This window comes from Rhyacophila brunnea, unplaced genomic scaffold (assembly GCF_057557595.1).
Source record: "Rhyacophila brunnea isolate RB1 unplaced genomic scaffold, BYU_Rbru_1.0 scaffold_11, whole genome shotgun sequence".
Lineage (NCBI taxonomy): Eukaryota > Metazoa > Arthropoda > Insecta > Trichoptera > Rhyacophilidae > Rhyacophila > Rhyacophila brunnea.
Genome location: NW_028232763.1, coordinates 448,457 through 592,635, shown reverse-complemented (window position 1 = coordinate 592,635; position 144,179 = coordinate 448,457). Strand labels below are relative to the sequence as shown.

General features: G+C 35.0%; 4 protein-coding genes across 5 annotated transcripts; 2 read left to right on the top strand and 2 right to left on the bottom strand.

The window, feature by feature from the left end:
• Positions 1-62,642: 62,642 nt before the first annotated feature.
• On the bottom strand, positions 62,643-70,218 carry LOC147078262 (histone H2A-like). Its single transcript, XM_085957860.1, has 4 exons — positions 70,118-70,218; positions 69,570-69,777; positions 66,678-67,006; positions 62,643-64,303 (listed from the first exon to the last, which is right to left on the bottom strand). Exons 1-3 carry the CDS (start codon positions 70,137-70,139, stop codon positions 66,832-66,834), a joined length of 405 nt encoding a protein of 134 aa, XP_085813986.1. The 5' UTR covers positions 70,140-70,218; the 3' UTR covers positions 62,643-64,303; positions 66,678-66,831.
• Positions 70,219-70,933: 715 nt separating this feature from the next.
• Positions 70,934-84,258, top strand: LOC147078261 (cilia- and flagella-associated protein 44-like). Its single transcript, XM_085960450.1, has 10 exons — positions 70,934-71,007; positions 74,136-74,388; positions 74,790-74,952; positions 75,061-75,215; positions 77,678-77,841; positions 79,428-79,558; positions 80,310-80,447; positions 81,625-81,801; positions 83,547-83,810; positions 84,106-84,258. The coding sequence occupies exons 2-10, from the start codon at positions 74,153-74,155 to the stop codon at positions 84,256-84,258; spliced, it is 1,581 nt and encodes a 526-aa protein (XP_085816576.1). The 5' UTR covers positions 70,934-71,007; positions 74,136-74,152.
• Positions 84,259-88,013: 3,755 nt separating this feature from the next.
• On the top strand, positions 88,014-120,475 carry LOC147078260 (cilia- and flagella-associated protein 44-like). The gene is made up of 27 exons (XM_085960514.1): positions 88,014-88,175; positions 89,308-89,453; positions 90,162-90,283; positions 91,632-91,827; positions 92,629-92,892; positions 93,642-93,738; positions 96,485-96,657; positions 97,172-97,381; positions 97,987-98,097; positions 98,932-99,112; positions 99,504-99,701; positions 102,141-102,341; positions 108,001-108,106; positions 108,182-108,281; positions 109,004-109,226; positions 110,317-110,512; positions 110,872-111,049; positions 111,971-112,109; positions 113,511-113,728; positions 114,497-114,752; positions 116,060-116,164; positions 116,790-116,897; positions 116,980-117,098; positions 117,567-117,689; positions 118,146-118,272; positions 118,667-118,910; positions 119,436-120,475. The coding sequence occupies exons 1-27, from the start codon at positions 88,152-88,154 to the stop codon at positions 119,780-119,782; spliced, it is 4,512 nt and encodes a 1,503-aa protein (XP_085816640.1). The 5' UTR covers positions 88,014-88,151; the 3' UTR covers positions 119,783-120,475.
• A 162-nt stretch (positions 120,476-120,637) lies between these two features.
• On the bottom strand, positions 120,638-143,860 carry Amnionless (amnion associated transmembrane protein). Of its 2 annotated transcripts, none has more exons than XM_085960516.1 (8): positions 143,665-143,860; positions 140,040-140,431; positions 132,575-132,770; positions 129,615-129,870; positions 124,029-124,268; positions 122,433-122,619; positions 121,537-121,663; positions 120,638-121,440 (listed from the first exon to the last, which is right to left on the bottom strand). In XM_085960516.1, the coding sequence occupies exons 2-8, from the start codon at positions 140,429-140,431 to the stop codon at positions 121,330-121,332; spliced, it is 1,509 nt and encodes a 502-aa protein (XP_085816642.1). In that variant the 5' UTR covers positions 143,665-143,860; the 3' UTR covers positions 120,638-121,329. The 2 variants fall into 2 exon arrangements, with proteins under 2 accessions (XP_085816642.1, XP_085816641.1); XM_085960515.1 differs by having other exon boundaries at positions 120,639-121,440; positions 143,598-143,860.
• Positions 143,861-144,179: the final 319 nt, after the last annotated feature.

Below are 144,179 nucleotides of genomic sequence, written 5' to 3'. Positions count from 1 at the left end.
GCCACCTCGGTGACCTGGAGCTCCTGCTAGGAAGCCGCGATATATTTCAGTATTTGGAAAAAACAACATAAAAACGTGATCACTGGACGATACCTGATTCAAATCAGTCAAAATCTCGAGGTCGAATTTTCAGGATCACAATATTTTATCCGATATGATCTCTCTCATTAAATTGTTTTTGTTGACTGTAGCTATAATAAATTTGAAATTATTTAATTTTTATTTTAATTATAAGCAAGTAAATGAAATGTTCTATTATTTTTTAATAAAAATGTACCTATAACAATAATTTATGGTAAATAAAGTACTGTTGGTCACTAAAGACTAAAAATTTTGGGGAGGGGAGCCTTGGATTTTTTTTCTGATTTCGGGGGCCGTGGTATGGAAAAGTTTGAGAAGCACAGCACTACAACATTACTCACTCGTATATTAATATATTGTAGTCCTGATACTTCATGATATTTCATGGAAGTATTGGTACCACACTTTGTTTCCTCCAGACAATTTACACTAACGCGGCTAAAGAAGTTTTATTTCAAAAACACATATCTTTTCACCTGCTGTTGAAAACAATGTATGTATTGTTAACTGGTTGCTAATGTTGCGTTGTATTCACAATTATTCACCATTTAATAGGTCTTGCCGTCTATTGATCGCGGTCAACATGATCCTTGTTTAGCACCTTACCTATCCACCATAATGGTAAATCAATACACAGCTCGTTCATAAGCAAGGTAGGATTGAAATGCAATGCGATAAACAAGACTGTGATCAGGGGATCTGAACCGTATTATTATTATTAATTATTTTTATAATACGAGTAGGTGTAAATAGCAAAGAAAATACGGTTACATGTAAAAAAAAATCGACTATGTCCGATCCTAGTAGAATCATATGGGCCTCCACAGAGTGGGGGTTTGTATTGACAGATTTTGTTTTTACGAGAAATGGATGTCAGCCACTTCCTCAACCTATTAGGTCCATACTCTGACTCAAAGACAAATTGAAAAACAATATGTGTACTTATCAGATCCAGGATTCGAACCTGGGACCCACGACGCAATATGCCAACGTTTAAGCCGCGCGGCCATAGTGGGTGTGTAAATTTACGTAAAACATTTCACCGTGATACGGTTCGCCGTGGGCTTTCTTATCGGAAAGAGATGACCGTGTACTATACGGTCTCCAATTTTATTAAATTCTATTTGAACAATAATTCAATTTGCATAGCTGAATTTGGCAAAATTCATGGATTCAAAAATGAAAACGTAACCTAACTTAACCTAACAAATAATCCAGTATATCGGCTATTTTCAAAATTTGTTTGCTACTGGCTTCTTGTATAGTGTAAACCGACAAGAACCGTGTTTTATTTAGACGTGGATTGTATCTCAGTACTATACGAATCAAAGAGGTTGGACGGTCTTTAATATACGGCCATAATATATTTCCGATACTTCATTTCACGGCGAAGTGTGATACGGCGAACTGGATACGTACAATTTTCCGGACACGAGATGTCAATCATGACATCCAATACAAAATAGAAACGTAACGTAACATGAAAAGGTAGGTACACATTGTTGTGCATGACGTAGAAAGGCATGAAAATAATGAGAGAAACAAAAGATAACTATGGATATTGGCAGCCTCAATCAGTTTCCTTCATTCAACTCAGTCTTCCGTTCCATTCTTCAGTCGATTACTTCCAGTGCTCATGTTTTTCTGTAAACCCACCAAAATCGTAGTGGTCTCGCACATCAGAACTCGCCGCATGCATCTTATAACGAATTCGTCGATGTGACGTCATCGTAAACCAAGAAACTAACGTTATCAAATGGAGCTTCGCAGATTGGCCGATGCAACTGCGACTCTGCGACCCTGCGACATGCGTCGAGTTGCATTGGCCAAAGCCTGCATGTCGATGTCCGGCCATATCGACTCCGCGCATGCGCACAGATGCACAATCGGCCATTTCTCTCCAGATTGTCGCCGCGTTTGGCAGAGCTAGAGCTAGCAGCGCTAGGCAGATGTGCGAGGTTATGATCATGCAACATTCGCCGGCAGTCTCGGAAGTTTTGATTTATGGCCGTCAGGCACACAAGACGAGTTGTAATGTGCGAGCCGCCGTAGTCTTCCCTACTACTAACTGCACTCAACATGTAGTAGTTACCTACTGAACTATTGCTTTAATTCAACGAATTGGGGAACTTCATTCATACCTTGATTTAAAACACAATAATTACGAGATAAAAAGAACTTTTTATATACAACGTTTTTAAATTTTCTGTTGAATCATATAAACTTGACTTGACTAGCTTAAACGATCAAAAAAATTTGTACTTGATAGAAATACTGAATAATGAAATGTCATTTCATATTGATTTCCATAGTAACGCACGTATATACTATTTAATAGTTTAGTTGCTAGGACCCCCTGGCAATCAATAATGGTATCGAAATAACTTTTCATACAAAGCAAAATTAACTAAAAATGAATTCAATTCTACTTAAAGATGGCTAAAAGTATTAAAAAATGCATTGGCATCGTGTTCTGATATATTCTAAAAGTTTCAAATGTCTAGCTAGTCGGGAAGTTAGTTAAAAATCAATTGCAAGATTTGTACCGGACAAACAACTACCGGACAAATAAGAATACGACCTAAGAAAAACGTTGTAAAAATCAATTCGATTATCATTTCGTGTAAAAACACTATTTGATTTCGCGTAATTAAATAGGACGCGTGTCGCCTGATTTGCAAAGCACATTGGTGCGAATCCAGTGAATACAGGTTCAAGTTACGTCGGACGTTGTATTTAAAAAAAAAAAAAAAATTCTAATCAGTTTAATAAGTCTAAGGCGTAAAACCCACTTAACGCAGCAATTCGGGCTCTCGCGCAAAATTTCACAAGTGGCGCGTAAATCGTCGAAAATACAACGTAATCAAATACGCCAGCGCACACTGGATTTGACAACGCATTGTGTCCGCCTGCCCCATGAGTCATCGTTTTTGGCTTCTCGGCGATACGAATTAACGAAAATACAACGTAGTCCATTCATTGAACACGGCAAGCAAAATCACGCTCCTCAAAGCGTCGTCGATAAGACGGGCGAGAAGCCATTATTTAAGAACAGTGAACTCTTTGTTTAGTTATTGCGTGTCCGATATTAATTACAAGCCCCGAGAAATTTAATAATATTTTTATTGCTTTGTTATGAGAGACGCCGATAATAATAATTATGTTGTGCTCCTTGAGCCCCATATTACATAGGTGAAGGGTAATGCTCGGGTGGGAGGGGACTACTCAGTAGTGAGCGCACCGAACGCTTTTTTTGTGGGCTTTATGCCTAAGGTGTTTTCAAATAAAATTACGTATGTAGGTAGTAGGTACTCTTGACTACTAGTATAATATTTCATTATGCAGACGCAAAAATATACATACTTCTCATCAGGCCTGCAATGACACCTATTTTGTTCAATAAAAAATTAGTTTATCCCTTAAAAACTGTGTCGTATAAATTTGACAACCCCAAAAAGATAAGAGATAATACCTACACAGGGTGGCTTTAAAGTATTGTACATACATGTGAGCATACGCAAAGAGTTATGCGATTTGTTATCTGGCTCCCGCCATATAACATGGCCGTTGCTGTGTTTCCCGTTACCTTTAGTTGTTTTATTGACCCTAAAGGTCAAGCTAAGCCTACTTTTAATTAAAGCGGTAGAATAATTAACTATTCAAATCAAGGCGCTTCTGGCGTTACTTCATTTGTTATTGTAATTATGTACACAATTATTATTCCACGAGGCTTGCACCTGCAGAAATGCACCCAGCCGAGTATGCAACTTTACAAGGTTTGTATTAACAACCTCAAGTATCTTAATCACCAAATACCACGAGGCTTATTCGTCATTGATAGCGCTACAGCTCAAATCACCAGCTCAGTCCTCCACTGCTGGCTTCAGTCAACCACCAGCAGCATCTCCGTAGCGTCTCTTCCCATATTGTATCCCCAGCGAAGTATCGTGCTTCACGTATTTTCTCTTCTAGACACCCATCAAGAAACATCTTTGGAATACGCGAGTTGCTTATCTTCTGCAAATTTATTATACTGCTCATCTCAGTCAAACCATTGCATAATATGACGTATGAAGAATCCCGATTTATTGTATAGATTATGACTCTCGACGACCAAGAAGTAAAGAGTGGCGAAGGATGACTTTTGGAAAGAGGTAGGCTGTGGAGATCTGAGAAAAATAGCACACTAAGACTTATCAGTTATACTTATGGGAAATAAGAAGATAATACGATATTACTACTAATAACTGCATACAATATTATGATTTCATGAAAATGCAATGCTTAGATCTAGGATACGCATACGCATCGGACAATTCGTTCCGTTTATATTAATATCCAGTTAGTATCTTTAGAAACACGTATGTTCATTAGTTCACACTTGACTGCTCGGTTGGATGTAATAATAAATAATAATAAATTAAATAACAAAAAGTATTAAGCATAAAAAAGGCAAAGCATAACAGAATCCCTGCATAAAAGAAGGGATTCTATTAGCTCTTGATTTAAAGTAAAAACAGTTTAATTAAAGGTACCTAGATACGAAACCTACCAACACCAAGTACCTACACTCCAAAACCTCGAAACTTTCGACGAGTTTGTATATCTGGGATCGACCATCAGTGGAAAGGGCGGATGCGAAGCGGAAATAAGAAGGCACACACAGATTGCAAAAAATGCGATGACACGCCTTACCACTATATGGAAGGATCGGGGAATTTCGATTGCCACAAAAATAATGCTTGTGCAAACATTAGTGTTCTCGATATTTATATACGGAGTCGAGTCGTGGACCCTGAAGGCAAGAGAATGGAAGGCAATTGATGCCTTTGAGATGTGGTGTTGGCGCCGAATGCTTCGCATTTCTTGGACGGAGCACAAGACGAACCAGTCAATCATCCAGAGACTGAAGATAAAGGAACGGCTCTCGACAAAATATGTCTGAGAAGAATTCTGCAGTTTTTTGGACATATTGTCAGGCGCGGACCGGACAACCTGGAGAGACTGGTAGTTTTGGGTAGCCTCCAGGGAAGGCTAAGCAGAGGAAGAGCGTCTGCGCGATGGAGCGACCAAGTGAAAGAGCTGACTGGGAGGTACCATCCAGTCTGCCCTGAGAGAAGCGGAAGATCGAGAAGGATTGAAAGTCTTGATCGCTCAAAGGATGGCGAAATTTAAATGTGGTCACGATCCTCAGCCATGAGTGCACGACCAAGAAGAAGATACAAAAAGTAAACAAAACAAGAAAATACACCCTCTATATATTTTTTGATTTTTGATATCGATTTCTTTTCAATTAACTTATAGGTATTTAGGTAGGTATATACGAATGCATCTATAACTATTAAGCAATTGGCAGCGATAATAACAATTAAAAATTGTTTGAATTCATTCATATATTTGGAAAATTTAAATTAGATTGTTCATTTTTATTGTATTGAGCCTCTACGTCACTAAATGCGTTACTGAAGCTATGCAAGATTCATAACGGAATAAACAGGCAAATTAAAAAATATATATTGTGCTTGGTTATCATGTAAATTTAGTCAAAAGGCAAATACCCATTTATGATTTAAAGATTGATAGATACCTAGTACCCCAATTTTATTTTGAGTTTATATTAAAATATTTACAAGATAAAAAGAACTTTTTATATGCGTTTTTGAATTTTCCGTTGAATTATTATGCTCAATATGCTCAAACTTGTACATGATATGAAGTAAATTAAAAACAAACAAATATATAATACTGAAATGTCATTTTAACGCACGTATATATTAATAATTTAGTTGCTAGGACCACCCCCTTAGCAACCAATAATAGTCTTTTACTTTTTACGGATTTTCTGAAATAACTCTCTATACAAAACAGAATTAACTGAAAATGAATTCAATTCTGCAAAGATGGCTAAAAGTATTAAAAGAATGCATTGGCATCGTGTTCTGATATATTCTAAAAGTTTCAAATGTCTAGCTAGTCGGGAAGTTAGTTAAAAATCGATTGCAAGATTTGCACTGGACAAACAACCACCGGACAAACAAGAATACGAGCTAATAAAAATGTTGCAATTACTAATTTTGCTCCATGATTAATACTTTAATATGACGAGATTAATTTTAAAATTCTGATCCAAAGCAATGTATTTTTAAAATATTCAATGCCGTATCAGTGCCGTGGGCGGAATTTACTAGCGATGATTCATTTAACTAAGTACATTAATAGCATTATAACGTCGATATGTTTCGCCGGTCCGTTAGCTCAATAGGTTAGAGCACCAAACTTGTTTTACAAATCTTGGGGGTTGGAGGTTCAAATCCTTCACGGGCCAGAATTTTAATATATTTTTTTATTCAATTATTAAATCTAAACAAGCCATAAAATTGTTGGTATTGAATAAAATCATGATTTATCTACTATTTTGAGTTATGACGGAAAAATTTAATAAATTGTCATTGCAATGATTTTTTTTTATAACGACTTCGTAATAGTTACAATTTTTAACAAGTAAAAGTTTCAAAAATAGCGTACCTACATAAGTACATAATATAACATAATGAGATGTTAAATCTATATTTCTATACTTACTTGCCTTTTGGTCAGCGTTTTGACTACTTTTACATGATACCTAAGTACAAAATAATGTTTTCTTCTTATCGTGTCATCAGGGGAAGCATCTGCTACCCGAAACCGTTCGGTGGCGCTGTACTCGTACCAAACGGGGCGTTGTCCCCTTATTACATATTTTTAATATCTGTATGTAAGCTTCTTCCCGTTATAACCAGATGGTTAGAGCGGAACCTTTTTTGAGTTGCTCTGCTCCAGCTCCGCTCCAGGATCTGCTCCGCTCCGGGTAAAAAGTTTTAATATGTATTACATATATATAGTATAAATGTTAAAAAAATAAAATAATAGTTAGTTTCAAAAAAATCGTCATTTTCATTATTAATTCTATTAAACAACATTGCCGAGGGAAAATTGTCTCTCATTATTTGTATCTTCTGTCAAAAATATGAGGTTACTTTTTATTACTCGGCAGTATTGCCGTATTTCAAATAATTCCAGTATTGCAAACTATCAGATATACTATTTTCATTAGATTTTAGGACGAAAATTAAATAATTAAAAAAAACATCCGTAGCAGCGGAGCAATACAAATTTTCGGTACTCCGGCTCCGCTCCTGCTCCGGATAAAACCCCATTGCTCCACTGCGCCGTACTCCTTCCCCGAGCTCCGCTCCAACGCTAAAAACTACTTCATCAATAGTGATGAAATTTACACAGTTTATAGATTACATTTTTGCTACCAATTTACTCTCTCAAAAGGTTCCAAAATTACAATATAAAATTAAATAACACAAGATAATTTGTTGTTTTTATTTAATAAAACGCAGTTTTTTGTAGTACTTATTCCACTTTTAATCAATAGATTAGGACCGGTTTCGTCCGCCTCAAAGTTCGTTCAAAATGTCCCTCTGAGGCGGACGAAACCGGTCCTAATCTATTGATTAAAAGTGGAATTGCGTTTTATTAAATAAAAACAACAATACAATGCAGTTCCACCATGAATTGACAGTTAACAAAATAAAAGAAAAAAAACAATATAATTTATCAGGAATATGTCATTGTGAAGTGGTCAGATTCAACGGTGGAGTAGTGGGGTAAGGTAGGGGGTATCAAACCGTTGTCTATATAGGTGGGTAACTTTAATTACATTCAAATTAAATCAGTCTTCTTCTTCATTGTATCTATCTTGTCCATAGGTGTTTTTCGCATGCGATGTCTAGTTTATTTGTTACTTTTTATAGCTGGAAAATCATGATTTTGAAAGAAATGCCAAAACACTAAAAATGTAATAATGTCTTAAATAAAGATGAAACCGTTCTTGGATTACATCATTAACTGTGAAATAAATACTAAATAATTACAAGATAAAAAGAACTTTTTATATACAACGTTTTTAAATTTTCTGTTGAATTATTATGCTCAAACTTGTACTTGATATGAAGTAAATAAAAAACAAACAATCAAATATAGAATACTGAAATGTCATTTTGATTTCCATAGTAACGCACGTATATATTAATAATTTAGTTGCAACCAATAATAACGTTTTACTTTTTACGGATTTCTTCCGAAATAACTTTTTATACAAAACAGAATTAACTGAAAATGAATTCAATTCTGCTTAAAGATCGCTAAAAGTATTAAAAGAATGCATTGGCATTGTTCTGATATATTCTAAAAGTTTCAAATGTTTAACTAGTCGGGAAGTTAGTTAAAAATCGATTGCAAGATTTGTACTGGACAAACAACCACCGCACAAACAAGAATGCGAGCTAATAAAAACGTTGTAAAATAAAAAATACCTAGGTAACATCATATTAATCTGTATTTTTTTTTTAATTATGATACATATGTGTTAAATATAACTTAAACAATATGAACGCAAAACAACTATATCATCGTCATATTATAATAATCGTATGGTAGGTGCGTTGTTATGTTCTCTCAATTCTTTTCTGTGGTATGGAAGTATGGACGCTAAACCAAGAGATATCACGGAGACTTGTAGCTTTCGAGATTTGGCTGTATAGACGCATCCTCAAAATTCCTTGGACTGACCGGGTGACAAATGTTGAAGTTCTCAATCGAATGGGGAAGGATCGAGAAGTTCTACGTAGTATCAAAATCAGGAAACTACAGTACCTCGGCCACATTATGAGAGGACACAAATACAGCATTCCGACCTTGTCATTCAAGGAAAGATCAGTGGTTAGCGTAGCAGAGGACGGTGCCGCTTTTCGTGGCTTAAGAACCTCCGTGACTGGTACGAGTGCAGCTCCACTGAACTGTTCCGGGTAGCAGACGACAAACCTAAGATTTGATGGTGCCCGACCTCCGCTAGGCGATGGCACCAGTGACTTCCCGTGGAGGTAGGCAGATTGAGCGTCGCTTGGGGGCGGCAGTTACTCGAAGGGCGGCAAATCGAGGAGAATCATTTGGTATATAATTATAGAAATAGCTAAGTAAACAGAGTACCTTCTTAATAACGAAGATAACCTTTCCTTTTAAAAAATCAGCTCATTGGTTGGAAACAAAATGTATTAATTAACATAAAAGGTTTAACAGGACTGTATTTTTTTCGTCGGGTTCGCGATGTCTAGTTTACTTCCGTTGCCCTTCGATGTCCTTGGTGACCAGAAACGACACGAGCACCGATGATAAAAAATATTGTACAAAAATAGGGCGGCATTTGACGTCACTGGATGGCACAATAAGAAGAAGATATAATATGAAGATTGGTCAATTACTATGTGGTTGAAATACATTCAATAAATATTTAACCAAACTTCAAGAGTAAACTATTTTAATATTTGTTCAGACATACTGAATTTATTAAAATCGGCCGTAGGTATAAATAAATACAACGAAAACAGCCATAAACACTTTTTTTTTTTAATTTTCGCGCTTTTCGGAGAATTGAAATGTAGAACGGTCGTAACGCCACATCCGGAGGATTTTAATCGAATCCCGCTTTGAAGTTTGTTTCCCGCGCAGCCAGGCGACCATTTGCATATTTATATGTCACAAATCTATTAGGCAATTAGCTTTGGATGTCGGGCTGCCCTTTCCTCGGGCGGACTTCACGTAATTCTCCACAATCTGGACACGCCAGACGTATATTCGAGAACAAAAGATTAATTTGTATTGTAGATTAACCAGCATGTCTTTCAAGTTTTTGAAGCATTTTCAGAATGAAACCTTTCAACAAGAAGTCCTTTAAAGAACACTAAATATGAAAAAATGAACATACTCGTCAACTGAGGTAGGGACCTGAAATTCGGACACAATGTAGTTGTAGACATTAACTTCTTGACTAACCAAAAATTCTGTTTTATAAATGTTGTAGATTAACATTTTTGGAAAAAGTAAATAATTAACAATTAATCTTTATTTTGTGGTTTGATTCGTAGTGATTTTTCTACGCACCAACATGATGTCTTAGTGGGCAGTGAGGTCCCATGGTCGTAGACATGTCATGAGTTGCATAGGGGCATCATGACGTTATAAAGGTGACGAATGAAGGATCGAGTATAAAATCATAAATTTTGAGAACAGTGGCAGTTTTCTACGAAGCAGACGATGCCATCGCTTCATTAGAAGTATAAAATCTTAGTTTAAAAATAATAAAAAATCCTGACAACATAACTATTTTTGATCTCAAGGGAGCCTCTAAACCTGTCGGCCCCACAGACCATCAGTCGGCCAAATAAGTGAGATAAACGCACATCACAAATTTTGCTTTAATAGTATAAAAAGTCGCCTGCTGCGCTATTTTCCTAAATTAATGTTATTATTTAAAAGTATCTAATTGTACGATACAATTTTTAATTGTGTATCAATGCTCGACAACCCCATAATTCAATTGAATGTATTAAAATGCATAAAAAGACACTAAATATACTTATCTTTCTTCTTCCATGTCCGCCCCTTATGGACGCATATGGACACGCCTCCAAGAATCCTTGTCACTCGCCAGTCTTCTTGCTTCGTTCCAGGTCAAACAAGCATCCTTCAGCTCCACAGTATACACTCTATAGATAGTATTTAGCAGCCTTCCAGGACGCCGGAATCCGGTCGGCTTGAAGAACAGGCAAGCCGGGTTGAGGTTCTCTCCTCGCATCCGCAGCACGTGGCCGAGCCAGGTCCAACGTCGCCTCTTCACTCTCAGCGTAATGAGAGGCTGCTTGGTGCCAACCACACACCCAGTATCCATATACACATTCATTTTACCGCGTACACCATTTGGAAAATGCTACTGTATAGTTTCACACTGCCTTTATCCATAGCGATAGATCCATAGCGCCAAAGATCATAGCCTGGGGGCCCGCTTCAGGATGTGGGGGCCCTGACCTCCATATACTTAAAACCACCACTATTTGAGGGTAGGTACCCAAAAAAATAAAAAATAGAAAACCTAAGTAGATATTTCATGAATTATGTGTAACAAACAATAAAAGGAAACGGTATTCTTTGTCTAGGGACATCACTGCTAGTAGGAACGTGTCCGCTTGTGAAATCGTGGGTCATGGATTTGAATCCCGTGTCTGGAAAATTTACATGTTGTTTTATAATCAAAATTTATATCATTGTAGTACCTCCCATACACTGAGTATCCTATATGCTTCTTTACCCTACAGTTATATGTCATTACACATTAAGTATTGATAATAAAAAAACTAATAAAAAATATACACCACCGGTATTAAAATGAGTTTTCTTCATGTTCGATTAAGTGCGGCGGAAGAAACGAGGAGGAGACAAGAACGTTTGAAGAAGTCGCTTCGTCGAGGTGAATCAGATCGGACGATAAGCATGCACGATGGCACTCCCATTGTCTATAAAACATGAAATATTTTCAATAAAACCTCCCTCCTTCGGGCGCTTAAGCCTTAAAAAATGTAATTCTTCCGTAAATTGTGATAGACCGGCCGTTAAGTTTAATTTCTGCAAATAAACCTGCCACAGAAAATAAGAAACAATTTTAATGTAAAACAAAATGGTGGTCGGTGATTTCTTCGTAAATATTTACTTATTTAACACTTAGTTAATTTTAATTATTATTTGGTTAATTTTAAATATCTTACTCGAAATGAATCTGGCAAATTATTCATGAGTTGTTATATTCTGTACTTTCATTATAATAGGTAGAATAACAATGACATATTTTATTTGACTATTTAAAAATATTTCCTCTCCGTATTTTCCTTTTCTTCTGATATTTAACGTATTAAGACAATGTTTTTATGACGTGTAAAGCCAATTTATAAAGTTTCTAATGTTTCACAAAGCGCACAGAGTACCTACACACAAATTCCACAGATAAAACTAGTGGGGTTGCTGCCAAAAGTGGCTAAGTCGATAGATTAGGTATTTAGAGTTAACACCGGATTATGTGTCTGTATATAAATATGTAGGTCAGAAAAAAAAATTCAAGGCCATCCGATACGTCATAGAACATACACATAAAGCAGAAAGAAATTAGCATTATGCCTGATTTTATGGGTCTAGGACGATTTGGCACCGCGAACTGGCCTCCGCCGATTGGCCTCCGGTAATTGGCCGCCGGTACAATCGGACGCTGGCCCAATTGGACGCCGACCCAATTCGACACCGACCCAATTGGCCTCCGGGAGGATTGGACGCCGCACAGTTGAATTAAATGCGCAAAGGAATAGACGTACGTTACGATTTGTTGGAGTAAGTAAGCAAGTCAGTTTAATATGCTTCTATCTTCTCAGTAGTTGTACCTTATACGTTTCGCACTTGGCACATTTTTAATATAGATTGAGAATAATTATTATGCCTTATGATGTTTATTAAAAGAAAATAAGTCTTCCCTCGCTAAAACTTAAAGATGTGCATAATCAATTAATTTGTTGTCTATACACGGGTACTTATTTATATTTACAACAAATATTAAAAATAATGTTAGATGTTAGAATGAAAACTACATTATATTTCAGCGTTTTATCGACGTAATATTATAATAAAGCTTAAACATGTATATTATTATGCATTTATGCGTATTTTAAGATAGTATGAAATTAAAAACAAAATATTAAGTAAGTTATCTGCTAAGTATAAATGTTTCAGTAGTTTGACACCCTTCATTCTACGAAATGCATCGTAAGATTTTGATCGCAGATTACCTTCCAATGGACGACAGAGAATATTATTAGTCGTGGTTTCATTTCGAGTGAGTAGAGTAATAAAAGGCAACAAATTCACAGTCGATCGAGATCTCATCGGATGTATTTATTAAATTTCAAAGATTTTTACATTAAACTGAGCCTTAATAAAATTACATAATGGATCTTCTAGAAATAGGTGTAGTTAAACTAAACTTTTCCTAACATCCAAACAACAAAATGCCGTGGTTTACACTGAAAATATTATACATCTTCATTTTTTTATCACCATACGGGCAGATATTACAACGAGCATAGTTTGATGAAAATCCTCTAAAAACAGTTCAGGTAGTTCGGCGAACAGAACTTTGACTATCGGGAGATGTGTATTAATTGGTATTTTATCGAACTTTTCATCTCTCTATATAGTATTAGTCAGGGCTTTTTTTCCATTTAACGCGGTGGAACGGCGTTCCGGCATCTTTTTTCACGGTTTTATTTCAAAATCAATTAAACGAAAAAATATTTGCGCTTAAGTAATTACAATAATAATTCGCTAAAATGATAAAATAAGGTACAGGTGGAAGCCATTTTGAATGTTGGCGTGTTAGTGTTAGTGAAGTAACCGTATAGTTTAAATAGCAAACCTGCGTATGTAACTAGCTTCATACGTATGTCTTTGCGTATTATGATTTTGACAGTTTTACGTTTATCGCATGGCGGCATCTGCGTATATTGTTATTTACGTTTGTTTAGTCAGTTTGTGTTACGATTACGTGTTGTGCAACTATTTTATATATTATTTAGTGCAACCCCAAGTTTAAATATGAAAAAAATTTCCTGTTACTTCTCAACCACCGGCAGCGGCGCCGATTCCGCAAATAAAAAGCTCAAAACAGTAACAAAAACGATGACAGAAGATATGGAAATAGGAGGATATATTCTCGAAAAGACATATTCTGAAAAACTCTTGCGTTTGGTATATGCTCTGAATTCTATTCCCATTTCTTCAAGTGAATGTGAACGGGGGTTTTCGCAAATGAATCTTATTATTACCCCAGCAAGAGCTTCGTTAAACACTAAAACAGTTTCGGCACTCTTGTTCATCAAACTCGTGGGACCACCCTTGACACTTTTCGATCCTTCAAAATATGTTGATAGGTGGTTACTGACATTCGGCCTTAGACTCTAACACTAAGAAAAGGAATCGAGATGATGTATCAGACGATAATTGGAAAAAACTTTGGAAATCACTCTAAACTTTTATTCAAGTTCATAAATAAATACATTATATATGTATTTACAATTATATTTTAAATTTAGTCTTATTTAGTCTTATTTGTACAATATATTTCAAATATAATGTATGTATTTTATTGTTTCTGTAGCTTTGTTTTGACTAAAATAAAAAATTATCGTAAAAATCAACCTTTTTTTGTTCGCTTCGTGGCATAGCTCCTTTAAATTTCATTTAAGTGACATTTGAATATAATTTTATTTAGTAAAAAGCTTGACATGAAGTGAGTTCCGGCACCTTTTTTTAAAAAAAAAAAAAGCCCTGGTATTAGTCACCCAACTGTATCCATTATATATAATAATACTAAGGTACCTTAGGTAATAAATAGTACCATAGGTTGAAGTCAAAAGTAAATAACATTTACTACTAGACGTCAAATAAGTGTACCTCTTTACTGTTTCATATATTTTATTTCATATGTTCATGCGCCGTTTTTATAAATAAATAAGTAAATTCTAATGGATTTAAGTTTTGTACTATTCCATTTGAGTCGTTTTTTGCGACCCGGGTTTCGCCTTTCAGCATCTCCAGGCACTATGTACACTCATCAAAAGGCAAATACACACTGACAACGACAGCACAATCAACTCTGACTTATATAACAAATGAATACAATAAAGTAGGCAAAAACCCTATCACCCACCTATTAAGTCAATACAAAATATATAACAAACAAATTATGAATAGTTGAAATGTTTGCAAAAACCCCCTACCTTTATCAATAATTATACACGCGATAAGCATATATAAATCGTCGAAATCCATTAATAGATCATTAGTAATTATAAACAATAAAAATGCTACACTCAAGAGGTGTAAAATCCAGAGGGTTAGAGCGGACCCTTTTTTGAGTTGCTCCGCTCCGGGACCTAATATTTACTCCAGCTCCGCTCCGGGTAAAAATATGTAATCGGTATTACATGTATACAAATGTTGAAATTAAAAAAAAATGTTTTAAAATAAGTTTTATTATTTGTCATTTTCATTATTATTAAAATATTAACAAAATTTCTGACAGCAAATCTTCCATTATCTGCCTTTTTTGTCAAAAAAAGTGAGGTTATTTATCATTCGGTAAGGTTGCCGTATTTCAAATAATTCCAGTGTTGCAAAACGTCAAATATAATATTTTTCATTTGATTTAATGACGAAAATTTAATAATAATACAAAAAAAACATCCGGAGCAGTGGAGCACTACAAATTTTCGGTGCTCCGGCTCTGCTCCTGCTCCGGGTAAAACCCCATTGCTCCACTGCTCCGTGCTTCTGCTGCGAGCTCCGCTCCAACGCTCTGGTAAAATCGTCCATTCTGGGAACATTGGTAACGTATTGGTAATTAATGGAGTTAACTTCTTTTCTTTTCTTTCGACCATGTCCAATCCTAATTGGACCATATGGACCTCCACAGAGTGGAGGTTTGTATTAACAGATTTTGTTTTTACGAGAAATGGATGTCAGCGACTTTCTCAACCTATTAGGTCCATAATCTGACTCATAGACAAATTGAAAAACAATATGTGTACTTGCCAGACCCAGGATTCGAGCCTGGGACCCACGACGCAATAGGCCAACGCTTAAGCCGCGCGGCCATCGTGGGTGCCATGGAGTTAACTAATGACATATATCTATGATATCAGTCCAATTCCATCAAGTACCTTTGGTCGATAGCATTAATATTATAAATATTATGTAAATATTGATAAAGCACGTCATCTTGATTTTCTAATGCATATTTTTTTTATTTCTGAGGTGTTATAATATGTTCAATAAAGAATGCAATTATCTTAAATATTGTGAATAAAAAGATAGTTTAATTTTAAAATATTTTTTTTTAAATATATTTCTGTACTTACCTCCTTAATCGTACAAGGTGGTTGGATGGGTTAGTTGCATTGATGTGGGGCTAATTAGGTGCCTCCATTTATATCTTTAATTTTCTTTATGGCCAGGATTAAATATTTTGTGTAGTGTTCTTGTGTTGTTCTATTGCTTAGTGCTTCGTGAGGCTTTTGGAGGTCAATTTCGTGATTATGTTGTCTACATCGAGTCCTGAGAGTCCATCGCTCTAGTATAGGGCAGTCGTTGATGACATGCCACACAGTTTGAGATGTGTTGCCGTCACATGGACAACAGTCGTCATCCCTCAATTTAAATCTTTTTAGATAAGCTCGCACCGCTCCGTGGCCTGTTAGTATCTGTGTGAGTTCGTGTGATATTTTTAAGTTCCTGGCAAGAGTGATGGCATAATCTTTAACACTTCACTGCAGAAGCCTTTCCATAAATACACATTCAGGGGTTGATTGAAACAAATTTTCCAGCGAGATAGTCGTCGAGCAGTTGTTTTCAGGCGCAGTGTGGGCGAAAGGGCGAGCCCGTTGATCGCTTTTTAAATGCCGGACGGCTGACCGCGGCGCCACCCGCCCGATACGGCCCTGCTTTTACACTTTCAACCCACCCCCTGCCCCCATCACATCGCACCTTTTAACCTAATCCGTGATATGTTAAAAGGATTACACAGATACACTTTTCAAGGGGGGTTGAATAAAGAACTGAGATTTTAATTACGGATATTTCTTAAGGCCCACCCACATTGAGGTGCATGTCGCGGACTATCACGTGAACTCACGGCCATAAAAATGTATATGGTTTCGTCATTTTGCAGAATATTTTGAACGTGCACCATCTCGTAAATTCACTGAATAATGACACTGATGAAAAGTGCCTACTATAATGTATTAGTAATTTGAATTTTTATTAATTATTCATGCTAATTTCAATTAATTTTAACAGTTTCTTCGTGTGCGCACGTTAAAATACATGCGGCATGACATTCATAGATAATAGAATACAACCTGCAGACCATAGATAATAGACAACATTCTCATAGAAAATACATAGTGCCAACTGCTAAAAACAAAAAAGAACTTCAGTTTGACAGTTTGATGTGACAGACAAAAAGTGTTGGCATGTGGAATATTATAAAAACGTTCAATTGTCGTTCATTGAATCATGCAGGTGTCGATGCAGTGCAGTTTAACGTGAAGTGCCCTCATTGTTGATTTAATGATTACGGCAGATTTTGCCAACTGACAATGTTCGTTTGAAGGTTCAAAATGTGCTACGGAATGGGAGCATCAGTCTGATAACATTTTAAACACCAAGAACAGCGACATTACTTTTATACTTTTTTATTATTTTATACGTAACGGCAGCCCGTGAAAGTAGGCGGCATGCACCTCAATGTGGGTTGCGCTTTAAGCGCATATATCTGACTTCGAATCAAGTACTTACATAAAACTACTTTAAATATTACCACAAGGGCTTTAAAGCCCTCATAAATTAATTATGTAATCACCTAAAATATAATCTTTAACTTTCAAATAAATATGTAGCAAAGTTTAATTAGTGTAATAAATTCAACAGGATTTGGTATTTTTCACTGCGAGGTGAACACATTATTAGATGCAAAAAGCATACAGAGATACTTTCAAATTTAACTTAATTATAACTTTACGATACTCAAAACGTTATACTATAGTAGTTTTAGAGTAATAATTTATAATGCACAAACGATTTAGCAGTTGCGAAGGGTGGAGGTAGGCTGTTAAGATTCACCATAAATAGTGCATTGTCAGTCATACGTATTTGTTTTCACTGAAATAAGACTACATATTATAGACGGTGTTGGTTAGTTTTTAAAATTCAATTAAACCCTGCGAAAACCAAGCCATAATAGATAATAGTCAAAAAATACTCGTCTATCTATAAAATATCTAAAATTATACAATTAAATCATACATAACTTTGGATATTTTATAGATAGAATAATGTTTTTTTATCTATTATAGTTTGGTTAGGCAGGGCTTAATGAATTTAAAAAAATGAATCAACAACATATTATTGTGTAATATATATTTCTAATTCAACGAAAACAAATAAGTATGAATGAAAAAGTTTGCATAACTTTGTCGGATCGCCCAAAATATACCAAAACCATTATGGTGTGGTTTAGGCAGGGTGTAATTGATTTTTAAAAACCCAACACCATCAGTAAACAATTGTAGTCTTAGTTCAATAAAAACAAATAGGTACCGTGTGACTAACAAAGTTTAATGTGCACTATTTATGTCTGATCTTAAGGGCCCGCTGAAGAGCCCGCCGTTCAAATATAATTTAGTATAAAAAGGACCTCGGCGTCGTAACTACGTCAATTTAAATCGATCTTTTCGCAAAAATCACTAATCATCGGAGATTTTATTTCAAGAAATATTATTATTATTACTGATAATTTCTGCCGCGCGGAGAATTATTATTATTTTATGAACACCTGCGACATGAAGCCGATCAGAAAACAGGGCTGTCAAAATAATATTAAGCATTCATATTTTTTAAATGTTAATTTCATCATGGTTTTTAATCAAACCTGTGCAAGTACGTACTGATAACTTGGGTGGATTTTGTAGCAAACATACTATTGATATATATACGGGTATATTATTATTATAACCCAATTCAAATTGAACATAGGTTGATACTCAAATACTATTATAGTATGTTTATGATTTCGAGAAAATAATACGATGGTATAATTAATCCATATCAATTATTTGAAAACATTACATTCGCACTTTGCACAAAATTACAAACACATTCGAAGTTTGCCGCACACGTACAGACCACGTGATATTTGTTTACGCAAAATCGTCGCTTTTCAAAATGGCGAATTTGATTACCAGATTTTACTGCGATGAATCAGTATGTTCCTTTTTGTCTTTTTTTATTCGTAGGTTTGTTTACTATGTACACCGAGAAATTTCCATTTATAAACTCGGAAACGATTTTTACAGAAGAGTTTTGGAATATAATGCAACCAAAACTGGAAAAAATTCTATCATGGGTGTTGACTTCCTGAATTAGCTAACCCCAGGTCCATGCCACTACGTGAACCACAGTGGATATTAAGCCATTTCCACACTGGCAACAAGTTGCTGGCAACCTCATTAAATTTTACGATACTTACCATAATTGCTTAAGAAATTTTACAATAATTATCGTAAAATCTAACGAGGTTGCCAGCAAATTAACTTGTTGCCAGTGTGGACCCGGCATTAGATGCACAAAACTTAAATAATATATATTATAAATAAAAATTTAAAATTATAAATATATATTATGATTTATGTCTTCGACAGCCCTGATGAAATAAATGTGAAATATGAGTCGGATCAGTCACAGAGCAAATTTATTAACACAAACAACTTTGACACGACCTTTTTATATTAACTAGTAGACCAGATATTATGGACCAAATGTTAAAAAATCATATTTTCAATTCTCAAGGCCATTTCTGTAGAACGTCCTCTTAACAGCCTACCTCTACCTTTCGCCACTGGTAGATATACTATATTGATAAAACATACAACAAATATGTGTTAAAGTATTCCCAATGTGGTCACGCCGTACCGCAGTGGCGGTATTTCGTACTACACTGAAATGTAAATTGGACATCGCGGGAAATACGTACATTGTTTTATTGTGTGCAATTTATTTTAAAAATACCATTTAATCGACAATAAAGTGGTGCGTATTAGTGTCAACCGGAACATGGCTGGAAAATTGCACTGCCGTGACGCTGTGTTGTACCTACACTGCACAATGTCCATATTACATAATATAACTGATATACCTGATATACAAGGGGAATTCATAATATTGGTCTAGGACGATTCGGCGCCGGGACAAATGGGCGCCATGCAATCGAATGAAATTCGAAAATAAATAGACGTTCGTGAATTATAGGTACTTTTAAAATATACATTTAATATTAATAATTGTATTTAAATTATTATATTACTTTAATTAACTGTTTCTTTGGTTCAACGAATAATTCACAAAACTTAAGAATGTACCAATCTAATTATTGAACATACATAATTCTGAAAACACTCATGAGAACATAATATAGCCAATAGAAAAATTCATTTTTGAAAAAGTACGACAAGTAACTCAATTTGGAGAGCGCTTATGAGCAGGATAAGGACAATAGTTAAAATTTGTCATGGCAAAATTGAGCATGGCAGTCGTAGCATAGGGGTAATTAATAGGGCGCGATACCCAAGAGACACAGGTTGGATTCCTGCCGGGTGTCTTACTTTTTTCAAAAAAGATTTTTTGAATTGGCTATATTTTCTTATGAGTGTTGGTTGGGCTTTTAAGCGGACTGTAATTATTTTTAAGGAAAGATGAGGAGGTCGGATCTAGAGGTGGGGGCGATGGAACAGAATGCCAGACACTGACCTTTGTAATGATGTTTGATGGCTCCGTGGTCTGGTTTCAACTGTCACTCGGGCGGTATCGTTGTTTTGGGTCACCCGGTTCGTACACTCACGCACTTTGTGACACAGTTTATGGATGATATGTGACGGTGTATGAATGATGATGATAGAATATGAATGAGTCTGTATCTATTGAGTCAATTAGTTAAGCGACGGAAAGTTATTAGAAGCCCGCTCGCGTCCGCTAATGCGATGCAACTCCATGTTCTTTGTAACACCGTCTCTCATGACCCGTTTGGTTATTGCAAAATAACCAAAAAATGATTTGTTGACAATTGCCTTATTTGTCCTAAATTATTAATAATTGTCAAGTTTATATGATTCAACAGAAAATTTAAAAACGTGGTATATAAAAAGTTCTTTTTATCTTGTAATTTATTTCGACTTTATGTGAAAAGACTTTTTCATCTGTGTCAGTAATAAAAACCAAACGGAGAATAATTCGAATGGATGTTAATGCAGCGCTTCGTCTCTCAGAAACAATGCTGCAACCACGTATATCAAATTTGCTTCCAAAGAAGCAGCAGCAGAATATGTGGCACTAACCAAAAGTTGTATTTTGAAGACAAATAAAATTCTATCTATAATGGTTATTTTTTCTGGCGAAATATTTATCCTATGTTCACCGGGTTAATATTATATGGTACCTACAAGAGTACACCATGTTGATTTTCAAAGAAGATCCCATACAAACTGTATTAATGGTACGTTTTATACTAAAATATACTTAACACAATCAATATAATGAATTGCTGTGTGTATATTATTTTGTTTGGTGGGCACACTCTCAATTTTTAAATGCATTTGACAATTCAAAAGCAAAATACATAAAACTATTGCTCCGAGCCCGTGGCTCCGTGGTGTGAGTGAGTGCGCCAATTGCGAGATTAGAGGCTTTGCCGGCAAACAAATGATAGGCCTGCGCTTGCAGGGTTGTTGCCGGCCGGGTACATTTGCATAAATACCTCCTTCGGCGCAGCACGGCCGCCGCAGCGAAAGGGTCAAGCATAAATGTATCGAAGATTCCAACCGGACATTGAATCTAACCTTTTTATATAATATTCTGTTGACTGCCCCCTTGACGTATACTGCCATCTATTTTTTAAATTTAGTAATTTTATATTCAGAATCAATATTGCTCACAATACGAAATCAGTACAATGGTTTCAAAAAATTGAAGTAGCATAACTGTAACATTATATACAAAAGTACATGTTAGGCATAATATTAAAAGTTCATAAAAGAAGCCGAGTATATTGTACACGACGTATTGTTCGGTCACCGGATAACCACTGAATAAACACTGTCATTCAGTGCAACCCAAAACCGCGCTAGAGTCTGCGCACACATCTATTATAATTATAATGCATACAATATAAGTTTGAAAATATTCATGAGAAAGTATAGCCAATAGAAAAAATCTTTTTCGAAAAAAGTAAGACACCTGGCAGGATCGAACCTACGTCTCTTGGGTTTCACGCCCTGTGCATTACCACTATGCTACGACTGACATCCTGAATTGCGACAAATTTTAACTATTGGCCTTTTAATACTCACTGAAGCGCTTCCCAAATTGTGTTTTCAAAATTATGTATGTTATAAATTTCATTTTTGGTCCTGCATAAAAACCCTGAAGCAAATGTAGTTATTATGTTTTTGGTTGTTTGTCTTGCTTCACAAATATTTGTTTAAAATTCAACTCAACTTTGAGTCTTCTTTAAACATAGATTTTATTTTGTCTGTCTACATAATAGTATTATAGAGTACATGTTATAATATAGTATGTAAACTTAACACTGTGTTCTCTTACTTCTTGGCAGCGCTGTGAAAGCCCCATGTTTCCATCATTTTTGTCTGTTTTGGAGACATTCAAAAACCCGAAATATATACGTCTGAAGTAATCTCGGCTATAAAATATTTCGCTCAAAGAAGATGTTGGCTAGGAAGGTCCGGAAGCGAGCAGTGGAGGGCTTTTTTTATGTAAACTTCATCCCTCGCTAAATTGAATTTATTGCGCCGACTCTGCACTAAGTAAAATAAATTCTCACAGGCCGCTAGAAAAGCGCATGCAAACTAAACTTTAAATATATTATTATAAAATGAATCGAAAGAAATGATTTTTTTTTTTTTTCGGAAGAATTAAAACTTTTTTTGCCACGGTAGCGTGAAATCGCCTTAATGAAATGAATGTGAATATTATTATTGTTTATTTATTTAATAAAACAAAACATTGTGGACATAACAAATCAAAATTCAGGACGTTCACAGCATGATATTTACGTTATAATAAATATTACTCTCACAAGAGAGAAGAATAATCATAATAATGAAACATAAACAATTTTATACAATAAAATAAAGTTTCAAAAACAAAATGCCAAGTACATCATTGAAAATGTATATGAGTAGGGAGAGCATTTACTAATCTTGCACCCCTCGCTAATAGTGCCTAATAGGCTTGACTCGAGGAAATAGTTCTAACCTGGCTGCAACCATATAGGTAATTGACAGGCGTATATAAATTTAAATTCTATAGGACGCCAGGATCAGAAACCATCCCTCGTGATAGCAATTATCAGGGTATTTTGATAATATGCGAAGAGGTTTTAGATTTCAAGGTAAACAAATCTGGAAATAATAAAAAACACTATCATTGGTTGCTAAGGGGAACCTAGCAAATAAATTCTTATAGATATTATATTATAGAAGCGCGTTGCTATGGAAATCAATGTCAAAATGACATTGCATTGCAAATTGAGTAGTAAGCATTTACCTGGTAAAATTTTATTTGACAACCAAAATAGCTATCGACTAATTAAACAAACTGAAGTTTAATATAATTTATATTATCATTTTGTATAACAGCTATGAACATAATATTGTAGGCATTATGGGTGTCAATAAGGTTAATCGCGAAATGATGTTTGGTCGATCGCCAAAAATATTTTATTTATTTTTTCATAATTTTGAAGTATAATGGGATTTTATTTATTATACATATTTGTTATTATCTCATCTAATTAATAAACTTTAATAAAATTGTAAAACTGCTCAAAAATTTTAGACACCTTACAATGTAGGATAAGTAATTCAAGCTATGTAGCATCCGGAAACTCAAAATAAAATTAATGTACCTATTCAAAATAAAATAGCTACAGCTGTTATGTAAATAAAAGAAATTCTATGTACAATTTTTTTTTTTTAATTTTCTTAGTAAGATTCGATTTTGGTTTAAAAATATAATTATATATTATACTTATATATTGTATTACATTATATATGTCCTTAATTTTAGAAAAATTAGACCGCGGAGGATTTTTCTTCTCCAAAGTAGAGCGTATGTGAAAATTAGTTGAACGACGTCTTAATTTTAAATAACACAAATGTACATTTCCATAATTTTCCTATAAATCTTAATAAATTGATTGTGCCATATTATATCGAAGGATGGCGACCAAATAACTTCCTATATTTGTCCAGTTGTACCATATCACCATCGCCTTGGACATTGAGTCACATATGAGTAGTTGCGCAACCAAGAGAGTGTTCTTTTGCCAATGCCTTTGCTGCCCTTTACCTTTCCCTGCGTTATTGGCTGAACTAAATCACACTTCGTAAAATATGGCGAAGCATGTACCCTTTCTGTGCTTAAAATAATAAATTGTATCCTAGGTTTTTACCTTTACTTTTGATATTCTTATTAGCTCAGGAAGTATCCAGTATCCACGTAACAGAAACCTCCAGAATAATCACCAAGATACTTTATTTATTTGCTTAAATATGTGTTAATCATGGTGTTGTGGATGAGGAAGTCGAGATTTGGTGGTTGCTCCGATCGATGGAGGAGCGAGTTTTATTTGCAGCGTAAACAGTCGGTACAAGAGTATGTTACAGTAGTTATGTTACAATACTTATGATACAATTCCGAGGTCCGAGTCTCGGTAGAATGAGATGTTGTGCGGAGCGAGCGGAGACTGAAATACTTACAGACCGGGAACTTATATTCGAGTGACATCTCCAATGAATTATTATCCGCTATTTACTGATGTACTCAATCAAAATAATATATTGAAAAGAAAATATAGAAAATAATTATTATAATTGAGTCAGCTACTCTATATGGAGTTTACGTCATTGGATATGGCTGACTATGTGTAAAAATGAATATTGCGGAAATTATAATTGCAGTAAGCTATTTACTGAGTTTGTCATAATTGGACACTACGGGAAATGGATATTAAGGAATTTATAATGGCAGTCAGTTATTTAATATCACCGATCAATATGCTGACATGGATTGAGTTGTTTATCCCCATAAATACTTATGTTATCTTAATGATTTAAAAATAATTTATTAAATCAGTCCCAAAGAAATGTATATCAAAAAAGGTAGTTTTCATTTTAAAGCGAAGGCTTTCATAAATAGATTTGATATATTATATTACATTCAATTGATAGAATTATTAAGGAATAATATTGTTCATTCTACTGGTCTACTCCGTATTTATTATAAAGAATCACGTATACAGCCGTGTTAATCTTCGTCACTTAAAAATGCAAACATTTTCGAAGAAATCTGCTTATACGCCAGAGAAATTCCGTTCTGGAAACTTGCTAGTCCTTTGATCCCCAAAATCTGCGGCGGGGACATAAGGAGGACAAGAAAGGGACACATAAACTAGAGAGAGAGACAAGAAGAGGGATAGAGATTAGCAGGGATAAAGGAAACCTTTTTCGACTTAATAAAAAGTAATATTTCTCGCAATAATTAAGACCAAAGAACCTACCTAAGCCATATAAAGGCTTAAATGCAATTTACATAATAATATCATGGAGAGAGTCGTCCAATTAATAAGTTAGTGAAAATGAAAAAAAACTGACCCTAACGCAATACAGAAACAAAGACTCTTCAACAAAAATGATGCATTGAAAATGACTTAATGCATTGAAAATGACTTAATTTGGTAATTAATTATTTTTCAAATTTCTCTATTTTAACGGTACTTTGGCAACGAAAAAAGGATATCTTTGGGAAACTTTTGATTAACCGGCGTATTAGCTAATAAAAAAATAATATATGCAAATTAAACTGAATATTATTTTATTACAACGTTTTTTACAACGTTTTTCTTAGCTCGTATTCTTATTTGTCCGGTGGTTCTTTGTCCGGTACAAATCTTGCAATAGATTTTTAACTAACTTCCCGACTAGCTAGACATTTGAAACTTTTAGAATATATCAGAACACGATGCCAATGCATTATTTTACTACTTTTAGCCATCTTTAAGTATAATTGAATTCATTTTCAGTTAATTTTGTTTTGTATAAAAATTTGTTTCGGAAGAAATCCGTAATCCAATCCACTATTATTGGTTGCTAAGTGGGTGGTCCTAGCAACTAAATTATTAATATATACTAGCGTTGCTATGGAAATCAAAATGACATTTCAAAGCGATATTTAAGTAGAATTGAATTCATTTTCTGTTAATTCTGTTTTGTATGAAAAGTTATTTCGACACCATAATTGGTTGCTAGGGGTCTGGGATCCTAGCAACCAAATTATTAATATATACGTGCGTTACTATGGAAATCAATATAATATATTGTCAAAATGACATTTCAGTATTATTTCTATCAGCTAGTCGAGTCAAGTTTATATTATTCAACAGACAATTTAAAAACGTTGTACTTATATAAAAAGTTATTTTTATCTTGTAATTGTTTATATTTAGATTATTCAATAAAATGATTTCCATCACGTACGCTCAGTATAATATATTATTTATTTAGAATCAATTGACTAAACTATAATTATTTATTTATTCTCAATAGTGAATGATACATTTTAGGATAAGTGATTCACATTATTTCCTGGCGAAATTGTCCGAAGATTAAAGCTGTGATGTATTTATCGTCATCCCCAAATAAGTGGAATAGTTTGAGGTATCTACCCTGCATAAGTAAAAGCTGATAACGCTTGCTGGCTTTTTCTTCGGCAGTACATTCAATAACAACGGAGTTTGCATTAGAGAATGGTGTGTTTTATTGTTCTTAATATTTGATTACAGGTTACAGCGTATACAATAATATCATCATCAGCCTGAGTCTATAAACTGTTGGATGAAGGCCTCTTCAAGCTGCTTCTACTTCTCTCGGTCCTGTGCGTTGCGTTGCTACGTACTTTTTTTAAAGCGCGCAGGCAAAGTAGCTGAAATACAGCCAATGCAGGAATTTATATATATAAGTATAAATATTATTAATGGCTAAACAATTCTACTCATTTTTTTATGTCGAAGTTGTCAAAGGGTGATTATAAAATTGTCTTATGGGCTAGAAATTGCTATCTCGTAGTCAACCCTGCTTGTATTTTTTTAAGTCAACCCGATAATAGTTACAGGAGCTTTAGGATTATATGGAATTAGATCCTAAGAGAATGATACTTTCTGGCTACTAGTATCTAGTATATTTTGATTCCCGAATAAAATACTCAAGTACTTACTATGCAGTAGAGTATCCTCTACGTAACTGTGCAATTGTACACAGTGACAAGATTTGTGTGTAAAACGGACTGCGTATTAGTGTATTAGTAAATGCCAGGCGCCTGATTGGTTGATCTCATCAAATAATTCAAAAAAATCTATTCCAAATTGCAAGGTTACGAGAAGGGTAGTATACTGAAACGTAAAATGTTCAACAAATAAAATATATTCTTCCATTATCGCTGAATAATATGGGAAATAAATTTAAAAGTTCAAAAACTAAGATTAACACAGCGCGGTATGGAGAGACGCATGTTGGGCATAACGCACAGGTACCATCTTTTTGATTTTTTTTAGTAAAAGATCAAAAAAATGATATAATACAATACAATACGTTAAAATCTTGAAGTAAAATTGGTCACGTCACGTGTCTCGAAGAACAAATCATCACGCCATAATACATTGGTAAACAAATTTTTAATAACATAAAGACTGACCAAGAGCCCACTGGATCTATGAGATAATCAGGTTTATCGGAAATATATGGCAAAGATAAACTGAGGATAGGCCTTCATACAACAGTGACTCTAGGGTGGCTGAGATAATGATAATGAAGAATGTATATTATATTGTTTTTCGTACATGAACTTCGTGTAACCCAAAGACTCAGAGTTTCGTCAGTTGTTTTATGCAAAAGCTTAAGTGTTGAAATCCGCATTAATATTTTGGGATAACTCCTTTAAGAGTCAATGAAAAAGCTATCTTGTCATTTTACAGCATTTTTATTTTTCCAATGTAGCCTATATTCTTTTATTGCGGTCCGACCACGAAATATACACCTGATAGTTTTCAATATACTTTGTAGAAAAAAAAGAAAATTGTTTCCCTCCTTTTACGGTCTACCTCGTGAATACATTATTTTTAATATTTCTATCAGTTGTTTCCATCTATTATAACGAAGTAAGTACCCACTTTCTTTTATTATTGTAATGTATGTGTTACATGATACGTATACCTACCAAAGTATTCAAATATTTTCCCTCGAAAAAAATCGTCCCTTAAACAGGAATACCGTAAATATATACAAGATGTAATAAAAAACGCGTTGAATTAAATGCTTTTTAATAAAGGTAAATATATCTTTCATACATTTTAATTGATGGAAGCTTTGTGAATCGGTTTTTACGACCCGGATTTACGTAAAGTAATATAATATATATATGTAAATCGGCTGTGAAAAGGCTCAAGAACGGAAAGGCACCGGGGGGAGACGGGATTCATCCTGAATTCCTCAAGTACAGCTTGAGCGCAATCCTGCACCCTATGTTTCATCTGATGACAAAGGTGTGGGAAGAAGAGCGCTGCCCAAGGGACTGGGTGAACGGTGAAATCATCACACTTCTTAAAAAAGGTGACCCTCTAAGCTGCGACAATTACCGAGGCATTACGCTACTCAGTGTTCCGGGAAAGATTTTGGCAAACATCATTTTGATGAGAATAAGGGACCCAATAATGCACGTCCTCAGGAAAAACCAAGCCGGGTTTCTACCTGGTCGAGCGTGTGCAGACCAAATCCACAACCTTCGATGTCTTCTCCAGCAGAGCCATGAGTTGAACAGTCCGATGGCCTGCTGTTTTGTGGATTATGAGAAGGCTTTCGACAGTCCGCACCGCCCCTTCCTCTGGATGATACTGGGAGCATACGGGATCCCTCCCAAGATCATTGCCATAATCAAAAGCCTGCACGAGAATAGCGAATGCTGTGTCAGAATTGGAGACACTGTCACGGAATGGTTCGGGGTCACGACCGGAGTCAGACAGGGTTGTGTCCTTGCACCGTTTCTCTTTATCATTCTCTTTGACTTCATACTACGGAAGTCAATACCACCCGACCGAGGCATACCTGTCACCCCCACGGTGAAGCTATGCGACCTGGAATACGCCGATGATGCTGTCCTATTCGACAACTCAATCGAGGGCATTCAAGAGACAATCGACAGGTTGCATAACAACTCCTCTCGCGTTGGTTTGAAAATCAACGCGAAGAAAACCAACGTCTTGTGCAATAGCACCTATCCTGATCCAGATTTCCCTCTGATTAGCGATGGACAGAGCATCGAGAGCGTCGACAGCTTCAAGTACATGGGGGTACACATCACGGGAGATGGCATTTTGCAGAAAGAGCTCGCTATCCGAATGGGAATGGCTGGAGCAACATTCAACTCGATGCGAAATGTCTGGGACTCGCGATTGTACTCGGTCAAAACCAAATGCCGCCTATTCGACGCTTGCATTCTGACGGTGCTGCTTTACGGTAGCGAATCATGGCACCTAACGAAGGCTCAGAGCAACCGTATACTGAGCTTCGAAAACAGATGTTTGCGACGAATACTGGGTGTGCGGTGGTATGACTTTAGGAGCAACGAGGAGATAAGAGAACGTACCAAGCAGCCTCTCATCACGCTGAAAGTGAAGAGGCGACGTTGGACCTGGCTCGGCCACGTGCTGCGGATGCCAGAAGAGAACTTTAACCTGGCTTGCCTGTTCTTCAAGCCGACCGGATTCCGGCGTCCTGGAAGGCCGCTAAATACAATCTACAGAGTGTATACGGCGGAGCTACGGGATGCTGGTTTGACCTGGAACGAAGCAAGAAGACTGGCGAGCGACAGGGATTCTTGGAGGCGCCGCGTGGTGTCCATATGCTCCAGTTAAGGGGCGGATATGGGCAAAGAAGAAGAAGAAGAAGAAGAAGAAGAAGAAGAAGAAGAAGAAGATGTATACAACAGCTGGCAAGTATTAAAGGAATATAATTAAATATATCGGTATCAACTAAAGTACCCAGCTGTATTCATAAAGTATTCATTGGTTGATATACATTTATCTTACTTTATAAAAACAATAATAATTATTACATTCTTCAATATTTTTTTTTAGAATTATTAATAACCATGTCCTTGCTTTTTCGTACAAGGTGGTTGTTAGTAATTGACGCTTTAATAAACTTTTTGACATAATATAATTATATTTAATCGGGGTTCTCGACCTAGAAAAAGTAATACAAAAACATTTGTCAATATTAAATTCTAATTTATTCTTTATTGACCAAATTTCAAGTGAACAGAGATTTCGCTGTAATATGCAACAGTCCAACTCATTGAAAATTGGTGCATATAATTTCAAATCAACTGCAAAAAGTAAAAATTCTACTTTATGAGGAACATAATTGGTCCAAGATTTTGATCCTTGGGGAATACCTGAAAGAGTTTAAAAGACTTCAGATGAACACCCAGCGTACTCGACATATTGACAACGATGCAAAAGATAAGATTTGAAAAATTTACACAATTAATAGATCCGCCTATTGCACTCAGTTTAGTTTAAAGAATATCATGAGCAACTCGATCGAAAGCCTTTGACATATCCGTATAGATTGCATCAACTTGACAATGATTGTCTAGTGAACGTTGACAGTCGCCGTAGCAAAGTTAAATACAGTTAGGGATTCCAATCCCGGGATCCCGAACTATTTTCGATACCTATGAATCCCGGGGTTAGTAAACATAATCCTGAAACTTTCGGGATTGATTTTTTTATCAATTTTTATGGAAAATAAAATAAAAACGAAAATTTTTAGAAAAAATACTTTAAATAACATACTCGTATCTACATTATAAATAAACTGAGGTTGAATGAAATTTGATTTATTACCCATGTGTTAAATATGTGACAAATCCCGGGATCGTCAAAGTGTAATCCCGAAATCCCGGGATCAAAAATTTGGCTCGGGATTGGATTCCCTAAATACAGTGAACTCCGCTGCATGTTTTGGAGAGATATTGTACGATTCCGAACACGCTAAGTAATTCTAGTTGTATAGCTGATAATAATGAGTAGATAGTTAAACGATCTATCCACAACTGTAGACGTTTTAGTCGTTAGACTGAACATTGATTCCAAGTAACTTTCCACATGAAAAGCCGCACATATCAAGCGGCAGGCGCACACAGCGAAGCGCGACACTCCGAAATGGATTAAAGCGGGAGGAGTCTGCCAGCGGATTATTAAATAAAATAGTTTTTATAGTTAAAGTTTTCGGCTTTATCGCGGAGAGCCACTTCGCGTGGAATTCATTGCGGGCAAGTATCCTCCGCCGTCGCCACCCCCGCACCGCCCCTCTGGGCCTGGCTATGATCCCGATTCTGATACTACACATAACATTAAAACAAGAAACTTTGATTCACGCGTGGTATTACACATAAAAATTACTTGTCTAGGCAAATTAGTTCTTGCTCTAAATCTGAGCTTTAAGGGCCCACATGCGCCACGTACGTCAAAATGGAGTTTTATGGTATTTTCAAAGCATTAGCCTGAATATTCCTTAAACGTTGTAGATAATCTATTTATATAATTTTTAAGCCTTGTTATGCTTTATATTTATTTTGAACATTTGATGACTGCATAAAGTATTTTTATTACATAAAATAGTATTCTTTTAAACCTCTCGATATAATGTTTTAGAATATAGTCATATTTCAGTACATCCATGTGCAGTGGTGTTAAGATTTTTTAGATGTTTTATTAATTTTTAAACGCATTTATAAAACCATTAGTAAAATTTATGTTGACATTATTATAGTGAAATATTTACGATAAAAAATTATATTTATAATCTCTGTGATCCCAAATTTGAGAAGAATTAGGCATTTTATTATTCAAAAAATAAGCACGATTAACACATTTGAAGATAATTCTAAAGTAATTCTAAAATAATTCTTTGACCATTCAAATGTCATAAAACATCCTACGAATATTGATTGTTTTATAATAATTATTGACCTAAGAATAAGATACGAGTAGTATTTTGTTTGAAATACGCCATTTCTATTGGCATTTCCCAGTGGTTTAGCTGCAACATACGGCTGTAGCCATAAATTGACAAACGATAAATGAAGTAGGGAGTAAGATCATGTTAACGCGCGTGTTTGAACATGTACCTAACCGAAAAAAACGATTTTTTTTTTCGAAATTTTCAAATTCAATTCAAATTTTATTTATTTTTAGATATACTGAACATTACAAATTATTAATTTAATACCTTCACAACATGACATTTATTATAAACAAAGAAATATTATTAAAACAGTATTAGTATATAAAAAAAGAAATAGATCAGTATTAAGTTATTAAATAGTAGAAAAGTATAAATACAAAAAAAATATATAAATTAGATAGGTACTTACAAGGAAGTACACCGAATGAGCTGAGCAGACTCTATTTTAAAAATTTATAAAACGACGTCCATCTATAATAGTAATCATCCTCACGTAGGTGGAATATATCAACATTCGAAGCGATTTGGTTGAACAGTGTTATTGCTCTCCCAATTTGCATCACCAATGGCAGGTTAGTTCTGCTCCTTGGAAGAACAAACAACTGGTGTTCCCAATTTCTAATATAGTTATCAGGGACACAAAAGTCAATACTAGCAATAATGGCATAGTTCTCATTTACACCACGTATAATTCGAAAAAAATACGTGGCCAAATATTGATATCTTCTAGCATTTAAACTACAGTATGGAAGCATACCTAAGAGAAAACCAGTTTGATAAAGCCACGGATAGTATCCAAATAACCTCAAATAAACAAAGTGGAATTAGTAGTGTAGGTATATTGTGTTTTATTTTAATTAATACAATGCATTTCCACTAAGCACAGTCATACACTGAAAATCGTCTCCCCTGGGATTTAGTCATAAATCATAACTGGGTGCAACATGCAACTTTCTTCGGTGCGCATAGGCGAGGCCATGCCGAGACAGTGACGTCATACGGAGAGCTAAAATGAATAACAAAGTGTGACCTTTTGGGATTATACACCACCTGTTTTTTTTTCAAAATAAAATGTTGCAATCGTGTGGTGTGCTGCGGTACATTTAGTTACATGTGTTTTGTAAATGCCAACAAAATCACAACGATAAATAATTCGACGTGGTACGGATGAGACGAGTTTATATTATATGATATCCGGCTAAAATTGACAGTTAACCCCACACAGGAGAAATCTATTTTTTACAACGTTTTTATTAGGTCGTATTTGTCCGGTGGTTGTTTATCCAGTAGAAATCTTGCAATCGATTTTTAACTATCTTCCCGACTAGCTGGACATTTAAAACTTTTAGAATGTATCAGAACACGATGCCAATGCATTCTTTTAATACTTTTAGCCATCTTTAAGTAGAATTGAATTCATTTTCAGTTAATTCTGTTTTGTATGAAAAGTTATTTCGGAAGAAATCCGTAATCCAATCCACTATTATTGATTGCTAGGGGAGGGGTCTGGGGTCCTAGCAACTAAATTATTAATATATATACGTGCGTTACTATGGAAATCAATATGAAATGTCAAAATGACATTTCAGTATTATTTCTATCAAAAACAATTTTTTTGATCGTTTAAGCTAGTCAAGTCAACTTTATATGATTCAACCAATGACATTAATATGGAAGAAGCATCTGGAAATACAAATGACACTCACTTTTTTGTCGGGTCTGCCGAATGGCATAATCTGTTCTAACGCCATTACAATAAATGTGATATTGCTATAAATTCCCGATGCTTTTTGTCGGTCTGCCGAATGGTTCGGTTCGAACGGGTTCGCTCAAATTAACATTGACACTAGAAACACTATTTTAACGCCATTACTATATAGGTGATATTGCTATAAATTCCCGATGCGTGATATCGCATAATGGAAATTACGTGACGTCAACCTATACATGTGCGAACGTCACCATGCGCGAATTTACTTGCCAGCTACTGTACTGAGTGCGTTGTCCATTAATAATGTGATTGGATTCAACAGAAAATTTAAAAACGTTGTATTTAAAAAGTTCTTTTTATCTTGTAATAATTATTTAATTGAAGACAAAGCCACATTTTGTTACATAAACTTTTTAGTTTAATGTTCACTTAACATTATATAGTAAAATATATTTAATAAAACTTTAATGCAAATAATACAATATTTGGCAATCTATATTTTACAACGATCGAATCGAATTTTATTATTTTTCATTCATCCACATTCAATAAATTAACTTTGGCTGATAAAATATGTTTTTTTTTAAAACCTTGTGATTTCCATCGCCGATTTGTCAGCGATTGGTTTTGATTGATTTCAAGGTGAACCTGTAAAATCACGTCCGATTATAAAACCCACCATTATATTATTTTTACGTATTACTAAATACTATTATTCTTTCTGCCTATAACTCTTTCAATTACAGAATTATGTTAGGTACAGTATAAATTCGAGCCCCTAAACTGCTCGCAGCGTACTTTAGTAATAGCGTCAGAAAGAAAATACTCCCTCGTGAGTGATTATATAAACACGTATGGGCATTTCATAATTTCCTCCGAGAAAACGCTGTTTTAAAGTCAAGGCCCATTATTTAAAATCTTTTCCACATAACAACCTACCTTTTTTAGTATTGTACAATAAAATTAATATATTTTATGTAAAAATATAGCAGTAATGACAATATTTAAATATTTTTTAAAGTAAACAATATATCTTCATAATTATCATTGCAATGTTTTGTGGCAGTTTTTTTATAGTTCTCTGGTTATGCGTAGACTCTTAATTTTAAATTTCAATTTATTTATTTTCAACATATTGTGAAAATTATAAATTATAAGTTTAAGACGTTCACAACATGACATTTAGAAACAAAGAAATATAAAACAGTATTACAAAAAAAAGAGATAGATCAGTATAGAGATAGATAGAATGTTATTAAACAGTACATACAAAAAATATAAATTAGATAGGTACAAGGAAGTATACCAGATGAGTAAAGCAGACTCTATTTTAAGAATATATAAAACAACGTCCACCTATACTCATCCTCACGTAGGTGGAATATATCCACACCCGAAACAATTTCGTTGAACATAGTTATCGCCCTGTTGTGTACACTAATAATGCATCACACCTATCAAATTTACAATACCATTCGATTATTGCATCATACAAACTTTAAGCTTTTAATATAAACATTTATGTACCTATTTGACTGTGTCAACTTAAGAAATGTTCAAAAGGTCTCACAACATTCAGTTCACCATCTAAAAACAGTAAATTAATGAGATAACGTTTTAAACCAATGCACACCTGCAGTAATAAATAAGATGATATATGTATTTGTTATACAAGTAGCATTTTAAAGTCAAAGTAAGACAATCTCTTATCTATATTAATTTGACATGTGCATCATCCGCACCCTCTTTTAAACTTTGACCTCAACCATAGTAATATTTTAACTATGTTGATTTAAACACGTGCATCATTATTATATTGCTTCTACCCTTTTGTAAACATTGAAATGAGCCAGAAAATGCACTTAACTGGTAATTATCAATATTTTTTACGAGCTTATGTTTAATACTCACACTAGGGGTAAAGCAATCTGTTATCTACATTGATTGCACAAGTGTGCATCTTTTTGGGTTAGATATCCAGATTTTACACCCTCTTTAACCTTTTGACCCGAGCTAGAAAACTCGTTAACCATTATCAGTGTTATGTATTGTTGATGTAAGTAGATGTCATAATGAACACCTGCAGATGCAAAGTGGAGATTGTTCAAGTCAAAAAACCCGTTAAAGTGAATCGTATATAACCTCAGGAAATCTCATCCCTGTTTGTTTTTTGTTTCCATCCATTGTACAGTACGTAACCTCTGTCTGTCAAACACTTTGTACTAAAATTATTACTGAAATAAATAGTAATGTTTTACTTTACGTAAAACCCTATTATTTCCCCGTGTTCACAATCAATTATAAACGTCCACCGCTCAAGCATCCTAGAAGGTAAATCTCATGACAAATTACCTTCAAGACGTACAGTCTATAAATGTTCAAGAAAACTGTGAAGAATTACATCAAGGAGTTTCACAGAGTGTCCCGATTCTGGTAAGAACTTAAGGAAGGTTAATACCATCAAAGCATATAGGTTACCTGCCAGCCAGATCACCTGCTTCCTCAAGGTACTCATCACTAGGACATAACGGCCCTCCCAATTGGCATTACCAGTGGCAGGTTGGTTCTGCACCTTGGGAGAATAAACAACTGATATTCTCTATTTCTAAGATAGTTATCAGGGACACACAGGTCAACACTGCCCAGAATGGCAGAGTTCTCATTTATACCTCGTATAAGTCGAAAAAAATACGTAGCTAAATAAAGATTTATTCTAAATTGCAGACTTAAACTTAGCTTAACCAGCAGTTAGAACGCTAGTGGTCGCCGAAGCGCGGGGGAGTCACTTGACCAAGGGAAAATCGAGAGCTCAAGCTCCTTACCGATAGACGATAACCTGTTTCCATTTAAGAAATAAATGTTTAGAGATGAAAACCTTCCGGCGTATCTATTTTATACACAAGACTGCTTTCAGCCACTGCAGCTATCTAGAGTAGGTTTGTATCAAAGTATTAGCACTTATTGTAACAATTCCAATAAGTTAGCCGTCTAAACAGTCAAAATTATCTATCTCGCTCTAAAATTTACCACAGCCGAAAGAGGTGCTGTTAAAACATAGCACTTATTGTAACAATTACAACTAACTTATTGTAATTTTTACAATAAGTGGTATTATTCCGATACAAACCTACCCTAGATAGCTGCCATAGTGGCCGAAAGCAGTCTTGTGTATTTATAGAATAGTATGGTATGGTTCCAAGAAGTTAGGTAAAATGTACCGACGGTTGGTTATCGCCTGACTAAGTTTTAATATACTGTTGAGAGGGTAAAACTCTCTCCCAATAAGAAACATCTGGATTTATCTCATTTATTTTAGTGAACAAAGACAATGCTTACCTGATGAATGAGGAAAATCGAATTTTCATCGAAAATTTGTATTACAAATTGTTAACCTGTTGTTAAACTGTCATTTATGTTGCAAGTTGTATTAATAAGCTCTCTGGAAAATCCCTTGCCACGGACGTGCAAGAAATATTATGTTTCGTATGAATTTTCAAATATAAGTAAAAACGGTAAATTTTCTCATTCGCACATGCTATTTAGCTGCATAGGTATATGCCGTAGCTGGCCGTAGTAGCTGTACGCGGGTTTGTACTATACGATACACGGTTCTAAATACGAAACAACGGGATGTTTTCTTCTTCATTCATCATTTTTATTTAAATGTGGAACATATTATTATAGACGTTATTATTTCAAAATAGTATAAAAATTCTCACCATTCCAGCATTTCTAAAGTATGTCTAATACACACTGCCATTGTAAAAGGTATTTAGAAAGGTATTCTAAGACACTAGAAACAAATTGGCCTGAAAAAAAATTGAGGCTTTTTAGACATTCATAGACCGTGTCCCAACTACACTAGAATAAATATAATTACTATCAATTTCTTATGCACGTCCAAGTCAGAGGATCGATCACCCTCCTCTTGAGGGGGATCAGCACAACACTCGCCGGTGTCCATCTGACACCACCGCAGAGATCCGAGGGCGTTCCTTACAGGAAGACTGTAAGCGACATTGTGTACAAGACCGCATTTGCGGCATGGCAAGCGAGGTGGACCGCCTCCCCCAAGGGGCGGCACACTTACCGTTTTTTTCCAGACGTATTCTGCAGGCACCAAACTAGAAGACTCCAACCTTCGCACTGGATTAGCCAGTTCCTCACCGGCCATAGCAAATTCGCCGCCAGACTCCACGAGTTTGGCTTGGTAGTAGATGGGCCTGGTTGCACCTGCGGGCATGACCACCAAGATGTTGAACACATCCTCTGGGATTGCCCGCAACGACCGGAGCTGTTTGCCAGGGTCTGTCCTCATACGGACCCAATTGGACATGGAGATCTAATAACAACCGAGGCCAACTTTGCGGCATTCGAGAAATTTGCAGCATCGTATGGAGAGCGGGATAGTCCCGACTTCTCTGTAGACTCATCCATTTCAATTCGTGACACTCAGTATGTACACAGGGCGCTTAACGTCAGCGGACAGCAGAGCCAGTCCAAAAAAAAATCTTTCTTAACTTTCTTCTTTAAGCACTATGGTGCATGGTTGCAGCATCAGTCTCATGCGGTTCCGTCTCGGGACGGAATGAGCTCTTAAAATCACTTCTTTCAGACACGTTTAAAGCGCCATGGAAAGCGGCTGTGCATATATGACGGGTTGTGGTGGGAACTTTAACGTAGTCACTGCAACATCACAGTTTAAATATTATTTCTTATATAAATTTAATATTCACTTGCATGACAGTAGGGTATGACGCAGTAATCGTAGCAATATCATATTATTGTCAGGAAATAGTTGTCACTAGAGATGATTTCAATCCATACAAGCACATTTTCATCCACTTTGTGGATGGCCGAAAATTCATCAGGAAACGCATACAGGACCCATGTCTCAACTACATGCTAAATGTTTCCAATTCCACCCCACTCAGACAAATGATAAGGATTTCTTTAGTATAATACTTTTATATTCAATCGGAAAGTTTTACTGCAAGTTTTTCAACATCTTTCGATTTACTGATTGTTTAGCTCCTATTATTACAGTGGGCAAATGCGGCTCCCAATATCTCTCTTGATAAAAATATAGATATTTTATTTCCTCATTATACTTGTATTTTCGCGAGTTTTCCTTTCGAAACGTGACTATAGTTTGGCTCTTTATATTATATGAAAATCCAGAATGTGGCTCTCGTTGACCTCATTTATGCCCATCTCTGTATTATAAGGTAAATTTTTCGAAATCTATAATGTTTGAGGCTTTCACGGTTATTTTTTTTTATCGTAGTAGATTTTTGGGTTGATAATGGCCTCTGCAACGAGCCCGAAACGTCGAGTAAAGAAGGAAAAAGGACACACGGTGGAAACCCAAAAATCTACTTTTCGAAATCTTTTTTGTATATTAATTACTAACATAATAGCCAAATAATATTCTTTGTATAAAATAGTACCAAAATTTAGCTTGTTTTCAAATTGAGCTGTGTATGGCAATTGGTAGAATTTTGTTGTGGCGGTCTGCTAAAATTTGTATCACGTAGTTTTGCATGCGACCGGCGGGAGGACGTGCCCGCCTAATCTGACATTTATTAAATTATTATTCTCCGAAGGATGTCGCCCGAACGACGCCATTTTGCCAACACTTATTCCATTTTACATTATTATCTTTCATGAAAAGTTATTGAATAAAACAGTTAAATTAATTCACGTAATACAGCTCGCCCGATACACACATTGGTAACTTTAACAATAAAACAAATAGACTAACTTTTAATAATATTTTATGTGGTTATAACTTCACATTATTATAAGTACCCCGTTTACACGTGCATGGATTTACTGTTGACAGTAAGAAAATGTACGGGTAAACACCAGTGACGTCCCTAGACAAAATGCCACCCCTAGGCAGCGCCAGAATGCCGCCCCATTTTTTTATACACTATTTTCCATCATCCTTTCATTACTAATATATTTAAGAAATGTGTTTTGTGAAATGTGACAAAATATATACTACTAAATCTATTTTCAAATATTAATTCTAATATATTTAAAAACCTGGCAACTTTCAAAACTCGCGAGTGACCGGCCAAAAATATTTTGATAAATTTTAAATTAGGCAAGTAGGTATGTATCTACCTATAGGTAATTCAAAAATCTACAATTGTCATTGCTGATCACCAAGGACGTGACCTCCAATGACAACGGAAGTAAACTAGACATCGCGAACCCGACAAAAAAAATACAGTCCTGTTAAACCTTGTGTGTTAATTAATACATTTTGTTTGCAACCAGTGAGCTGATTTTTTAATGGACAGTTATTTCCGTTATTACTAAGACTACCGTTATTTAGGTAGCTATTCTATATATACCTAATGATTCTCCTCGATTTGCCGCCCTTCGAGTAACTGCCGCCCCCAAGCGATGCTCAATCTGCCTACCCCCATGGGACGTCACTGGTAAACACGTATTATTCTGCAGTTTCCAAGATTGCATGCATGAATGTAGGATTTGTTCGATCTGTGCCTGCGCAGTAGAACGATAGTGGCGAACCTGCTGGCAAAAAAACAAACTACGAACGAATTTTCAGGTTGAACGATTTTCACTACCTGTCAAATAGTATGAAATAATATCATAAAATTACAACATCGCATCTCGCTCAATCTTAAAGAATGCGATTAGAGAGACAGTCAGCACTTTTACGTGTAAACAGTTTTTATCACGATAGTTTAAAATACGCACTGTTGCTGCCAGTAAATCCATGCACGTGTACAGGCGCTATTATATTATAATTTAACATAATTGTTTGCACTACAAGCCTTGATGGGGTTTGACCTCTTCTGAAACTTTCTCTATCTCCAGTACCGCCGCTTTCGATTTTCTTTGCCAAAGCCTCGTTAAATCTCTCGTGTCGCAGAACAACCAAATCAGTTTTGACTAGGATTGCAATACTGAATGTAAATGTCGGTACCGGTTTTTAGGTATTTCTTATTGAATACCAGTATTTTTTAAACATAAAAAAACAGAAGTAGGTGCTTATCAATAAAAATATAGCTATTAAAATCTTTTAAAAATATTATTTTATGGCAAAAACCTACATACCTATATTTATTATGTTGACATTTAAAAATATGTATTGATCATAATTGTAGAACTAGTGATTTTATACAAATAATTTGAATATATTGATAATTTTAACAAGAGCCCTCAAAAGTTCATCAAGTGCAAATAAGTCCGGCTGCAGTAAAAGCTTCGTAAATTCAACGCTTGTACAGTCATCAATAATTATAGAATAATTGAACATTTTTGTCACGGATGTTTTCTATTTCGAAAAAATATTATGATAATTCATCGCGACAATTACTTATTATTATTTTTTCACCTCTGTTGGATTCACTCAATATATTTGCATTTTAGCAGTACATAACTTATAATTAATTCATTTTCAAAAACGTAAACGAGTGTGCTTTCTTAATACCGAAAATTCCGGTATTTAGGATTTTTAAAACCGGTATTTCGGTATTGATAAGTACTGGAATACTGGTTTTGAAACCTTGATGGTAACTCATCCATAAATCTATACATGTAACCAATACAGATCAGTCTCTGCATTTTCTATATCATGTGTCTCCATCCTCTATAAAGTGTATACAACTCCTCATTTTCCAAAGGATATTTTCTTTAACAGCCCTAAAGATTATTCCCAGGAATATTTATAAAAATGTCCATCTTTCTCATTACGTCGTCAACTTAAAATGATCAGCAAATTTACGTCAAACCGAAAAACCAGGGACTTAGAAGAGTGGAAGAAGCTAGGGGAAGCCTTCATTCAGCAGTGGATCGACTCACTGATGACAATAATTAAATTATGACATATTGTTTTCTTGTACCTACTATAATTACAGCATAGATACATAAAATTAATGAGTATGTATACTATTGTATTCATTACTGGATCCATATTCTTCTTCATAGGAATAATTTATAGTCCAAGAAGTACGGGTATCTAGCAAAGCTCGGTTAATCTTTTTTGCATTTCTCAATGGAAGTTTCACTGCAAAAATAGAACATAAATATTTTTGACGTTTCTAAAATTATCCATTAATCAAGTGTTGCAAGTAGAGAAAATGCAAGGTTTTTATTTCTATCTCACTTTTGTGCAGCGTGTTCCTGTTCCTCGCAGGATAGCCAACTTGATAATACTAGATATAGATATAAAAATAAAAATGGCCAACTTTGTAAAATATTGTACGTAGAAAACTTACCTATACTGCGAACGTAAGACCGCTACCTGAAAGGAAAACTTTGCAGGCGATAGATTTAAAACTAATTATACTAATATCTTTTTGATTGAAAAACTCTATAGAACATTTTGATTAAAGTCGTCATACTTTGTAGATAAATGAATTGTGTAAATAAATATATAGGTTGTCTTACAAATATATTATAAAAGAAAAAGAAAAGTAAAAAGCATTTTACGCGTAAACTTAGTTTGTGACTATAGCAAGCAAAATGTTTCTATATCCTCTTCTTCCTCTGAGAGTGCCGTTTTCTAATGAATGTAAGCGATCAAAATATCTCTGTATTCTGTGACGTTAAAAAAACTATTTCTTATTCAATGGGTAAAAAGCAATTGTAGCATTATTTAGTGAACATAAATAATTCGAAGCACCTAAGAAAATAAAACAATATTGGTGCCGGGTGGAACTCGAACCCGCATCCATCGAATTTTGATCAATGTATTTAACAAATTTAGTCAGTGACATCCCGTGGGGGTAGCTCTATTAAGCCCCGCTATGGCAGCAAATTCAATAAAGAATGAATCGCTGAATATTTCTTTATATATATTAATATATATATTAATAATATATTGTGGTTAATGTTAATCATTATGTTATCAAATGTTTGATAATATTTTCAAATCAATCATCAAAACCTTGATGATGATAATTAGATATATCCACTTTCCATTTAGAGATACTAATATTTTAATGACTAGAGTACTTATAACGTAATGGATAGAACGCAAGAATGAACCTGACGTTGTCAAACGAACCAAAACCCATTGCCTTGGATGATGGATGGATGATGAAGCACTCACAAGCGCCTCACATTTAAATGACCAGAGTGCAGGAGGACCACGACTTTGTGGATTGACGGCCGACATAAATATTTCCGAACACTGGGAGAAATCAACTGGAGAAGGGAAATGGAGTAGTCTGCGTATGGAAGTTAAAATTGACCCTGAGATGCAGCCTGCAGAAGAAATCATTTTTTTTATTTATTTTATCACCGCCACAATAATATTGGCATATTATGCCGCATTTTAATCTATTGTTTTTTACCATATCCGATTCAAATAAGATCATATGGGGTGACCCATACATCCTTCTTCCAATGAAAATAACTTGTTTGTTAAAGAAGCTTTCGATCTGAAACCTTTACCAAAAGATTCCTCTTCATCTAGTTTCATACCAAAATTGAAAAAACACGTGGGTGCCATCGATTTGCTTTTCGAAATAATTTAATTTTGAAAATTTCATTTTAGTATTTTTAAAAAAGAACTTATAAAAAAACACACACAAAAGCGCGCTTCTGGCAAATGTATGAATCCAGCAGATACAGGTTCAAGTCCCGTCGGGTGTCGTATTTTTTCTACAAAACGATTTTTTCTAGTGTGTATATGTACGAGCTGTTTTCAAATTATGTATATTCAGTATGTAGAGTGTTACATTCTGAAATCTTGGTTTTATTCGTTGGACAAAACGATATAGTTCATTAAAATTATTAGCAAGTCTAAAGTACGTTATAAAAATTAAATAATGGGGTAATCCATGACGTCGGTTAGTAATTAAGGAATTGATTGATATATACCCTAATTTAATATACTAAAACCTAAAGCCAACCTTATAACGCAATTCGATAAGCATTTCATGTAACAACTACTAGTTAAAATCGTCGTAATGATCTAAGACGCCCGTTGTTTAATTGGTAAAACATACTGGCGCGAATCCAGCGGATACAGGTTCATGTCCCGTTGGGTGTCGTATCTTTTATACAGTACGATTTTTTCTAGTGTGTATGCACGAGATGTTTTCAAATTATGTATATTCAGTATGTAGAGTGTTACATTTTGAAATCTTGTGTTTTATTCGTTGAATAAAAAGAAATAATTTATTAAAATGATATATAGGTACCATAGAGCAAAGTTGTTATAAATTATAAATACATAATATATATAACAATTAAATAATTGTCATCCTTGTTAAGATATAAAATCTTATTTGTGTTTTATTATTAGTGGAGAGATATTTTTCTTCCGCTGCGAGTCCCGAGTTTGCTTGTTCTTCTCAGTTCGCAACTCGCAATAACTCACTCGAGAAACATTTTAATTTTCAGACAAACTCTGCTCGCTTATTTCCTTGCTCTTTCTATATTTAGAGAATTTAAAATATGGCTATTATGTTAAATTATGACATAATAAATGGCTACGTCGTTTGACGTTGTGTTCTGATTTAAATACTATATGCAAAACTAGGGTTAGTAAATATACTTTCGCAAAAAAGAAACGTGGTTCTTCTAATGACCGGGACAAAATGACAACTTTAAAACAACCAATTGATACTCAAATGGGTGAAACCAAAAAGTAATTATGACAATATTAAGAATGTAAAGGGGCCCGTAAACGAGCCACTTTTTACGGCAATTGTGTCGCCGTTAATAGTTCCCCAAAACACGACAATAATAGTCTACGTTGCCAAAACTTTACATCTATTGCCTTTGTTTCTGGCAGCATGGTTGGTCGATATATCGAATATCGAACTCAATCGAAAATACGGCAATAACTGCTAGATACATCTATTTCATTCTCGCTCTGCTGCATATGTGCGTCTCTGTTTTTGATCTCACCCCTAGCAACAATAAAAACATTAGTGATTTGACAATACATTGTTATACTTTTTCGCCGTGTCGTTATTAATAGTATTATGGTGTTATTAGTAATCGTCAATTCACACTACGTACAATGAATAAATGGACAAACGACAGGGTATTGGAGCTTATTAATGAGGTTTATTTACGTCTGGAGCTATGGAACATCGAATTCAAACTATGTAATGATCCTAATATGAAAATTCCAACTACAAAGCTGCATAAATGTCAAATTTTGACATTCTTTTAAAGTTTTTAAATAAATAATTATCAATAACTAATTCTTGGTTTATATTACTTATTGTTTCACATTTGTTTAAAAGTAGGACCCGATCCAAATCCTTTTTCATTTTGGATTAAATTGTTTATGTGATTATTTATATGGTGCAGAAATTTCATAGCCGGCCGTTGTTGTCACGTGTACGCACAAAATACATCAGCTTCACTTGCCCGACACTGATGACGGGTCATACATTGCCCAGCAAGTAGCAATAGTTGCACGATTTTTTTGCCCATTTTATCGGCAATCTGCAATTTTTGATGCTCGTTTACGGGCCCCTTTAGAAAATTAATAAAATATTCTATTTACTAATAATTACAAATGGTGTAAGTTTTGAATTAACTTCTAAATAATTAAAAACCATCACGTCGGTAATCAGTTTTTATACAATATCCATTTTTTTACACACAGATTTATCTTGGTATGGACTTACCTAGTGACCGGTGATATGAGACTTTTCTTTTCACGAGGGTTAAATTTAATTATACATTAAAAATGAATATTATATTTTTCCCACATAATACACACAGACCAATTATTTTACGTAAACAATAAACTCTTATTTACTCTTCAACATTTATACCTACCTTAGTACGGATATAACAAAAAAACCTTAGTATGGATCGCAAAAATCATTACCTACTATATTTTAGAAACTGATTTAGATTCGCGGAATTTGTTATATTTTACTTCAAAGATGTCATTACCATACATTGATCATGCATTAAAAATGTATAAACATTGTAATACTTACACAGTTATATTACATTTATTGTATTTAAATTCCGAGTTACCACGAAACTTTGACTGGTCCTAGTGGCGTCTTATCATATCATTAATATCATTATAAAATATTGTATAATCTCAAAAAGTGTTTTGTCAGAACAAGAGGCTTGGAGATATATCATCCAATTTCAGTCCAGCAGTTAAAAACTTTCTCGCCAAACAAACTTTTCGCCAGTCAAATCCTTGCTTCTTTGACTAAGTTTTATTTAATGACAGCTTCGGATAATAAGCTTCAAAACTCTGAACAGTAATGAGTACAAAAAAATATACATTCACAAAACACTACGACGACTTAATATTCTAGAAAAAAAAATAGTGTCTATGTCGTCAAAGTAAAATGCAATATCATATAATATTTTTATTTGTATAATTCTGCGACTGATAACTCGAAATCTATCGATGAGGAGGCGAGCGACATTACAAATTATAAGTATAAGACGTTCACAACATGACATGAAACATTATTATAAAGAAGGGAAAAAAGTAATAAAAGCGATAAAAATGGAAACATAGAGAACATAATAATATAAACATACACAAGCAGTGAAAATACAATCATACATATATAGATGTTCAAAGAAGTATATACACCAAGTTTGTTAAGGAAATCCTATTTTAAGAATTTATAAAATAGCGTCCAACTAAACTTAACTCACGCAAATGGAATATATCAGATACAAATATTCATAGAAAAAAAATACCACACTGACATACAATAATTATTGTAATAGATTGACAGAGCCTTCTTTTTCTTATCGTGCCATAGCGTAGCCCTCTGCTACGCTTACCGATGTTCTTTCCTTGGATGACATGCTGAGGAATGATGTACGTTTGTTCTCTCATAATGTAGCCGAAGTACTTTATATTTTCCAGTTTTAATACTACACAGAACTTCTGGGTCTTTTACCATTCGATTGAGAACGTCAACATTTGTGACCAAGTCAGTCTAAGGAATTTTGAGAATGGGTCTATAGGTATAGTCGTATCTCGAAAGTCTCAACTCATTTTAGCGTCCATCCATACCACATATTATAAAAGAATTGAGAGAACATAACAACGAACCACAGTCTCAGACCCACGGTTAAGATCTCGATTGCTAAAGAGATATTTCATTTTGAGAAAGGCATTCCTTGCGATCTAAATTCTAGTTTTTATTTCCTGGAACTGGTCATATATCTCTCATTGATCCATGTTCCTAAACATTTAAATATATAATATATAGAGCCTGGTACGACTATTGATTACCTTCATTATTTAAGCATTCACAACAACATATGGTTGAGCCAAATTGTGGTCGCTTTCATCCTTAGTTCCCTCTACTCAAATCCCCTTATTTAGTGTTGTCACAAGACCATACTATTAGCAATTACTGGCCAAAGAAGCATTTTATTGCAAACAACACTCAGTTACTACCAGATAGCCGACGGGTCTAGAGCTCTATCTGATATGATAGGAGCGACGCCGCGTCAATTATACAGTGACCCAGATAGGCCTCATCTGTTCGACCTTCGTGGCACTAAATCTGATACGGTTAAGTGAACGTCGCGTCTTCATCATTCATACGACACATGATCATTATTCATATCTCATACGTCATCCATCAAGTACCTGATATTCGTGTGTACATCATCACCCCCCCCCCCCCCTATATCCGGAATCCACCATCCAGCATCACCTTCAAAAATTACAGTCCAATTGTTAATAGCGCCACCAGCATATTATTAATATTTTTTCTATAACAAACTGGCATCCCTAACAATGTATCACTCTATTTTAGTGTCGCGCTCCCTTTTGAAGCCATCGCAAGATCAAAGGTGGAACCTTTGTGTGCCTCTGCCGCGCTGCAAGTACCTCTCACCCCTATATTCGGTAGTTGAAGAGGTCACCTCCGCCTCCAGTGGTACGCTTACCAACATCTTCAGCTAAATATAACCCGCTAAACAGAAAATCCAAAATCTATTATGCATGCATTTACGAGTAGGTATTTATATTTTACCCATGGACGTACATCCTTTAATGTTTAGGCAATGCTCATACCTACATAGTGGTATATTTCCGAATCGAAATCATTCTACAATGGCACCATAGGCATTTGTAGGTGTATTTAGGGATTGCAATACCGAACGAAAATACCAATACCGGTATTTCGGTATTTCCTATTGAATACCGGTATTAATACTGGTATTCATGAAATATATTTAAAAAAAAAACATAGAAGTAACTATGTACCAATAAATTTAGATATATAAATATTAATAATTCATAGAAAAAATATTTAAATACGTACGTACATATTATAATATATAAACCTAGGTAAAGTTAAGATATGGTAGAGATGTTGATTTTTACAAATATTTAGTAGTTGAATGATTGGCACTTTCTTCTTCGAATGACCTTTCAATAAATTTATATTATGTGATAATCTTAGATAGCCCCACTGATAATTCCACCTAATCTTTAATTAGTTTATTGTAATTTTACACTAACACGTCTACTGACAACGGAAGTAAGCAACAAATTTTGTTTCCACTTTAAATACCGGATATACCGGTATTGTCTGATTTTGAAAACCGGTATTCCGGTATTGAAAAATACTGAGATACCGGTTTTGAAATACCGGTATTGCAATCCCTAGGTGCATTGGCATTGTTTGCTATATTTTTTATTTCAATACTAGCTGCTACAACTGCATTACCGTTTTTACCATTTACATGGTAGAATGGTATAAGATTCTTCTGGCAGTGCAGGCGACTCATTTACGTGTTGGTTTCATTACTTTTAAATGACACTAACAAAGTGATTTCGTTGTGGCCGCAATGCTAGATGAATATAGCCTTCCTCTATCACTGTAGAATGATTTATCCATACAATATACATAAATAGTTATGTACGCCGTACGGTATTGACTAGGTTAAACGTGGCATGTTAAACAAAACTGTAATGTTAGACGTTCATGACTATATTATAGGGTCCATTTGAAGGTCAAGCCTCAAAGATTTGGATGGAAAACATTTGCTGCGTTTACTTGCATTTAAGTAGGTATGTAGCATAGAAATACGTCGCATTTCGTCGCTTAACTTAACCCTTAAATGCATGGTGGCAACCCTTTAACGTAGGTACATTGCTTTTCAAATCAATCACATTTAATGTGTAATATTATTACAATTTAACAATGGCACTTGTGAATAAAAAAGTATAACCATTTTATCAGCACACTTTCTTCACTGCAGAGAACTACAACTTTAAAATACAATTTCATTCACACAAACATACAAAGAATAACACAGTTTGTTGCTAAAAGGCAACACCAGGCAAGAAACTCCGTATCGGCAGTAGTGCATTTTCGCCGAGCTGTTACGGGCTAAGATTACTTTGATTGTGACCAAGAGACGGACGGTGCAAGAACAAGAAGACAATAAATACCTAATATATTTACTAGTCGTGCCGTTACATGATTATTGGTAACAACAATCCAAAAAATGTATTAATAAGTGAAATGTTGATACAGAATGATAAAGGAGAAAAACTATAAATACTTTTAAAGACAGCGAGATTGTCCCTTTCCAAAAAAAGCATTTTTTCAACTCCGAATTCCGTTAAGAATAAATTATTCTTGCTCGAAAATCTCTATTATTCCTACTTTGAATAGACTTCGAAAACGATATTGTCTATTGTTGATCTGACAATCACGGTCGAAGATGAGAAAACATTTTAAATATTTATTTCTTTGAAAACATTTTTAACTTCAAATAAAATAACTGTGATCTCTACAATCTACATACATAATATTATTATAATTTTAAACTGAAAAAATACAATAAAAAAGGCTTGAACGTTAAAAGTTTCCAAAAACAGCTGATAAAAAAACAAATCATCATCATCAGCCAGAGTCGATCCACTGCTGGATGAAGGTATCCCCTAGTTCCCTCCACTCTTCTCGACCCCTAGATTTTTGCTGTCACTTACATACACCGAACTATATAAGTGCGTCAGTCCAGCGGTGTTAAGGCGTCCCTGCGGTCGTTTAGTTCCCCTTGGGTATGACGGTCCAGTGGCTGTTCACTCCCCGAGTGACTTGTCCAGCAAATTCCCATGTAATCTGCTTAGTGACTTCCATTACATCGCGTACTCTTTTCTGCCTCCTTATTTACCAGTTTCTTTTGTGGTCATTCCCTCAACAAGTACATTTCCATGCGACGTTGCGGTAGTTGTGATATTTAGATTTCTCTTACATTAACGGCTCGCGTTTCACATGCACAGGTGAGCACTGGTAGCACATATTGGTCAAACATTTTACGCTTAGGACACAATGGGAGGTCACTTTTTGAGATACTATTGAGGACACGTTTGGTTCTGCGAGCAATTCGTGGGTCGGGATGTGAAGTCAGGTAAGTCACAAATTGTCATTTTGAGATATAGCAAAAACAAAGTTCAAAAAATTCCCCACATTCCCCTAATTATAGTTATTTTTTTTATGGATAACAAATCAAAGTACATGTAATTGGCTTTCAATTATATGTCCTAGAAGTATTCTAACTATTTTGTTTCATTAAAACTTAATTGATTTAAAAAAAAAAGGAATTGACTTAACTGAAATTGCACAAAAAATGGTTGACTTACCTTACTACGCACAAAGTAATATTGTTATTTTTTCATGTTAATCCGACTAATGTTAGCAATAAAACACACATTTTGTACATAAATCTTATTGGTTTATTGAACAAAATATTATATAAATTTAAAAGTAGCATTTTTATAACTTTTTTTTACTTTAATGTTATTTAAGTAGTGAAAAGGCACACAAACTATAATATTATAAAGGTTCATCGTTATCATTAAACTTCAGTATGGATTTCTTCAATAGTATCAGGTTAAATATGACTGACTATCAGCTCAGATGTCTCAAGTGACTCATAAAATTCTCTATAACACGGTGAAATGTATGGAAGTAAGTCTATCAAATCTTTCGTCTTGTCTCGTCTTATATATGAAATTTGTTAAAATGCAGTTGTCTCGTCGAGAGTTCTTTTAAATTTCACTATTCCCGGTTCGTGTTTATTGAATTGAAGCCACTTAACATCTCTCCAAACAAACTTATTCCCATCTGTGTCTATTTTTCTGAGTGGCAATGGTTCTTTTAATAGATCCGAGTTGTTAAAATAATCTGCACGAGTAATTTCAGTGACTTTAAAAGGATTTTTCTTTGCAACCTCACACATTGATTTAACCCAATCATGAGGATGTTCGATCGTTCCACTAAATGTCTTTTTTTCTTCTCAATTATGCGATGGTCACTATCGCACTCCATATGTGTGTGGCCAGGGACTAAAAAGTGTGATCAATTTTGTTTAAAGTCTCAGAATCTTTTACTGCTATCATGCGCATAACAGCTACGTGGCTATTTTTGTTTTGACCCACACATCTATCAGAATACATGATCACAGGCTTAATATTATCATGTATCCCCTTGGTTAAGTATTTAAACAGGCATGAAGCGATATCGTTAGATTCTCTATTAGCAAGAGTCTCATGGCATACATAGCAATATCCCTGGTTATTATCACAATCATGCACTGTCAAATGTCGTTTGTAAAAGGCCAGGGAACTTTGCTGCATGTCAAATATTACAATTTGGCAAGAGGAATCTTGCAAGTACTCTTTATCACAACTTTTAGCTGAATATGCAAAGTCAGCTGTCATGATGCTCTTTAAATTCCTCACGATTTTTATTTCTTCCTTCATCGTTGGTGGAATTCTTAATTAAGTTAAGTTTATCGCATTTTCGGCAAGTATCTTTATTTGGCCGTTTGAATGTTAAGTTCAAGCCATGGAATATTTCTGCGTATAAACGAATATTGATGGGATTAGAGCTAATACTCTTCAAATATTGAGAATACATCACAGTTATTGTCAAATGTGGCGGTAAGTATTTTCTGACAGTCCCTTCTAGATGATGGAATTGAGAGTACATGTGTCTTTGCTATTTGCCTATATCTTCGCTATCTTTGTTTTTAGAGATATTTTTCCTCTTGCATCTTCTTGAATAAGTATACCGGAAGTAGTCGCACGTTTTTTTCTCAAAACATATTCAAAAAAAATGTGACGTTCACGTAATGTTTTTAGTGTACAACCTTTACAAATTGGTTTCCGTAACAGTTCAACAGTCAAGTAATATTGAACTGTTACTTGGCGAAAATGTTGTTTTCCTGTTCGCTTTGTCTGATACGACTTAATATTTTCGTATTCATAACTTCCATTATAGGTACTTGTTGTGTAACTTTTGCCAGTATTTTGTGCAACATTTTTATCATTTCTGAAGGCTTTGTATCATCCCTTAAGTTACATTTTTGGTGATTATTACTTCTCAATCGAGAACGAGGGTAACAGGTTAAAACATCGTTGTGATGTGTAATCGTGGAAGCACTATTTGAGCATGAAGGGCATGGTTCTTCAATGTCGGTAAATTAGACTGTAATAATTCTTGAATATTAAAATCAGGATCTTTTAAGCTATCAATGAATCGTCAACATACAAGTTATTGGAGTATGTGGTTGAACCTAGAAGCAAGATTATTTGTTTGGATATTGTGTACGTGTTTTTAGATTTAAATAAATCAAATTCGATAAATTTGGTATATTTTGTATTATTTACAAATAATATACATACTTATTTATATAAGTCATAATTTATTATAATATGACTATTTTACTTAGGTTCCGTTGTTATTTTTTTTTTCAAAATTTCTCAAAATATCTTTAAAAATACGTTAGATTTACCAAAATCAACACTGAGAAGGTATGACGTTTGAAGGTAAGCCAACTATGAGTAGTAAGGAAGTCACACAAAATGTTGACTTATCTGACTACTCATGTGACTTAACTGTGTACACACCCCGTAAAATAAAAAATATGTTTTGACTGAAACTGCATCTCGCAAATGGTGAGACGTACGGCTTACCTGACTACACACAACGAAAGATTTTTTTTTTTTTAGTATAGTGGCATTCATATCTCATTTTTGCTGTTTTGTGACTTACCTGACTACACATCCCGACCCACGAATTTTGTCATCAAAATTGTACATTAATTCAATATTATTGATAGGTAGGTACTAGCTATGTACTGTTACGTTTGTTGGGACGAGGCCCAATGGTCAATAACTTGTCACGGGTAATGATATTTATGCTGGCCTTTCACCAGTAAGCACCGGGTTCGAATCCCGGTGAGTCATAATGTATTTATGTGATTACCTCAAAACCTTGGTGATTGTGATGAAATGATTATTTCACTCCAATACTGATAACACTACTGTTTCACTACACTACTGTCATTGGGCCTCATGGCCTGATGTAGTCTTTAAAAAAGAGGGAAAAGAAAAGAATAAAATGCCTTAGTAAATTTGATTTTTTTAAATTTATATTTACATAATAATATAGTGAAATTTACAAATTATAAACTCAGTGGCGGGTTTAGGGACGTGAAAACCCGGCGTTCGATTTTAAACCCCCCCCACGATAAAAAAAATCTTAAATTCTAACAATTATTTTTATATTTATATGAAATTTGATCTTGTTAAAGTATTTTTCGTAAATCTATCCACCTATTTTACTTTATTACAAATAAAAAAATATATATATATATATATACCTAAACAAACATTGGTAGGTATATTATGATTTTTTTTAAATTTATTTGGTAAATAACATTCTTAAATAATGAACCTTAAAAATAAATTTGAGGTGTGGTTAGGTTGGAGCAGTTATTTTATCATGCTTTTAACAATATTTCACATGCAATTTGTGATATATTTTTTTAAGATTTTGATATAATTTTAGGCAATAATTTCATGATTTGTTTTGACACTGTTTCAAGGCCCCCTTTTTAAATCCGCTGACGAATCGATTGCGACATCTGCGACGATGAAAATCGCCGCTGTAGAAACTCGTGACTAAAATGACAAAACAAAGAAATATGTAACCATATACTTTAATAATATACGAAAAACAGAGTAATTAGAAGTGTAAACAGTAACATAAAAAAATTACACCGAATGGGCTTAAGGCTCAATTTTAAGAATGTATTCAGTGATATTCCGTGGGGGTAGGCAGATTGAGTGTCGCTTGGGGGCGGCAGTTACTCGAAGGGCGGCAAATCGCGGAGAATCATTTGGTATATATATATAAAGAGCTACGTAAACTTAGTAATAGCGACAATATCTTTCCTTTAAAAAAATCAGCTCATTGGTTGGTATCAAAATGTACAAAGTGCTAAATGGTACAAATGTGTCTAAAATATCAACCAACTAGGACCTCAGACCCTAGCGACTTGAGAATGTCTCTAACTTACATTATATTTTATTCGCTTTTTGTATCTAAATTTAATTGTGTAAGTTTTGGGGGTATATATTTTGTTAGTAATGTATCCATCCTTACAACACATTTTTAGATATTGGAGGCATGAAAAAATGATTAAAAATACTGTATAAAAATGGGGCGGCTTTTGGTGCTACCTAGGGGCGGCATTTTGTCTCGAGACGTCACTGTGTGTATTATTTAAACATTGAATTAAAAAATATTACGCTGGGCAAGTACCTCTGATCAACTATCGTAGGCAAATAATTCTGATATGCGAAGCAGGCAAGGGAATATGCTCCTGAAAGTTATGCAGGGTCTTTAATTGCAAATGTGAAGGGGAATTTCAATAGAGTAGGAAATGAATAGGCAGACCGCCGTCAAATCAATTCCGACCATAAATACATCTCAAGGATTCGCAAAGCCACAAAAGATCCAATCAATCAATCTGTAATATAATCTTATTATATGCTCACATGAATAGACGTAGCAAACTCAGCAGGATTATCTACGCGTCACCGACCTAAAATATGACAAATGGAATGAAAGAGCACTAAATATGTACTACGCCATGTTAGTCAAAATGGAGATTTTATGGTATTTTCAGACCATAAGCCTGGATATTCCTTAAACGTTGTAGATAATCTATTTATATAATTTTGAATCCTTTATATTTATTTTAAATATTTGATGACTGCATAAAGTATTTTTATTACATAAAATAGTATCCTTTTAAACCTCTCGATCTAATGTTTTATAATATAGTCATAATTCAGTAAGTGCATCCATGTGCGGTGGTGGTGTTAAGTTAATTTTTAAACGCATTTAAGGGCGGACGTGCTCAGCGTGGGTCAAAATGGAGCTTTTATTCTATTTTCAAAGCATTATCCTGGACATTCTTTAAACGTTATAGATAATCTATTTATATAATTTTGAAGCCTTATTATTTTTTATATTTATTTTAAACATTTGATGACTGCATAAAGTATTTTTATTACATAAAATAGTATTCTTTTAAACCTCTCGCTCTAATGTTTTAGAATATAATCATATTTCAGTACATAAATGTGCAGTGGTGTTAAGATTTTTTAGATGTTTTATTAATTTTTAAACGCATTTTTAAAACCATCAGTATAATTTATGTCGACATTGTTATAGTGAAATATTTACGATAAAAAATTATATTGATAATCTCTGTGATCCAAAATTTGACAAGAATTAGGCATTTTATTATTCAAAATATGGGCACGATTACCACATTTGAAGATAATTCTAAAGATATTGAGTATAAACTATATCTCTGACCATTCAAATGTGATAAAACATCCTACGAATAATGATTGTTTTACAATAATTATTGACCTAAGGATAAGGTAGTATTTTTTTTGAAATACGCCATTTCTATTGGTATTTTCCAGTAGTTAAGCTACAACATACGGCCGTAGCAATAAATTGACAAACAATAACTGAAGTAGGGAGTAAGATCATGTTCACGCACGTGTTTGAACATGTACCGAACCTGGAAAAATCGTTTTTTTGGCGAAATGGCGTATTTCAAAAAAATACTACACTATAACGACTACACTATAACAACAATAAGTCACTAATGTTTAAATAATTTTTATGATGTTTTTATGTAGCGTGTATTATAATAGTCAAATAAAATTTGTCTTACAATAGATTTACTAGTTTTATTTCAGTGGCACGCTGAGTGTCCAGTACTTTGAATTACCTGTTTTGTGGCATGCCAATGCATTTGGGTTGCCGTCCACTGAATATCTTATAAACCTACATATTGAACATGAACATATTCTGATACGAACTACTACTAAAGATTTGGGAAAGTAATGTTTTTCAGTGCAAAAAAAAATATTATTTACAAAATATGCTGTCAACAATAGTATTATTATATTTAACATACATAATTTTGAAAACACTTCTGAGAAAATATATTATAAACTTTTTGAAAAAAGTAAGACACCCAGCAGGAATCGAATCTCTCAGATTTCACGCCCATGCGCATAGACCACTATGCTATAGGCGCCATACTTAATAATTGCGACAAATTTTAACTGCTCTCTGAAGCGCTTTCCAAATAGAGTTACTATTGGCGATCGGCTTTTGTATTTTAAATCAAAGTATGTATTACTTAAATTAAATAAGATTTTTTATTGTAACTTACTTGAACTTGCTAATAATTTTTTTTTGAACTATTTTTTTTATTCAACAAATAATTCACAAGATTTAAGAATGTAATATTCTAATTATTTAACATTCATAATTTTGAAAACACTTCTGAGAAAATATAATATTATAACCAATAGAAAAAAGGGGGGCTGACAGGGCGCTAGTCTGGGGGATCGACCAGATAAATGAAATAAACGCACTTCACAAATTTGCTCTAATCGTAAAAAATCGCCTGCAGCGCTAATTTCCTTCAGGTGTTTCAGGATTCAGGGTTTTGGTTAATGTTTTTTGATACACTGAATACCCTTAATTTTACTTCGAACACCATTTGGAAAACGCCACCATAGACCGTCACATTGCCTTTAAGGCGGTACTTCAGTGAAACGGCAAATAATTTTCAACTATATGTGCGACGAAATTTTGGACTCGCTGGCAATCGGAGAGCGAACGTCGAGCGGTGAACACGTCAATTTGTTTCGTGATGGCGACGGGGATATTAATTCTTAAATCGTGTAAAGATGACTAAAAAACATTACCCATTTACTTGAAAAAGAAAACATGTCAATGAATATATTATTATTGTTACAAATAGAACAATAAATATAATATTAAATGGACGCATGTTGGATTTATATGACAAATTATATTTCGTTCGGCACGCGTCATTTGCACAATCCGCGCATCGCCTAGCCACGATCTTTTTAGACCATACCTCAACTGAGGTATAGCCTTAACCTTAGTGATGGGTAGGGAAGCCGCCAAAGATCCTTGACTCGAGGCCCGCTATAGGATGTTGGGGCTACTTATTTGTTTATTTGGCTGTTTATTTGTTTGTTTGTTTGTTTTTTTATGCGCTTCGTGGCATAGGAAACGTTGCTTTAAATGATATTTGAATATAATTTTCTTTAGTAGGTAAGAAGTTTGGCAAGAAGCATTGATATACTCCTAGATGAGGAGTTCCCATACAAGTGTCATTTTAAAAATGTACCACAAAAGAAAAAATAAGATATTACGAACATCGTCTTATAATATTTCCTTGTAGGTATAATGCGTTAAGACCGTTAACATGGATTCCCGAATTTCACCCGTATTGCCCTGGCTGTAAAACTAAATTTGCGTTCTTGGAATAGTGACCCTAAGGGTCTGCAACCCAAAGCTTGCAAGCTACCAAAAATTCATGTCTGAGTGGACAGAGCAAGTCGTCATGCGCTGACTATTAGTTAGAGTAAGATGCAAGCTAGATCGGGCGTACTCATAATTATTGCCAGGTCGTTTTCGAGACAAATCGAAGAGCTTTTATCGAGTTAAGTCCGCTGATATTAAAACAGTAAGTTTTAACACTGGCCGAGTCGCTGAAAATCGGGCGTCATTTTAAGAAGCATATGATTCATCCAGTAGTATATCAATGGCAAGAAGTGAGTTCCGGCACCTTTGTTTTTATATAAAAAAAAGCCCTGGGTAAAATTATTATAAGAGAAATGCATAATAAATAGGTAATATACTAATCATAATATGGGAGTAGTACAATGAAAATAAGACTCATTGTAGGTACGCGAACAAAAAAGTTTGAATAACGCTGATATCATGTACGATTTTGATAATAAGTACCTCTCTAAGCAATTTAACAGTGGAAGTGGTAAAAATAAATAAATATATTGCATCTTGGCGAGTTTTTCAGCCCCCGGCGAGGTCTCTCAAAATGATATTTCAAACAATACTTTATATTTCTTATCAGCGATCGTTTTGCCAACGCAACGGCACCCGGGGGAGTCACCAGCGCGACCTCCGCTTCCTCCGCTAAATTATATTATAAAAAGGACACTCGTGTATTTTTGCCAAAAGATCATAATCTTGTAGGTACGTCAAATACTTCAAAATTGTACCCAACACTTTTTTACGCTTTGTTTTGTGCACATTTTAGTGGAACGCAACATCGATTTTTCTTTTTTGTTTGGTTTGTACTAATACATCGTCGACGTTTGCAGTGACAAGTTACAGACGCAATCCCAGCGCTCGAAATGGAAAATTTTACGAACCGGAGCGCTCGACAAATTTTCTGAAGATATTTACATATACATTATGAAATCGTATGTGTATTTTATAAAAATAAATGTGTCAGATTTATTATTCTATGGCCTATCTAGCTCAGACGGTCAAAATATTTTTTCCACGAGACGGAGCGATAATTTTACAAATTTCACGAGCCGGAACGGCGTTCCGTTCCATTTCGTGCCCTGCGCAAACCATAATAATACATAAGATGGTGCTGTACGACATCAAAATACTATTTCTCAATCATCCCAAACTATTTACCTACTCGACCCATCTTAAGCAGTGACGTCCCGTCAGGGTAGGCAGAGTGTTACTCGAAGGGCGGCAAATTGAGGAGAATCATTTGGTATGTATATAGAAATAGCTACTTACCTAAACTTAGTAAAAACGAAAATATATTTCCATTAAAAAATTCAGCTCACTGGTTGGAAACAAAATGTATTAATTATTGACATAAAAGGTTTAACAGGACTGTAATTTTTTGTCGAGTTCACGATGTCTAGTTTACTTCCGTTGCCCTTCGACGTCCATGGTGACAAGAAACGACACCGTGCACGGATACAAAATACTGTATAAAAAAATAGGGCGACATTTTGGCGCTGGCCAGGGACGGCATTTTATCTAGGGACGTCACTGATCTTATTAAGTGAACTCGTTTCACAACGGCCCCACAAGGGAAGGGCTGATAGGGCTCTAGCTTAAAGGCCCGGGGTTAGGGGGCAAATCGTGGCGGGTCAGCCAGCTAAAATGAACAAAATTCAAATATTATTTGGGTTTTGTGATTTATATAATTACTTATACCAATAGACATCACATGCCTATTAAAAATATTATTTTTTTTGGTTTAAATCGGCATGCATCAAAAAACGTTTAGCCAATCAAGTTGATGTTAGTGAACAAAATGAAACTTGCAATAATTAATCCATACATACCATCTTCAAAATGCTTACCCTAATTGTGAAATCGCTTTTCGAATTTGTCTTACTATCCAGTTACTGAGACTTCAATGAAATTTTAGCATATTAAAAACTATAAAAAAATCTGGTTTATCGGCCGAATAAGAAAACTATAAAAAATGCATGTCACGAAGATGCGTACAGGAATGCGCACCAAACTTAAAATGGCGGCGATCTGCGCGAGCTGTCAGTGTACGACTCCATTAGACATGATGACAAATATTCAATTGTTTCAAATTCTCCAGCAATATCCCCTCAATCTGAACGAGTAAATAAAAAATGTCAAAAAAATGTTTATAAAATATTATATTTTTTTAATAAATGATAAAAACATAATGGATATGGCTTTTTTTCATAATTTTTCAGTGTTATACATGTTTTCCAGGAAAGTTAGATCCAGAGCATGGACCAATGGGTTGTTGGACAAATTGCTAAAAACTAATCCAAGAAACCAGCAAGAAGATTTCATTTATAATACTAAACGAGAAAAAAAGATCTTATTTTCTCTCATTAGTTTTTGTCGATGGTTTCATACAAATAATGAAACTCCTTAACTTAGAAATAAGCACATATTCTTCTTCTTCTTCGGCCATATCCGCCCCTTAGTTGGAGCATATGGACAGCACGCGGCACCTCCAAAAATCTCAGTCTCTCGCCAGTCTTCAAACTTTCATACCTCGCGTGCGCGCTGTGCTTCGACCATTATCCTCGTTATCTCATTCTGAAATAAAATAATATACATCATTATTTGTGAAAAACTCATAAATACTCTCATAATGACTATCATTCAATTCTATTTATTGCTTGCTTCCATCATTTCATTGTTTGTGACAAATTCACATTTTCTAACATTTTTTTTTTGCAATAATAATTGTAATTTTATCTTTGACTTAAAAAAAATATAATTTTCTTCTTAATGTTTTCAGATACATATTATTTACTAATTAATACAGTTGAAATTGTAGATTATCAAAAAAATGTATCAAATTGCAAGCTTCGTATTTTTCCGCTAGGTGCCTCTGCTGGTATAAACATCCCCATGAAATATGCCTGATGTTAGGTTTAAAGAAAGTTTTAAAGATTTGGATTTAAAAAATTAATTCATACCTCCCGTTCAACTACTATCCTCGTTATCTCCTTCTGAAATGAAATAATATACAATGTGAACAATTCATACCTTTGAATGCCAACATAGTGTACTCTCATAATGACTATCATGCAATTATATATATTGCTCGATTCTATTATTTCATAACTCAATAGTAACGATTTAAAATCCAAAGCAAACATGAGAATTTTGAAAACACCCTTTTATGAAATATGCCTGAAGTCATCTTTAAAGAAAATTTGAAAGGATTTATAGATTTAAATTTTGAAAAACTTTAATACCTCCCGCGAGTACTGCTCTTCCAAAATTTTCTTTTTCATCTCCATCTGAAACGAAATAATATGTCATAATTCTGACCATTATTAATTGTAAACAATTCATACCTTTAACTGCCAACGTACTCTCATAATGACTTTCATTCAATTATACTTATTGCTCGATTCTATTAATTCATTACTCAATTTAAAATCCAAAGCAAACAAGAGGATTTTGAAGACACCCCTTTTATGAAACATGCCTGAAGTGTTTAAAGAAAGTTTGAAAGGATTTCTAGATATAAATTTGATTGGTTGAGTAAACCTATATAAATTGATACGGATTGAAATTTTAATAAGTTTCGTTACCTTTAGCGCATGCTGTTCGTCCATATGCTGCAGTACCCGTGCATGCTGGGCTCTGATGCACTCCTCTCCGACGGTCGAAACGTCCACCTGAAACAATAACATTTCTAATTATATTTTGTGCATTCAACTGCCTGTCATACTCGCTTACATTAATTATTTCACTGCTCAATAAAAACTGTCTAAAATTAAAAGTGAGAACTCAAATAAATATATAAATGGATCATACCATCAAATCGTCTTCCCGCCTTGTCTGGGGGTTCAAATTCAAATGTTAAGTCAGTGGTCTCCAAACTTTATGTTACTACGTCTCCCTTTTAAAAAAATCTAATCTAGCCGCCTCCCCTCTCCTTATTTCATTAAATAATACAGACACCTTTTTAAATAGTCAACAATGTACCTACTTACGAATACAAAAATGAAAAGAAAAAAACAAGGTTTTACTACTTATATTAGGTACATTATTTTTTGACGAATGTGCTTGTTTATTAGCACAATTAATTTCAATAGTAGTCAATCCAAATTCACCTTCGTTCATTGACAATAATGGATTCTATCATGGACCCCACATCCTGAAGCGGACCCCCGGGTCAGGATTATTCAACCACATATTTAAAATAATTAATTCCTAATAATAAGTTCCTAAACAAATTTGCCTCAAATTTCAACATTATGATTAATTTGACCCTTTTATTTCATTTTTTTTACGAGATTTGCCATTACGCTTCACAATAGTATAGAAGTGAGGGATTATAAAAATAGTCTCCATATTTGCAGAAAGGTTTGCAAACAACCTTTTATAGGACTGTTTTTTGTGTAGCTTATAACTAGCGACCGTTTTATAAACTTTGCATTTGCAAACTGCAAACCTGTGGCTACATTAACTGAGTTAAACTTTTCGCGCCTCCCTTTGTAACACTCCGCGCCTCTCAGTTTGGAAATCGCTGTTATTAATTATTTATTAAATAATTAACGTCACCTTTTTTTAGAAATGGGGATTTTTTTTTTTTTTGCTTCTCACGTATTATTTTAGCGTTGTCTTTCTTCTATTGGCAACTTTTTTTCCGATTTCTCAAAATTATAGTATTTTGGGCGTACTATACCTGTTTTGTATTATCGTACATAGTACGCAGACGAAAATTATAGTACAAATACTATAATTATAGTACGGTTGGCAGCACTGATGAGCCCGCGAAGCTGTATTGCCATATTATGGAAATGTTTACTGGGTATACTTTATCATTTTGTGCATTAAGAAGTATAAAATACATATGATATTATAACAAATAAATTATTTACAGTTCATAATTATTAAATTTATATGGTACCGTTTGCACATTTTTACACCTATTCACAATTTCAAAATAATTAGCGTGGAATAAAAATTTAAAAGTTGGTAACATTAGTCTCGGCATGACGCGTATTACGTCAGCGACGTGACGTCACTATTCGACGGACTATTTAGGTTTATGCATGCAAATTTGCAGTAAATAGCTTGAATGCAGTTATATGCATACGCCAGTTAGCAATTATCTCTATAAATAACGCTACAACCGAAACATTGAGCTATCTATGAGCGTATCAGTAATGAATTTGCTTCATGCAAAGCGCGAAAAGTAAAATTTTAGCATGAACAAATACTAATTCTATATTATATTTAATTGAAATGATACAAATGAATAAAAAAATAATTATAATCATGAATCACTTTTTGATAAGTTTTTAATAAAAACCACTGGCTGTACCAGGCATGGCGATCTTGACTGTGTTGTGTCTGAGGGCCGTAGCAAAGTCCTTTGATTAAATGTTATATTCAGGAATTATGTTTTTAGTGTTTTGCGGGGGCGCAAAATCTACCTTTGCCTGGACGCCAAAAGACCACACTACGGCCCTGATGTTATACCAGTATTTAGGAAATAAAACAGCACAACAAAATATTGCTTATTTATTTTTATTTGAGACATTAAAACAGTTTGGACAGAGGTAGTGTTGAAAATTGGCACAAAAAAATAATATTATATTACATTCATTTACTTAATTATTTCAATGGATGGAAAAGGGAATTAACAGGTATAAATTGAATAAATGTGGTTGTTATTGAATTGAGAAAATTATATCATTATAATATTTGAATATTAATTCACTAAGGTTTAATTTAAAGAGACTTATTTAACAATAGTCCATAATATTACTGTTTGAATCATAAATGTAAAATTCCTATCATTAAATTACTCAGATACATAAAATGACATATTGAGGCACTGCTTGAATGTACATATTGAAATTGGTCATATATTTTATTATACTGTCCCTTAGATTACATTTCAGATTGGGCAGTCATTTTTCTAAAATAAACATACATATTATTATATGAAGCGCTTAGTTTCAAATCCCCCTAAAACGGTTTTTGAAAAGATATGTATTTAGATGGATATTTTGTTAGACTGCGGCAAGTATAACGTGAAGTGTGGCCGTTTCGAGAACTACAATCCTCCCTATCCCTTTCCTCTTCGTTTCCCTCGCCATGCAATAATTTGACGTTCGTTACTTGTGCGTGCTGGAAGTTCGTGTAATTGTGTTTAAATGTGTTAGTAATGCAAAAAATGTTGAAAATTGGTAGCAGGAGGATTATAAGGCGTGTACTGCGAAGAAGAAAAAATAAAAAATGACCTCATTGTGACTATAAATAAGCTTGATGATAGAGTCGCTGCAATGACAGCTAGATATTGTTTGATATTCAGTTTTACCATATAACTAAAATTATCCAGACAGATTGGAAAAATTCTGTCGTCTGGTATTATTTTTCATTGTAGGTAGGTAGCACATTCTGAACCGCAGTAGGGAAAAAAATCTCCTAATACTTACAATCCTTTCATAATATATCGCAGCAACACAACGGCCCATGACACTTCAAGTCATAATTTTCGCACTTTACCTCTATGATGGCCAAAGATTGAACTTTAAAAAACGCCAAATACAGTCAATACATATGATCAAAAATAGGGTAAATTTCAAAACCAGCTAAAATAGTTGGGTGTGCTTTTCAAATACCCCTAAAATGGAGTGAATGAGTTAATAATATCAGTTTTTCTCATTTTTCTCAGAACTACCGAAAATTGTTTTAGGTGCTTTTGAAACTAGGTGCTTCATATCAAAGTAACAAATAACTTTTAGGCTTCAAAAATAAAATATAATACATTAACGTATCAACTATAACGATAACATTGAGGTGGAAAATTTACTGGACAAACCAAACCTCTATTAAACACGTACACATTTAAAATCATGATTTAACCGAACACTGACTTAAAAACTAATGTCTTGTCTAATATGGCTAATACTATTGTTCTTTTGGGCTAAATTATGGAGCAACAATTTTAATTTTAAAACCAATTTTGTACTATTCCAGTGTAGACTATGCTATGTGTTCTACGGAATGTTAAACAGTTTTGGCTGTAGTGAAATTTAATGCCATTAATACTATAGGGTTACCGAAAACTAATCAGGATACGTACCGGTCAGGAACCCATTAATAAAAAGATATCGTACATAAGCTGACATGGCATGAAGATGAAATGGCCATTGCAAAATAGCAGGCGCTTAAGGCGATGTCTTTACCTACCAGAGGCACCTAGCAGAAAAATACAAAGCTTGCAATTTGAGATATTTTTTTGATAATTTACAATTTCAACTGTGAATTAGTCAAAAAATCTCTTAGGTGATGCTTAGAAAACTTAATAAACCAAATTTTAATAATAAATATCTCCATAAAATATATGTAATAAGGTGGAGTCCGATCCAACAAATTCACATTTTATTACATTTTTTACAATTATTGTAAGTTTATCTTCGACTTAAAATAAAAAAATATTTTTCTTTTTAATGTTTTCAGATAAGTACATATTTATTAATTAATACAGTTGAAATTGTAAATTATCAAAAAAATGTCTCAAATTGCAAGCTTCGTATTTTTCCGCCAGGTGCCTCTGGTAGGTAAAGACATCACCTTAAAAAATCGTGTAACATTAAAATTAATTATTACAAAAAGGCACATGTTACAGATCATTCAAATATTAATTTTAGTATCTATAAGACTACCGAGGCCGATACAAAATTTACTCTAATTAACCGTAATTATTTTTTCTTATTATTAAAACCACTATCACCTATATAAGTTTGTGCACACCACTGTTGGCGGTAAATACATAATATTGTGTTATTGTAACTTAAATTATCGTTTATATTTCATCGATATTTAAACAGAAAATGGTAAATCCAAAGAGCTCCGACAAAAACTAGATGGAATCTTATAAACTTACATTTTTGCAGCTCTAGATGGCTTTTCGATACAACGTTGTTTGTTAAAAAGTCAGCCATTCGCTCTTGTAAAAAAGTTGGGATGCGCTTAGTATGAAAGTCAAAATTCACACAATCCATATTTATCAAAACACAAATGTCACTTTTGTCTAAGTGGCCAACATCGGATTATGCCGAATGTCTGTGTGCCACTTTAATGCCTTCATATTACTCTATATCGTCGGTAATTTTCTACAAACACGTATCTCAAAAAACAACTTTTCAGGAGAGGCAAATAACAACTTTATTCTCTCAGTTTTTAATTTAGAAATAAATTTTCTTCTATGAAATATCCATTTCGTATAGTTACACACATTTTCATCAAAAAAATGTTATGTTTCTTCAATTTATCGCACTATATTTTCGGCAGATCAGTCATATAGTCGAAGATACGAGAATGTGTTGCAACTTTATTGTGAATATTACTGCAGTAAACACATATCTTGACTTACGAGAAAGAGCTTCAGTATAATCATCTGTCGGAGTTCAGTATTTTGTATACTTACAAACACGTAACTCAAGATACGAGTTTATATTTGTAAAAGTCTTTTATTATGATTCGAGTTTTATGTAATTGCTTAAATCTATTATGTTATACAGTATGTTTTGAGATACGTGTTAGTGGAATGTGCGTATTCAAATTCTGAATTCATTACATCAAACAACTCAAAACTGACAAAAATTGAGATACATACGTGTTTGTAGAAAATTAACAACGATATGTACTTTGAATTCTTTAAGCAAGGCTGGCTTCCAGCCACCTCTAAATTTTTCAAACTACATGTGACCGTAACATGGCGTGCGAAGAACAATCAAATTACATTGACTGACAAGACTAAAAAATAGCACAATGACATGTTCTACATTTATTGGGTTATTGTTAATGGCAAACTATTTCATAGCGTTTTTGTATAGCAACCATTTATTTATTTAACCCGAGCGCCAGTGGCGAAGGGTGGAGGTAGTCTGTTAAGATCCGCCATAAATAGTCCAGAATAAACTTTGTCAGTCATACTCTAATCATATATTTGTTGTCTATTATAGTTTGGTTTAGGCAGGGCTTAATGAATTTAAAAAAATTACCAACAATATGTGTAATATATATTCTTAATCCAACGAAAATAAATAAGTATGAATGAAAAAGTGTGCACAATATTTGTCATATCGCCCAAAATAGACCAAAACTATTATGGTTTGGTTTAGGCAGGGTTTAATTTATTTTTAAAAACTAACCAACACCATCTGTAAATTGTAGACTTAGTTCAATGAAAACAAATATGTATGACTGACAAAGTTTAGTGTGCACTATTTATGGCGGTTAAGATCCGCCTACCTCCACCCTTCACCACTGCTGAGCGCAGAACACAAACACCATGACTGATCTCACATGATGTGACTGATGCAGTGGAACAACCGCTCACTTTCGCCTCCCGAGGCATTCAGACCGCTGCCCATTTTTCGATTGCCAACTCACGCGTTTGATACAACATTCATGTAGACAAGCTAATTATAAACCGATGGTTCTGGTTGATGGCGTGGTCGGTAGGAGGTGAACTGCGGCGTTTTATCTGCTCGCTTAGAATGGCCCTTAATTCAGTTTTTGGTGTTTCCGTTTTCTATCAGACCTATAATATACCTATGATAATTTTTAAAGAAAGCTATTATATTAAATCTATACTTTGAGATTTTCTTCATTATGCTTCAAAACTTATATATGGTTAATAATAAAAGGAAATGTATAATTATATAGAGTATCGTCCCCCAACAATGAAATGATCTTCTACAATAGTTTAATATTCCTGGGATTGTGTCTTCGCAGTAACATTTTTTGTGTTGGTCTTCTTCGGGAGCAGCACCATGTTAATATTCGGCAAGACACCTCCCTCCGCAATAGTGACCCCCGTCAGGAGTTTGTTCAGCTCTTCATCATTCCGTACGGCCAACTGGACGTGCCGAGGCCCAATCCTGAAATGACATTTAACAAAATTATAATTAAATTAATAAACCTCGACGAGGAGAGCCCTACCTCGAGGGCGTCTGAAAATGCAGGGGGATTCGTAGTTCTGCAGATTGCCGCTAAATGTCTGCAGCCATGATATAATGGTAAGGCTGTAGACGTGGATCTACATACTTTATTTCAGGAAATACGTTACATGACAATATAATTGCCAACAAAAACACAACATCAGCAACGAAGGGCGGAGGTGAGCTGTTAAGATCCGACATAAATAGTGCACACTAAACTTTGTCAGTCAAAGATATTTTTATGGATAGAATATTTTTATCGATTATGGTTTGGTTAGGCAGGGCTTAATGAATTTTAAAAAACTGGCCGGCATTACTTGCAAATTGTATTTTTAGTTCAATGAAAATAAATAAGTACATATAACTGACAAAGTATGGTGTACTATTTATTACATGTACATTATCCTAAGTAAGAAATTGTCATAATCGACAGATTATGAAACATAATACAGTACACTCTCAGTAATCCGCCGCTCGATTATCCGACAACTACTATAATCCGCCGTTATTTTTACTAGTTGAAAGCACAAAATCAAGCTCTATAATTTGCCGATATTCGATTGTAAATTCAGTAGACCACCATGTACTGTCCGACAAGAAGATCTAGGCGATAACCGGAAGTCGCTAGTGCGGTTAAAAGTAGGAGGAGCTTGTTAGTTCACAGTTTTAACACGTGGACAACTCGTCGCTAACCGGAAGGCGCTATAATCGAAATGCGGTTAATAATGGGAGGAGCTTGTTAGTTCACAGTTTTAACACGTAGCCAAGAATAACTTGTTGGACAGTAGACAGGTTTATTTTGGAAACTTCTCTGTAAAACGTACATTCATCGCGAAGAAAGTAATGTACCAGGGAGGAGAGTGCCCAAGGACCGCATCACAATTATGCTGTGCTCCAATGCAACCGGGACATACAAAATTAAGCTTTTGGTCATAGGGAAAGCCAGGAATCCTAAGCCATTCAAGAATATCTGCCTCACTGAACAACTAGTTGTGTCAAGTGATTTACTGTTTTATATGTAGTTAATAAACTTAGTTTATAAATATGTATAACTTAGTAAATACTTGATTTTGATTATAAACAAAACCGTAATTTGCTCGTACAAATTTCTCAAAAAAACTATTTTTACGAAATACTTACCTGTTTTAATTTTTACCATATTTTGTATGTATGCACTATAATCCGCCGCTTTCACTAATTGGACAATTGTCTGGTTTTTGGGGTGGTGATTACTGAGAGAGTACTGTATATTACATTAGTGAAGGACCTCATTAGATATGCCATACGAGACCTTGCAGACCATGGGATAATCAAAATACCATGCATAGAGAAGTAGAAAGTCCCACTTTTAATAATCATTCATTTCTATTATATTGTTGGACTAAAGAGTAAGCCGATGATGCTATCCTATTCGACCACTCAATCGATTGCATCCAAAATACAATCTAGAGACTGTATAACAATTCCTTTAGCATTGGTTTGAAAATCAACGTAAAAAAACTGACATTTTATGCAATTTACACCTGTCCTGATCCAGATTTCCCAGATTAGTGACAGGTAAAACATCAAGAGTATCAACACATCACGGGAGATGACATTTTGCAAAGAGACTTCACTATTTGAATGAGATCAGCTGGAATTACATTCAACTCGATGCAGAATGTTTGGGACTCGGTTAAATGCTGTCTATTCGACGCTTGCATTCTGACAGTGCTGCTTTACGGTGGCGAGGTCACATTAAGGCAACCATATACTGAGCTTCAAGAACAGATATTGGCAGCAGATAGTGGGTGTGCAATGGTATAACTTTAAGAGTAAAGAGGAGATAACAGAACAGTCAATACGGTGCAACGTTGAATCTGGCACAATCGCATGATTCGGATGCCTAGAGAGAATTTCAACCTGGCTCGCCTGTTCTTCAAGCCAACTAAATACCATCCACACAGTGTAGACGGCTGAGCGATAGAGATTCTTAGCGGCGCTACGGTGGTGGCAGATATAATAGTCAAAGAGTTAACATCAGTATCCTTCTGTGTTAAAAACCACCGCCATATCAGCCTGATTTGGGTCTTGTCTGTTTCCAGAAAACGTCTCTATAGCCCTCTGCCCGTCGCTTTAACTTCTGGGCATTGTGTCGATTTCTACACAGTACAACCATGGCAGTCAGGTCTCCCAACCCTCATTTTGCTTTGTGATCTATTACAGAGAAACCTGTTTGGCAGTTGCGAGTCTTCTATCATTGAAACATGGCCTGCCTGACAGTTTCCCCACTTTCAATTGAGACAATGGAATGCATTTAGTTTGTGTTAAATATGTCTACAACTGTAGATTGAAATAGTAATTAGCATTCATAAATGTGGAATAATGAGGAAAAGGAGGAACGGTCAGAGATGGCACCCGACGAACGGAGGAGTTGTGGAGGACATAACTTGCACTAGTAGTGGGTAGGCTAAAAAAAACTAAACATTTAATAATATCAATTTATACAAGGCTGTTGAATTACCTAGACTTTTTGTTGTCTCTGGCAGCGTTCCCTGCCAACTCCAGGACCTCTGCGACCAAGTACTCCAGAACAGCACCGAGATAAACCGGCGCTCCTGCACCGACCCTCTCGGCATAGTTGCCCTTGCGCAAAAGGCGGTGAATCCGCCCCACCGGGAACTGCAGCCCGGCTCGGGAGCTCCTCGACTTCGTCTTCGATTTTGACTTGCCTGCACGTATTATCGTTTATATTATAATATTAATTTTATATGGCTTCATTTCCCACTAATATTAACGATAGTATGAATGGTCATAGATTATGTAAGTGCCAATTCCATCGGGAGTATTGATCTTAATAAAATGTTAAAAATGTGTCGCGAAACACTGATAAGTCGAAATGTATCATTGTGACCAAATTTTACCCACTTTTAGTAATGGAGGTTATGTCAGGCGAAACATACTTTGTGACATTACGATTGTATTTTATATTTGTATATATCGCAATTTCGCATAGTGAATACGGCATGATATGAAAAACATTCGACAAATTAATTACAGTACGATGTTTACCTGATTTGCCTCGTCCGTCCATTTAAATGCTTTACGTATCGAAAAGATAAACAAAAATCAGCGAAGTGCCAGAACCAGTCTGCGATTTTGCCGCCTTCTGCGAACTTTTAATATTACCAGTGTAAAAAATTCTCTATGGATATAAAACCATAAATAAAATATACATCACAATAATTTATTAATTGTATTTCAGTCATCTGGTTAATTACACATTGATAACCCCTTAGAAAATTATTTCGTGATTATCCGTATATCAAAATATTCATAAAAAATACGTTTACCTACAAAAGGAGTTTTATTTTGTTTGTGGCTTATTCAGTGCTGTCAACCGTACTATAATAATTATAGTATCTGTACTATAATTTTGGTCCGCGTACTATGTACGATAACAGGTATAGTACGCCCAAAATATTATAATTTTGAATATCGGAAAAATATGTAAAAAGTACTAAAATTTTGATATTTTCGTTCGATAAATTGGTGCAAAGTACTATAATTTCGCAATATAAGAAGATTAATTGAAGAACATGGAAAAAAATTGCTCTAAAAACGTAAAAAAATCCCTTGCTTTGGTTTAAAATATAATTTCTTGAATTCTTCGGTAAGCATTTTTGGTGCGAAGAGGTAGGTACCTAGGTACCTAAATAAAAAGGGGTCTCAGAGTTTTTCAAATTCTCTGTTATTTTTTTTCTGAGACAAAAAACCTATACATTTTCAACAGATCGTCACCCTAGAACAATAAGGTATCATCTGGCATTTTGGTCAATTTTGACTTTTTGGTACCAAAATTCTTATAATAATTTTCTCTTTAAAACTGTGTTACAAGATTTTTAAAAATCTTTATGGTTTATGATATAGCAGGGCATTTAAGTTCTATATCAGATGCACTGGTAATTTGTTTTGGAACAATATGGTTCGATTTAAAATTTGAAAACAACTATGGACCATTTGCTATAAAAAAAATAATTTTGGAGCAATATGGTTTCATTTCCGTTCAGCTGTCAAACTAGTACGTTTCTCTCAAATATTCGCGCTAGGTTTTTCAACAATTTAATAAAAATAACATAAAGATGAGCAATAATTTAAGTGAAAGGGGTATTGTGGACATTTAAGAGGATGATAATACTACGAATATACCTCACCAACCTACAATACCGTTGCTTTAAATACAAGGTAAGTTTGAGGTTATGTATTATTTTTGTTATTCATGTATTGCAATTAATTATTCTATTTTGTTTCAAATTTAATATAAGTAATTCTATTATCTATTTGTTTTATTTTCAGCAACAATCTCAATTTATTGGATAATATAAACGATCTTCAAGTTATAGGTACTGTCTGATGATATTACAATTGATGAGGATTTTGGGTACTTATGTTTCTTTTCAAATGAGTACTTACTTAATTTATTTGCTGTTCTTTCATATTTTGTAAATTTGACATTACATCTGAATAAATTGTTTCTAGAATATGTCATAATTTCATATATATTCTCCTTTTTATTATTCAGGTAGGTGGAAGTACTTGGAGAAGTTGCAGAGTATGTTGTTTGCGAAGAAAACATAGATGTTGGCGATGATATTGACTAAATAATAATAGTTGCAATAGCTCTTTTCATAAACTATTTAATTATTACTGTATGAATCACTGCAGTGACAATACAATGATATCTTTATTAAGTTTCATTTAAAAATTGAGTAATTTGAGAGGTTTCGTAATAATAGTTTTGTGAAACTATTTTTTTTATGCCAGTCTATTATCATAAAAACTTTTTTTTTCATAGCTGTGAAGTGATGTGAGTACACTGGAGCGTTCATCATGGATCATATGGATTCTAACAACAAAAACCTTGAAAGTGAAGATACTTTCATGTCATTTTATAAACTATTAATATTGTTCTAAATCTCAGTATTATGAAACATTTTTTTATACCACGTCCTGTCATTTTTCATAAACTATGTTTAATTTAATGTTGTTCTAATAAAGAATTAATCGAAAAAGGTATTTTTATTCTATTTTAAACACAATAATTAAGCCCTGTAGCAAAATATTTTCACAACATAAAGGTTTAATAATCAGATAGAACTTTGTTGCTCTGATTTTTTTCGATTTTCAGAGCAATTAAGTTCCATCACAAAATTTTAATGTCTGGATTAGATAATATCAGATATATTTAGTATACAATGCTTTGAAAATACAAACATAATGCAATAATAATAGTATTGATAATATCTGCCAATTTTCATTGCATATAGTTAAGATTTTATTCATATTCAAAACTTTGGAGCTCGATATCTCAGTTTGGTATAAATGCCAGATGATACCTTGTTGTTCTAGGGTGACGAGATGACAATGCATACTATATTTTTTCCCCAAATACTATAATTTTGGAGGGTCTGTACTATAATTCCACTTTAAAAAGACGGCAACTCTGGGCTTATTATTTTCATAGCAACTCTGCTCTGTTACTATGGAAAAAACATTATTAAAAAGTAGACTTCCCAAAGATTACCTACAACTAAAAATATTATTATATATTTCACAATCTTTCTCATATAACAATTTCCGTGGCAAGTATCTTTCTATTTATTTATTAAATAAGTATTGTGTGTTATTAGGTAGGTAGGTATATAATATTTCATTCAACAATCGATACAATATCATTTATTTTGATTTAATATGTAGCTACTTTTAGATAGTGTTGTAGAATGCAAGATAATCTTTATCCTGATTTCCAACCAACAGATTTTTTTAAGCATAAATTTTTACCATTTATTAGGTAAGTACTAGAATAGGGTACCTATTCATATTTGCCTCCTCCTCTTTGTAATATTGTTAGGTATATTAGGAATATGTAATAATATGTAGACATTATAAATGGCCGTCCTAGTACCTACCTCTAAAAAGCAAGTCTCCAACATACAATTAATATTCATACAAAGGAATTAAATGTTCATATTATAACAAATTATTATGGTACCTATACCTAGTCATAATATTGCAACTAAAGCTATCAACATCACCGATATGTTATAGGCAATTATTTATTAGGTATATTATTATGAGCAATATCCCCATTTATACATGCATGGACTTATATTGCTGACAATATGTATTATCGCGATCATAGTAATACAATGCACATGTAAACACATATTATCGTGCAAGTTGCAAATGGCATGTTCATAAGCTTCTGAATATTTACGCGACAGTTGGAATTTGTGCGATATCTGCGAGTGGTGAACCTGCCAGAAAAAACTAACTATACCGTACAGTGCAACTGTACACATTCATGAATTTACTGACACCAATAGTGTTTAAATTAAAATATTATAATAATAACTGGTTTATACGTAGAAGTACTGACTGTCTCCCAGTCTCATTCTTCAAGCAAGATGCATACTAGTTTTATTATGGTGATATTCGACTGGTTGTGAAAATTGGTAAACATCAAAAATTCTCCACACGGTGTAGTTTTTGTTTCCGGCAGGTTCGCTACTATCGTTCTACTGGGCGGGTGCAGATGTCTCATATGTTCCGACTGTCGTGTGAAAATTCAGAAGCTAGATACTGAACTTTTTTGATGCATGCATGCAATCTTGCGACTTTCAAGATAATGCTTGTTTACACATGCATTTTACGTTATGGCCACAATAATACGTACTTACATACTGCCATCTATCAGTAAATCCATGCACATATAACTGGAGTATTATTGGGTATTATCCTATATTATTCTATATGATAATTTTAACAAGCATCAAATTTTCCTTAAACCATCTGTTATTTATTTATGATTATTTTCCAAAACTATAATAATAAAAATATTTTATAAAATAATTATCTCATTCCCTGTTAATTACCACATTAAATTAACATACTAATAGTATCTTATTGCCAACTAATGGCAATGCAATAGTGGCGTTGGACACACGGAATGAGTTAATATAGAATCATCCAATATATTATAAAAAATTCCTTTTAAAAAAATGTTTTTTATACTTGTGTGTTTTTGTAGGAACAGAAATTTGTAAAATGTCAATTCATTCCGAGAGACAAGAAAATGAAGATCGAGAAAGTTTCCAAAATATTGATGATGATGAAGTTAATGATGATGATGATGATGACGATGATGATAATGATGATAATGATGATAATGATGATGACGATGATCAGGAATCAACTGAAACATATGACTTTGAGGATTTGACTTCAAAAACTCATTCCAACGATACTAATTGTACAATCCCCGGCAATGCTTTAGACTTTATGTATCCTTTTATTATCCATGATAGCCAAGTTAGTAGACATCAAACTAAATTTGCAAGTTGAATTTATAAAAAAGCTTTCGAATCAGATAACTTAACAAATGTGAAAACTATTATTTTAATCAGGATTTAATTAGGAAAGCAATTTGGAAAATTCAGACTTTCAGACTAATGAGGAAGGCCAATATGATTTCAATGGAGGAGATGGTTCCAAAAGAGAAAAATGAATACGAAAATTAATTTATTACTTTCAAGCCAAGCCAAGCCTATGAAAATTATTGTATTCAGGCGTTTTGTTAATTTTTACCTTATGATTTAAATAAAAGCTATAATGCGCTTATGGTGTATGACGTTTCGTGTATCATGTTAACAATGAATCTATTTCTTAACTGGATCTTTATCAGATATTCTTTCGGTTACGATTGCCAGCAGCATTTTAATCTTTGTGCGTGCGATGAAAATGTGGTGGCGTGGGCGGCAGGATCTTACATTGCATTCCTGGATGTCGTCACGCACAAAATGTCATTTCGGAGAAGTTCAACTGGCGGCTCCGTCGGATGCATCACGGTATCAATTTATTTCTTTTCCTATCATCAACTTTCTCAGCTAACTCGTTTACCGTTTTCACTATAATAATACAGTTCAACTTTGTAACACGTAACACATCTTGACCAGAAAAATCCCGACCCCGAAATGAAGCATATAGCTATCGGAGAAGGAGGTCTGCAGCTGGTTGAGCCTGTCATTGTAATCTACGAGTGGCCGTCTTTGACTTCTGTTGCTGTTTTGAAGAAAGGGACTCAACATTCCTATGCCCATTTGAATTACAGGTAGGATCTTTATGAATTCATTTACAGTTCACTCTCAGTAATCCGCCGCTCGATTATCCGACAATATGCCGTTATTTTTACTAGTTGAAAGCACAAAATCAAGCTCTATAATTCGCCGGTATTCGATTGTCAAATTCAGTATTCCGCCGCGTACAAGTATTCAACACAGATGAGACGGGCTTGTTTTAGAAATTTTTCCTTCGTAAAATGTCTGTTCACCGCGAAGAAAGTAATGTACCAGGGAGGAAAGTGCCAAAGGACCTTATGCCGTGCTCCAATGAAACCTGGATACACAAAATGAAGCTTTTGGTCATAGGAAAGCCAGGAATCCTAAGCCATTCAAGAATATCTGCCTCACTGAATAACTGGTTATGATTAACTATATTTAGTTAATGAACTTAGTTTGTAAATATGTATAATTTAGTAAATACTTGATTTTAATTATTATAAATAAAACTGTAATTTTCAAGTACAAATTTCCCAAAAAAAACTGTTTTTACGAAATACCTGTATTAATTTTTACCATATTTTGTATGTATGCACTATAATCCGCCGCTTTCACTAATTGGAAACTTGTCTGGTTTTTGCCGTGGCGGATTACTGAGAGAGTAGGTACTGTATTTACCAGATCTTGTTATATTCCCTAAATATTACATTATTAAACATTTTTTTTTCGTAATTATTATGTTACGATTCGCTCCAACATGAATTTATTTCATTTACATTTTTAATGATTAAGGCGATACTTCAGTGAAACGGAAAATAATTTTAAACTATAGGCGCGATGAAATTTTAGACTCGCTGGCAGTCTGAGAGAAAACGTTGAGGTGTCTATACGTCATTTTGTTTTGTTACCGCCTAAACCATGGCATCCTCAGAGGATCCAAGGCCATGAGGCCTGAATCATCATTGGGCGGATTCATGCAAACATGAGCAGATCGACTGCGAGACAAATTTCTAGCCCGTAAGCTTAGATGTATGAAAATTTATAGTCATCCTTTTGCAACTTCAACAAATGAAATCACTCTAGCCCTTAATGTACCTATGTAAAATCCTGCATTTTTTATACCTACATTAATTCTAGAAGCAAGCAAAGTAAAACCTAGCGTCAGTATAAATTTTATACTTATTCAATTTGAAACATACAAGCAAGCTGTAATTTTAATGCAGTAATAATAATGCCAAGAAATGCACAGACCCTTTTCAAAGCATGTATCTAGAGAAGGTGTGGTTGAATATTTCTGTGGTTAGCAAAAATTCACAGAAATATGAGACCCAAGGTACCTACCTACAAGCCAGGTACATATGTCAGAGGGTGTTTTGTCATTTTTCAGTGACAGAATTTGTAGGTAATATTTTTAATTCTTGCCTAGAGTTAACCTACTCCAAAAAGGTTGATTATCATTCAGGTTTTGGTCTCTCGGGGCGTCGGCCGCGCCCGCCGGCGTCTCCCGCCAATTTAAATTTATTTATTTTTTTAAATATTTTTGTTAAATATTTTCTACGCTGTAAATTTACTGTAAATGTATTCCGACAATAAAACGCCCTGTTTTTGCCTGTAATTCCGCGTTGTCAATCAATAAGCATGTCCCCGAAAGAAGAAGCCAGCAGACGATCCAGGGGGGGTCCAGCGCATCATCCTACACCCCCCCCCCTTTTCGGAGGTGACAGTTTCATGATGGCGATGGGGGTATTAATTCTTAAATCATGTTAAGATGACTAAAAACTTGACCCATTTACTTTAAAAAGAAAACATGTCAATGAATATATTATTATTGTTACTAATAGAACAATAAACAGAACATTAAATGGAGGCATGTTGGATTTATATGACAAATTATATTTTGGTCGGCATGCGTCATTTGCACCCGCGACCCGCAATCCGCGCATCGCCTAGCCACGATCTTTTTAGACTGTGCTGTCAAGAAAAGAAGAAAAGGAGAAAAGGAGATATACCTATTATGTAAGATGTAAGTAAAATAACATTGAGATGACAGGAGATCAGACTGCACAGTTTGATATAAAATGTATAAAAGTACTATTGATTTGGTTGGTGTCATCTCCCTGTTCCTTCCGATTATAACTCTCTTTTCCTTGATACTACAGGCATTATAATATTAATACTATCAACCGAAGGTACTTGATGGAATTTGAATTGAATTTTGAATGGATTTAAAATGGAATACTAAAAAACTACAGGTATTATTTAGATTAGGTATGTATGTACTTACTTACATAATATTTACAGCAGTTAAGTTATACATATTGTAATAGCGCCGTTTGACTAGCCCTAATATACCTATTTCAACACACATCTGTTTGACGAGTATCCAAATTCATACACCTAACAGTATACTTTATGTCATTACATAATTCTGCAATGAGCCCAAAATGTCTATTGTATTGCTTTTTGAAAGCTTTGTAATTTTATCAAGCGATATAGATGTTGTAATTTTTTTTAGCCCTGATGGAAAAATGCTGGCATCAGTGGGCGGCACCCCCGACTACAACCTGACCATCTGGGACTGGCAGAATCAGTGTATCATTCTCCGAGCCGCCGCCTATTCGCACACTGTCTACAATGTTAGGTTTTCCCCTTACATCCCAGGCCAGCTTACTACCAGTGGTAAATACAGGCACAGCAACCTATCATATATTAATATAAACCTATCATAATAAAATCGTATTGGTTATTTTACGATATTAAAAATTCAAAATGCATTATTTTAATATTTACTCATTATTGTATAAAAGATTTAAAAAAAGAAACAAACGAATGTCACTTAGGTTACCTGTATACTCTACTATCCACCAGTGGCGAAGAGTGGAGTTAGGCTGTTAAGATCCGACATAAATAGTGCATACTAAACTTTATCAGTCAAACGTATTTGTTTTCATTGAACTAAAACTATACGGTATAGATAGCGTTTGTTAATTATTAAAATTCAATTAAACCCTGCCTAATTCGAGCTATTGAAGATAATGCTCAAAAAATATTCATTTATTTATAAAATATCTAACATTACGCTATTAAACCTTACATAATGTATGCTATTTTATAGATAGAAGAATATTATTTGTATCGATTATGGTTTGGTTAGAGCCTGTCCACATGGCGCGTTTTTACGCGCAAGTGACAAATCGCGCGTTCTCCAGGTACATGTGACCCAATTCAGCTGTGGGCAGGCTCTTAGGCAGGGCTCAATGAATTTTAAAAAAATAACGAAAACCACCTGAAATATATTATATTCTTAATTCAACAAAAACAATTTAGTATGCCCAAAAAAGTGTGCACTATTTTGTCGGATCACCCATAGCATACCTAAACTATTATGGTTTGGTTTAGGCACAGCTTAATTAAATTTAAAAAACTAATCAGCAACATCTGCAAATTGTATTCTTAGTTCAATGAAACCAAATAAGTATGACTGACAAAGTTTAGTGTGCACTATTTATGTCGAATCTGAACAATCTACCTCCACCTCTTGCCACTGCTATTCACTTTTTATACAATATCGACAAATATAATCAAAACATCACATTGTCACCTCTGAAAGAACAGGGGGGGGCATAGATTGCGTATGATTGAAAAAAAGGTGATCTGTGTTCACATGTTGTTTTTTAATGTAATCTAAAGACTAATACCCAGTTTACACGTGCATGGATTTACTGTTGACAGTAAGTATTATCGCGGCCATAAAAAGAAAATGTATCGGTAAACATGTATTATCCTGCAGTTGGCATGATTGCATGCATGAATCAAAGTTTGGAAGCTTCTGAATTTTCATGCGACAGTAGGATTAGTAGAACGATAGTGGCGAACCTGCCGGCAAAAAAACGAACTACGAACTAACTTTCAGGTTGACCGATTTTCACTACCTGTCAAATAGTACGAAATAATACCATAAAATGAAAACATCGCGTCTCGCTCACTCTTAAAGAATGAATTGTTGAGACAGTCAGCAGTGTAAACAGTTATTGTCACGATAGTTTAAACTGCTCAATATTGCTGCCAGGCGCAATAATGTATGGTAATTATATTTTAGCACTGCAACTGAGAATTATTAATGGACTGTAGCTGCAATGCAAAATGACTTGTAACTAATTTAATCATTAGTCTTATATATTTAATCTTTTCTTTAGCTTCACTTTCATATAGCTAAGTACATAAAACTCTATCTGCATGGAAGAATCTTTTTCTTATTTTCTTAGGCGCCAGTCACATCAAGTTTTGGAAAATGGCAGCCACATTTACCTGCCTCAAGTTGAAAGGAGAGTTGGGACGTTTTGGAAAAACAGAAATCTGTGATGTCTTTGGAATTTTGCCAATGCCTGATGAAAAGGTTTGCATTTATTGTTACAATATGATGATTGATGATAACTAAAATATTATTTTCGATCAAAGTCTGCACATATTCTGAGCATAATAATAGCTTTACACGTGTGTAGATTTATCGCCGGCAATACTAATAGCCCGTTTACACGTGCATGGATTTACTGGCAGCAGTAAGTATTGTCACGATCATAATAATAAAATGCAAATGTAAACACATATTATTGTGCAAATTGCAAAACTGCATGCGCGGATCGAAAAAATTTAGCAGCTTCTGAATTTTCTTTTATTCACATGCACATGTGCAATAAAATGATGGTGGCGAACCTGCCGGAAAACATATGAGCTACACCTCGCAGTGCATTTCGACACAATGACAACACGGCGTCTCGCTTACGCTTGAAGAATGAGATTGATGAGACAGTCAGCACTATTACATATAAACAGTTGAACAGTTGTTATTGTGATAATTTACATGCTACTGCCGATGGTAAATCCATCCACGTGTACAGGCTCTATATTGTTACAACAAAAATGCACTCGTAAACACTTACTGTCACAACAATTTTAACATGCACCTTTATATGTATGAAATTAGAAACCTTTTCACTTTTGTTGTCGTAAAAGACCATTGCATATCGTCAATGGTTTATTTTTGGACAGAGAACATTTATTATATTGTATGTGAAATTATTGTGATAGTAGGTAAGTATACTTGTTGGTTATTTCGTAATAGTCATTGTAATAATATAATAACGCAGGTGATCTCGGGCTGCTCGTGGGGCAACATCCTGGTATGGGAAGGCGGTCTGGTGAAGATGGAAGTTTGCCGGAAGGGGCGGCGTACCTGCCACGGTGGACCCATCACTCAAATACTCAGATCACCGGACACCGGAGAAGTATAAAATTAACTGGACATTCGGAATAAAAATGTTTTCATAATATATTATAGGCCAAATATTGTTCGGTAACAGCCTCTGTCGGTTGTGTTAAGTTAAGTCATTGCGTATGCGTTCCATAGCCATGTAAAAAAAGACGTAATATCTACATAATAGACATTATAAAATTCTGAAATCATCATCATTTATGGCACCACAACCCATGGAGGGTTTTGGTGTCCTTCAAAAACTTCCTCCTTCCTGGATGATCGAGCGCCGACACTCTCCAGCTGCTTTGACTGAGCATTCTTAAATCTCCTGCGGCGCAGTCCAGCCATCTTAATTTTAGCCGTCTGGGTCTTCTCTTGCCCTTGGGGGTTGCATACATAGCCCGCTTTGCTGGTATCCTCTGAAAATTAGGAGATAGTCTCCATTAATTAAAATCAATTCGACATACTTCTCAAATTAAATAAGCAATCATATTTATTTTCCAAAAATATTTTCACAAGTTACAATAACATAATAAATTATAAATGTTATAATACCTATATTAACATGGTGTTCAATTTCAATTAAAATAGTCATTCAGTGTCCCTGTCAACAATAAATATGGCCGTTTACATAAAATAAGCTGAAGATCAAGAATGCGGCATGTCTTTCATAATTGACTCCATATTGACGATACTAATAATGGCATACTCCGTGTCTAAGCTGTGTCGGGTGACATGTCGTCGCTATAGGATTGGTTTGTCGAATATCCGTTTTTGTTGTAATCGACCTTTTAATGCAGAATATTTTTTTGTATGGACTAGAACCATCCTTTTCTGTAAATTACTTTGTAATGGTAATGAATGCGTCATTCATATGCTGTAAAAATAACAATTTAAATATCTCCATGTATTTAAATATAGGATTATGAAATTTGTTTTTCGTCTCCTGAACATTTGGTCTATTCGACAAACCAATTCTACAGCGACGATGTGTCTATGTATCGACCGGTGCATAACGCAAATCTTTTTTGCTATTTTTTATTTAGAATAACTGTGTTAAAGCAAAACAATTGGTGTAAAAAATAATTCGTCCATTTTCTTGGACATGCTATTTATATAAAAATATAATAAGGATGTGGATTGATAAGACTTCACATTCACAAAATAATATCGTACAATATGAACATCTAAGAAGTGTCGTAATACAGGTGATGACAATCGGACTAGACGGTCACATTTGCTCGTGGTTCTGGGACACGGTGGAGCAGGCCGATCTCTCCGAGCAAGATCCTTTTGTAGAGCTGAATCCCGTCTCTGAGATCTTCATCCCTAATGCTCAACTCATGTCCGTTTTCAATCGGAGCCACAACGAATGGTTTGCGCAGGTATCTACATACAATATTACTTTATACAACAATGATTGTGATGAACGCAATATGTAGTAATGAAGATCATTAAATTTATGCTATTGTTCATAACTAGACAGTGGTTATTTGTTGAGATGAAACAAAATAAAATTAGGGAAGATAGAAATGAAAGAAATCAAGGGAAAACTTCTCCATATAGATGAAGCTCAAATATATGAAAGTGAAGCAGAAACAATGTCACCAAGGCTGCCAGTGACGTCCCTGCAGATTTAGAATACCACCCACTTTCATTTTCATATTCAGTTTCGTTAAATAGGTCCTATTTTACAACGTCTTTATTAGCTCGTATTCTTATTTGTCCTTTGGTTGTTTGTCCGGTACAAATCTTGCAATCGATTTTTAACTAACTTCCCGACTAGCTAGACATTTGAAACTTTTAGATTATATCAGAACACTATGCCAATGCATTCTTTTAATACTTTTAGCCATCTTTAAGCAGAATTGAATTCATTTTCAGTTAATTCTGTTTTGTATGAAAAGTTATTTCGGAAGAAATCCGTAATCCATTCCACTATTATTGGTTGCTAGGGGGTGGTCCTAGCAACTAAATTATTAATATATACGTGCGTTACTATTGAAATCAAAATGACCTTTCAGTATTCTATATTGTTTGTTTGTTTGTTTTTTATTTACTTCATATGAAGTATAAGTTTGAGCATATTGAGCATAATAATTGAACAGAAAATTTAAAAACGTATGTAAAAAGTTCTTTTTATCTTGTAATTATTATTAATTATTTTCGGCTATCTTAAACATACACCAAACATCTTTATATCAACATACACACCACACACCACTAACACATATACTGAGAATTAGAGCATTTCCATAAGACTAATTATCAGTGGTATCAGTGGTAGTATTAACAGTGGTGATTTTAGTTACATGGAAGTCCGTAACACTGACAGATACTTTTGTACCTTACATGTCCAATCCTAATAAGATCATAATATGGACCTCTACGGAGTGGAGGTGTGTATTAACAGATTTTGTTTTTACGAGAAATGGATGTCAGCCACTTGCTACTTCAACCTATTAGGTCCATACTCTGACTCATACACAAATTGAAAAACAACATGTGTAACTTGCCAGACCCACCTTGGGACCCATGGCGCTATAGGCCGACGCTTAATCCGCGCGACCATCGTGGGTGTACCGATACCTACCGTTGCAAAGATGTCAATACCTCATCGTCTGCTTTATAGAAAAAAACGTTTTCCACTGTTTTGTAATATTTATATTCGTTCCTTCATTCACCGCCCTTTATAATGTGCTATCCCTATACAACGCATCACCTGCCTACTCCGAGGGGACGTCACTGAAGGCTACTATTTAATTTTGCTTCAAAAAAATTTACTTCACTCTGTTATAGTATTAAAAAATCGCAAGCATTTTAACATTTTCAATGCATTTTTTGATTTTTCAGTGAATTTCATAAGTTATTAAATGTGCAGATGTTGTCAAAACAAGCTTTGAAAGTTGAATTTATCATACAGATGGTGAAACATAGTTATTTAGATGAAAAATCATTAAAATTGCAAACAGTATGTAAACTTGTCCTTTTAGTTATAGTGCAATCTTTTTTCTCACTAGAAACTTTGATCTAATATTAAAATCTTTCAAATTGAGAAGTCAATTATCATGGACAAAAGTCTCTGTAACTATAAGGTTGCGTGCATATTACAACATTGCCATCGTCACAGGATGCAAACGGAAGTATTTGGGCTGTCAGTCTGGAGAACGAGGGCGGGGCGGGCGCGGCGGAAGAGATAGACGACCACTGCATCGAGAGAGTGATGAGAAGCCACGGGGGAGCGGTTGTCGGGCTGGCCGCGCTTCGAGATGCTCTGGTGGCCAGCCTGGGCTCCGATGGATCTCTCTTCGTTCACTCTTCGCCCCGCGGTCCTTTGCTCTCTATTACAGCCTCTCCGCACCCTGCTGCGAGTATGCTCTACTTGCCTTCCTCTGTGAGTATATTCTTGACGAGCATGATTGCTCTTCAATTATAAATTGTTACATTAGTGCAGCTGACAAATTCAAAATCACCCATAAAATGGTCAACAAGTGGAAGATATGACACCATTCTGTAGAAAAGTAAAATCAAGCTGTAGCATCAAAGAAGGAGGGTTCCCTGCGACCCTACGACCTGTACTTTCGAGACCCTTCCAATATGATTTGCGTGACCTCATATCATTCACCGGAGAATTAAAGTTTCACAATTTTTAAACTTGTTAAAATAAAAGCTCGGTCAATCGTTTTCAGGCGGATCCCGAAAAACGGACCCTCGTGCTCGGATTCATTGACGGATCGATAAGAGTTTTATCTTTGGAGATAACGATAATTAAGAAAATCAAAAAAGTTAAAAAACATCGAGACTGCTCTATTCTTCTACAGGTATGTAATATACTCACCTAGGGTTACCATAATTATCCTAGTTATTATCAAAGAGGACACCAAACTTGCTTAATGTCAAGTTTGATTTTTAGGTTAAAACAAAAATTCTAAAAATTCAATTATTTTTTTGATACTAGGTACATCCTATATTATTATAAGAGACATATTATTTTATTATATTATATACTAGCTGACCAGGCAAACGTTGTTCTGCCATATAAATTATTTCTAGTGAATATTTTGGTTGTTAAATAAAAAGTAACGAATGTATCGTAAGTGTGTGGGGATGGGATCTATGATAGAAAGAGGAATAGAGCACTGTAGACGATGACCGCCGATAAAAACAAAAAAAACATCAACCATTCATTTTCTCAATTCAAAATGAGTAATGATGTTCATAATGAATGAATTACCTGTGACAGGATCTCGTAGTTTAATGTTTATGCAATATCCGTCTTGTCCCTTCCAGAAAATTAGCGGATATTGGAGAGCGTCGTATGAACGGTGTGTGTCAGCGATGAACTCCAGATTATTGTTTCTTCTTCGAATCACGATTTCTCGCGTCGATGTGCGGTCGCCAACCATGATTCCAGCAATGTCGTCAACAACAGTCGCATTGAATCGACGTACGTGCTCTCCAGCTGGTGTTTTATCAGGATTGATGACAATAGCGTGATTGTCACTTTGCAATTCGTGCATGTGTGCTTTGAAGAATTTCAATAATTCATTGTGCTCATTCAACAGGGCGTCCAGTTCGCCGACGATGCGCCTGGCATTAGGCGAATTGAGGGTATTGTAGCCGCAACGTGCATCCACATGATTGATGTCCTCACCCATGAAGTAGATTTGCAAAAATTTATGTGGTTCGTTTGGCATTAGCAGCAATGAGCCTACTTTGTGGTATACTTGACCTTTGATTTTGAACGTAGAATGGAATTGTTAACCATTTGCCGCAGTATTGTGAACTATTTCTGTTGCTCCGGACGAAGTCATTTGGAAGCATGAATTGAATGTGCGAATGGACTTCAGGAACAGGTTTGAATCTGGAACCGTGCCAATGAGCAAGCTGTTCAATGGTTCTGGTGGTATCTCAATTTCTGGTAGTTGCACTTTTCCTGATGCGCAACACATCCCGGCTGACTCATGTTTGAATTTGAGCGCATGACAATGGGGACATTCTTTGTCCATAGCACCAATCAGCACTTTCGGATGAGCGGAATATTCAATATCTGGCTCGTACTCGAATGCGAGACGAAGGAACGAAGCGGATGTAAATGTTCGATGTACTTGTTGGCGTTGTCGGTCATTTGCTCTGCGTGTGTTAACTACGAACCGGCGCGCTTGGCTCCGTTCCAATTGTCGTTGTTGATTTCGTTCAGCTCGTGCCTCTTGTGGTTGAGATGCACGCAATTGCGAAATGCTTACACGCACGTTTTTGTTATCTTGTTGGATTTGTTCGTCTGTTCTTTCTACTCTACTATTTTGCATGTTTGTTGCTTTATTCGTTCGACGGCCCAAATGGCCCCCCTTGCGTCTTGCTGGCATTGTGCACTGTAATACACGCACATAAAAATAGATAAATTAAATAAATCGTACAAAATTTTGCACGCACTGCGTTGTGATTTGCCGAATGAAATGTCAAAATGACGCGACGCTTCTCTTGAATTCTTCTCGGACGTAGTGCCATCCGTTATTCAACCACATAAATAATTTCGTTCTGTTTGAAATACGAACGACGGTTAAATTTGTTCATACAAAATAATAAAATCGCGATTAAAAATGGGAGAATGGGGGTAGGAAAGTGAAAAATTGAGGTTATAGGTAATTTTTTATGCCAAATAATAAAAAAAATACAAAAAAAAAATTGTCAAAAAAATAAAAGAAAAATTTTCTGGGTAGAGATACTCTAATCACTTAGCGGTATGAAATATACTTGTTGACCTATTCTCATACCTAACAAATATACATAAAAAAAAATCATAAAAATCGGTCGAGCCATTTCGGAGGAGTTCGACCACAAACATCGTGACACGAGATTTTTATATATATAGAGATTTATCTCCCTGTTCCAGTGTACTAATATTTTATTCGGCACCTCTTAAATAGATACTTATCACCCTTTTGGAAACATTTGTCTTTGAAATAAAATTGTATTGCAAACCAAAAAAATTAAAAACCCCAGATATTTTTACAAGAGAAAAGAAGACATTAGTGTGGTAACTATAACTTAAAAATGTAGGTATTGCGGATCAAAATCAATGCCGAAGTCGTATAGCCCAATTCTATTGCACAGATGCACTGCGTCAGCCGAATGTGTATCCAAATATTCATTTCCTTCACTTTGCATATACGAATATTAACACTTTTGTGAATGTGGAACATATCGCAACTGTTCTGGCAGAAGACACTAATTCGGAAAAATTACATATTGAGTTAGTACCAAAATGTTTCTTATTTCAAACTTTACCGTCTGGTAACCTTCTTAATAAATAAACAGTCTTTATTTCAAAGTCATCCTTTTTACGATTACTTAATAAACTCACATGATAGACCATTATTTCAAACTTTTTAACAACTTTAAAGTCAAATCACTCAAAACTAGTATTCTCCAGTTAGTGTGTTCTGCCAGAACAGAGACGATATTTTAAATGCTTTCACAGAAACAAAACGGACAGTGCATAATACTCATTCCTGACTACTTAATTCGTCATTTTTTATTACCGTGTGTTTTTTCTCCTCTTTCCTCATCGGTGCACATTGGAGAGGTCGCTTGAGAATGGCCTCTGTAACCCAAAAATCTATTACTACGATGACAAAGTACATACTGAGAAAGTCTCAAACATTATACATTATATAGGAAAGTAAAGTACTATTTGTGATATTTCTTAACAAGCTTATTTTTCAAAATTCTACATTGTTTAAAAATCGGTTATGTAAAATCTTTTTTTACTCTATTATAAATCCTCGCAGAGTCCCCAGTCGGGAATCACCGGTATGCCCTGTTGTGTGCTATATACCAATACCGACTACTGTTTCAGTTGCTGAAGCCGCATACAGAAGCTGTGACAGTAATCAGTGTCAACGAGAAAGGAAGCATTTTAGTGACGGCTTCTTTGGACTCAACCATATTCGTTTACTCGATCGGTGCGGAGAACTCTCACCCAAATCTTACACCCATGTATTACATACAAACTCCAACTGTTATAAATTCCATCTGTTGGAAGCCTGACAAGGTATGTGTTCTTCTTTTGACCAATTTCTATTAGCAAAATATGTAGTAAAGATATTTATCTATAATATAACAGAGCTTGAATCCATTAGAATTTAATATTTATTTATATTTAACTTATTTTTCTGGCAAAATTTACCTTTCACATATTATCGTTTATTTTATATAAACTTTTATCGATGTACCAACATAAATCGTCTGACGGTCGAATTTGGAATTTATCCATCGACCATAGCATTTGCAAAGGACATTTTGCTCTCTTATTTCAAGTAGATATTCATTTCATTGATGGGTTCAAAGATACTATGAGCATGTGACATGTCTACATCTTCTTTAACGCAACTTTTTAATAAATACCGTTAATTAATTAACAAATAATAATAATTATTTTTCGACACATCCTTGTTGATAATGAGTGTCAACCCTGCTTAAACAATAACCGTTATAAAAAATGAACCAATAAGAAATCTTCCTGCTTGTTTTGGATGATGCAATAATTTTTATGTGGAGGGGGTCAAAACTAAGCCACTATTTCCGCCCACGAAACATAGGACTCCAAGATAAGTATTGAAACAGGACGGATGGCTCCCGGTTAACTTTAAATAACAGTTCTACGCCATTTTTAATTAATCCCTTTCGGACCAGGGATAAGTTAGCAAACCAGAGCTCCAGCCAAGCTGAGAGTATGCAGAATCCAACCTACATTAAAGTTAAGTAACAATTAAAACCAATTAGTCTCTATTACACCGTGCCAACCAAATATATCTCATCGTTGCATTAATTTTCATTTCTGTACTATATGTAAAATTTAAATGTTGTACGTAATTGTGTTGTATAATTAAACAACCACCTTTTATCAAATCTATGCAGTGTTTTATTTCATTATTTATTTTTTTCTATTTGTCAAATATACACTTTCTAAAGGCGCCCAAATATTATATTTTTATATTACAATCGAGGTTACAATGAGCATTTATTAAAGTTAATTACGAGATGAGGCATTCTTTGCGGAAAATTCAAGTTAACCGAAAGCCGAGTCTATACGCTGAGATTAAAAAGTACTATTTATTTCATGTTCTATCGATAAACTAGCTGGCATTTCGTTTTAACTATATTACAATTAATTGTAATTTTAACACATTTTATCAAATCCCTTTTTCATCATTCTCTATATAACACATGCTCTGCTCAAATGAGCCCAGCACTCATTGTATTATGTTTTTGGTTTTGGCAATGGGTTTCTCAGCCACACATCACATTGAAGTTACCTACGTTTAATTAAACCATGCAGACTGATTTTTAAAGGGAATTAAACAATGTACATAGTAAATTTTACAAGGTTTACTAAAGTTATTACAACTCTTTTATTATCGACCTATATATTTAATGTTATATATTTTTTAAACTGTGTAGTTATTGAACCATTTAAAGTTTAATAATTGTCCTTTTAAATTATTACAAAATATATTTTATTATTTTTACCTAGGATAAGCGGCATCAAATTGACGTTGATTGTTACAATTCAAATTAAATAACTCTACAAAGAAAGGATGCAGATGAAGGAAATTTATTGATATATATGTTTATTATTATTAAGAATAAGTCTTACTCGACATTGAGATTCTAGACAACTGTACTGTCAAAACAGTTAACATTTTTGTGACTAAAAATAATACGTTGGAAATAAGTATCGTTGGTAACATTGAGTAAACAATTTAATTTAAATACAGTACAAAGTGATAAATAATACGGTAACATGGTAATATTATTGCTCCTTCTTAGTGCCATTTTATGTTGATGCACCCTATAATAATAATTACTATAAGTTCTGTTCATGACAGGAATTGACATTGCTTATGGCAGGCAAGGAGTGTTTTGTGATGGAAGCAGACCTGCCCGTCATCGATCACACTCCCGCGTCTGAAGACATCACCTCGTTCCGCCAAGAATTTCAATCACTTCTCACCGCCCAACTTAAAGATTACGTGTAATAAAATGTCTTATTTATTCACTTGTTGATTACCTACACGTTATTGTTTGTCGAAACTGAATTTAGTGTAGTACAATGAGCCTCCAATGACTGAATTTAAAAGCGAGCACTTTGGATAGGGAAAGACAGAGAGAGTTGTTAGAGGAAGCAATATATATCTATCAAAACTTGAAGTTTGCGCCTAAAAATGTCTACTTCACTACCCTTATCCTGTGTCAGCTAGTTACAGAAGGTTAGAAATGAAATATTATGTAAACAGGGTAACTTTAATTGTTTATAGTTTGAAACAAAAGCAACAATGCTTTTCACAGTAAAGTTTCCAATAAAATTTTAACACAAAAATTAGAATCTGATTCCTCTCAGTTAAAAGTATTTATTATATTCTACTCTCCCCGTAGTTTTCCCTAACTGAGATAATATAATTATTTTCAACATCAAGTAGAAATACAATATAAACAATATTTTTAAATCCAGATCTTTTAATATCGAGCTTGAAAGAAAGCCTATCTATAAGTACTTGAAATTCTAACAAGTGATTCTCAAACTTTTTTGCTTGGCGAAACCCTCGAAGCATTTTGTAAAATCTCAGGGAACACGTAGCATAATTATATAAAGAAGGGTAAATTGCAAAATAGATCTCTGTTTAGATCTCTAGACATAATATATCATCTCCTTATCCCTTGATTCATAAAAACTTTCCAACAGGATACGCTATAAGCCGGTAGAAGAAGAGGATCAACAATTGGACTACGATAACTCGAGTCTATCAGAACCAGAAGAAGAGCCTGATGAAAATAAGGACAGTGAACTCTCTGATATTGAACTAAGTTAGTATATTGCTTCATTTACTACTTCCTTCACCCTATCACCCTTCAGCATGAGAGCACGAGGCATACACAAGTTCACGCCACTTCCCTCGGTCCATCGCCTAATCCCGTGCTTACCGCTATATGAGACCTGCACGACGAAGATTGCTTTTGTAGCACCACTATAGGGGGAAGGTCTGATATATCAGCTCACAAACTCTCGAGTGTTTGTAATGCGGTCGTACTGGTGTACCCATAAGATTTAAGATTCAACGAGGACATAGATTCTCAAAGCTCAAATTTCAAGGCCTTTGGGCATCGAATTGATAGGCACCGCGTCTTGTAATCATACAAGAGCACAGTGATAGTACGCACGCGCTGAACAAACAGCATTCGGTCCTAACAGAATGTGGCTGAATACTAGACCCCGCCATGATTGATTCCTTGTTGCACCTACATATTTTAAGACGGTCAATAGCTCGGCAGGTGGTTTTAAAAAGGGCAATACTTTGAATCACAGAAAACGGCATTGCCGTTTTATTCGGTGTATTGTTTGGCTCAGGGGTTCTTAATATATGGGTCATCTGGCATATTAATTGCGTCAATGTAATATTTTGTACAATAACAAAAAATTTTCAATAATAAATATCATATTATGACACATTATAAAATATGTTAATTCTTATACATAAACTTAAAAAGATGTCAACTTTGTTTCTGGATGCAAAACCAAAACCTAATATGGGTCGTGGCATAAAAATGTTAAGAAACTCTGTTTTAGCTAATAACATCATCACGTTCATACATCGAGTTCATAATTAGTTAGTTTACCCGGCAAAGGTTTTCAAACTTTTTAGTCTCTTGGCGCCCTTCGAAAGTCATTTTCTAAAGATTTTTTTCACAGCACCCTAAAATTACCAATTAGCTGGATGGGTGGGTTTTTCTGCCCGCGGTTTCTCAATGCTTAGAATCAAACAAGAGACAACTACCCAGAGACATACCTAGTGTAAGTGCCACCATTACAAAAATGCAAAATGCCGCCTAATACTATTTTTAATCTCAAATTCTATTTGTGTTATTACGACTACTACCTTATTACGGTATTTAAAATGGACACACATAAAAAAAACATCCCGGGTCTGGTCTGGATTATGTAAAAAAATTGTCTCAAATTATTAATATTTTCAAACAACTCGCAGTGCCCTCGCGTATAGGCCACGGCGCACAGTTTGAATAACACAGATTTACTTTAGATACAACAACGGATGACCCCCTCAAATCTCTACTCCACTGTGACACTCCACAACACGCAGTGCTTCATATCAGTCTATTTGGCGAGTATGATTGAATTTTCCAATACATATTGCAGTAAATGCGAGTGGAACCAGAAACAAAGCAATGGTATGGGCCGATTATGATCCAAAAGATGTGAGTTTCATCTGGACCGTTCAGGAGGACTGCGGCTGTCTGTTGAGGGTTCAACTGCGGCCCGATGCATCCGCCCTCGACAGATTCGCACCGCTCCACGGGGCGTGGGACGTCACCGTCACTTCGCATATCTTCATGTAAGTTGAACAAACTATCACGGATTTTCAGCATAGGCACACTGAAATCTTTGAACACGATGCCGGATGAAAACATTAAATAGATTATTATAAATTCTTATCTAACGAGTCAACTTAGCACTTCATTAATTAATTTTAACTTACTTCCCTTACCTTGTCATGGTCGAGCTTCGGATTATAGTCATTTCCCTAAGTTCATTGCCACATCTCGGGGCTATTACCATGTGAAACACGCGACGTATTGTTTGGCCGCGGCGACAGAATCCATGCGGCCATGCGACAAAGGTGTCGAGTGTTTTACCCCGTCAGGTGGCATCCGGTACACGTACTCCAGCCAAATCAAGCGCTCTCCGTGATAACATCCATCATTGATAACTTAACATTTCAGCTCACAAACTTGAATGTTTGTAATGCGGTCATACTACTGTACCCCTAAGATTAAGTGAAGACATTAATTTTCAAAGCTCGATAGCCGAGACCCTCAAGCCTCGGTAAGATGACACGCAGGGCTTCGAACCATTATTTTTTTTCATTTCGGTTTTTCTTCCGGTTCAAGTAAAAAAATATATTTCGGTTCAGTTCCAGTTTTCATTCCGATAAAAATAACGGTTTTTCCGGTTTTTGGTTTTCGGTTCAGTTCCAGTTCGAAGACCTGATGACACGTGTCATAACCATGCAATTTTTAACCAGTAACGGTTTAAATTATACTTATTTTCTTTAATGTTGATTCATCTACTGGATAATTGAAGATATGGCATTATGTATTAATTTTTGTCAACTGTGGATAATATAAAATTTCAGGAACGATAATCAACACTTGATACTTGGCATGGGTGATGGGGAACTTCGGATCATGAAAATGAGTGAAAACGCAGAAGAAATTTCAGATCAGGTATTCGCCAAGAAAATGCATCACAGACAAAAATATTCAAAGAGTAAATATAGAAAGAGGGGTCCCGAACCCGAAGTGATTCCTCAGCTGGATTTTGATGATTTCCTCAGATTGCCCATGCACAACAGCAGCACCGGTGCGGTCACCCTCTTGGAAGTCAGTCCCTGTGGAAAGTATGCGACATGTTATATCATTTTACATTTTACACATCATAACAGTAGCGAGTCGTGGGTCCTTACATATCAGAAATACATACTCCTAAATTTAATTATCGTATCGTTATGTTCGTTTTCTGTCAATTGCCCCCACTTTAATAATCACTGACCTAAGCCAATTGCCATACCTCAGAAGCAGTATTGCTAACTGAAATTGATAAAAATGTGCCAGATAGAGTAAGAAAATAAGCTAGTTGGCAAAAAAATTAAAGATTTCTTTCTTTATAATTAAAAATAAATGTCTAGCAAGTAGCACTTGAAAATATAAGTCAAATTTTTGTACATTGTTTTGCGAGAACAAAATATATTGAAGAAAAATAATTAATAAAATTGTTTCAGAACTGATAATAAATACCTACAACACCTATATCATACAACCATAAAATATATCATATGTAACATAATATAACTAATTTTAACATTATAAGAAACAAGAGGTTAGCATGTAAATTTTTATGAGTTTCAAGCTGTTTACGAAAAACACTAGATTTAACGCTATATGCCAGATGCATATTTTGCAAGCTAGATGTGAATTAAAAAATGCTAGACCTGACAAGAAAATGCTAAGTTGGCAACGCTGCTCAGAAGATTGTTAATTAATATTATTTATAATTTATCGTATAACAGAAATCTAAAACTATTAAAATTTAATAAATATAAAATAATATACTGTATTACTTATGCTTTATTTTCCATGCTTTTTTCAGTTACTTTTTTACAGCAGGAAATGATGGAAACATCTTCTCTTTCAAAAACAACTTGACCGGACCGAAAAAAAAGCGCCCACCTAAAGAAAAATATATTGTATGAAATAATTTAATTATGTACGAGGGTGGGTCAATAATTCCTTAGAAAAAAGCATTAAAACAGTTTTTATTTTTGTATTTTTTTTTTATTTCTCAACATAATCTCCTTGGAGCTCAATACACTTGGTTAGACGTTTCTCAATTTTTTTTAAACCGTCAGAAAAATAAGTTTTCGGAAGGTCCTCAAAATAAGCATTTGTCCGATCGATGACTTCTTCATTTGAAAAAAAACGTTGTCCACTTAGCCATTTTTTTAAGTTTGGGAAAAGGAAAAAGTCACTGGGGGCTAAATCTGGCGAAAACGGTGGGTGGTCGACCAATTCGAACTTCAATTCTTCAATTTTAGCCATTGATCGTAAACATGTGTGAACACGGGCATTGTCCTGATGAAAGAGGATTTTTTTCCTGTTTAAATGAGGCCGTTTTTCTTCAATTTTGTTTTTTAGCTGGTCCAATAAAGATGCATAATAATTCCCTGTTATTGTTTTTCCTTTTTCCAAATAGTCAACGAAAATAATTCCACGTGCATCCCAAAATACAGTAGCCATAACCTTACCAGCTGATTTTACGGTTTTCGCCTTCTTTGGACATGGTTCGCCTTTCGCAATCCACTGCTTTGACTGTTCTTTCGTCTCGGGAGTATAGTGGTGTATCCATGTTTCATCTACAGTCACAAAGCGACGAAAAAATTCATCCGGATTGCGTTGCATGAGCGACAACAGGGCTTTAGAGGCCACCACCCTATTGCGTTTATTGTCGACTGTGAGCAAACGCGGCACCCATCTTGCAGAAATGTTTTTCATGCCCAATTTGTCATGTAAAATAGAAATGACGCTACCTTTTGAGATCCCTGTAACCTCAATTATCTCACTCAACTTTAATCTTCGGTCACTTAACACCATATCGTGGATTTTATTGATCATTTCTGGTGTAGTCACCTCTACAGGACGTCCTGAGCGTGGTTCATCCTTTGTTGATGTACGACCACGTTTAAATTCATTTAATTAGTTATAAATAGTTGCAAGTGAAGGAGCAGATATGCCGTGAACTAAATCCAACTCATTTTTTATTTCCTTTGCTGTTAACCCTTTTATATTAAAATGTTTAATAACAGCTCTAAACTCAATTTTCTCCATTTTCCATTTTTCCATTTTCCACAAGCAAATTTTTTTTTTAAATGTACGAGAAACACACAACAACCCGACCAATCTGATTGAAACTTCGCAGCATACTGAATCGGTAGTGCCGCTGCATGAAAACAAACCGCTTACAGTACTAGTCGCGCCACCTGTCTGCTTTTCTAAGGACTTATTGACCCACCCTCGTAGTTACAATTCTCATAGAATACGCATTACATACTTTGCACATTTAAGACATCCAACGTGGCATAGATATTGTAACTAGGGTTGCCAATTTTACTTGTGGCCCTCAGAGTCCAGTGCGTAAGGTGCTGGCCTTTCACCCGGGGACTCCGGGTTTAACCCGGTGAGGTCACAAAATATTTATGTAATTTTCTCAAAACCTGGGTGTTTGTGATTGTTTTACTTCTATTACTGCTATACTACTGTTTCATTGCAATACTGTTATTGTGCCTCAAGGCCCGTTGTAGTGCTAAAAAGTATATATTATGCTTAAAAATATAATAATATAGCAAATATCGATATGACTTATTATCAGTCCTACTCTTATGATTATTTTGAATTATTGGTTATATGTATTACAATTCTTATGAATCTACACAAATTTCAAATTCAAATTTATTTAATTACTTATTTTTAACTTTACAACTTACAAATTCAAGACATTCGTAACATGACATGAAAAACATAGAAATAGTAGTATAAAGAGTAAATATAAAAAAATATATAAAGTAAATACATGGAAGTATTCCAAATGCGCTACAGACCCTATTTTAAGAATTTATAAAACAGCGTCCACCTAAACTCATCCTCACTTAGGAGGAATATATCAATATCAGTTGAACAGAGTTATCGCTCTCCCAATTGACATTACCAATGGCAGGTTAGTTTTGCACCTTGGGAAAACAATCAACTGATGTTCCTAATTTATAAGATAGTTATTAAATACACACAGGTCAACATTACCAGGAATGGCAGAGTTCGCAAGTTGAAGTCGGAATATGTAACCAAATATAGATCGCTTCTGACTTTAAAGCCTACAGTATGTCTGCATACCTAAGAGAAACTCAGTTGGAAATAGCCACGGATAGTATCCATGTAGCGTCAAGCATAGGAGTCTCAAGAATTTCTTCTGAATCCTCTCCACCATAAGACCGTACTTCAACTGATACGGTTAATAATAGATTCACTCTCAAGTCTACTTCGAACTAAGGAATTATAAAGATGTTTGAATACCGTAATATTCAAAAAGACCCAGGAAGTATGCAAGATGAAGCCCAATATTTTAGAGTCAGCAGTATATTATAATGTCAGTCTGAACAATATGGGAATTATGAGTTTTGCAAGATAGAACGCTGATAATATTTTGTAGAATACAATTATTTATAAAATTGCTAATGGAACAAATGAAATACCAATTTTTAAAAATTGTTTTGTCACAAAATCCTCTTTATTCTTACACTGTAGGTATATAACTAATTAAACTATCTATTACGTAAATAAATTCGGACGATTGTCTGTATAACAGAAAAGTTTGAGACTTTCAGCTAAGCGATTGATTAATAAAATTGACATTAATTAATAATGCTGTGTAATGTATTTCAGATGGTTGAAATCAAAGAAGAGGCGTTACCTATAGATGTTATTGCATTGTCTCACGAGGAGACTGCCAGGGAGAGAGAGCAAAACAGTCTGCTGTTAGAGGCAACCGAACATAAGCAATTTGTCACAACTCAGCTGAACGAATTGAAAGAAGAATTCATGAAATTATTAGAGAAGTAAGTTCAATTCACCTTTGTTATTAGTTAACATTATTTCATATACATACTGCCTCATTGGGAGGCGGCCAAGATCCTCATTGGATTATAAAAATTATAATATACATCATGATTATGAAAATCCTCAAATAATTCCTTTGTCTTACAATAAAATGTTTCCAATATATTCTGTTCTTTTCAATTGCTCCGTTTCAACCATTGATTCACTATATGGGATGGGCCCTTTGCTAAATTCTTGTAGATTTGATGCGTAAACAATTTCTGACCATTCGGAAAGCATTCATTGGTTGGCGTATTACTAACATATGGTATGTCAGTAATTTTCAATCAATGGAGTTTATGATGCAGGTTTTCCCAAATTGAAGGTGGGCAATGTACGATTTTTGGCTGTAAAAGTGTCTCCGTATGCGCAGTGAAATTATCCAACCTGATTGGTTTCAACAATGTAGAATTTATTGTTCCTAAAATTTTATTATCACGACTTGATTGATTGATATAATCTGTTTACAAACAGAAACAGCATGCTGCCTGAGAGTCAGCGAGTGGAAATGCAGTGCGACCCTCGGACGCTGGAGCAGCTACAGGCGGAACTGGAGGATCGGCTGCAGTTGGTCAAGCGGAAGCTCGCTCACCCCCTCGCCGTCTCTAATCTGAGACTCGGCAATATATACCACCAGAATATCCAGCCACTCGATGTCTTCCCCTTTCAGCTCAATTCCATATTGTAACTTTCTATTCTCACTTATTGCAACCGAATTTTATTCTTATAGATTTACAAACCACAGTCTGGTTTTCAATTTTGAAACTAAGTTCACCCAGTATAAAAAATTCTTAATAAGCCAAATTTAACATGTAACGCCCTCACACTGTGGACAACTTATTTTGGTAGATGCATAATATATTTCATACTGACATTATACCGTGGAAAACAATTACTACAGTGGAACACCTTAACCTTGAAATTGCACAGATTGTGATTTCTTCTACTGCATATGAATTAAGTAGTGTAAATTTAATTATTGTTATCTTTATTATATCCGACTGCTCTTACATGAAGTCTATTGCATCATTTTCTCTCACTCGGTGTCGCCCTAACTACGTCATATTTTCAATCAAAACTATCGACAGCTATTCATGGCTATGGCTATGTGGTATGTTTTTAACAATAAGTATTATTGTCATCTATATCGTTGAACAAATCTTTAGGAAGAACTTAGTTAAGAAGGACAAGTTTAGTGGTGATTCTAAAAAAAAATCAGTGTCACTACAATATAAGTATTATAATTTATAATTGCATATAGAGTTATAATTCATTTGTATGTTTTTCAGGAAAGATGGATTGGTCGTAAGAATAATCAGGCAAAAGAAATTGGATGAGGATTTTTACAAAGACCTCGAGGAATTGCATAAAAAAATTGAAGAAGCCTCACTCAAAACACAGTAAGTTCCCTATTCATTTCTAAATTCAATTAATTATAATATCTCCATAGTTTTCTGCTTTAAAAAAACTCATGTCATTATTATATTATTATTGTTTTATGCTACCTAGAAATGAGGATCTGTTTGACATCCCGCAGTAAGTATTTACTTCCTTTGTTAATTATTACAGATTTTGAAGAATTTCTTCAAGAAAAAAAAATTATCTTTTCAACTTATTTCTGGTATATTATGTTGACATTGCAAATGTTTGTACGTACGCTGCTTCTGATTTCCGATATTGTTTTTTTAAAACATTTTAACTTTATCTCCTGGCTATATCTATATTTTATAGTATTAATACTTTCGACCGAAGGTACTTGATGGAATTTGAATTTAAAATCTAAATGGAATAGTACAGAGCTTGAATTCATTAGAATTTATATTTTATAGATATTTATTTTAGATGCAGTCACACATCGCAATTTCATTGATTACTCGCATGTCAATATCATGCCAGTGCTAGTCGCTCGCATTGATAAAGAAGATTTAAATACAAAAAAGGAATAACAGCTTCAGAAATATACCTTATGGAAAAATTTGGGCCGAGTGCGGTTTGAACTCCAAAGAGTTTTACCAATTAAACTACTGACCGCGGTAACCATCTTTTGTAATTTTTAATCAAGGTAGCCGCTTTGATTCATAGGTGGCGTCTGGATCTCTCAGAGATATTGTAGTTTTAATGTATCTACTTTCATTTGTTAATATTCGACCCAATAGAATGATTATTGTTCGGAATTTACCTTAAGACGTTTTAGCAATCTTGACAATATTATTATGGCTGTTGTGAATATGTAGAAAGTCAATGGACGTCGAAGAGCTGACGGAAGAGACGCGGCAGGTGACGACTTTCGGCAGCATCCGCGCCCCGCCGATCCTGGAAGGACTTCCTACGTGCGTGCCCCCGCCCCGGGCGTTGGCCAGAGCTCTCCGTGACTATCTGCACCGACTGGAGCGACAGCATCGGCAGCATTTCGAGGTACACTCTCTTATCTCTTACCTTTTAACTCAGTATTTTCTTTTCACAATATCAATGGTTTTGTTCACTCGCCAAACATATTCGAAAGAGTGGGTTTCCATTGTCCATCAAGATTTACGCTAAACCAAGCTATGTACCATGTTAGTCGTAGTGATTCTAATTTTACACAAAACACCTTTATTCGGCGCTCTTGTTTAAATTACAATATGTATTTCTTAATTTAAACATAAGCTTCAGTAACCCTAATATCAATTTCGCATTCATAAAAATATAAATTACAAAGGCTCGATTACCACTTAATTAAGACTTTTCTGGGTTTTATAATCATTTTAAAAGATATACAATTGATTGTATCGGTTTCAATGAATCGTATTGTGGTATTTTGTCACAGTGGCAAGAGCATTCGTCGAGAAGAATGTCCGGCAACAACGAGGAAGAAGAAGAGAACGGAGTGTCGGACGCCTTACGCGAGGCGGAAGCCACCATCGGAGAGTATCGCCTCAAATGCAGCGAGGACAGTGGCGCCAAGCCTCCCGTTCCCCATGCCAACTTCCGCGCCAGCCTCAGCATCTTCATCGCCAGACTCGAGGTCTCACTTTTATAAAGTTATTATTGTAGCAAATACTTTCCAGAAGCAACAAAATTTCTTATATTCCTTACAAATTTTAAATAAAAGGTTTTCAAGCATATCCACAAGTAGATTTTCATAATCGTAATTATTAAGGGGGGACATACTAAGCGTACGTCAAAATGGAGCTTTTATGTTATTTTCAAAGCATGATCCTGGACATTCCTTAAACGTTGTAGATACTCTATTTACAGGCGGACCTCGACTTTCGAACGTTTGACTTTCGCACAATTCGCTATTTCGCACATTTAAAAAAAACATTGCGCTGTGGGGCAAAGATTCCCCCTCTCGCTCGCAAGTGCATTCCTTGCATCACTTGCATGCTGCTCACACCCGTCACTTTGCTTGTGAGCTAGCTAGGATAGGTTTAGTGAGTGAGAAACGGAAAAACTGCAGTGTTGATAGGAACAAAAAGAAATCAAGGACTCATAAACTTCACACGATCGAGCGCGTTAACATGACCTTACTCCCTACTTCATTTATCGTTTGTCAATTTATGACTACGGCCGTATGTTGTAACTTAGCCACTGGGAAATGTTAATAGAAATGGCGTATTACAAAAAAATACTACCTTATTCTTAGGTCAATAATTATTATAAAGCAAATATTATTCGTAGAATGTTTATCACATTTGAATGATCAAAGACATAGCTTATAATCAGTATCTTTAAAATTATCTTTAAATGTGTAAATCTTGCCCATTTTTTCAATAATAAAATGCCTAATTCTTGTCAAATTTGGGATCACAGAGATTATCAATATAATTTTTATTGTAAATATTTCACTATAATAATGTCGACATAAATTTTACTAATGGTTTTATAAATGCTTTTAAAAATTGATAAATATAAAAAATCTTACCACCACTTCACATGGACGTACTGAAATATGACTATATTCTAAAACATTAGATCGAGAGGTTTAAAAGAATACTATTTTATGTAATAAAAATACTTTATGCAGTCATCAAATGTTTAAAATAAATATAAAGGATAATAAGGCTTCAAAATTATGTAAATAGATTATCTACAACGTTTAAGGAATGTCCAGGATCATGCTTTGAAAATAGCATAAAAGCTCCATTTTGACGTACGCTGAGCATGTGGGCCGTTAAACATTTTCTCTTTTTTAAATGAAATTTTTGTTCAATCAGGGTTGTGTCATAGCATACGAAAATCCAGCGCATCTTATTTTGTTTTTAAATTTTTCTTCTGTATTTGTTGTTCTTCAAACATATTTGTATTGCAGCGCCCTTTGCGTCTAAAGATTTTTTCACAGCACCCTAAACCCTAAAAATACCAATTACTTTAACGAGTGATCCCGCTTTTCTGCGTGCTGTTTTTGGAATCAAACTATTCTCAGCTTCAGTGCTCAGCTAGTCACCTACAAAAAGTGACGTTCTTAAGTAGCCTCAAAATGTCGACCCGCATCAATTTTATTCTGACATTTTATATTAAGTGATTACCTACTTCTATTATATTATTTCGTGAATATTTAATTCCAAAATATATACCTACAGATCATTAGCACCATAGATGAAAATTTAGTCGTATTCACGGAACCTACTCTCAAAACTTGTATTATTTACATTCCTCCCTTAAATTGTCATCCCCAACCAACTCATCACCTACCCACATGGAATATTACTTACCCACATTTCTCCTAGATCTTGAATCCATGTGAAGTTCTTCATATTATTGAAAATATTTTTGAAACCACTCAGTAAAGCGTCGATGACGTTGAGCTACTTTACAAGCTACAAGCCGGCGAATTTACAATCTGCTTATAAACTCGCCCAGTGTCATCATCGAACTAGCTAACAAACAGATTGTAAACAGTCTACCGAGAAAAGTTGAAAGCCGCACTACTTTACTCGCTACTCGCTGGTGTGTGGGCCGATCTGGGTCTGCGCAGTAGAGCGATAATGGCGAACCTGCCGGTAAAAAAACAAACTACTCAATATGTCCTATCAAATAGTACCAAAAATGACAGTTTCAACTCGCTAGCTTGTTCGCTTCTGAGTGAGTGGAAAGTTTTATGTGTCATCACAATCATCACAATCGCACTAGGTGACTCGCCGAATAGCAGCTTGTAAAGTAGTTCAATGTCATCAACGCTTAAGGTAAGATAGGCGCTGTTCAAAAACTATTTTATCATGAGAGGAAGAGATGGGTGTCAAAATTTGGTGCAATAATGTGATCAGCGCACTGCATTTTTGGAATTTTTATTCTTTTCAACCAGCTTTCGGCGTACCTTTGAATGGCACTGCTCTATGCACCCATCTATCACCATTTAAACTGGCTCATTCAGGCGGCAGTGTTTTTGGTTAAACAGCTACATTTTATGCATATAATCATATGTATTCTATAATAATTATTTTTATTCACATGTTTATAACAGATATATGAAATTCAACATGAATATAACAAATCATTGATGGAACTTCGCGAAGAAAAAACTTTATTAGTGAAGAAGTTTGCCGAGCTGGCCGAAGAATTGGCATCCATTGCCGAAGAACTGCCAGAAGAACTCGCCCGACCACCACCCTTTCCGGCGCCCTTCATCGATTACCATACCGAGTACCCTGACAAGAACTTGGAAGTAAGTTGACATGTAGAGCTTGACGCAGAAAAATGTTCAAATATGTGAACTTTTCCAGAAGATGAAAGTCCAAATTCTAAATAGGTATCTTTCCGAATGTTCAAAGCACTTTAAGGGGGGACATGCTCGTCGAAGGTCAAAATTGAGTTTTTATTGTATTTTCAAACCATGATCCTGGACACTCCTTAAACGTTGTAGATAATCTATTTATATAATTTTGAAGCCTTATTATCCTTTATTGTTATTTTAAACATTTGATGACTGCATAAAGTATTTTTGTTACATAAAATAGTATTCTTTTAAACCTCTCGCTCTAATGTTTTAGAATATAGTCATATTTCGGTACATAACTGTGCAGTGGTGTTAAGATTTTTTTACATTTCGACGGCCCCAGGAAAAACCATGATAAGTCTAAAATCATAAATGTTCAGGAGAGCGAAAAAACTAAAATATTTACGCTATTAAATTCATCATATAAAATGAGTAAGTTTTTTCTTATCTTATTTAAGTAAATCAGATAGACCATTTTATGGTGTATATTCCTATCAAAATTTAATGGTGATTCATTAATTAACAGCTGAGATAATGTCCAAAAATCGTTTTTATTTGGAATAATATTACGCACTTTATATTTTGACTCGATTCAACATGCTTTTGCGCGGACGAAATAGATTACTGACTCCGCATAACACATTCATATTCTGAGATAGAAACCTTATTTTACGTCGCATTTTTCTTACTCCATACGATTTTATTAATTACAACTATAGTTATAACGCTCTTTTACGGAAAAATTGACATTGCGCAATATTTAACTCGAAATAGTACAGCGTGTCTATAAAATCTTAACAAGGGATATAGGGACATATTGATATATATATATTTTTATACGGAGTTTTTATAATTTAAATGTATTTAAGTATGACTTTTTATGTTTTTTTGCAAATTATTATTGATATTTTTATAAATAATCAGAATATGTACATTACGAAATAATAAACATTCAGGAAAAATGTTTATAATGGAATAATAAAGAAGTTATGAGGAAATTAGTACATAACACTACTTACTACACCATCAATAAAATATCTATTTTTAATACCTACTTCGTAACAAATTTTTCATTAAAAATATAAAATAGATAGAAAAAAACAATGTAATGTTAATGGTCATGTATATCGCTAGAACAATTTTAATTTAATTAATATTCAGTACAATTATCGAAACCAGAGAGATAATATATTTCATTAAATAAATCATTATAGGATATACTGAGTGAATTAAATTAGTAATTATCACTTTAGAACACACATAATTATTATTGTTCAATACAAAAATACAAAAATATTAAATAACTAGTGGAATATAATATTATACATAACAATTTGGCACAAATGTACCTACCAAAGCATCGAAATGTTGGAAAAAATATATTTAAGTAGGTTTATTAGTTTCAAAAATTTTATTACTAATAAACCTAAGGAAAGTGTTATTTATAACCTAATAATTATTATTTAAAGACAGCTGAATTCACTTTAGTTATCAAATTATTAAAATGTTCATCAGCAGAAGTTAAATTCATATAAAATTTATACTAGGCTTGTATTACATACACATTCTATAATCACGATTAGGTAATTACCTATCTAAAATAACATTGATACAACATTATGTAGTTCTGCTGTAGCAAGAGTGAAAACCTTTTCAGTACCTACCTTCTATTCACTTTTTTCAATTCAATTTTTGCAACATAATATCTTTCTGTAATTGATCTTGTAAAATTGTAATTAAAAGCTTATAAATACTGATACAGTGATCATATTAACTTTCGTTTTGTTTTTCTAATGTTTATTGTTGATATGAGTTTAATTATCGATTAGTAAACATAGTTGAATTATATTTAATTGTCAACATAAATCATGAAACATCAGTATAAGTACGTCTTAATTGAACTCAGTTATGTTAATTAATACGAGGTGTCATGATTGCAATAATTTATTTGGAAAGATAAAATAAATATGTACCTCCCCAACATTGTAATATTTAGTTTAAAATTTAAATAATCGTGGTACGAATCTGCATTTTTCTAAACGGTTGGCTTTTAACTAGTATTTTCTTTAAATGATACATTATATTGTTATCTAATCTAATCAATTACGTAGAGTTTTATTAAATACTTTCTCAAAAAAACATAGTTTAATATCAATTATCATTCATAGCACTTTATTTAACTTACTATTTTGATCGATCTATATAACTCCGACCGATTTAACTTAGATAAAAAATAGTAATTACTATTTATGCTAGTTTTCATATTTTAAAACAATCATATTCAATAAATTTATACAAGGTAAGTATATATGAGAGTAGGTACTAGATTTTTCAAAACCAATTGATATTTTGTTTGATATTATACCTACCGGGGATACCACAATATGTTAATCCCATCTCATACATATTATTTACCTAGATTCTAGACAACAATAAATGATTCATAAACTGACTATTATACACGTTTTTCGGTAAAATTCTATTGAAAATAATAGATAAAATAAGTTTTCAAAAAACCCGGCTAATCTTTTCTTTTAGGTGACCGACATGTAATAATAATTTATAATCCACAGAGCTCGTTTTCGAGAAACATTCAATGTACAAAGTAATAATAATATATACCCTTTTATATTATTGCAAACATAAAATTAACACGTCGGACGTATTTAAGTTTTACAATGAGCTTAAGTTGGTCCCAATGTGTACAAATCAATAAGTAAGCCTTTCGGAAATTCTCACCATTTGAAAGAGTAATAAAAATGATTTTTTTCACTTTCTTAAGTCATAAATATTATTCCGTAATTAGTAAGAATTTTACTAAGAGAATAATAAAATAAGCTCTCTTGTATTTGCTAGCTAGATAAGTCCTTCCTTTTAAATAATAAAATATTTTGTAATTTAAACATGAAAATACTGCCTAGTTGTTATTATCGATGTACAAGACTAATTTAATCAAAATGTGTCATACTGTACCAAAAATAAAATAATTTTTTGAAGTTAAAACATAATATTATAGGTATAAGCATCGGCCTATAACATCGTGGGTTCCGAGTTTGAATCATGGGTCTGAAAAATAGATACAAATCTTAGACAATAGATACAAATTGTTTTTCAATTTGTGGTCGGAGTCAGAGTACGTACCTAATAGGTTGAGCAAGTGGCTGACATCCATTTCTCGTAAAAACAAAACCTGTTCTCCAATCTGTGGGGGGCCTCATTATGATCGGACATGATCGGATATTTTAGGTGGGTACATTTTTAATTGCAAAACAATTTGTTTTCTAGTGATAGGTAATATATATTTAATTAAAATATGTCGTTTTCTGCTGGGTATTTATTTAAATTAAGTTTATTTATAATTACATACTTTTTTTACTCATCTAAATAATTGAAACAGTGAATTATTATAATGATATATCCATATCGTTTTCTATTGGATATTTGTTTAATATCAAATAATATAACAATTTCAAACTTAAACATTACCTACAACATTGTTTTTTGGGTATCTAAGTAGAAGAGTAATTAACCGAAAATAGTCGAAGAAAGCTTGTGGAGGTCTTTATTTTGCGGTGGATTGAAATTGGCTGATGAATCAATATAATGAATAATCAATATTTAAACATTATTACTGTGTCCTAGTATAGTAAAAGTACCTACCTATATTAGTACAAAATAATTCTTTTCTATTTTGTTTGTTTTATATTCAATAATATAATATTTTGATAATAAAACACTAGTACTAGTGACTAGTGAGTAGCTTTTTAACTAAAACTGCATTTACCTACTGCAAATTCCAATATTTTCCGAAAATAAACCAATATATTTTTCAAAACTAATGTGATACGTCAATATAAACCATGCCGTATATTAGGATCTCCGTTAAAGACTGTTATTGCAAGTATAACAACCTTCTTACTCGTAAAATAAAACGCAGTACACTTTTTTTATTGATATATGACTATACTCCTCGGATATTTATGTGAACACAAATTTGGTCGATGCGATATGTAGATATAGAGCACCATTGTCGAAAACCTAACTTTGTCAATTTTTATGCTAGAGACCTGAAATTTTTACAGGACATGCACAAAAAATATGATATTATAAAAAGCTAATAAAACTTAAAACGCTATTTTCAGACTTATCATGGTTTTTCTAGGGCACATCGATTTATTAATTTTTAAACGCATTTATAAAACCATTAGTATAATTTATTACGAGATAATTTTTGTAAAATATTCACGATAAAAAAATATTTTGATAATCTCAGTGATCCCAAATTTTACAAGAATTAGGCATTTTATTATTCAAAAAATCGGCAAGATTAACACATTTGAAGATGATTCTAAAGATACTTATTATAAGCTATGTCTTTTACCATTCAAGTGTGATAAACATCTTATGAATAATGATTGCTTTATAATAATTATTGACCTAAGAATAAGGTAGTGTTTTTTTGAAATACGCCATTTCTTTTGTCATTCCCCAGTGGTTAAGCTACAACATACGGCCGTAGCCATAAATTGACAAATTATTATTAAAGTAGGGAGTAAAATTATGTTGACGCGCGTGTTTGAACATGTACCTAACCGAATTTTTTTTTATTTTTTTTTAAACGGTACATGTTCAAACACGCGCGTCAATATCATTTTACTCCCTACTTCAATTATAGTTTGTCAATTTATGGCTACAGCCGTATGTTGCAGCTTAACCACTGGGGAATGACAAAAAAATGGCGTATTTCAAAAAAACACTACCTTATTCTTAGGTCAATAATTATTATAAAGCAATCATTATTCATAAGATGTTTATCACACTTGAATGGTCAAAGACATAGCTTATAATAAATATTTTTAGAATCATCTTCAAATGTGTTAATCTTGCCGATTTTTTGAATAATAAAATGCCTAATTCTTGTCAAATTTGGGATCACAGAGATTATCAATATAATTTTTTATCGTGAATATTTTACAAAAATTATCTCATAATAAATTATGCTAATGGTTTTATAAATGCGTTTAAAAATTAATAAATGTAAAAAATCTTAACACCACTGCACAGTTATGTACCGAAATATGACTATATTCTAAAACATTAGAGCGACAGGTTTAAAAGAATACTATTTAATGTAACAAAAATACTTCATGCAGCCATCAAATGTTTAAAATAACTATGAAGGATAATAAGGCTTCAAAATTATATAAATAGATTATCTACAACGTTTAAGGAGTGTCCAGGATCATGGTTTGAAAATACAATAAAAACTCAATTTTGACCTTCGACGAGCATGTCCCCCCTTAAGAAATTCTCCAATGTGAAAGATTCACATTAATTACAATAAAGGCTGATATACCTACTAAAAATGATTTTTTAAGAATAAAAACACAATTATAACAGAATATGAGATAATATCTTGGACGTACAGTTGATTGTATATGGAAATTTTGGTGCAATTAGTATTGCACCAGTTGCTTGATTTGGTAAAGCACATTGCCTGAAATGCGTTGGATGTATGTTTAATAAGGTCCGCTCGATACAAATATTTTTTTCTAATTTTTATGGTCGGCGTATGATGCGATTCAAATGTGTTCCGATCGTCCCTCAGGTGAACGTACAGCCGCCGACAAGACCACAATCATCCGATGGTCCTCGAGCAAAGTCTGCAGACCAAAAATCTGTCGACCCATTTCATGAAAAGTGTCCGATAAAAGGTATTTTGTAATTTTATTGTTGACATATTGATGCGTTTGGTATTCACTTTAATGATTTTTCTTTAATCCATTTAGATCCCGCATCGGCTTATTGGGAAATTGTGAAGAAGGATCCTCAGAAGGAAGAATTCAACACTCCTTGGTTTAAGGAATACAAGGAAAGAAGAACATCGAGGTAAATGACCCTTTTTTTGTCTTATTCATCATGCTGTATTTCTTGTATTATTTGCTTCCATTGATGTCTATTGAAGCCTGAATACAATGTGCAAGACTCACAGACCCATCGAAGCTTGTAATTTGGTTTTCATTTTTTTTTTTTTCGATCATGTCCGATCTTAATAGGATCATATGGGCCTCCACAGAGTAGAGGTTTGTATCAACAGATTTTGTTTTTTTTTTACTAGAAATGGATGTCAGCCACTTGCTCTATCTATTAGGTCCATAACCTGACAGACACAAATTGAAAAACAATATGTCTACTTGCCAGACCCAGGATTCGAACTTGGGACCCACGGCGTTATAGTCCAACGCTTAAGCCGAGCGGCCACCGTGGGCGGTTGGTTTTCATAATCATGTTGAATACAGTCTTCCCGTCTAAGCATACACTTATGTTATTCTCTTTCTTTTGATTTTTTCCCTTTGTTTTCTTTGCTGTGTTTCTTTAAATGAACTCCTCGAGAACACCAGTTAAAACCATATTATATCAATAGCATCCAACCTATAAAACAAGAGGCTAATCATCTGCTATACTATGAATTTTAATAATATCAATTTTGTGTTGTAAATTACATACTACATTTAAACATTTTTATAGTTACCAGTTCAACAATACTAAAAATGTTTTGTAATCGGCATAGAGTGTTTTACTTAAATCTTTTTGAATTTTTGCTAGCTTAGGTTGTTAGCGAAGCAAGAGGAAATAATAACCGAGATGAGCGAGCGGGTGCAGCGGTGGGAACAGAGGCTATGGGCGGCGCGGGGGGCGCGCGAGCGGGTAATGCTGCGGGCGCACTTCCTCAAGCTGCAGCTTCTACGCCTCACGCAAGACCACATTATACTGGATGCCTACCATTCCAGAGAGATGCAGCTTGTCAGCCAAGTGCGCCACAAGCAGGACCAGGTAAGCGCCTCAAGCCTGGTCCACTCCTATATATTATGTCCATTTGCCCATCTCTACTGGACGGAGCCTAAATATATTCAACTCAAATCACGGAATCATTTGTAATAAACTTCACTATCAAAAACAGTAAACATTTTAACCCAACTCTAGATTCATTGAAACAGTCAATTGCATGAATAATTATTATTATTATTGTCCAGTCTAATTGTTATGATGAAACGCACCCACAGTCACAGTGGCCAATTTGCTAGAGCGGCCATCTATGAAGCATCGGGTCACGGATTTGATGGCAGGGCTGGTCCAAAAAAAAGGATGTCTTTTTACCGATGTATGTTTGCAAAGAACCATTAATTATTTCAGCGAACGGTTAACAATCATTACTCGTAAAAATGGTCTTAATAATAACTTTCATTCAGTTGAGACCTATAATATGCTCCATATGTAGTTTACTTAAATATATCAAATACGTATGTCAATCGTATCAGAAATTGAAAGAAAAGATGGTAACTGTAAAGCCGGCATGTTTCATTTCTAATCGACCAAATTACAAAATATAATTTTTTTTCTCTGGCTTCCAAATCAACCACACCAAAAATGCTCCAGAACTCCTATCAAATGCTGATAAACAAACATTACTATCAAATTAAATGTAGTTTGGATAGTCACATCATAAAAATTTCCGCACTTCAATAAAAAGAACACTCCACAAAACCACACTTCATGCTTCTTCCGGTGAAAGAGTAAATATATTCCCATTTGCACGTCATGTTTACCATCTGTAATAGAATACTAAAGCACATGGACTAACTGACCGATCTAACTATGAGCAATGTGTATTCCACAGCGTGTGATTACAACTCACCATGCCCCACTAGACATTTCCCGTGTAGCTTTCTTTATCCCGACACACCTGCCGAGGTGACTGTTATTCGTCGTCTTTTGCTAATTAGGTACCTTACCGCACCTAGTGATTTCTATGATCGACATATTACATTCATAGGGAATCCGTGGAATTAACCTGAATTACTCAGATTTTGAAACACTGCAAACTCTTTACTTCACAACATTATTTTCAATGCTCGAACTTCAGGTGAAAGCTGTACAAGATTACGTCAAGATGTTACAAAAAAGTATGGAGCTACAGAGGTCATCGGTGAATGTCCTGATGGAACAGACCAAGCGGCTGGAGGCACAGCATCACCAGGTTACGGCTGACTCCCGCTTTGCCACGTTTCTGCGACGCATCTACAGGAAAAAGCAGAAGCTGCGCAAGCCCATCACCAGCGGTACCTACCATTTATTATGGGTCAGATGCCTGGGGCTAAATATCTAGTCTTACTTATGTAAACGAGTGATGTTATGTATCCAAAAATCAGCCTCTCTGCCTCAAGCCTGCCACTGACAATAACGCCACTTGGTTTTTAACTCCGCAGGTGCGGTAGAACTTGACTTTTAGATTACTTTACAGTTCATAATCTCGCGTGCTAACAATTATTTTGTTATTATTTCAATATAATAATTTTTGTTATTAGAAAAACTTTGAAATACATATTTGGATATTGAATTTTTGATTAGGGGTTCACGTGATCGTGTACTCCCGTATAATAACAGCCACTGCAATACGGCGTTCTATATTTTGGATCAGGATCAAGTTCCGATAGCTGGAGTGAGTCAGAATCGGAATCTGAGTCCGAGAGCGAGGAGGAGTCGGAAAGCGAGAGAAATGACGGCGATATGGGGAGAATGAGATTGGACTCTGCCACCTGTCCGCCTGGCTGCGACCCCCAGCACTTCGAGCACACTATTCAACTCAGAGACATCAGGTTGATTTTGCATTTGCATACTCACCAAACTAATAATCATCTTTACTTTAATCGTTTTATTCCCGACCCGTGGGTTGCGATTCGACCAACAAAATTCATTAGGTATCAAAAAATATGTTTGAATAAAAATCTTAAATTCATCTTACATCTTACATCAGACCAAATTTTATATTTACATTTATTTATACTGTGCAAAATGAACGTATTTTTAAATTAATATTTATTGGCGAGCGGCAATGTGTCCGCTTATGAAGTTGTGGGTTGTTTTTCACTTTGTGTTTGGACCTGATAGGTTAAGCGAGTGACTAACATCCATTTCTTGTATTTAAAAACCTCATCGTGGGTAGGCCAAGATCCACGTTGGATTATAGAACTAGTTTTTAAAAAATCTGTAAAAATGTGACACACATGAAATCAATACTCGATCACCCAAAATCATAAAAATCTGCTGAAAGCCGTAAAACGTTCAATATAAAATTAATAAAAGTGCAATGAACAAAATATGTATCCACAATTTAAAAAAATAGTATTCAAGAAACTAGATTCAAATGGCAAAGTTTGACAGTAACCAAACCGAGACAACCAAAGTCAATTAGAATTTTTAATTGGCTCAGATTTCAATTTTTTATAAGTTAGTACCTATATATTATTCGGTTATTCAAAAAATAACTTATGCCCCTGTTCCATTGCCACGCACAACTGTCAAAACCTGACTTTTTTTATAATATAACTTTACAGTTCAAATTGGCAAATTAGATGAATGGTGACTTTAATTTTACAGTATGTAAAATTTTGATCTATCAACTTTGCATAACATTCAGTCGGTAAAATGTAAATCTCCGTGTGATGTTTGTTGCTTTTTGTGCTAAATAAATGTATACCTAAGTAAAACTAATCTCATTTAAAACTTCAACCTTAAAGGCACGAGTTGGAAAACCAAATACGGGAGCAAGAGAGGCAGATAGAAATCAGCAGAAAGGATATTGAAAACGGTAACAAAGAAGCGAAAGCTCTCATCGCCCAACTCGAAGAGAAGCAGAAAACTTTAAAAGATGTCATGGTAAATGTTACAATCTTTCTTATAACATAATAATTGTCAACAGCGTACTGTCGGAAGTCACTAATTGAGTATACAATATTGTCAGTGTTGTCATTATGGAGGGAGAGAAAACCCTTAATGAAATAAATTTCTAACCCGACTACTGCTGACCTATCTCCCCCTGTTATGGTCCCTAGCATACCTAGTGCGCGAGCATATCGATATCTGATACCTCATGAACAGTGAACTTTACTGTGCATAGAGCAGGAAATATTTAATATACGATCATGGAAATTTGACTCAATTTGTCCCACTACTGCTTAGTAAACCTTCAACTATCAAAATTAATCGATGTGCAATTTTCCAACGCCTACACAGTATACGAAATATTTTCATTTGAGTAAGATAGTGCACATAATTAGGTATATTTGACTTTTATCGTGCAAATGATTTTGTACTGTCTGCTGTAGACAGAAAATTAAGAATTATACTAATACATAACTCACTATTGTGTGTGTTGAAAAAATTTAATAGGAAAACTGAAGAGAATCTGTGTCAAATCTGGAGATCATTGAAGATGGATTCGTTTGTCCGTTTTGACTCCACCATTGCTATTTCTCTTTTGATGTCAGCATCATAACAATCATACTAGCTTTGAAATACGAATACAGTCACACTTGGTTATTCCGAAGAAGATGGGACCCACTGAATTTGCTCGTTATAAGCGTTACTCGTTATATCAGAGAATAGGTATTTTTAAATGAGCGGTCACATAACACAAAAAGTCGGAATTCAAACAAAAATACACAATTTGAATTTTTCCCCGGAACAAGGGTGGCATTCATAAACTTCTACAAAAGTAGTTGTTTATTGTAATGAACGCTGGTAGGTATAACTTACTTCACAAACCTTGGATTTTTTTTTCAACCATATGCGTGGATACTTTTTCAATCTTGTCTGCGATAACACCAATTAGGTAGGTCCTTAGACACTTATCTAGTGTCATAAACGTAATCCGAGCCCGGCGGCATCCTGTCCAGCCGGATTTTATTGCTAAGGGTCGAAATGTTTTTAAACAATCAACACATTAACAGTTTAAAGAAAATTTTTGACGATATTTAAGCTCGGTATATCCGATAAGGAGCTCGTTGTAAAAGTGAATAAATGTATGGAGAAAATCATAAACTAAAATGTCAACGAATGTTTCCTCATTACATCCGAGATATCGCTATATCCGTGATCGTAATAACCGAGCTCGACTGTATATGGTCTGAAAAACCAAACATCAATGTCATTACTCGCACACGTTTACATTTGAAATCGGAAATCATGTGTGGCAGTATCGGAGGATACGGCTAGTCCATATTTTTGACAGTAAGAGAATAGAGAAGTCCGTATCTGACCCGTTTGGGAAATTTACAGCGGGAGAAGCAGAATCGACTGAATGAGATCCCGTGCGTGGCGGTGCTGTCAGCCGAGCGGTGCAGCGCGGAGGCGCTCTTCCAGCTGAGCCGGGGGGACGGAGAAGGTGGAGAGTGCAAGGAAGGCATTTTGGTCTTCCCTGCCTCCACCGTTCACCGACTGCGAGAGCGCATTCAAGATTTACATGCCGAAGCCCTTCATCATAAAAAAAGGAAAAGGTAATATCGAGGACTGAGTGTTTTAACAGGCCATGAAGCCCGAATATAACTATATATATAACTATATATTATATATATATATAGATCCGGTCACTAGGCAGAGAGCGATCAGGAGGTACATCTAACCTGTCCTGGTCTATCTGCATGGAAATCTGAATGTTAAAGGTACAGGCCCTAAAATGTCTGAAGCCTTTCGAGCTGTGGCTGTATCAGCGTACCATGAAGATATTCCAGGTTTACTAATGTGTAATTAACTTTGTAAAATCGTATGTGCTGTTTAACAAATTTCTTGATTTCAAATACATTTATGAGAAACTTTTGTTGTCATTAAATGCATTGAGCTATAAATTGAAATCACACCTGACGGATGTACTTTGCGGAAGAAAGCCAGAGGAGATGAGTGGTTTCAGTATTTACTATGTGTTTGTACCAATTATGTCATGTCTGTCTTCTTAACCCTGGCCCCATATACAACAATAGTGCAATGAAAACTTGACATACTTCAGTGTATGTACTCCAATCAGTGAAAAACGAAACTACATCTTAAAGTGTTTAAAGCGCAGATCACATTGCTACCTACCACAAATGTCGTGTGATATAACGTAAATCTAATCCGTCCCTCCACACTCATATGGTTGCAGCTAACCACCATCCCGTTAATCCATTAATAAAGTCAGGAGCGAGTCTCCCTTCATAACAATTATTACAGCCACTATATGTTTTATTTTATTTCAATAAATCATGTGATAATATTATGACCGGCCGCAGCATTAACAAGCAACACCTGCGATTCCTACGTGTGGATTGCAAGAACATGGAGCATCGCGTGAGCGAGTTGCGCACTTCTTGCAACAGTGTGCTGTTGCGCAAACTGCCAGGGGTCGGGGCCGGTGGAGAAATGGGTAGCGCGGCGGCGGCCACTAAAACTCTCGATGCCGTGCTGGCTTCCATGAGCAGAGCTTTCAAAATGGAGGCAGCGTCCGGCCTCACTACCGACATGCACCATCAGTTAGCTGATTGGAAGGTTAGCTTCGTATCTATTACCTACTAAATTTCTGTCTTACATTTATTATATCCTAGATTTTTTCAAATTTTATATTTAACTTCCTTATTAGGTATTGTCACCGGCCTTCAGTTGTGAAAGCGAATTATGCGGGCCGTGACATTGACAAGAGCCAAGAAGTGAAGGGTGGTAACAGAAGTACACGTAGGTGGTTGTACAATGGTATTTATTGTTCGATGTCGTAATAACAGTCAGGTAATTCCAGATTAAGACTACGTAATTGACTTCTTCGGCGTAGCGGGTAGGTAGCGCGCTCTACGCAACAGGTAATCTTCAGTAAGGCTGGCTGGACAGTGGGTATGAATCGCTATTCTGGCGGCAGAATTAAATTCAGAGGGTCGGCTGTGTGTTTGTTGCTACGCAGGGGATTCAGAGATTGAATTTTGTCGCCCAGGCGTTGAAGTCAGGAGAGAGTTGCAGGCGGAGGTCTGCTTGATTCGAAGATCGGAGTGCGAATGAATCTGTATGGCAAATCTCGCTCGAAGCGACCGGCCGGTCCATTGCGCACTCAGGAAAAGATTCGGTGGCGCAGGTGACGTAATATTGATTCTTGCAAGTTTGATCTTGTCAAAAAGTAGGTATCTGATGATTTTGGATCGTACGACGGTTTTTAATTAAGTTCATTAAACGAATTTTTGATTTTAATTAAACAAAATTATACGTAAGTTAGACGGCAATGTTGGTTATCTGCTGTAATTTATATAACCTTATGGGTTAAAATTACGCCGTTTAAAAATGAATTTAATTATTACGCGAGTGAAATGTCAATGCAAATGCTGTTAGACTGAGTGAAGTAGGCTGCAGCAGGCTGTGGTTTTTGGGGAAGTTGATGGTTCAGTCAGCCCCTTTAGGTGGTCTCCTGTGGGAGACCTTCATCTGGTATCAGTATTCATTAGTTTGTTTAAAGAACAAGTCAATTATTTGGACCCTGTACCAGTTGATGTACGGCTCTACGGTGAAGAGGGTTCGGAAGAAATATTAGAGGAACTGACTGACTGACTTTCATAGTGTGCTTACATACTGGAGTTTGAAAGTTAGAAGAAGTTTTTATTTGGGATTATGTATTTTTACTTTTAACTTATACACTGTGTTAATGATAACTCCATTCTTATATTATCATCTCTATAGCTATTCTTAGTAATATTGACTTGTGTGTCCTGTCGACCTGTTCTCTAAAGGTACTGAACTACTCTACACTGAAGTGCTGATGCCAATAATTGGACATTTTTATATAATCATTTAATATCACTGTTGTTTGTCTGTTGCAGAAAAAGGAATGCGAGTTAGCACAAAAACACTGTGCCACTTTACAGGAGCACACTAACAAACTGAGGATCGCTGCCGCTCTGCAAGCCGAGCTTCACGCTTATCAGGTTAGATTCTGTTTTGAGAGTATTCGGTCTCGGTTTGCCTTGAATTCAACTAAAGACATTTACAGCAATTATTTTACAGCACAAATATAAAGAAGTGTACTGTTACTCTAGTGAACATTGATCATTGGCAAAAAGACCTTATCGGAGGGTAAACAATACATAGTAAAATAACTGAAAAGAATAGTACATATACGGACAGTCGCACATCTTATGGGACTTAATTAAGTAGGTACAAATAATATTGATTGACAAATTTAAATTGAGTGATTTTTAATAAATAAAAATAACTACACATGGCACAATATAGGTAGGGCGGAAATAGGTAGATACTGCCATGTTACATACTGTCGTGTACTGCAAATATTCATACTACTATGATACAATCAGGGAAAGGGAATAGGTACAGAAGTACCTAATGGGAATTGCGCTACCTCCTTCCTACCGTGGGTTGGGTCGGGTGTTGTAGTAAATATAATAATAATAAATGTTAATAATTATTAACACTGCATTTTAACCGATGACATTTTAACACCAAAATTAGCTATATATTATATTATATCTCAATGATTCTAATTGTACAGTTTAATAAATAATTTTATCATCATTCATTAATTTCAATCACTAGGGTTCAGAGAAAGCAGAGGAACCAACCAGTTTGAGACCGGACACGGAGTACCGACAAGACCTCGTTCGGCTCCGAAGAATTCGCAAGGAACAGCAGCACCAGATTGAGGTTGGCCTCTTCTCCGAACTGATTCATGGTTCCACTACCTATTCGCCATATATGTATTACCTGCAGTGACTTAAATTTTTAGGATCTTCGAGGTGAAGTGCAAAGGTTGAAACTGAAGCCGTCGACTTCAGGGAGAGACATGCCGCCTCCGCTCGCTTCCAGTGAGCTCACTTCAATACCCGATACTCCTCCAAATACAAAGTATAATTTTTACCATAACCATTCTTGTTCTCATCATTTCATCGACTTTTAGTGGCCTTTAAACCAAAAAAAAAAGCTTATACGGCGCACCTCGTGTGACATTAAGGCTGTATCCACAAGCTGTCTGCATTGATTCAATTAAACCACTGATAAAGCAACCATTCATTTATTTAAAGTTTATATTACTGTGAAGTGTGAATTTATAATTATACAATTATTTATATTGTGCAGTTTTTATACTTTTACCATTGCATTTCAATTAAAAAATATTTTTTACGTAATTTTTTTTTAATTTGCAATATTTTCGATCATATAAAGCGACATTGTCGTATTATGTATCATTTAGCCAATAATGACTTAACTAACTAATAGATTAACATAACGTTTGCATCCTTGCATCTGGCTCTATGCATTTAACTTCATCGTTTAATGTGGGAATAAAAGCTAATTCATAACATTATCTTTCAGATTGATCGCCGCAGCGTTGGCCAGAAGTTTGAAAGAAGTGGGCATCGGTCGTCACTTTAATCCCAGAAGCGATTCTGCGTTACTCGACAATATTGCAAGAATCGTTCCTTCGCTGATCTCCGGGTAAAGTTATTTCAAAACATCAATAATATAGATCAGAGTTTTCAAATTGTTTTGGTACCTCCCCCTTTTAGAGTATATCATATTTTCATCAACGCCAAAGTCAGTCGACAGTGATATTATATTGAAAATTAAATTTATTTCTATACAAGCAGAATGTATCAATGCCTAGTTAAAACGCACTGAAAAACACGCCATACTGGTGAAACACTTTTTAAATGGGTTGCTTGTTATTTTATGTAACTACCTACATAAAGCACCATGATTTCAACACGCATAAAAGTATTCATACAGGTAAAAAACCTGGTGAACTGATTTGTATTATTCTTTGCCCCTTTTTAGCAGCCTACTGCTGCCCCATATCGTCTCCCTTCTTGCCGGTACCCACTTCACCGATATATATTATTGATCATATGCATCTGTGCAAACAGAAGGCGAATATATCTGGAATAATTTCAGAAAGATGAATGCGAGCGATGCCATGGAAGAGATCATAAAAAGTTTCTCGCCGAGGTCTTCCGCGGAAGCTCTGCGCCGTCCTAGGCAGACCATCGTCGACATCCTCGGACAGATCACCAAACAAAATGTTAGTCACATCATTTTTTGTACAAAAAAATATGTGCGTGGCCTCCGACCACGACACGAGTGAATTATTTGCTATGTGAATAGGGATGGCAACAGTTCTTAGGAATTTTGCCTTCAAGAAATACGTAAACAATGACAGTGAGAAACACTTTATAGAAAAAAGGTGGATATCACATTCGCAGTGCGCCCACTGCCTTGTTGAGCTATGCAAGACGTAAGCAACATTACAGTAGACATTCACAGTTAGTTCATGTGCTGTACTCACACGGGGAGGCATAAGAATGGACTTGAAACCTGCTCACGTCAACTGCCAGAATATCATACATGACGAATTTTTAATTTCACATTTCTTTCCTGCAGGCAATCGTATGCTACGTCATTATCACATGTTTCAGTTGGAGCTCGGAGCTAGTTCTTCCGCAGAAGTGGGGGGACGAGAGGAGAGAGCGGTATCCGGCTCCAGTTTCGGATCTTCGTTGAGTGTGGTGGAGAATGCGTTGCGAGCTCTATGCGAGGCGGGGAAGAACGCAAGCGACACGGACGATATCGACTCGGCTGTCGCCACTCTGCTGGAAATCAACCCCAGTATAATCAGGTACCGAATAGACGTGGAGGACGTCACCCGCGCACTCATGGAATGTAAGTTTGTCTACTTATGCATTTTCATTTTTTCTATTTTTATTTTCATCAAAATCCAGTAATGTCGTAATAGTTCTGTAATGCGATGGTTTTTAAACTTTTTTGTTTTGCAGCATCCTTATTGTATAAAAATTCTTTCAACGCATTCTAAAAAAATCTTGTTTTAGCATTTCTGAACCGCCACTTCCAAGATGCGAATCAGAAGTGTTTCTATCATAAACTGACAAGAGGTTTTTTCTTCATGTCAATCTATGCACAGTATTTTTGGGGACCTATGACTATTGTGTTTTTCTTAATAATTCTAATAAAAATAATATAGAGAAGTTAATGTAGGTTATTAGGAAAGGACACAGCGTTAGACTAAAAACTGACGACTAAAATATAGGACGAGTGATCAACTGCAGCAATACAGGAAGACCCATTTACATTTTGTTATCGCTTGAAGATGGTAATTTACCTTGTGGTACATATAATACAAAATCTTTTCGTACGTTGATCAACAATAAAAATTTCATTTCATGGCAGCGTTTGAACTCAGCTATGAGGAAAGTTGTCTGAAGGATCTGGTGAGAGCCATGGCCGAATGCTTGGCCGCCCAATCCACGGCACCGGCGGAAGCGGCCGAGGTGGCTCGCGACTGCCTTCGGGAGATGGAAGAGATCACCTCCCCGTCCCCGTCCTCCGCGCCCTCCGCGCGATCCAATCCTGCTAGTGCGGGCTCTCAGCGCGCCGCAAACTCCAAGAGGGCGTCGTTGGCTGATGACAGCGACGTCTCTTCCAGCATGCCGGCAGTTCAAATCAGCGCCGTCGTCTCGACCAAAGTCAATATCGAGGATGACACGAACAGTCATGACATTCTGAATGACAAATAGTTGTCGCAGATGCTGAACAGGACTGTTGTGGAAATCCTCAAATTATTTGAATTAATTGAATTATTGAATTATTATTATCGTAAGATAATATTATTTGACTAATATTTGTATTTTTGAAATTGTAAGATCACAAATTAATAATAGACTAGTTTTACTTTACCTGCAAAATGAAATTCTCTGAATTTTGACTGAAACACGAAAAAAAAGCTTTCACCCCACGTGACTTTGACAGAAAAACATATTGAGTTGCCATAGGGCAGACAATAGGAATTTATTCTGTTTCCGCTTGTCATTACATTACATCCACATATTTTCAATAAAATATATCATCATATATATTATAATATCATCCAATATTACTACCTATTCCTACAGTATACACGAATCTGAAGTAAATGTCATAAGTATATATACTTTTATTTATTCATACAAATTACTGCAACAGCAAAGTCCAGCTGATTGATGAAAACTCCATTTGGTTTGAATGCTATTTATTCAGTTTGTGAATAGCGCATACTAGAGTCCATATTCTTTATGCTGCCGTGCGGTTTTCCCCCCACTTAACACCCAGCATCTTAACACTGCATTCCCTCTCGTTCCCTCCTATTGAAAACTTGCAACAGTGGAACGCAATGACACAATGCTTTCCGTCCGCAAGCGACGTGACAGAACGCCAGCTTATCATACGTATTAAATTTGTTTTTATTTAACTAAGACTACAATTTATTTACAGACGGTATCGGTTACTTTTTAAAATACAATTAAACCCTGAGAAACCAAACTGTGATAATAGTCAAAAAATACTCGTCTATCTATAAAATATCTAAAATTATGCCATCATTTTGGGTATTTTATAGATAGATTAATATTTGTATCTATTATAGTTTGGTTTAGGCAGGGCATAATGAATTTAAAAGAATTAACCAACAATATAAGTGTTATATGTATTTATAATTTAACGAAAACAAATAAGTGTGAATAAAAAAGTGTGCAGAATTTTGTCGGATCGCCCAAAATTTATCAAAACTATTATCGTTTGGTTTAGGCAGGGTTTAAATGATTTTTAAAAACTAACCAATACCATTTTGTAAATTGTAGTCTTAGTTAAATAAAAACAAATATTTATGACTACCAAAGTATAGTATGCACTATTTATGGCGGAATTTAACGGCCTACCTCCACCTGTCACCACTGATATCATAATATTGATAATAATAGTTATTATATACATAATATAAGTGATTTTTATGTACATGTATATTATTATCATGTTAAATTTTTTCATAATAATTCTTGGTTAATACAATATACCTAATCTAATCAAACTCATTTTGTTGCACACATTTTATGATAATAAATTGTTATGAATAATAATTGACACAGTTTTTCTCCATGATAATAATATTATAATGATTCATTTGGAAATGTTGTTAGAGATAGCAAAATTTACTCATATTATTTTTAACAATTTTACAATAAACACCATTATTATTATGAGATATATGTACATATTTTTTTCATTATCTAATGATTATTGAAATATTATTTTATTCCTCGAATGCGGTCTCTGTGGTATGCGACGTGTCGGCCTCATCTTCATCGCTCTGTTCCGGAGGAGCGGCTTCCTTCACTTCGTATTCCTCTTGAACTCGTTGCTTCTGTTGGAGTTAAATAAACCGGGTCGATACTGGATAAGTATATTGCATCTCGAAAAATAATTCTAACATGTCACAGATAAATTATTCAATTCTCACCGAAAGTAACGTGGCGTACATCGGGTTGTCGAAGGCTTTGTCGATCTGCGTTATGTCCATTTGTGAAATTCCAAGGGCGAGACTACCCTCACGAGACCGGTTATCAAAGCGGACAAAATCGTACGGTCTGTAAGAGACATCATATATAACATTAACTCATTAATTAGCAAGGGATTTATCATCATTATCGACTCTAAAATCCTATATGGATCTTCGCCACCTCATGTAAAGGTGTTTTTTAACAGTTTTTTTTTACATTTACTGGATTTAAACAAATATTGAAAAAAAACAACACATTAATTTGCTAAATGTAGGATTCGCACCTCATAAGCAGACATTCTGCCTTTTAAACATGGTCGACGTTATTATATTGACTTTGGATTATATGAAAATGTTTCAACCTGATTGATTATGGCTCCTGGCTTTGGTGATATAACATAATATAAGTTTAAGTTTAAGTAACAGAGAGTTTGAACTGTCGAAGAGAAAGACAATCGAACTTTGTATTCACTTTGTATGCACTACATAGCGATCCCAGAACATTTTAGAATTGGTAACTAGGTATACAAAAGAAATACTGAATACGTTCTTAAGTTTGTAAATATAGCAAATTGCAGCCTGCTGTTGACACTCTTGCAAAACTTACACTCTTAAAACAATGATGTGTATTGTATAAACAACTTGCAACACTAATTGACCCTGAAAAATAAATTTTTAAGTGTAAGTTTGAACTTTCTACAAATGAACCTGCAAAGCAAAATCGCTCATAACTAATCCAATCATCAGCCTTAGAAACCATATTATCAGATTCATTTTCATATAATATAAAAATGAAGGATCCATTGTAGATGGTTTTTCTTCAACATCTGTGGTAGGTAGCTGAGAATAATTGAAACCTGAAAGTCTGGACAACAGCATTTGCGGCAGCCCTCGCGGAGGTGGGTGGATAATAGATAAGCAGGAGGGTGGCAAAGGCCAGTAAGACAATGCCGAGAGTTATAACTGCCGCCCATCCGCCGCTCGTACTGTTCGACCCGTCCCAAGCTAGTCCAGATTGAGACGCCACAATTTCTGATCTCCATACTGACATGCAAACAAAAATAGAATAGTATAGAAAATGATCAATGCTTGTTGGAGGCGTGGAAAAATTCATTCTTGGAGAACGAAGGATAAAAGACTCAACGATTTTTCTGAGATGAATTCTTCAATTCTTTAGCTGGATGAATGCCTCTCCAAGCTGATTCCATTCGTCTCGGTTCTATGAATTGCTACATTTATCAAAATTTGAGATATCATAATAATATTACCTATTCATTTCATCATTATCATCATCAGCCAGGATTAATCCAATACTGGATGAAGTCCTCTATGCGCTAATTCCATTCCTTCCGTTCATATGAATTGCTATATTTGGTGATATTGTATACCTACCTATTTATATTGTCATTACTCATTCTCATTACCATTATCAACATCAACCTGAACCAATCCACTGCTGGATGAAAGCCTTTCTAAGCTGATTCCATTCCTCTCGGTCATATGGATTACTATATTTGCCAGAATTAGTGATGTTAAATACCTATTAATATTATCATCATCAACCTGAATCAATCCACTGTTAGATGGAGGCCTCTTCAAACTAATTCCATTCCTCTTGGGCCTACGCATTGCTATGTTTATCAGAATTTGCGATATTATGTACTATTTATATAGTTTTATTATCATCGATCAATCCACTGCGGGATGAAGGTTTCTCCAACTCCACCTCTCGGTCCTTTATAAGTAAGTATTGCTTTATTTATAAAAAATCATGATATTATATTTTTCTATCCATTCCATGAGCATGAATAAAATCATTGCTAGGTGAAGGCCTCTGCGAGCTAATATATTTTTCTCGGGCCTCTGAATTATGTTGAAATATTGATTAATCGGCGTTTGCCGGCTAGCGAGATGGCTGGCTCCGCTAGCATACATACATTAAGACGGTACTTCAGTGAAACGGCAAATAATTTTCAACTATAGGTGCGATGAAATTTGGGACTCGCTGCCAGTCGGAGAACGAAAGTCGAGCTGTGAACACGTCAATTTGTTTTGTGATATCGTTGGGGGAATTAATTCTTAAATCGTGTAAAGATGACTAAAAAACGTTACTCATTTACTTGAAAAAGAAAACATATTATTATTATTACTAATAGAACAATAAACATAACATTAAATGGATGCATGTTGAATTTTTATGACAAATTATGTTTTGTTCTGCACGCGTCGTTTGCACAATCTTCGCGTCGCGTAGTCACGATCGTTTTAGACCGTGCCCCAGCTGAAGTATAGCCTTAATATGTATGTGACAATAGTGGTGAGCAAAACGAGTTATTGAAGGCACCGCGTGGTATCCATGACGTTTTTACTTTATTCACATGGAAAACGAAGAAGACAACTTTTGTGAGAGCTAATTTTATTATAATTATTTTAAGGATTTAAAATGGCCATACCGTCACTCTCCTGTAATCTTTTATACAGACGGTTTGTCAATTCGACACTGCTGCCATCGTAAGGATCGTCTTCAACTATAAGGACTTGGATCACTGCAGGAGACGATCCTGACACACCGGCTGCCCACCACCAAATTTTCTCTGATCGCTTACTTTCATTTCCACCCAGCTCAATATTCAACATCTCTGCTATTGTTGACAACTCCAAATTTCCTTTGGGCCGGAATACTATCATTCCACCTATAAAGCAAAATAAAATATCAGATAATTATTTAAATACTACTAGAGTACCTAGGTCGTCATATCGATATCTGCAAATATCTGTAGCGAAATATCGACACTTTTTAAATGCTACAAAAATGCAGTATTTATTAAAAAACAATAATCATGATTCTTAATTAACTATTTTTTTTTATTCAACGAATAATTCACAAGATTTAAGAATGTAACATTCTAATTATTGAACATACATAATTTTGAAAACACTTCTGAGAAAACAATATATTATAACCAATAGAAAAAAATATTATAAGCAAAATAATATTTTATAGATGTCAACGTTAGTAACGAACAGTGGCGCACCCAGGGGGGGGCAAGGGCCCCTGGCACCCCCCAAAAACATTGAAATTGAAAGCCAATAGCTTAGACAAATAAAAACACGTCAAAAAATGATTTCAAATTCACCAGCACCCTCTTTAGAAAAATTTCTTAGATTTTAATTTCTAACACAAAAATTTCGAAACACTAATCTCGGGTTTTTTTAGAAACCCAATCTCTAATGGAAATGTCAAAAAATTCTCGGTGTCCACCCAAATTCCGTAGTGGTGTACACCAAGTGCAATAGACAAAAGTCCGATAAACGAGAAATTAGGCTGTGTTCTGTTTGGTAGGTTTGTGTATAAGTTAAATGCAAAAAAAAAAAAAATCCATTTACAATTAATATTTTGGAACTTCACTATTAAAAAATCCAAAATCGACGATAAAAATTTGGCGAAAAGAACGACTACACCCACCACCATGGCCCATGGCTGACATGGTCACCATGGGCTGACAGGGCTACAGCCTGGGGGCCCGGGCTTAAGAGGGTCCGGCGTGGCGGCTCGTCCAATTGTGAAATAAACACACACCAGAAATTTGTTATATTATAAAAAAATCGCATGTGGCGCTATACTACTTCATCAAAATTAACATAAAAAATATGTAGTTTAATGAAAATACAATATACGTAACTACATGATAATTCACGTGTATCATTTTATATTACAATTGTTTTTAGTGTTTCTAGAAAAATAAAAATAGTTATTTTATCCAATATCGAAGGGTCGAATGCTACTTGGCTACCACAAGAGGGGGTCGCGACCAGTGGTTCATAGTATGATAACGATCGATAACATGATATGAGGTCCGACAAATCAATAATTCAAGGGGATTATTTAAAAATATAGATAAATCCACGGAATACCATTTGGGGACACTACTGTAGAACATCACAGTGCCCTTAACCCTGGTGATAGGTAAGCGGGCCCGCCAAACATCCTGGCCTAAGGGCCCGATTCATGGTGTGGGAGCCATGCCCATCATGGTCGGTGGTGGTGTAAATTAAAAAAACATTTTTTTCGGTGGAATTCGGCATAAATAGTGTAGCTCTAGACCAGTGGTTCTTAACCGGTGCACCGCTGGCTTGTTGCAAGTGCACCGTGAAAATAATGATAAAAGCAGAAAAATCCGCGACATAGTGAAAACCGAAAAAGTCCTTCGTGAAATTATGAAAGCCGATGAAAGATCTAATGTGATTTCGATGTTGCCGAATCGATCGCACGCATTTTCCGTTGGCCTCAAAGGTTTTCGTTTCATAAATGAAAACAAAATAGTTAATCAATATCTATGCTGCAAATAACTCGCTGAGCGTACGACATGACAAGATGTTTTTGATTCTATTTCTTCATATTTAGAACAATTTAAAATATCATGGAGGAATTTGTATGGATGGTGCTCCATCAATAGTAGGCTCATTTAAAGGATTTTTTACCCTCGCAAAGACAAGACAATTATATCTACGCACCGTTTTTTTACACAGGGTATCGACAGTTTCGAAAACATTACCGCACCACTAAAACATGTACTAGACCAAGTTGTAAATATGGTAAATTTCATCAAATCCAGACCTTTAATAACAGGCATTTTTAAAAAACTTTGCATTTCTGTGGAATCTAAGTACCTACGAATGTTTGCTTTTTCACACTGAAGTGATATGGTTATTTAGCGGTAAAATTTTATGCCAATTCATAGAATTTAAGAATGAATTGTTAATCTTTTTCCCAAAATTAAGGATGGATAACAAAGTATGGATGATTTTGTAAAACGTCTTCAGAATGATGATGATTGGTGTGCTAAAATGGCATATTTAGCAGATACTTTTAATTAAGTACTTAAATAACATTAACACAAGCATTCAAGGAAAAAAAAAATTTAAATCTACTGACAAATTGACAGGATTTCGAAAAAAATAACTCTTTGAAAAAATCGAATAATAGGGAAAAATATGTTTCCTTCACATTGCCGTGGGAATTATTCCCTCTATAACAGAACATTTCAGTTTATTGAAGGAAAAGATTGCATATTATTTTCCTTTCTTAAATAGGTATAGAAAATTAATGACTGAATACGAAATCCATTTGCTACGATTGATACATCGAGTTTTGAATTTTCGTACCAAGAGAAGATGAAGAATTGGTCACCTTGTCAACGGATCGTACTCTGAAAATAATTTTTTCTGAAATAACTATGGAGGAACTTTGGATTTCTGACCAAAATGAATATCCAGGTCTCTACATGAGGGCACTGAAAATCTTGCTATAGTTTTCAATATCATATTTGTGCTCGGTTTCTCAACAATAACTGATATAAAAACTAAAAAACGAGAAAGTCTTTTTAAGAAGAAAAAGAAATTTTAGATGAAGAATTGAAGGCCTAATCATTCTTAAATCTGCAAAATCCGACAAGCTCAGGTATCACACTAATTTTATTGACTTTCACATAAAATAAATTCCATTTCGTTAAAGGTAATTTTAGTTACAGTTTTTCCATATATGTATATAGATATCTTTTCTTTAATATTTATTTTAACTTTTATGTAATCTGTTTAATTTGTAATAAAGTTATGTCCGCATATTTTTCTTTGTTTTCTGACTGTTTGATTTTGATGCACCGCTTTTTTTTCTTATGATCAAAAGTGCACAGTGAATTCTAATAGGTTAAGAGCCACTGCTCTAAACCAAGCGGGTAGCACAGCCGATATTATTTGAGTAATGGTTTAGCATTTAGGCGCACATGTCTAGCATGGTTGCTGTTAGTCACTTCCAATCCGCCAGTCGCTGATGACACGCTCAACGGCTACCGCCATTATGCCTCCAATTTAATAAAAATGTTTTTCAATCCTTGCCGACGAAACTTGTGACATTTCGACAACGCAACAGTTCTCTTTGTGTATTAGATACATAGACGATGAAAATAACAACAAAATTTGTGAACAATTCATTCAATTTGATCCTGTAACAAGCACCACAGGAGAAAGCTTATCTGACAAAATATTGGAAAGTTTCCAAAATTATGGAATCGATTTGTCATATTTACATGGATAAGGTTACGACGATGCCATACCAATGAGCAGGAAGTTTAATGGTATCCGATCTCATATATCCGCCATATATCCACAAGTTTTATATGTTCATTGTGCATCACACATTTGAATTTGGCAATTGCGATGAAGCGTGTGCAAAAGCCAATAACTTTAATGTTGAAATAAAAAAAGCGGCGAACTACATCAAAACAAACATTGAGGTTTAATGTTCCAGCTGATTCAGTAGAAGAGTATTTCAGAAAAAAACTATCTTTGTTCCATTTATCAACCAAATATTAAATCAGCTCAATGAACGTTTCGTGCGACATTGCGTAGTACTCAGCGCTCGAAATGGAAAAATTTACGAACCGGAGCGCTCGACAGTTTTAAGATTTTTACATAGTAAAGTTATCAAAGATTAGATATGTGTTTTTTTCATAAAAATAAGTGTTAGATTTTCTATTATATGGCCTATCCAGGTCAGACGGTCAAAATATTTATTCCACGAGACGGAGCGATAATTTTACCGATTTCACGAACAGGAATGGCGCTCCGGTGCGTTCCGGTCCATTTCGAGCCCTGGTAGTACTGAACTTTTCTAGAAAACGGAAAAGATGCTCCAACTGAAATTGCATTGCAAGAATTTCGTGAGCTGTGCGAATTTCAAAATATCTAAATTTAATTTTGTATATTTTAGTCTTAATGGTAGGTATATATTTTGTTAGTAATGTATCCATACCATGGCCCCCACAAGGGGGGCTGACAGGGCTCTAGCCTGGGGCCCGGGCTCGATAAGTGAGATAAACACATATCACAAATTTGCTCTAATAACAAAAAAAGTCGCCTGCGTCCTTCAATAATGTTATTATTTAAAGTTATGTGGTTGTACAATACAATTTTTAATTGTGTAGCGATACTCAAAAACTCCATAATTTAAATAGGTGTATTAAATTTTACAAAAAAACTCTACACATTAATTTTACCGCGTACACCATTTGGAAAACGTTACTGTAGAGCGTCACACTACCTTTATCCTTAGCGATAGGTAAGGGGCCCGCCAAAGATCCTAGCCTGGGGCCCGCTTCAGGATGCGGGGGCCATGCTTCATGCAACAAATTTCTTAGATATTGGAGTAATGAAAAGATGATAAAAAAATGGGGCGTCATTTTGTCTAGGGACGTCACTGGACGTAACAGGAGTGTATTTTTTGTCGGGTTCGCGATGTCTAGTTTACTTCCGTTGTCGCTGCAGATCTCGTTCTTGATGACCAGCAATGACACGTGCAGATTTTTGAATTATAGGGAGGTACATATTATTATCTTGTCTAATTTAAAATTCATCCAAATATTTTTTGTTAAGTTACCAGGTAATAAGTTGCCAGGTGTATTTTTAAATGTATCTGAAACCGTGGACTCACAATTTTTCTATTGAAGCAGTGATAGCATTTAAATGTAGTATGTATTATATATTTTGTCGGTAATGTATATACAACACATCTAGTCATGAAAGTATAATGAAAAATACTGTATAAAAATGGGGCGGCCTTTTTTCGCTGGCTTTAAACCCATAGCTATCACTAATTATTGTATTCTTAATTCAACGAAAACAAATAAGTGTGCACTATTTTGTTGAATAGCCCATAACATACCAAAACTATTATGTTTTGTCTTAGGCAAGGTTAAATTTATTTTTAAAAACTAACTAACACCATCTGTAAATTGTAGTATTAGTCCAATAAAAACAAATACGAATGCAAACTGTCAAAATTTTATGTACACTATTTATGTCGGAGCTTAACAACCTACCTCCACCATTCGCCACTGCACGGTATTTATACACCCTCGTGAGTCAAAGTTACTGAAACTATTTACTAGTTTTTGAAATATTATTTTTTCATTTAACGAAGACCCAGTTCTGCGACCGGTTCTCTCACACACCGTGTTTCGCCGTCAATGCTTCCTGCTTACCACAGATATCGCAGCAATGGTTTAGCGGTTTGATGGGATTGAGACACTTCGGTTTGCCACAGTGCCGCTGGGCAGAGTCGCACATCTCCAGCGGTGGAATATTCCGTTGGCAAGGCATAAACCCTTCTCCCGGCCATTTACTCCATTTGTTCGGAAGCGTGATCACCACCTCAGCGTTTCCTCTTGCGTCATCGGAAGTGAAGAAATCCTCCGACTGGGAGTTTATCAGATCCCTCCAGCTTCCTTCCGACAGGCGCTTTGAAAGAAAAATCTTTTTTAATGGTCTCCTTATGATTGCTTATTCAAATAATGACTAAATATACATAATCTTTAAAAAAAAAAATACGTCGGTAATTTGATTGAATACAGTTGATGCGCTTCTAAAGCGCGAATTATATTATGGTGCATGTCGCTGACTATCACGTGACGTCACAGTAAGCTACCGCTACGTCGTTTTTCTTGGTGTTTAAAATTTTATCAGGCTGATGGTCCCGTCCCGTAGCACATTTTAAACTTTTAAACTAAAATTGTCACTTGGCAAAATCTGCCGAATTCACCAGAACAATTATCGAACAAGATCTTCTTGTCAACGTGTTAAAACTGTGAACTAATAAGCGCCTCATACTTTTAACCGCACCTTGACTGCAACGACTTCCGGTTATCGACGAGTTGTCCACGTGTTAAAACTGAATTAACAAGCCCCTCTTATTTAGTTAATCGCACTTAGACTACAGCAACTTCCGGTTATCGTTTAGATCTTCTTGTCGGACAGTACGTCAAAATCGCGTATTTTTTTGTTTTTAGCGGTTGGCACTATGTATTTTCGAAAAGAATGTTGTCTATTATCTATAGTCTATTATCTATGAATATAATATCGCAAGTAATTTTAACTTACGCTCACGTAGAAACTGTTAAAATAATTGAAATCAGTATGAATAATGCATAATAATTTAAAATACTAATACATTAGAGTTGGCACTATCCATCATTGAATTCACAGAGGTGGTGATCGTTCAAAACATTCTGCAAAATGACGAAACCATAGACCCCATCCCATTTACTCCATGTATCAACCAAATCAACATCTCTTTTTTGAAGAAAAGTTAACGCAAGTTGATGAATGAAGCCCAATAGGCACTCGGCTTCTGGGCACCCTCGAATGAGATTGGCGCACAACGGCAAGGGGGGTACAGAGGCTGATAGTGTCTAACTGAAGAGTGAGAGAATTCTGAATAGAGATTCCCAGAGAACTGTTGTAAAGTCGGCTATGGATCAGGATAGTGTAGACGGCCCAACTATAATAATAACTGACAACACTACGAATTACTTAAAAATGTTGAAGAAAAACTTTCTTCTGCAAATTAAGATAAAGATCTTTTTCTATGAAAGTGAAACTTGAAAAAAGTTACGTACTAAAGCTAATGATAAAATTGGGAATGGGACGATTTGGCACCGCGAACTGGCCTCCGGTAATTGGCCGCCGGTACAATCGGACGCCGGCCCAATTGGCCTCCGGGAGGATTGGACACCGCACAGTTGAATTAAATGCGCAAAGGAATAGACGTACGTTACGATTTGTTGGAGTAAATAAGCAAGTCAGTTTAATATGCTCCTATCTTCTCAGTAATTGTACCTTATACATTTCGCGCTTGACACATTTTTAATATAGATTGAGAATAATTATTATGCCGTATGATGTTTATTAAAAGAAAATAATTCTTCCCTCGCTAAAACTTAATGATGTGCATAATCAATTAATTTATTGTCCATATATGGGTACTTATTTATATTCACAACAAATATTAAAAATAATGTTAGATGTTAGAATGAAAATAATATTATAATAAAGCTTAAACATATATATTATGATGCATAAATGCGTATTTTAAGATACGAGTAGTATGAAATTACAAACAAAATAATAAGTAAGTTATCTGCTAAGTATAAATGTTTCAGTAGTTTCATTGATAAACTACTTAGGTACTGGGTGCCGGACGAAATCCCGAAGGCCGAAATCTATCTGAAATTTATTTGCCAAGATCGCACTAAGATAAAAGCCTCTCATTATGTAGGTATACAAGTGCCGCTAAAGATTTTCATTCAATGAATAGTTTCATATTATTTAGATGAACAATCGTAAAAAAATCGTACCTACCAGTAAGTACGTTAAGCGCGAAATACATTATGGTGCATGTCGCGGACTTTAACGCTGTCACGGCGACAAATTTAGTCTATGGTTTCGTCATTCTGCAGATAATTTTGAACGACCACCACCTCTATAAACTCAATGATGGAGAGTGCCAACTCTAATGTATTAGTATTTTGAATTATTATTCATGCTGATTTCAATTAATTTTCACAGTTTCTACGTGTGCGTATGTTAAAATTCAACGTGAGGTGACCTCATTGTTATAATGATTTCGGCAGATTATTGTCTACTGACAATGTTCGTTTAAAGGTTCAAAATGTGCTACAGGATGGGTGCATCAGTCTGATAACATTTTAAACACCAATAAAAACGACATTACAAACCTACAAACTTACCTGGAGAATGGCCAAAAATGGAACTACGAACTACCATAGGACGCCATATTGAAAAACGTCATCCGAATGTCAGATTTTGCCAGTTACGAGTCGTGATTGGGTAGTTTTCGACAGTGGCTCCCCGTCTCATTCTCCAGATAAGTTTGTAGGTCTGTACACACTATTTCCCGTAGCGGCAGCTTACTGTGACGTCACGTGATAGTCCGCGACATGCACCTCAGTTTGGTTCGCGCTTAAGTTACCTAACCGAAACGAGACGTCGACAGAAAGCCGTCATTTTATTTTTCAAACGACATTCACATTCCTATTGTTGCCATTTCAACTACGCTAAGAAATCGCTATATTTAGTAATTACTGTAACATAAAAAGTTTATATTACTCCATTTATTGTAGTTATTCAATCTCTTTGAGTTTACCTCATGACCGTGAACGATTCCTGCAACATACTGCGTGACGGAAGGCATCTCGACGGCGAAGCTGCCTTCTTCCGGAAAGACGACGTGGTCTCCTTGGCAGGGGATGCTGTCTGCATGAGGAATGGCAGGTCCGCCCATCCGCGGCATACCACTGTTCGGTGTTTCCAACAACTTCCAGCTGTGAGGGGACGCCCATCTAAAGACCACTCCATTACATCAATAATTAACTCATAAGAAAAAAATCATTAGTTTGTTGTTATAGTCAGAGCATTAGAGTGGAGTTCGGAGCAGGAGCACGGAGCAGTGGAGCAATAGGGTTTTACACGGAGCATCGAAAATTTGTAGTGCTCCGCTGCCCCGTATTTTCTTATTGTTAATAAATTTTCGTCCTAAAATCCAATGAAAATATTAAATTTTACACTTTACAACATTTGAATTATTTGAAATACGGCAACACTGCGGAGTGATAAATAACCTTACTTTTTAGGAAGAAAAGGCAAGTACTGAAAGACGATTTGCTTTAATATTGGTTTAATAGAATTAATAATGAAAACGATGATTGTTTTAAAACTACAGTAGGCGCTCGGTAATATAGCACCCATATTTTTTCACCTATTTGCGGATTGTCGGAAATGCTGGATTATTTGATTTCTATAGGAAACAATTAGTTTATGTGACTCCGCTCTGTAATCCGGCAATTTAATGTGAAACCTGCCGGATTATAGAGCAGGAGAGCTGAGTTGCAAAATTACTTCTTTTAATATTTTACCATTTGTATACATATAATACCTGATACCTCCACGTTTCTACGTGCATGGAGGACCCCTTTAGGGAAAAGTACGAGCAAAGATATGGATGCCTCATTCATGGTTCTTATAGTCCGCCAAGCCAAAGTCCTTCTATCGCCGCTGTATGAATACGATGCTTTGTATTAATCAACTATAAATATACTAATTACCAGATACGCGAGATAGAGGCTGATCACGCAAGATTGATATGTATAATAATTCGAAACAAAATGTAATGTCAATGAATTGTTTTATTATGTTGCCCCCGTGGGAGGTATTGTTTTTATTTACATTTGGTTTTAATATACTTTGCAACCACAGAAAAGAAAAATATTTCTGAGTTCCTTGTTTGCAACTAACTAATAATTTTTTGATTATTATAGATTACATTCTTTCCGTGAATTTTCGTTGTTGATTACCGATGTTAATTTTTATAACTTCCAATTGAAGCCGACGGCCCTTCTGTATCGATTGTAGTAATGATAACTATTATTGTAGGTATTTCAAAATTAGTAAAGGCCATATTCCATTGGCAGACGCACAGACCCAACCCGATCCAAAGATCGACGCCAACCGTCGTCGCTAGCTATTCGCAATTACACGCAACGATTCAATCTCGTTGGTCCTTGATTTGATTGGTTAAAATAATACTAGTGTTGCTATTATTAAAAATATAGGTTGAGTGAAAACTAGATATTTCTTAGATTGGTGGCTACACTGAACGCATTCCCGCGCAATTTTACGTCAACAAAACTGAGCTGTCAGCTGTCAAACCTAGCGAGCATCAGATCTGTTAAAATTTATGCGGCCGTTAGACATTTATAGAAAGTTTGTATACTTATTGTTAATTTACATCATGAATAACTGGGCGAGCTTGAATCTCCAAACCAATTGAGTAATTCGAATATCGAAATCGAATAATCCAAAAACTAATTTATTGTAGCGAGTATGGCTATATTTCAACTGGCTCAGGCGGTCAGGACTCGCCGTAAACGAAAACACTGGGTCAAAAGTTGGCTAACTGAAGAACAGCGTGATCGCCATTGAATATGGCGGGTTTTTTTTACGTTCCACACTATATCTTTGGCGTGTATTTATTCGACGAGGACTGTGTCCTCGGTGATACTCCATATATATTTTTTAAGTTTTTGCCATCTTGTATTTGTTCAGTTGAAATCGACGTAGAATGAAATGAACGACCGTTTGCATGACTCAGGCGCATATTCGGCTATTGTCGTACGCTTTCGGCAATCTTCGCTTGATAATGAAAGGATCGCACGACGGATAATAGAAAATTTTCCACTTTCGACCCGATCGCTCACGATCCTTGAAAACCATAGAGAATAGAGTTTGACAGTCGTGGCAGACGATCGGGCCAGACGCAATCTGCCAATGGAATATGGGCTTAACACTGTTGGTGAAAAGTGAAATTAAATTTGTGTACCTATGTCGACAAGTATCTCGAATTATGTATCGCGGAATTTCCTTGCGAAAGTGTTCTTCTGATAAATATTTTTAAATGTAATAGGTATTATTTTTTTTTGTTGTAATCCGCTATATGTAAAACCTCGTGAAAGAAAGTGTGTTCGCGAAGTTTTCAGTCCAGGATTTTTTTACCCCTGCCAAATGCAAAGTCGGTAGCCGCAGGCGCATAAGCGGGTTGGGTTAACCTGTGAAAGGCACTTCTGGGAAATGCGTTGGTGACCGGGCGTCGGACGCATGTAATCTAATTATTGTAGATAAATAGTCCCGAGTTTCGATCTATTAATTCTAAACGAATTATTAAAGCAACGTATCCAGCATATTAAATTATTTTTTTTAAATCGAATGGCGTAAGTCCCATTTCGGGGACCTACCTACAACTAGTCTAAAATTGATGAATAAAGTTTCTTCGCCTGATCTGATCGACCAATCAGAGAGGTGCGAGACTCGCGCCAAATCCATCTAAGGATACGAGGGGTCGAAAAAGGGAGAAGAAAGTTTGTAAAACCGAGGCCGTTTGGTAGGATGGACAGGGTGTCCCCGCGTACCCCTCCTAGTGTTTTCGCCGATTGTCAAAAATAATTTCAGAGTTCACGTGTTACGTACGTGGAAGGATTAGATCCTTAATTTTTTAATTGCCGCAGTCCACGGCGCTCATCAATAACAAATTTAGGGCTGTGGCGAAATTATTAATGTGTATTGATATTGTGTTGTGTATGTAACTTTCTGTGAATCCAAACTGTTAGAAATAAAACTTTGTGCTACGAACAACGTGTGTTTCCTTTTGAATGTCCACCATCATCAACTGTCAATCCTGCATATTTACCTAACCTAACCTAACCTTACACTGAGCGTGCTCTGCCAAGCTTCTATTGGCCGCCCTGAACCATTGAAATCACTGAGTTAGTCGAAGGGTGGAAGATAGTCGTGTGACTCCCACGTACCGATCGACGGCACGCTACCAGGGCGTCATCGACGCCCGGTCGACCGGTGAGCTGAGTGCGGAGGTCGGATCGGGCTGTGCGGCCCCGATCTCCTCCCTACCGGGACTTCCGGGGTGTCATACCTATTAAAACTTTTTACTCGCAGCGGAGTTGGTATTAGGTTAGAGCAAGTATTAGGTCCCGGAGCGAAGCAACTCAAAAAAGGGTCAGCTCCAATCCTCTGGTTATAGTGATAAAGCAAGGAAGTGGAAATGCTCAATGCCGTACCTACCTACCAAAAAATATTTTACGCTAGGTACACAAAAACACGCAATCAGGCACGGGTTGAAACAAAATAAATTCATTCATGGGTGTCCAGTTTGTAGGACAAAATGCAAAAAGCTAACAGACTATAAAACCTACTATGCGTATATAGATCTGGTGATACCCAGATTCTCGGATAGTAGTTCGCAGTTTTGTCAACATTGTGCACCTCGCATTGTCCTGATAAAATAGTATGTCTTAGTAAACTCCCACAAAGCAGTCATTGTGTCCTTCCTCATCCCAGAAGACAGTTGCAATAACTCTAGTAGATTTTTCCTTTTGTAACTTTGTAAGGCTGAAACGAAGTTTTGCGCTTCCACTGCATGCACTCCATACGTGAATCAGGATATCTATGATATGCTCTTGTCCAGGGCTCGAAATGGACCGGAACGAACCGAAGCGCCGTTCCGGTTCGTGAAATCTGTAAAGTTATCGCTCCGTCTCACGGACAAAATAATTTGAGAGTCTGAGCTAGATATGCCATATAAAGATATAACAAAAAATCTAGCACACTTATGTTTATAAAATACGCATAAAATTTGATAACCTTGTTAATATCTTCGGAAACTTTTCCATTTCGAGAGCTGCTCTTGTCTCATTTCTGGTGACCAAATGATAAACCTCACCTAAAATAGCTCCGAGTTCTTATGGGAACATAAGCACCAGAAAGCGCGCGGTGTCCTCTTGAAATGGTTTTAGCATTCGTGGGACCTTGGACAAGTCCAAACCGTACCAGCCGAGATGCACATTTCTTCACCTATTCGAGAAACCTTCATCAGTATGCCTTTCAAAATTAAACCTTCGATTTTCTTGCACACATCTTCGGTAAAGGTCTAATTAGACCACCAGACTCGCAGACCCAACCAGATTCAATGATCGTCGTGAGCAATCGTCGTGAGCAATCGTCGACTTTAAACAGCAATTATTACACGGAACGACTCAGCTACCAACTCAATAGTGTTGGGGCTTGATTTGGTTGGTTCATAACACAGAACAGATAATAAATAGAATACCAATAGGCTATATTCAATACGCCGCACGGTGAAGCAGGCTTTTGAATGTGTGAGTGTCCTACGAAAATGAAGCACGCATTATGCACGTGCAATAGTGTGCGTAATACACCAACATTAAAGGAGCGTAAATGCATAAACCGAGAGCAGTTGTTAGTATTCGACGTTAAACGTATTCTAGACACATGTGTAAGTTTAACCCGGATTCATCCTTACTCGAGTCGGTTACCTGCTATCGCCTTACCCATTATTTCTGAGTTCCCTGGTTCATAATATACGCTCCAACCTTTTTGGGTTGTATTGTACTGACATAAAATTCACGTCTAAATAAAACACGCCTCCTATCGGTTTACACTCTATAGGAAGCCAGCAGCAAACAAATTTAAAAAATAGCAGATATACTGGATTATTTGTTAGGTTAGGTTAGGTTTTCATTCTTGAATTCATGAATTTTGCCAAAATCTGCTATGAAAATTGAATTTATGTTCATATTGAATCTAATAAAATTGGAGACCGTATAGTATACGGTCATCTCTTTCCGATAAGAAAGCTCACGGTGAACTGTCCCACAATGAAATGTTTTACGTACAATTTACATGTAACCAACAATTATTATAAGCAGTGACGTTCCGTGGAGGTAGGCAGATTGAGCGTCGCTTGGGGGCGGCAGTCACTTGAAGGGCGGCAAATCGAGGAGAATCATTAGGTATATTATATAGAAATAGGTACCAAAACTTAGTACCTAATAACGAAAATATCCTTCGATTAAAAAAATCAGCTCACTGGTTGGAAACAAAATGTATTAATAATTAACATACAAGGTTTAACAGGACTGTATTTTTTTGTCGGTTTCGCGATGTCTAGTTTACTTCTGTTGTCCTTGGACGTCACGTCCTTGATGACCAGCAATGACACGTGCAGATTTACGAATTATATTTGAATTATAAATATGTACATGGGTACTTACCTAGCTTGCGTGTTTTGAAAGTTGTCAGGTGTATTTTTAAATGTATCTGAAACCGTGGACTCACAATATTGATTATTGAAGTAGAGATGGCATTTAAATTGGATATAGTTGTATATATTTTGTTATTAATGTATCCATACAACACATTTCTTAGACATTGGGGTGTTGTAAGGATTATAAAAAATACTGTATAAAAATGAGGCGACAATTTAGCGCTGCCTAGGGGCGGCATTTTGTCTAGGGACGTTACTGATTAAAAGTAAAGCAACGAGTTGCTGATTGTACTTACTATGGTATTAGTTTTGTTTTTTTATTATTTATTTTTATTTTCTGTTAAAATAATGAATAAAGCCAGGCAGCCTGCATTATGTAAACGTCAAATTTGTGTTATGCTCGACCACTAATGAAGCTCAAGGTAAATTGACGCGATTGTGCCCAAAAATAGGAATTGTTCCAATTCGCTCACGACTCCAGGGAACGACTCAAAAGTGACTTTTCACGATCGAGGGCGATCGTGGCAGACGGTTGGCCTGAGAATCTCCCAGTGTCATTTGAACTTAAGTGCCATGGTCAGTGGACCCACTGCCACACATTAACCGTTTGCTTCAAAGTTTGAAGAGACACACTCCCACTGCACTGTTAGACAACTCGCTTGATATGTTGCCTTATTTAATATCATAACGTCGCTAATTTTCTACAAACACGTATCTCAATTTTTGTCAGTTTTGAGTTGTTTGATGTAATGAATTCAGAATTTGAATACGCACATATTCCACTAACACGTATCTGAAAACATACTTTACAACATACTAGATGCAATAACAAAAACTCGTATCACAATAAAAGACTGATAGTTAATAAATATTATAAACTCGTATCTTGAGTTACGTGTTTGTAAGTATATAGAAAACTGAATTCCGACAGATAATTGTACTGAAGCTCTTTCTCGTAAGTCAAGATAATATGTGTTTGCTGCAGTAATATTTACAGTAAAGTTGCAACGCATTCTCGTATCTCCGACAATATGACTGATCGGTTGAAAGTATAGTGCGATAAATTGAAGAAATATAACATTTTTTTCATGAAAATATGTGTAACTATACTAAATGGCTATTTCATGGAAGAAATTTTATTTCTAAATTAAAAACTGAGAGAATAAAGTTGTTATTTGCCTCTCCGGAAAAGTTGTGATTATTGAGATACGTGTTTATAGAAAATAACAGACGAAATCGCATTGACGTGGAGCTTGGCATGCACCTCAAGACACTTGTCTTGAAGTGCTAAGACAAGTTTTTTAACGTATGTGGTACCTACTCATTATTACTTTTCTACCTTTCTTGCCTAAATACATTATTAAACTTTTTACACATTTATGTTTGTTTCTCCATAACCATCCTATGTAGGTATTAGTGGCGAAGGGTAGAGGTAGGCTGTTAAGATCTAAGATAAATAGTGCACGTTAAACATCAGTCATACGTATTTGTTTATATTGTACTAAGACTACAATTTACAGATGGAGTTGGTTAATAAAAAAAAATCAATTAAACCCTGCCTAAGCCAAACCATAATAGTTTTGGTATGGTTTGGGCGATCCGACAAACTTGTGCACACTTTTTAATTCATACTTATTTGTTTTCGTTGAATTAATATGTTGTAATTATTTTTTTATTTTTTATTATTTTTTTATATTAGTTGAATTATGTTGTAAAAGTGTAATTAATATATTAACATGTTTTTGGTCAGTTTTTTTTTAATTCATTAACCCCTGCTTAAGCCAAATGTCATAATTATAGATAGACGAGTATTTTTTTACTATTATCTATTATGGCTTGGTTTTCTCAGGGCTTAATTGAATTTTAAAAACAGCCTACCTCCACCCTTCACCACCGCTAGGTATAACAATGAAGTTTATATAATTAAAAAGTACTATTTAAATAAATGTAGTATGTGTGTACTAATTGGTATTGTTACCGTCGTCTAATGTCAGCTCTGAAGAAGACGTCTCTTCCTGGCCTTCTGCAGACAGCTTTATCCGAAAAGGACGCACTCGCGTCATCGTCAGCTGCCTTCCGCCCGACCTCGCCGAGTTCGTCAGTTAACATCAGCTCACCGTCCTCCGGCATCTGTAGAGAGCCGTCATCGGGCAGGACGATCTCTCGTAGCCTCATCGCAGTGGCGGACATGTGAACCCGTGCGCCCAGCTCTCGCGGGAACACGACACGGTCGAGAGGACAGGGTAGACCCCTTCCTACCCAGTTGCCAAAATTGTCGAATTTTGCGCTCGGCAGCCACTGCTTAGTTCCACCTGACGCCTGCGGCAGCGTCACCACTGCTGATAATATCAATACCAGCCTTAGCGACATCTGTAAAATAATATAACATGTATTATTCGACAAATCTAATCATCAAGTGGTATCCAAGAAGTACAAAACGTCCGCAAGGTATACCTAGAGGCCGTTGGATCGATGAAATGATAAAGTACCTACGTGGCAACGCAGCGCACAGGACCGAGAGAAGTGGAAGCAGCTTGAAGAGGCCTTCATTCAGCAGTGGATAGATTCAGGCTGATGAGGATGATGACTTACATAGCTATGTACCAAAGTACCTACTCAGAAAATAGTGAGTAGATGTCTAATTGAGTCGCCTAGAGTCATAACACTCATAACTCACATTTTGCAATTTTTTCATTTTTGAGTTGAATAATAATGAACCAATAACACAGTGATTTTAAAGGTATTAATCTACATAAATAAAAATAGTTGATCATTTAAAACTAGGTTTGTGTGGACTGTTGGTGTCCATAACACTCATTTTTCAATGAATAATAACCTAACCTAACCTAACCAAACTGAGAGCTCCATTTTTCATAGTGTGCTGTGTGTCTGCAGCCTTAGGAATATTATATACAATTAAAAAAAAATCGACTCACTCACTCATAAATATTCAAGGGAGTTCAATACCTTTCTTCTAATTACAAAGACCAGTGCTCTGGTGGTTTTTTGCGATTATCTCAAAATTCGATTTTAGGAATATGTGAGTTATGACTCTAGGCAACTCAATTATCTATTAAATACGGGTTTTTACAAACACGTCAACTATTCATAATTTGCTTGTTTTATTGTACCTACTCGATTCTTTACTTAGTAGCTAATAAGTTTTTAACTCCTTTATTGTATGGATTTATTATATAAGTGAGAATAATTATTGACTTTATTCGTTGTTAGTGTGTGTTTAGTGTTAGTGTTGTTAGTGTGCTTTTACTATTGGCGAGTGTGCATAGTGCACGAACATGCCGAAAGGCGAAACCCGGCTCGCAAAAAACTACTCAAATGGAATAATACAAAACTTAAATCCATTACAATTTCAATTCAAATTCCATCAAGCACCCTCCGTAGATAGTATGAATATTAAAGATTCTTTTAGTTACCTACCAGTTACTACAGCCAAACGATATTGTTATATATTACATATCCCATAATGTCAATGGGCCCAATTACTATTAATTTACAAATAGTTGATTTCGTAGTAATTAGAGAGAAGGCAGGTGGCTAAATTGGTAAATCACATTGGCGAGAATCCAATGGATACTAATTCGTATTCCATTCCGTGCCATAATAGCTCTTTCAATATTTTTTTCTAATACCCGCCAATAGAATTGGGTTTCGGGAATTTCCCGACGGGAATTCTCGAGAAATTTTCGAGATTTTCCATCCCGTATCTCGAGAATTGAAATTTTTAACATTTCGGGAAATCCCGGATCTCGAGAATCTTTTCTCAGGATTCGGGATTTCTTTATTATCAAATATTAATTGAATAAACGATTTTCTATATGAAAAAAAGTGTACAAAAAACACAAAACGTTTAAAGACTGATCGGGGTATTTAACACAGTTAAGCCGACGTTTTATACCCACGGTGGCCGAGTGGCTTAAGCGTTGGACTATAACGCCGTGGGTCTCAGGTTCGAATCCTGGGTCTGGCAAGTACACATATTGTTTTTCAGTTTGTGTGTGAGTCAGGGTATGGACCTAATAGGTTGAGCAAGTGGCTGACATCCATTTATCGTAAAAACAAAATTTGTTAATACAAATCTCTACTCTGTGGAAGCCCATATTATGATCCTATTAGGATCGGACATGGTCGAAAAAAAAGCCAACGTCGACTCAAAATGAGCGCAATTTTTGCAAACGCAGCGATTGACAGTATATTTATTTTTGTTTTCCTCCTTCTATTTTTTTTGTCTTACATAAAAAAAAAAAAATTTTTTTGGAATTTGTCTGTTTTTACACTGATTTTATGATTTTTAAAGGTTTTTTTTAAATTTCCAGATATCTCGAGAATTCCCGAGAATTTTTTTCTGGAAATCCCGAATCTCGAAAATTCAAAATATCATCATTTCGGGAAATCCCGAATCTCGAGATTGAGATTTTCTCGGGAAATACCCAACTCTACCCACCAATTGAAGGAAAATGCATTCATAATTTTATTTCAAAATTATGTAATATGTATATTCTTATGGTCGAATTTTCCTAAGAATTTTACGATTATACTGACCAAGGGCCACGTTTAAAATGCTTTGAAATCAAATATTTGATTTAATTTTAGAAAGTGCGCGTTCACCCAAACGTGAGGGCCAATCCGTCAGATCGCCCTATGTTCGGGCCTGCCGTTATATTTATTTATCTATTTATTTAAGAAAACAAAACATTGTGGACATAACAAACCTAAATTCAAGACGTTCAGAACATGAGATTTATATTATAACAAATATTATCCTCACAAGAGAGAAGAAGAGAGTATATGTAATAATAATAATAAAAACAATTTTATACAGAAAAATAAAACTTCGAATACAAAATACACAGCACATCACCGAAAATCTCTACGTCTTTGGGAGTGCATTGACTTGTCTTGCACCCCTCGCTAATGGTGTCTGATAGGCTTGACACGATGAAACGGTTCCGATTCATAATAAATCATGGCTGCGACCACGTACTTAATTGACAGGCGCAGGACACCAGGATTGGAAACCATCCCTCACGATAACAGGCAAAACTGTTTCAAGAGCAGATGAGACCTACGAGATTCAAGAGAGTGAAAAGTTAGCAAGCCCTGTAGAAAGGCAGCCGGAAAACAATCATTTGACGAATTATCGAATATAAATTATTATAGTAATATTATTATATCCGGAGTGCGTGCATTTACAAATTTAATAGATGACTGTTAGAGCAACCAATAAATTACTTTATATTAACCATTAATGTATAATTACTATTCAATTAATATTGTGCAGCTTCCATACGTTATTCATTGTATATCGATTTAGTTAAATGTATTAAAATAAAGACATCGAAAATTTTTTTTCTGGACGCGTTCTGAAATAAGCTTATAGGAAACCTCATAAGAACACCAGATAATCGACACATATTCAAGAACTTCTTGCATGCATGCATTATATCATCATAAAAATAATATTCTTGCATTTTCACCCTATTTGTTTTATAATAAAAGATAAAAAAAAAGTACTCACATTATAGACAGGGATGTGTATTTTAAATGAAAATGGCCATGAATTATAATATAATGCACATACGCACCACTTTTAAACTTTGTTTCAGAGTTCTATTGTTATTGTTTGATCTTGCTGAGATAATAATTAAAATATATATACTTGGATGGAAGTCTAAATGGAAGTCTCCATTGTGTATTTACGCACTGACCGAATGAGCGGATAAACTGTTTTTTCTGTAAGAAATTTAATCCTTAATTAGGGGGGCGTGTGTAGTGCGGAGTATAATCAGTAGGTAACTAACAAATTCATTGTTAATCGATACCTCTAACCTCTATACCTCGATACGTCTAATCAGTGGCGGCTCGATGACTTTCTAGGTGGTGAGGTTTAGCCATTAATTATTAAATATACATATTTACATACTTTCTCATATTATACATTATGTACCAAGCTATTTATAATATGAGTTATTTACTCGGGGTTATTTGATTCGCTCCCCAGTATGCCTATACTAACACTAATGCATTCCCGTCCTTTGTAGAACGAGATTTGTACCGCGGCAACGGGTTGGGACTGAGTGACCCAACCCCGGTCATCGAA

Bases quoted from the DNA above. Each gene is read 5' to 3' on its own strand.
- LOC147078262 (XM_085957860.1), bottom strand. From the start codon at position 70,139: ATGGACGGACGAGGCAAATCAG. The intron at 69,778-70,117 runs GTAAACATCGTA...TAATACGTGCAG, and splicing joins GGACGGACGAGGCAAATCAG to GCAAGTCAAAATCGAAGACG. The intron at 67,007-69,569 runs GTAATTCAACAG...ATGTCATTTCAG, and splicing joins AGAGACAACAAAAAGTCTAG to GATTGGGCCTCGGCACGTCC.
- LOC147078261 (XM_085960450.1), top strand. From the start codon at position 74,153: ATGTCAATTCATTCCGAGAGACAAGAAAATGAAGATCGAGAAAGTTTC. The intron at 74,389-74,789 runs GTATCCTTTTAT...GATCTTTATCAG, and splicing joins GGCAATGCTTTAGACTTTAT to ATATTCTTTCGGTTACGATT. The intron at 74,953-75,060 runs GTATCAATTTAT...CATCTTGACCAG, and splicing joins GCTCCGTCGGATGCATCACG to AAAAATCCCGACCCCGAAAT.
- LOC147078260 (XM_085960514.1), top strand. From the start codon at position 88,152: ATGCAGAATCCAACCTACATTAAA. The intron at 92,893-93,641 runs GTATGCGACATG...TGCTTTTTTCAG, and splicing joins GAAGTCAGTCCCTGTGGAAA to TTACTTTTTTACAGCAGGAA. The intron at 118,273-118,666 runs GTTAGTCACATC...CACATGTTTCAG, and splicing joins GACAGATCACCAAACAAAAT to TTGGAGCTCGGAGCTAGTTC.
- Amnionless (XM_085960516.1), bottom strand. From the start codon at position 140,431: ATGTCGCTAAGGCTGGTATTGATATTATCAGCAGTGGTGACGCTGCCG. The intron at 132,771-140,039 runs GTAACAATACCA...AGTGGTCTTTAG, and splicing joins AGAGCTGACATTAGACGACG to ATGGGCGTCCCCTCACAGCT. The intron at 121,664-122,432 runs GTTTCAATTATT...TGTCTCTTACAG, and splicing joins GCTGTTGTCCAGACTTTCAG to ACCGTACGATTTTGTCCGCT.